Genomic DNA, 120000 nt, shown 5'->3' with positions numbered 1-120000 from the left:
TAGGAAACACACTATCACACACACATCTGTGGTAGGAAATGGTAGGAAACACACTATCACACACACATCTGTGGTAGGAAATGGTAGGAAACACACTATCACACACACATCTGTGGTGGGAAATGGTAGGAAACACACTATCACACACATCTGTGGTAGGAAATGGTAGGAAACACACTATCACACACACATCTGTGGTAGGAAATGGTAGGAAACACACTATCACACACATCTGTGGTAGGAAATGGTAGGAAACACACTATCACACACATCTGTGGTAGGAAATGGTAGGAAACACACTATCACACACATCTGTGGTAGGAAATGGTAGGAAACACACTATCACACACACATCTGTGGTAGGAAATGGTAGGAAACACACACACACACACATCTGTGGTAGGAAATGGTAGGAAACACACTATCACACACACATCTGTGGTAGGAAATGGTAGGAAACACACACACACACACATCTGTGGTAGGAAATGGTAGGAAACACACTATCACACACACATCTGTGGTGGGAAATGGTAGGAAACACACTATCACACACACATCTGTGGTAGGAAATGGTAGGAAACACACTATCACACACATCTGTGGTAGGAAATGGTAGGAAACACACTATCACACACATCTGTGGTAGGAAATGGTAGGAAACACACTATCACACACATCTGTGGTAGGAAATGGTAGGAAACACACTATCACACACACATCTGTGGTAGGAAATGGTAGGAAACACACACACACACACATCTGTGGTAGGAAATGGTAGGAAACACACTATCACACACACATCTGTGGTGGGAAATGGTAGGAAACACACTATCACACACATCTGTGGTAGGAAATGGTAGGAAACACACTATCACACACACATCTGTGGTAGGAAATGGTAGGAAACACACTATCACACACATCTGTGGTAGGAAATGGTAGGAAACACACTATCACACACATCTGTGGTAGGAAATGGTAGGAAACACACTATCACACACATCTGTGGTAGGAAATGGTAGGAAACACACTATCACACACACATCTGTGGTAGGAAATGGTAGGAAACACACACACACACACACATCTGTGGTAGGAAATGGTAGGAAACACACTATCACACACACATCTGTGGTGGGAAATGGTAGGAAACACACTATCACACACACATCTGTGGTAGGAAATGGTAGGAAACACACACACACACACACACATCTGTGGTAGGAAATGGTAGGAAACACACTATCACACACACATCTGTGGTAGGAAATGGTAGGAAACACACTATCACACACACATCTGTGGTAGGAAATGGTAGGAAACACACTATCACACACACATCTGTGGTAGGAAATGGTAGGAAACACACTATCACACACACATCTGTGGTAGGAAATGGTAGGAAACACACTATCACACACACATCTGTGGTAGGAAATGGTAGGAAACACACTATCACACACATCTGTGGTAGGAAATGGTAGGAAACACACACACACACACATCTGTGGTAGGAAATGGTAGGAAACACACTATCACACACACATCTGTGGTAGGAAATGGTAGGAAACACACTATCACACACACATCTGTGGTAGGAAATGGTGGGAAACACACTATCACACACACATCTGTGGTAGGAAATGGTAGGAAACACTATCACACACACATCTGTGGTGGGAAATGGTAGGAAACACACTATCACACACACATCTGTGGTGGGAAATGGTAGGAAACACACTATCACACACACATCTGTGGTAGGAAATGGTAGGAAACACACTATCACACACACATCTGTGGTAGGAAATGGTAGGAAACACACTATCACACACACATCTGTGGTGGGAAATGGTAGGAAACACACTATCACACACACATCTGTGGTGGGAAATGGTAGGAAACACACTATCACACACACATCTGTGGTAGGAAATGGTAGGAAACACACTATCACACACACATCTGTGGTAGGAAATGGTAGGAAACACACTATCACACACACATCATATTGAAATCAGCTCAGACAGTAAGCCGGTCAACTCACCTTTTGACATAGTAGGTGGTTGTAATCTGGTTCCTGTTATTCCTCCACTGGCTCCCAATCTGGTTCCTGTGATTCCTCTAACTGGCTCCCAGTCTGGTTCCTGTGATTCCTCTAACTGGCTCCCAGTCTGGTTCCTGCGATTCCTCTAACTGGCTCCCAGTCTGGTTCCTGTGATTCCTCTAACTGGCTCCCAGTCTGGTTCCTGTGATTCCTCTAACTGGCTCCCAGTCTGGTTCCTGTGATTCCTCTAACTGGCTCCCAGTCTGGTTCCTGTGATTCCTCTAACTGGCTCCCAGTCTGGTTCCTGTGATTCCTCTAACTGGCTCCCAGTCTGGTTCCTGTGATTCCTCTAACTGGCTCCCAGTCTGGTTCCTGTGATTCCTCTAACTGGCTCCCAGTCTGGTTCCTGTGATTCCTAGCTCCCTGAGTACCACAGATAGCAGCACAGACACAGGTTAGTAAGAGAGGTCCGGTCCAGAAACAAGCCTTAGTCTCTGTCCCACTTGGTCCTTGTGCATATCTGATAAGATTGGGCCTCTTGGTCTACAGTAATTGTGTAGATGCTGGACTGAAACACTCAGGGTTGTAGGTTAGAGGATCACAGATTTGAGGCCCATTGGGGTTACCCTTCTAGTTTGTCCTAGAACTGTTTGGTCTCTGTCAAAAGGAGGACCGCAGTATTTCTCCCCTCCCTTAAGGAACGGGAACATGCAATAGGCATTCCAACCATGCAGTTAAGCCTGTCCAACCACTTTCTACCAAACAACTAAACAGGCCCTCTGTCAGCCAAAGATAGATGGGCACAGGCACGCACAGGCACACACATTGGAGCAAACATAATTTCTCAACATAGGGTGATAGAAGCAGGATTCAAGATGTTATTGAACACCTGGTCTGCTTGATCTTTCCCCCACATATTCTATTTAAATATTTGTTGAAGTGACTAGATAGAATGATCTTTCTCTCATCTCTAATCGAACACAAATGGCTCATTCACATTTCTCCTCAGGGAACTGAAAGCAAGTGGGAATTCTAATAAAACATTGTTAAGATTTTTCCTTATCAAATGACTGGCAAAGTTAACCTTATGCAAATGGAAATAGAGTGCTGCCAAATTCACCATGCAAATGACCTCCCAGTGGTTAAATATATATATATCCTGATGCGGTAAAATGTCTCTTTCTGAATATCTGGGGCGGCAGGGTGGCCTAGTGGTTAGAGCGATGGACTAGTAACCTGAAGGTTGCAAGTTCAAACCCCCGAGCTGACAAGGTACATATCTGTTGTTCTGCCCCTGAACAGGCAGTTAACCCACTGTTCCTAGGCCGTCATTGAAAATAAGAATTTGTTCTTAACTGACTTGCCTAGTTAAATAAAGGTCAAATAAAAAGCGAGGTCCACACATAAATGGTTTGAGATCGGTGTGGAAGAACTTGACTAGCCACCACAGAGCCCTGACCTCAACCCCACTGAACACCAGTCTACACACATGACACATTTTTACATGAAATACAACGCCAGCACAGAGCGACAAGTTAAATGATAAGGTACGGTAAAGGGAGTGGAATGGAAAGGCAGCTCTTCTGACAGACAGGCGATCCTGGTAAGCAGAAAGAATAAAGGTTCTGAGAGGACAAACAGACTGTCCGACAACCATCCCCGGTGTCCTTCGGGGTCTGAGGAGTTAGCATGACATAAACAGCTGGCAAAAGACGCTGATTTAAAAAGAGAGGGTCAAAGAAGAGAGAATCCACATTCTACACCCGGACAAACGTGGTACCTCGATGGAAATTAGAGTAAAAACGTACCTACTTTCACTGGGTGCTGTATCCACAGACGGTCTCCCAAACGATAGAGAATCCTACACAGGTAGAGTGAGAGCAGGTGAGAGTATAGGTAAAGACAGACAGGTGTGTAGACTGACGGGTGTGTGTGTGAACTGAGCGAGGGAAAGTGTTTTCTCTGTGACAAGCTGACAGGTGTTTGAACAGGTACGGGCGTGGACACGGACTAGCTCAGCCAGTCAGAGAGGCTACGCCATCACCCAGGGTGGGGTGTCGGGGGTGTCTCTAACAGAGACAACACATCTGAGAACTGTGACTGTAGCTATTCTCTAACAGAGACAACACATCTGAGAATAGTGATTGTAGCTATTCTCTAACAGAGACAACACATCTGAGAATAGTGATTGTAGCTATTCTCTAACAGACAACACATCTGAGAACTGTGATTGTAGCTATTCTCTAACAGAGACAACACATCTGAGAATAGTGATTGTAGCTATTCTCTAACAGAGACAACACATCTGAGAACTGTGATTGTAGCTATTCTCTAACAGAGACAACATATCTGAGAACAGTGATTGTAGCTATTCTCTAACAGAGACAACACATCTGAGAACTGTGACTGTAGCTATTCTCTAACAGAGACAACACATCTGAGAACAGTGATTGTAGCTATTCTCTAACAGAGACAACACATCTGAGAACTGTGATTGTAGCTATTCTCTAACAGAGACAACACATCTGAGAACTGTGATTGTAGCTATTCTCTAACAGAGACAACACATCTGAGAACAGTGATTGTAGCTATTCTCTAACAGAGACAACACATCTGAGAACTGTGACTGTAGCTATTCTCTAACAGAGACAACACATCTGAGAACTGTGACTGTAGCTATTCTCTAACAGAGACAACACATCTGAGAACAGTGATTGTAGCTATTCTCTAACAGAGACAACATATCTGAGAACTGTGACTGTAGCTATTCTCTAACAGAGACAACACATCTGAGAACTGTGATTGTAGCTATTCTCTAACAGAGACAACATATCTGAGAACTGTGACTGTAGCTATTCTCTAAGAGTTGGGTCCACACTTTTAAGTCTACTGTACTTCGAAGTGTTTCATAATCCCAAAGAAAACAGCAGGACTGTTATTTGCATTGTAATGTTATGAGTTCAATAGGCCTCTCTATTTCTCCTTCAAAACTTACAGGCAATTATGTTGTAGCCCCATTAAAACATACCTCATCTTGATAGAGTCTGTTTAAGTTAATAACAGTCTATTGAAAGACAGACCTGGGTAATGGGTAAACTATGGGACCATGAGGTGAAGGAGTAGGCTGAGCAGGGTGTTGGCTCCCAGACGAGAGCCGCCCGTGTGTGTGATGACACACACTTTCCCAGAACGCCTGCTTCCAACATCTACGATCTACTCCAAAGCAGTTGTCAATAGCAACATAATAGATTAGCCCTTACAATGAGTGTCCACACCAGCTAGTGTTCTGAGTTTACAGTACATAACCCCACCCCTGCCCCTGAACAGGAAGTTAACCCGCTGCTCCAAGGCCGTCATTGAAAATAAGAATTTGTTCTTAACTGACTTGCCTAGTTATATAAAGGTTCAATGGAATAAAATAACAAATAAAATAGCTACAGAACCAATCACACACATACCATGCATACATTCACCCAGCCTTTTCAAATGGAATAAGGTGGGGTATTGGGAGGAATGTCGCATTGCAACTCTCAGGGACTATCATTTACACATAAATGTCTCTTTACTCAGTCATACAGGTTCACTTTAGTGGAAGTATGAGGAAACTGAGTGGGTTTTAGTGGCAAAGTTTCCCTTCAGCTGATAGTCAGTGTAAACTGTGAAGTCTATTGTACTGCCATGTTTTTCTCAAACCCCCCTCATCCCGTTCTCTCCCTCTCTCTCTCTCTCGCTCTCTCAGGGGTAAACCAGTTGAACAGCTCAGCCGTGACATCAGTGACAGTCTCACCATGGCTCATTATACTGGAAGCAATGTCAGGCATTTCAACCCAACCACCGCCCTCCATCCCTCTGTCTCTCGCCCTCTCTCTGTCTCCCTCCTTCCTCACACCAACAGGATAATGTCTGGTATCTGAACCCCCCCTCTCTCTGTCTCCCTCCTTCCCCACACCAACAGGATAATGTCTGGTATCTGAACCCCCCTCTCTCTGTCTCCCTCCTTCACCACACCAACAGGATAATGTTGTCTGGTATATGAACCCCCCTCTCTGTCTCCCTCCTTCACCACACCAACAGGATAATGTTGTCTGGTATATGAAATCCCCCCTCTCTATGTCTCCCTCCTTCACCACACCAACAGGATAATGTCTGGTGTCACATCTGAACTCCCACCCTCCTGCTCTCTGTCTCCCTCCTTCACCACACCAACAGGATAATGTTGTCTGGTATATGAACCCCCCTCTCTGTCTCCCTCCTTCACCACACCAACAGGATAATGTTGTCTGGTATATGAAATCCCCCCTCTATGTCTCCCTCCTTCACCACACCAACAGGATAATGTCTGGTGTCACATCTGAACTCCCACCCTCCTGCTCTCTGTCTCCCTCCTTCACCACACCAACAGGATAATGTTGTCTGGTATCTGAACCCCTCTCTGAACCCCCCCTCTCTGTCTCCCTCCTTCCCCACACCAACAGGATAATGTCTGGTATCTGAACCCCCCCTCCTCTCTCTCTCTTTCTCCCTCCTTCACCACACCAACAGGATAATGTCTGGTGTCACATCTGAACTCCCACCCTCCTGCTCTCTCTTCCTCTCAGCTACATTAAGTATTACCCGGGAAAATACCAGTCTCAACGTCAACAGTGAAGGGGTGACTCTGGGATGCGGGCCTTCTAGGCAGAGTTGCAAAGAAAAAGCCATATCTCAGACTGGCCACTAAAAAGAAAAGATTAAGATGGGCAAAAGAACACAGACACTGGACAGAGGAACTCTGCCTAGAAGGCCAGCTTCCCGGAGTGGCATCTTCAGTGTTGACATTGAGACTGGTGCTTTGTGGGTACTATTTAATGAAGCTGCTAGTTGAGGACTTGTGAGGCGTCTGTTTCTCAAACTAGACACTCTAATGTACTTGTCCTCTTGCTCAGTTGTGCACCGGGGCCTCCCACTCCCTTTTCTATTCTAGTTAGAGCCAGTTTGCAATGTTCTGTGAAGGGAGTAGTACACAGCGTTGTATGAGATCTTCAGTTTCTTGGCAATTTCTCACATGAAATAGCCTTCATTTCTCAGAACAAGAATAGATTGATGAGTTTCAGAAGAAAGTTCTTTGTTTCTGGCCATTTTGAGCCTGTAATCTAACCCACAAATGCTGATGCTCCAGATACTCAACTAGTCTAAAGAAGGCCAGTTTTATTACTTCTTTAATCAGAACAACAGTTTTCAGCTGTGCTAACATATTTGCAAAAGGGTTTTCTAATGATCAATTAGCCTTTTAAAATGATCAACTTGGATTAGCTAACACAACGTGCCATTGGAACACAGGAGTGATGGTTGCTGATAATGGGCCTCTGTGCGCCTATGTAGATATTGCATTAAAAATCAGCCGTTTTCAGCTACAATAGTCATTTACAACATTAACAATGTCTACACTGTATTTATGATCAATTTGATGATTTTTAAAAGACGAAAAAAATGTGCCTTTCTTTCAAAAACCCCAAACTTGTGAACGGTAGTGTCTGTACACTGTAGCTAAGAAAGTAATAGTAAGTGTATGTTGTGTAGTAAGCTGTTAGTAGCCCATGTGCATCACCCTAATAATTTGGTCTATTTGCCCCTCTTAATTTCACCTACTGTCCTGACTTGGTAGTAAACATGTAGCCTATAGCCTGTTTTAGAGAAATGTAATCATCAAATATTGTAAGAGCTTTCATTATCTGCTTATATAACCTTTTATTTATCCTGCGGTTCTGACTTGGTGTACAGTGAGAATACTGTAAGAATGGCCCATGTTCTGAATGCTGTCTCTGTACATTTCAAAAGTGCTGAACAAATAGTTATATTGACTACGTCCGTCCTAACTCGCTCATTAATGTCTTAATAGAAAATACAGATGGCCTCTTATCCACTCACTGTTCCCTTATGCCATAGTTTGTACATCTCAATTGTCAGTAGAAACCACATTTTTTTAAGCAAGTCAGACATATCAGCCATGTTGTTTTAAAGGCAGTAAATGAGGCTGAATGAACTGTTTCACTGCCAGACAAGACTCTGCTGATAGACAGGTGTAGCAGTGGTAGGGTGATGGGACTCTGCTGATAGACAGGTGTAGCAGTGGTAAGGTGATGGGACTCTGCTGATAGACAGGTGTAGCAGTGGTAAGGTGTTGGGACTCTGCTGATAGACAGGTGTAGCAGTGGTAAGGTGTTGGGACTCTGCTGATAGACAGGTGTAGCAGTGGTAAGGTGTTGGGACTCTGCTGATAGACAGGTGTAGCAGTGGTAGGGTGATGGGACTCTGCTGATAGACAGGTGTAGCTGTGGTAAGGTGATGGGACTCTGCTGATAGCCAGGTGTAGCAGTGGTAAGGTGATGGGACTCTGCTGATAGACAGGTGTAGCAGTGGTAAGGTGTTGGGACTCTGCTGATAGACAGGTGTAGCAGTGGTAAGGTGATGGGACTCTGCTGATAGACAGGTGTAGCAGTGGTAAGGTGTTGGGACTCTGCTGATAGCCAGGTGTAGCAGTGGTAAGGTGATGGGACTCTGCTGATAGACAGGTGTAGCAGTGGTAAGGTGTTGGGACTCTGCTGATAGACAGGTGTAGCAGTGGTAAGGTGTTGGGACTCTGCTGATAGACAGGTGTAGCAGTGGTAAGGTGTTGGGACTCTGCTGATAGCCAGGTGTAGCAGTGGTAGGGTGATGGGACTCTGCTGATAGACAGGTGTAGCTGTGGTAAGGTGATGGGACTCTGCTGATAGCCAGGTGTAGCAGTGGTAAGGTGTTGGGACTCTGCTGATAGACAGGTGTAGCAGTGGTAAGGTGTTGGGACTCTGCTGATAGACAGGTGTAGCAGTGGTAAGGTGTTGGGACTCTGCTGATAGACAGGTGTAGCAGTGGTAAGGTGTTGGGACTCTGCTGATAGGGTGTAGCAGTGGTAAGGTGATGGGACTCTGCTGATAGACAGGTGTAGCAGTGGTAAGGTGTTGGTGACTCTGCTGATAGCCAGGTGTAGCAGTGGTAAGGTGTTGGGACTCTGCTGATAGCCAGGTGTAGCAGTGGTAAGGTGTTGGGACTCTGCTGATAGACAGGTGTAGCAGTGGTAAGGTGTTGGGACTCTGCTGATAGTGTAGCAGTGGTAAGGTGTTGGGACTCTGCTGATAGACAGGTGTAGCAGTGGTAAGGTGATGGGACTCTGCTGATAGACAGGTGTAGCAGTGGTAAGGTGTTGGGACTCTGCTGATAGCAGGTGTAGCAGTGGTAAGGTGTTGGGACTCTGGATAGACAGGTCTGCTGATGGGACTCTGCTGAGACAGGTGTAGCTGTAGTAAGGTGTTGGGACTCTGCTGATAGCCAGGTGTAGCTGTGGTAAGGTGTTGGGACTCTGCTGATAGACAGGTGTAGCAGTGGTAAGGTGTTGGGACTCTGCTGATAGACAGGTGTAGCAGTGGTAAGGTGTTGGGACTCTACTGATAGACAGGTGTAGCAGTGGTAAGGTGTTGGGACTCTGCTGATAGCCAGGTGTAGCAGTGGTAAGGTGATGGGACTCTGCTGATAGACAGGTGTAGCTGTGGTAAGGTGTTGGGACTCTGCTGATAGCCAGGTGTAGCAGTGGTAAGGTGTTGGGACTCTGCTGATAGCCAGGTGTAGCAGTGGTAAGGTGTTGGGACTCTGCTGATAGACAGGTGTAGCAGTGGTAAGGTGTTGGGACTCTGCTGATAGCCAGGTGTAGCAGTGGTAAGGTGTTGGGACTCTGCTGATAGACAGGTGTAGCAGTGGTAAGGTGTTGGGACTCTGCTGATAGACAGGTGTAGCAGTGGTAAGGTGTTGGGACTCTGCTGATAGACAGGTGTAGCAGTGGTAAGGTGTTGGGACTCTGCTGATAGACAGGTGTAGCAGTGGTAAGGTGATGGGACTCTGCTGATAGACAGGTGTAGTAGTGGTAAGGTGATGGGACTCTGCTGATAGACAGGTGTAGCAGTGGTAGTGGGGACTCTGCTGATAGACAGGTGTAGCAGTGGTAAGGTGACTCTGCTGATAGACAGGTGTAGTAGTGGTAGTAGTGGGTGATGGGACTCTGCTGATAGACAGGTGTAGCAGTGGTAAGGTGATGGGACTCTGCTGATAGACAGGTGTAGTAGTGGTAAGGTGATGGGACTCTGCTGATAGACAGGTGTAGCAGTGGTAAGGTGATGGGACTCTGCTGATAGACAGGTGTAGCAGTGGTAAGGTGATGGGACTCTGCTGATAGACAGGTGTAGCAGTGGTAAGGTGATGGGACTCTGCTGATAGACAGGTGTAGGAGTGGTAAGGTGTTGGGACTCTGCTGATAGACAGGTGTAGCAGTGGTAAGGTGTTGGGACTCTGCTGATAGACAGGTGTAGCAGTGGTAAGGTGATGGGACTCTGCTGATAGCCAGGTGTAGCAGTGGTAAGGTGTTGGGACTCTGCTGATAGACAGGTGTAGCAGTGGTAAGGTGATGGGACTCTGCTGATAGACAGGTGTAGCAGTGGTAAGGTGATGGGACTCTGCTGATAGCCAGGTGTAGCAGTGGTAAGGTGATGGGACTCTGCTGATAGCCAGGTGTAGCTGTGGTAAGGTGATGGGACTCTGCTGATAGACAGGTGTAGCAGTGGTAAGGTGTTGGGACTCTGCTGATAGCCAGGTGTAGCAGTGGTAAGGTGATGGGACTCTGCTGATAGCCAGGTGTAGCAGTGGTAAGGTGTTGGGACTCTGCTGATAGCCAGGTGTAGCAGTGGTAAGGTGTTGGGACTCTGCTGATAGCCAGGTGTAGCTGTGGTAAGGTGTTGGGACTCTGCTGATAGCCAGGTGTAGCAGTGGTAAGGTGATGGGACAGTTTTATGTAGGCCATCTGTGGGAACAGTTAGTCACCGTTATAATGCAATGAATGTATTGTTTAGTGTTGTGGGCTTTGCTTGCATACATCCCACTTTTATTTATTTTTTTGCCCCAAGATTTGCATACTAAAATCACTGCTCACCACACCAACAGCTGGAATGCCAAACATGCACCAAAGTCACTGACAGACCTATATGATGCGTTGAAGCTCATGCACCACTGTGATCCGCTGTCATAAGTGTTACAGGGGAAGATGTTTATGAGAGGAAACCATGTCACGGTGGCAGTAAGACAGCTGGAATGTGGAAAAGGGAGGCTGACGGAGAGAGAATAGTGGCCCATCCCTTTCTGTGTACTACTGTTCTATGACATACATTGTAATACAGTTAGTCTTAAATACACGGCACGCTAACATTAATCCTGTGATATCGACTTCGGTAAATATAAGGGCGGGCTTGTCTGAGTAATGTTGGATTATAGGGTTCAAAACATGCAAACATTTGTCTGTAACTATATTTTCTAACTATATTTTCTAACATGTTGACAATGTTGGTTCATATACAAACACATTCTTAGTGTTTTAATAAACAATGCAATGTTAAGATAATGGATTTTTATTTGAAATGAACAGACTGCATGATTCCTTGTGATTTGCATAAGAGAATAGAAATAAGATAGCTGCAGAGGGAAACCAGTCACAGTAACAGTATCAGTCGTACGTCAAAATGAGTGCTCATGAACAATGGCAAGAGCAAGTGTTGGAAACATCTCCATGTTAGGTTGTGTATCCACATTCCACAGAGAAGAACTGTGTGCTGCTGTCTATTGGTGACGAGAGGTACTGAAACCAGACACTAAATGGAAGAGTGACTGTTGTAGGAAAGGTGAGTTCACAGATCCTCATACGGGTCTACAGACACCACCGAAAACACTCATGTCAACGGCGCACACCTTCAGTTAGTATTATGGGACAAAGAAACATGTGAGTTTGAAAACTAGTATGAAACCGTCCAAGTTAAGGTTGAATCTTAACTTGAGGAACTGTACACACAACTCCTAGCTTAATGTTTTCCTCCCATTGACATCAGTGTATGTTGTGTGCATAGATCTCAAGTTAGGACTCAGCCGTGAGGATCCATACCACTCGTCTGGAATCCAAACTGATACGATCCATTTCACCAATGTTTCACAGAGCATATCAGTTTGGTTTCCAGGCTACCATACTGCAGGTACAGTCATCAGGCTCCATGTCGTAGATGAGGATAGCTCTCCACCGTGCGTCTGATCCCATCCTTTAGACCGACCACAGGCTTGTACCCCATGTCCTGCTTGGCTCTGGAGCAGCTGTAGAAGTGATGTGTACCCGCCAGGGCCACCCTCATGGGGGTGAAGGTGGGCTTGAAGGACACTAGGGGGCGTAGTAACAGAGACAGCAGCCACAGCAGCAGAGACAGCCCGTAGACTAGTGTGTAGGGTAGGTGGTAGCGCGGAGCAGCGTAGCCCAGACCTACTAGAATATCTGACATGAAGTCCCAGAACCGGACAGGCTCGTCATTAGTGATGTGGTACGCCTGAAGGGGGACAGATGAGAAAGACCAGAGTCAGGTTAAGACATTTCTGTTGGTTCTCTGTAGCCATACATTGGTTAGAACCTGGTCTCATCCACCTGCCGTCTTTCTTTATGGAACCGCCTGGTTTCACAGAGCCTATGGCAGGAGCGGGACAACCTGCTGCTGGATTTTCATTGGCTGATCTCTCAGTCCATCACCATCTAGTACAGGGATGGGCAACTTTGAAGAAGGCGGGGCCGCAACAAATCAGAACTCATGAGCGGCTAGATGTTCTTTAGCATTCGGCCATCAGATTTGCCACCAAAGCTCCTTATAGGACACATCTCAGCACTCTGTACTCCTCTGTAAACTGGTCATCTCTGTATACCCGTTGCAAGACCTACTGGTTGATGCTTATTTATAAAACCCTCTTAGGCCTCACTCCCCCCTATCTGAGATATCTACTGCAGCCCTCATCCTCCACATACAACACCTGTTCTACCAGTCACATTCTGTTAAAGGTCCCCAAAGCACACACATCCCTGGGTTGCTCCTCTTTTCAGTTCGCTGCAGCTAGCGACTGGAACGAGCTGCAACAAACTGGACAGTTTTATCTCCATCTCTTCATTCAAAGACTCAGTCATGGACACTCTTACTGACAGTTGTGGCTGCTTTGTGTGATGTATTGTTGTCTCTACCTTCTTGCCCTTTGTGCTGTTGTCTGTGTCCAATAATGTTTGTACCATGTTTTGTGCTGCTACTATGTTGTGTTGCTACCATGATGTGTTGTCATGTGCTGCTACCATGTTGTGTTGCTACCATGTTGTTGTCATGTTGTGTTGCTACCATGCTGTGTTGTCATGTGTTGCTGCCTTGCGATGTTGTCTTAGGTCTCTCTTTATGTAGTGTTCTCTCTTTATATATATATATATATATATTTTTACCACGTTTTCTCCCCAATTTCGTGGTATCCAAATGTTAGTAACAGTCTTGTCTCATCGCTGCAGCTCCCGTACAGACTCAGGAGAGGCGAAGGTCGAGAGCAGTGGGTCCTCCAAAACACAACCCAACCACACTGCCTCTAGACACAATGCCCACCTGGACACCAGCCACACTGCCTCTAGACACAATGCCCACCTGGACACCAGCCACACTGCCTCTTGACACAATGCCCACCTGGACACCAGCCACACTGCCTCTAGACACAATGCCCACCTGGACACCAGCCACACTGCCTCTTGACACAATGCCCACCTGGACACCAGCCACACTGCCTCTTGACACAATGCCCACCTGGACACCAGCCACACTGCCTCTAGACACAATGCCCACCTGGACACCAGCCACACTGCCTCTTGACACAATGCCCACCTGGACACCAGCCACACTGCCTCTTGACACAATGCCCACCTGGACACCAGCCACACTGCCTCTAGACACAATGCCCACCTGGACACCAGCCACACTGCCTCTAGACACAATGCCCACCTGGACACCAGCCACACTGCCTCTAGACACCAGCCACACTGCCTCTTGACACAATGCCCACCTGGACATCAGCCACACTGCCTCTTGACACAATGCCCACCTGGACACCAGCCACACTGCCTCTTGACACAATGCCCACCTGGACATCAGCCACACTGCCTCTAGACACAATGCCCACCTGGACACCAGCCACACTGTCTCTTGACATAATGCCCACCTGGACACCAGCCACACTGCCCACCTGGACACCAGACACACTGCCCACCTGGACATAATGCCCACCTGGACACCAGCCACACCAAAGTGTCGGGGGATACACCGTACACCTGGCAACCGCCACAGAAGTCACTAGTGCGCGATGGGACAAGGACATCCCTGCTGGCCAAACCCTCTCCTATCCCAGACAGCGCTGGGCCAATTATGCACCGCCTCATGGGTCTCCCGGTCACGGCCGGCTGCGACAGAGCCTGGACTTGAACCCAGGATCTCTAGTGGTATAGCTAGCACTGCGATGCAGGGCCTTAGATCTCTGCACCACTCGGGTGGCCCCTGTTGTCTCTTTTGTCGTGATGTGTGTTTTGTCCTATATTTAATGTATTTTTTTAGGTCTTTTGGTAGGCCGTCATTGTAAATAAGATTTTGTTCTTAACTGACTTGCCTAGTTAAATAAAGGTGAAATGTAAAAACGAGGGGCTGCAGGTCTGCGTACGAAATAATATCTGAGTGAGACGGATTGATTTTGTTAATGGGGGCCCCCCGGGGGGGCCAAAAAGTTTAGATAGCTGGCCGCTAAATCAACAACAAAGATTTGCTGACATGGGCTAATTGACTGACAAGAGAAACACTGCTGAATCACAAACACATTTCCAGATTGCACTTAGGGTATTCCACTATCTAACTCTCAACAGTAAATTAAAGACTGAGTTCCTAAAAAAAGAAGTTGCCCATCCCGGATCTAGCATGACCCTTAGAACCTCCACTCTACATTATGGAACTCAAAGTGCAAGCAGAGCAAGTGATTTAGGCTAAACAAGGAAGTGAGTTCAGGAAAAATCAGAAAGTATGCATTTTGGACTAGTTTTCACATTTAAACTTTATATGCCCAAACTCAGAATCAATTGGACTTCCCAAAAATAACCCTAGCCCCAAAATAATAAGGTTGCTGTCATTGAACATTCATTTTCAATAGCTATTTTCAGCATCCCATCTCATATAGAAGTGCAGGCTCTCTCCCACCTCGATGTTAGCCCCTTTCAAGTCCCACTTTGGTAGACAGTATTTCCAGGCTCCTAGATGTTAGCCCCTTTCAAGTCCCACTTTGGTAGACAGTATTTCCAGGCTCCTAGATGTTAGCCCCTTTCAAGTCCCACTTTGGTAGACAGTATTTCCAGGCTCTGTATTGCGAGCTTGGGACTTTAACGTTGTATCTGCATTTTTGTCCAAATTGAGTTATAGCCTTGTTCTGTTCAATGTTCTCTACCTACAGTACATAGTACTCTAAATACTCCAACTCCTGTTGGTCAAAAGAATACAAGATCACATTTGCTGACACCATTCAATAACCAATCAGGGTGAGTCTTTAAAGCCGATTACTTCAGAATCATATTTCTGCCGATAGAACCTTAAAAGTCCCATGCTCTCTATATGCGCTAGCAATTGAGGTTAGTCTGAACCCAACAAATATTGTGTGAGTGCGAAAGGCATCTCTTTCTTCGAACACAGAACAGTTGACCCCATTGATCATCATCATCCAGTCGTACAGTGCAGGCAAGTCTAGCGTATGAGCGAGGCCAGATAGAGGGTTCCTACCTTGCCACAGATAGGAGACTCTGGCCTTAGACTCTCAGCTGCCAGGATGTGTCCATGAACCACATTGTCCACAAAAGTGAAATCCACCAGGTTAGAACCATCACTACAGAGACAGAGCGAGCGAGGCAGAGAAAGAGAGAGAGGCAGAGAAAGAGAGAGAGGCAGAGAAAGAGAGAGAGGCAGAGAAAGAGAGAGAGGCAAAGAAAGAGAGAGAGGCAGAGAAAGAGAGAGGCGCAGAGAAAGAGAGAGGCGCAGAGAAAGAGAGAGGCAGAGAAAGAGAGAGAGAAAGCAGAGAAGAGAAAGAGAGAGGCAGAGAAAGAGAGAGAGGCAGAGAAAGAGAGAGAGGCAGAGAAAGAGAGAGAGGCAGAGAAAGAGAGAGAGGCAGAGAAAGAGAGAGAGGCAGAGAAAGAGAGAGAGGCAGAGAAAGAGAGAGAGGCAGAGAAAGAGAGAGAGGCAGAGAAAGAGAGAGAGGCAGAGAAAGAGAGAGAGGCAGAGAAAGAGAGAGAGGCAGAGAAAGAGAGAGAGGCAGAGAAAGAGAGGGAGGCAGAGAAAGAGAGAGAGGCAGAGAAAGAGAGGGAGGCAGAGAAAGAGAGGGAGGCAGAGAAAGAGAGAGAGGCAGAGAAAGAGAGGGAGGCAGAGAAAGAGAGAGGCAGAGAAAGAGAGAGAGGCAGAGAAAGAGAGAGAGGCAGAGAAAGAGAGGGAGGCAGAGAAAGAGAGAGGCAGAGAAAGAGAGAGAGGCAGAGAAAGAGAGAGAGGCAAAGAAAGAGAGAGAGGCAAAGAAAGAGAGAGAGGCAAAGAAAGAGAGAGAGGCAAAGAAAGAGAGGGAGGCAGAGAAAGAGAGAGAGGCAGAGAAAGAGAGAGAGGCAGAGAAAGAGAGAGAGGCAGAGAAAGAGAGAGAGGCAGAGAAAGAGAGAGAGGCAGAGAAAGAGAGAGAGGCAGAGAAAGAGAGAGAGGCAGAGAAAGAGAGAGAGGCAGAGAAAGAGAGAGAGGCAAAGAAAGAGAGAGAGGCAGAGAGGGAGGCAGAGAAAGAGAGGGAGGCAGAGAAAGAGAGAGGCAGAGAAAGAGAGAGAGGCAGAGAAAGAGGCAGAGAAAGAGAGAGAGGCAGAGAAAGAGAGAGAGGCAGAGAAAGAGAGAGAGGCAGAGAAAGAGAGAGAGGCAGAGAAAGAGAGAGAGGCAGAGAAAGAGAGAGAGGCAGAGAAAGAGAGAGAGGCAGAGAAAGAGAGAGAGGCAGTTCTATCTTGAAAGAGAGAGAGGCAGCGTGTCCTCAAAGAGAGAGAGGCAGAGAAAGAGGCAGAGAAAGAGAAAGAGGCAGAGAAAGAGTTCTATCTTGTCTCTGTGTGAGAGGCAGAGAAAGAGAGAGAGGCAGAGAAAGAGGCAGAGAAAGAGAGAGAGGCAGAGAAAGAGAGAGAGGCAGAGAAAGAGAGAGAGGCAGAGAAAGAGAGAGAGGCAGAGAAAGAGGCAGAGAAAGAGAGAGAGGCAGAGAAAGAGAGAGAGGCAGAGAAACTACATCAACAGATACAATATAAAACATTAACTTTGGTCGATCCCACTATGTCAGGTGAAGAGTCCATGTTCCATTCCAGTCCTGTGTATGACTGACCCGATGATGAACTTCATCTTGCCCCTGCGTGCCGTGTCGACCAGGATGGGCACCAGCTGGGGGTCCTCACCTTCTCCTGTTCTATCTTGGTCCGAAGATACCGTGAGGTCGGATGGCCACTGTCAGGTCTCTGTGTGTAGACCCTTCTCCTGTGTCACAGGCCTTCAGAACCAGCTGAGACAGCACAGAGAGACAAGATGGATAGAGGAGAACATGACTTATTTAATGTGGAGCTGATGTGGAGTATGTAGAGTCTATGTAACATGTATTTATGGATGGTCCAGCATCAATGTCTTCATGTGTAGGCAGGTTCTCCCCCTAGCAATGCTCTGGTAACATTAATAGAACTATGATCAAGCTGTTCTATCTTGGTCTCTGTGTAGCAGTGTCCTCACCTTCTCCTGTTCTATCTTGGTCTCTGTGTGTAGCAGTGTCCTCACCTTCTCCTGTTCTATCTTGGTCTCTGTGTGTAGCAGTGTCCTCACCTTCTCCTGTTCTATCTTGGTCTCTGTGTGTAGCAGTGTCCTCACCTTCTCCTGTTCTATCTTGGTCTCTGTGTGTAGCAGTGTCCTCACCTTCTCCTGTTCTATCTTGGTCTCTGTGTGTAGCAGTGTCCTCACCTTCTCCTGTTCTATCTTGGTCTCTGTGTGTAGCAGTGTCCTCACCTTCTCCTGTTCTATCTTGGTCTCTGTGTGTAGCAGTGTCCTCACCTTCTCCTGTTCTATCTTGGTCTCTGTGTGTAGCAGTGTCCTCACCTTCTCCCTTCTCTGTTCTATCTTGGTCTCTGTGTGTAGCAGTGTCCTCACCTTCTCCTGTTCTATCTTGGTCTCTGTGTGTAGCAGTGTCCTCACCTTCTCCTGTTCTATCTTGGTCTCTGTGTGTAGCAGTGTCCTCACCTTCTCCTGTTCTATCTTGGTCACTCTGTGTAGTAGTGTCCTCACCTTCTCCTGTTCTATCTTGGTCTCTGTGTAGCAGTGTCCTCACCTTCTCCTGTTCTATCTTGGTCTCTGTGTGTAGCAGTGTCCTCACCTTCTCCTGTTCTATCTTGGTCTCTGTGTAGTAGTCGATGGGCTTCTTGGCGTAGGGAAGGTCTTCTCTCCCATCCTTGATGTCTGTTCCTTCAAACACCACACTGGCACTGCTGGTCAGTACCACTTTCTGTAGTAGACAGACAGAACTGACTAGCTATTTACTAGATCAGTAATTGCAGAAAGTCCTAGTATTTTAACAGAGCATTTCTTTTATTGAATTTAGTCTGTCTTTATTGTAATATCTTTTATGACACTCCTCTCTGTCCAATAATAACTCTATACTGCCCCCTACCTGTACTCCAGCCTCAGTGCAGGCCTGTAGGACAGTCTGTGTCCCCTGGATGTTGACTCTCTGGAACAGAGCCTTGTCATCACTGGCTGGGGCTGGAGAGGCACAGTGGAACACCAGGGAGACGCCTTGGAGGGCTGTTAGGAGAGCCTGGGATAGGGCCACACACACACACAAAATGATGTTCAGATGCAGACGCACATAGAACCCACAGACAAGCAAAAGAAATACTGACCTCATGTGTACACACAGGCCACAGTTCAGTTTTCTACTGTGTTATTGATTTGTTAATTGTTTACTCCATGTGTAACTCTGTGTTGTCTGTTCACACTGCTATGCTTTATCTTGGCCAGGTCGCAGTTGCAAATGAGAACTTGTTCTCAACTAGCCTACCTGGTTAAATAAAGGTGAAATAATAATTTTAAAAATGTAAAATGTCCATAGATCATAACAAGGTCATATAACATGGCCCAAACAGCTCAGTAGGTAGGTAGGTAGGTAGGTAGGTAGGTAGGTAGGTAGGTAGGTACAGACAGACCAGACTCACCTGTTTGTCACAGAGGTCTCCCTGGTGGAAGGTGACACCAGGTAGTTCGTAGCTCTGCCTGATGTCAAACACCGACACAGTATAGCCCTTACCCAACAGCTTCTCTACCAGGTGTCTACCCAGGAACCCAGAGCCTCCTATCACTGCACACCGCTTACTGCTCTGTACAGGGATAGAGGGACAACATTCAGTAAAGACAGAAAGAGACACACAAATAAACACATGAGAAGAACAAATACATAGCTGAGCATGTGGCATACAGCTCAGAATTGGATATTTAGTACAAACTGCTGTGTACTCACAGGTCGTATGCGTGTGGCCATGATAAACTGCAGGTGAGACGTCGGTGTTGGGAGACAAACTGGAAGAGAAAAGACCGAAAACAGTTTGACAAGATCATGTCACATGGACAATGGAAGCAGGATGAAGACTACATTCAAACATCTTTCGGCTATTTCAAGTTTTCAAATAAAAAAGACACTAAAATGCTATCAAATAAGTGAAAAACGTATCATTTTACCAGTTCAATCTGTTTTGCAAAAGTATGAAACGTCGCGCGAACAAATAATAAACCCTGTATCCGCTGAGCGCGAGATGCGCTCTCATTGGGTGGACGGTAGTTCGGCTGTGAAGGTGGCATGCTCGAACAGCCAATGGAGTGGAGCCTACGTCAAAGAACGCCACTGCTCTGACCAACCGGGACTTAATCACAGTGAGACCACACCCACAGTGAGTAGAGTGTAAAAGCCCCTAAACCGTTTTTATATTTCACACACCTCAGTATCAGATGAGTTGGCGCACGGAAAACAGATTCTGGATCAGAGCTTCAACGATCAATCCAGCCAATTGTCGTATCGCGTTTTATACCACATGTCGTCAACAACCAGTAATATTCTCGCCCAATTAGATGCCCTTGATTTAGCTTCGTAGTACGAATTGTTTCCATTCTGAATATTTCATTTTGCACACCCGGCGTGCAGAATAAGCTAAATCGAGTGCACAGTCACAGACTAATCAACATGATCATAGCACTGACTGAATACTGCGCTCATTGACTGGAAATCTTAATTTTATTTTCTTAATGTATTACTCAAACATTATATTAAACCTATTATAACATTGTACTATGCTTGTTAATAACGGCATATCTGTTGCTGCTCTCGTGTAATAAACTATCCGTTGTTCTATCTATGATCTCACCTCTGTCTGGATGATAGGAGGGGAGGGGAGAGAGGAGCGACATCAATAGATTACACAAAACCCTCGTTAGTAATTTTACGGTTCTCTTGTTGCTGCCTTCGCGAGTGATCATCTGAAATGGTGAGTATGTCCATGGTGGAGCGGTTCTGTTTTGATGCTCCTTGTGCTTATACCACACATTACAAAAGGCCTCGCTACACAGGCTACCACAACCTGTATTACCCCTAACTGGCTGTCCGATAGGAATAATAGGTTTGCTTATTACTCGGTCAATGGAAGAACGTGTATATTATCTGATAGGGCTAGTCATGGGATGTGAATAATCAGAATTAAAAAAGCAATGATGCATATATTCCCATGTCCTGAAAGCTTTCATTCTGTTGCCAGCTATCTGTAAATAATCCGCTTTAGGGCTGCTCATGCTTTTCTTTAAATGACATACATTGTCTCCCTATTTATGGCATGTTTCCCCCAGACGATCTGACTTTACATTGAAATGGCCCTATGTAGATACAAGACGACAACTGAAAATACACCGTTCTAAGGTTGTCCCTGTCTCTATCTCCCGGCTGCATATCAATAGTCTAGCATAGATTAGACAAGGAATCACCTTAAAACCATTGAGATGCCCATCAACCCTTAATGTGCTTCCTTGATGTCATCGCTAGGCAACCAGCATAAAGAGGCCGTCCCTAGGTCCGGTCCCTCCCCCCAGGAAGAAGTCCGGCCCCAAGTCAGAGCTCACTGAGGAGCTGAAACAGGAGATCAGAGAGGCCTTTGAACTGTTCGACACCGACGCCTCTGGACACATTGAAGTCAAGGAGCTAAAGGTCAGAGGTTCAGGGTTAGGGGTTATGCACAGGGACAATGTTTGCGTAACATAATGTATTACAGTACCCATAATGCTTAGTAATACAGTGTCGGTCAACAAATATCGTCCTGGGGAGCTAAGGTGTGCTTTTGTTCCATCTCAACACTAACACACCTGGTTTTAACCAACTCATCTGTTTTTATCTATCTATCAATCTGTCTCTCTCTAGGTTGCTATGAGGGCGCTGGGGTTTGAGCCGAAGAAAGAGGAGATTAAGAGGATGATAACGGAGGCGGATAAGGAGGGAACAGGAAAGATCTCCTTCTCTGATTTTCTCACTGTCATGACTCAGAAGATGGTAAGAAAAACAACATAGTGAATAAATGTAATAAAAATGTACAGTCAAGAGCAAACGCTGTCAGTGTAACATTACAATTTAGCAACTAAAAAAAAATTGATAGGAGCAGTGGTGTAAAGTAAAAATGAAGTAAAAATACTTTGAAGTACTACTTAAGTAGTTTTTTGGGGTACTTTACTATGAACTGTACTTTGCTATTAACAGTTTTGACAACTTTTACTTGTATTTCACTACATTCCTAAAGAAAATAATGTACTTTTTACTCCATACATTTTCCCTGACACACAAAAGTGTCGTGGTGGCAGGTAGCCTAGTGGTTACAGTGTTGGGCCAGTAACCGAAAGGTTTCTAGTTCAAACCCCCTGAGCTGACAAGTTAAAAATCTGTTGTTCTGCCCCTGAACAGGCAGTTAAACCCACTGTTCCTAGGCCGTCATTGTAAATAGGAACTTGTTTCTTAACTGACTAGCGAGTTAAAATTGTAAAAAGTACTCATTACATTTTGACAGGAAAATTGTCCAATTCACACACTTATCAAGAAAACATCCCTTGTCATCCCTACTGCGGACTCACTAAACACAAATGCTTTGTTTGTATATTAGTGTTAGTGTTGGAGCGTGCCACTGGCTATCCACACATTACAAATAAATACAACAAATTGTGCCACCTGGTTTGCATAATATAAGGAATTTGAAATTATTTATACTTTTGATATCTAAGTATATTTGAGAAAATCTGTTAACTTTTGATACTTAAATATATTTAAAATGAAATACTTTTAGACTTTTTACTCAAGTAGTATTTAACTGGATGACTTTCACTTTTACTGGAGTCATTTTCTATTAAGGTATCTTTACTTTTACTCAAGTAGTATTTAACTGGGTGACCCTCACTTTTACTGGAGTCATTTTCTATTAAGGTATCTTTACTTTTACTCAAGTATGATAATTGAGTACTTTTTCCACCACTGGATAGGAGTTGTACATTTACTTCACAACTATACAGAGTATTGTGTTGTATTACGGGGTATTTTTGTGATATTGTCTCACCGTGCTGTATTACGTTGTGTTGTAACTGTCTACCAACCTTAGGCTGAGAAGGATTCTAAGGAGGAGATCCTGAAAGCATTCCGTCTGTTTGATGATGATGAGACGGGAAGATCTCCTTCAGGAACCTGAAGAGGGTCGCCAAGGAACTAGGAGAGAACCTGACTGACGAGGAACTGCAGGTGAGACATACACCTGGACAGCACTGTACACACACACACACACACACACACACACACACACACACACACACACACACACACACACACATACACAGAGGATGCTATGGGATAGGTTACAAGATAGTTTTAATTTGTCAAAAGAAATATACTCTCCTCATCGCTCTCCCGCTCCTTCCCCTGTACCCCGCTTCCTCTCTCCCTCTCCTTCCCCTGTACCCCACTTCCTCTCTACCTCTCCTTCCCCTGTACCCCACTTCCTCTCTACCTCTCCTTCCCCTGTACCCCGCTTCCTCTCTACCTCTCCTTCCCCTGTACCCCGCCTCTCCCCTCCCCTGTACCCCGCTTCCTCTCTCCCTCCCTGTACCCCACTTCCTCTCTCCTTCCCCTGTACCCCACTTCCTCTCTACCTCTCCTTCCCCTGTACCCCGCTCCTCTCTACCTCTCCTTCCCTGCACCCCGCTTCCTCTCTCCCTCTCCTTCCCCTGCACCCCACTTCCTCTCTCCCTCTCCTTCCCCTGCACCCCACTTCCTCTCTCCCTCTCCTTCCCCTGTACCCCACTTCCTCTCTCCCTCTCCTTCCCCTGTACCCCACTTCCTCTCTACCTCTCCTTTCCCTGTACCCCACTTCCTCTCTACCTCTCCTTCCCTGTACCCCACTTCCTCTCTCCCTCTCCTTCCCCTGTACCCCGCTTCCTCTCTTCCTCCCCTGTACCCCACTTCCTCTCTACCTCTCCTTCCCCTGTACCCTGCTTCCTCTCTACCTCTCCTTCCCCTGTACCCCGCTTCCTCTCTACCTCTCCTTCCCCTGTACCCCGCTTCCTCTCTCCCTCTCCTTCCCCTGTACCCCACATCCTCTCTCCTTCCCCTGTACCCCACTTCCTCTCTCCCTCTCCTTCCACTGTACCCAACTTCCTCTCCTTCCCTGTACCCCACTTCCTCTCTACCTCTCCTTCCCCTGTACCCCACTTCCTCTCTACCTCTCCTTCCCCTGTACCCCACTTCCTCTCTCCCTCTCCTTCCCCTGTACCCCGCTTCCTCTCTCCCTCCCCTGTACCCCACTTCCTCTCTCCTTCCCCTGTACCCCACTTCCTCTCTACCTCTCCTTCCCCTGTACCCCACTTCCTCGCTCCCTCTCCTTCCCCTGTACCCCGCTTCCTCTCTCCCTCCCCTGTACCCCACTTCCTCTCTCCCTCCCCTGTACCCCCTTCCCTCCTGTACCCCACTTCCTCTCTCCCCCTCTCCTTCCCCTGTACCCCACTTCCTCTCTCCCTCTCCTTCCCCTGAACCCCACTTCCTCTCTCCCTCTCCTTGCCCTGTACCCCACTTCCTCTCTCCCTCTCCTTCCCCTGTACCCCACTTCCTCTCTCCCTCTCCTTCCCCTGTACCCCACTTCCTCTCTCCCTCTCCTTCCCCTGTACCCCACTTCCTCTCTCCCTCTCCTTCCCCTGTACCCCCACTTCCTCTCTCCCTCTCCTTCCCCTGTACCCCACTTCCTCTCTCCCTCTCCTTCCCTGTACCCCACTTCCTCTCTCCCTCTCCTTCCCCTGTACCCCACTTCCTCTCTCCCTCTCCTTCCCCTGTACCCCACTTCCTCTCTCCCTCTCCTTCCCTGTACCCCACTTCCTCTCTCCCTCTCCTTCCCCTGTACCCCATCTCTCTCCCTCTCCTTTTTCCCTGTCCCCCTTCCTCTCTCATCTCTCTCCCTCTCCTTCCCCTGCTTCCTCTCTCCTTCCCCTGTCCCCTGCTTCCTCTCTCCTTCCCCTGTCCCCTGCTTCCGCTCTCCTTCCCCTGTCCCCTGCTTCCTCTCTCCTTCCCCTGTCCCCCTTCCTCTCTCCCCCATTCCCCATCCCTCCCCTCTTTCCTCTTCTCCTCCCTTCCCATCCCTATCCTTTCCCTGTCCCCCTTCCTCTCTCATCACTCTCCCTCTCCTTCCCCTGTCCCCTGCTTCCTCTCTCCTCCCTTCCATCTCTCTCCCTTCCTTCCCTCTCCCCTTCCATCCCATTCCCTCTCCATCCCTCCCCTCCTTTCCTCTCTCCTCCCTTCCCATCCTTCCTCTCTCTTCCCTTCCCACCCCACCCCTCTCCTCCTTCCTCCACTCCAACCTCCAGGAGATGATCGAGGAGGCAGACAGGGATGGAGATGGAGAGGTGAACCAGGGAGAGTTCCTCCGCATCATGAAGAAGACCAGCCTGTACTGAGACTAGACCAGGGTGTTGTGGGGTTAGAAGACCAGCCTGTACTGAGACTAGACCAGGGTGTTGTGGGGTTAGAAGACCAGCCTGTACTGAGACTAGACCCGGGTGTTGTGGGGTTAGAAGACCAGCCTGTACCCCTCCAACAGCCCACCTCCTCTACCCCTAGTCACCTCCTCCTCTACCCCTAGTCACCTCCTCCAACAGCCCACCTCCTCTACCCCTAGTCACCTCCTCCCCTCCAACAGCCCACCTCCTCTACCCCTAGTCACCTCCTCCAACAGCCCACCTCCTCTACCCCTAGTCTTCTCCTCCCCTCCAACAGCCCACCTCCTCTACCCCTAGTCACCTCCTGCAACAGCCCACCTCCTCTACCCCTAGTCACCTCCTCCAACAGCCCACCTCCTCTACCCCTAGTCACCTCCTCCAACAGCCCACCTCCTCTACCCCTCTAGTCACCTCCTCCAACAGCCCACCTCCTCTACCCCTAGTCACCTCCTCCAACAGCCCACCTCCTCTACCCCTAGTCACCTCCTCCAACAGCCCACCTCCTCTACCCCTAGTCACCTCCTCCAACAGCCCACCTCCTCTACCCCTAGTCACCTCCTCCCCTCCATCTATTTGAACTGTAACGTAAGGTGAACGTTGTGACTGTATTTTATTATTCATATTGTTGTATTTGTGTCTCTTTGAATTATCTACAGTAAGATCTCCTGCATTGAATGTTTTGTACATATAAACTGCATGTGCAGATATATAATATATATATATAGATAGAAGATATTAATGAATGAAATACCTTTTAGCAGTTTTCACAGTGTCAGTGTATTCGTAAGACAAGATTATGGTACTGTACATGATGAGAGATCTGTACCATGTTCTGTCCATAGTGATCTGTACCATGTTCTGTCCATAGTGATCTGTACCATGTTCTGTCCATAGTGATCTGTACCATGTTCTGTCCATAGTGATCTGTACCATGTTCTGGCCATAGTGATCTGTACCATGTTCTGTCCATAGTGATCTGTACCATGTTCTGTCCATAGTGATCTGTACCATGATCTGTACCATGTTCTGGCCATAGTGATCTGTACCATGTTCTGTCCATAGTGATCTGTACCATGTTCTGTCCATAGTGATCTGTACCATGTTCTGACCATAGTGATCTGTACCATGTTCTGACCATAGTGATCTGTACCATGTTCTGACCATAGTGATCTGTACCATGTTCTGTCCATAGTGATCTGTACCATGTTCTGACCATAGTGATCTGTACCATGTTCTGATCATAGAGATCTGTACCATGTTCTGACCATAGTGATCTGTACCATGTTCTGTCCATAGTGATCTGTACCATGTTCTGTCCATAGTGATCTGTACCATGTTCTGGCCATAGTGATCTGTACCATGTTCTGTCCATAGTGATCTGTACCATGTTCTGTCCATAGTGATCTGTACCATGATCTGTACCATGTTCTGTCCATAGTGATCTGTACCATGTTCTGTCCATAGTGATCTGTACCATGTTCTGTCCATAGTGATCTGTACCATGTTCTGTCCATAGTGATCTGTACCATGTTCTGACCATAGTGATCTGTACCATGTTCTGGCCATAGTGATCTGTACCATGTTCTGTCCATAGTGATCTGTACCATGTTCTGTCCATAGTGATCTGTACCATGATCTGTACCATGTTCTGGCCATAGTGATCTGTACAATGTTCTGTCCATAGTGATCTGTACCATGTTCTGTCCATAGTGATCTGTACCATGTTCTGACCATAGTGATCTGTACCATGTTCTGACCGTAGTGATCTGTACCATGTTCTGATCATAGAGATCTGTACCATGTTCTGACCATAGTGATCTGTACCATGTTCTGATCATAGAGATCTGTACCATGTTCTGACCATAGTGATCTGTACCATGTTCTGATCATAGAGATCTGTACTATGTTCTGACCATAGTGATCTGTACCATGTTCTGACCATAGTGATCTGTACCATGTTCTGATCAGAGATCTGTACCATGTTCTGACCATAGTGATCTGTACCATGTTCTGATCATAGAGATCTGTACCATGTTCTGACCATAGTGATCTGTACCATGTTCTGTCCATAGTGATCTGTACCATGTTCTGTCCATAGTGATCTGTACCATGTTCTGTCCATAGTGATCTGTACCATGATCTGTACCATGTTCTGGCCATAGTGATCTGTACCATGTTCTGTCCATAGTGATCTGTACCATGTTCTGTCCATAGTGATCTGTACCATGTTCTGTCCATAGTGATCTGTACCATGTTCTGACCATAGTGATCTGTACCATGTTCTGACCATAGTGATCTGTACCATGTTCTGTCCATAGTGATCTGTACCATGTTCTGTCCATAGTGATCTGTACCATGTTCTGACCATAGTGATCTGTACCATGTTCTGATCATAGAGATCTGTACCATGTTCTGACCATAGTGATCTGTACCATGTTCTGTCCATAGTGATCTGTACCATGTTCTGTCCATAGTGATCTGTACCATGTTCTGTCCATAGTGATCTGTACCATGTTCTGGCCATAGTGATCTGTACCATGTTCTGTCCATAGTGATCTGTACCATGTTCTGTCCATAGTGATCTGTACCATGATCTGTACCATGTTCTGGCCATAGTGATCTGTACCATGTTCTGTCCATAGTGATCTGTACCATGTTCTGTCCATAGTGATCTGTACCATGTTCTGGCCATAGTGATCTGTACCATGTTCTGACCGTAGTGATCTGTACCATGTTCTGATCATAGAGATCTGTACCATGTTCTGACCATAGAGATCTGTACCATGTTCTGACCATAGAGATCTGTACCATGTTCTGACCATAGTGATCTGTACCATGTTCTGATCATAGAGATCTGTACTATGTTCTGACCATAGTGATCTGTACCATGTTCTGACCGTAGTGATCTGTACCATGTTCTGATCATAGAGATCTGTACCATGTTCTGACCATAGTGATCTGTACCATGTTCTGATCATAGAGATCTGTACCATGTTCTGACCATAGTGATCTGTACCATGTTCTGACCATAGTGATCTGTACCATGTTCTGACCATAGTGATCTGTACCATGTTCTGATCATAGAGATCTGTACCATGTTCTGATCATAGAGATCTATCTACTGTGTCACCATGTTGGAGGAGTCTCTAGAAAGAAAGATTCCCCTGACCAAGATGGCTGTCCTACAGCCATGTTGCCAGGATGCCAATGTCCATTCTAGTGTTACAGAGGTCCATGTTTAATCTCTAGTCTAATGTTAGTACATTATTGTTAAGAGTGGACTCATTCTAAGATGCATTCAGGGCCCGTATTCACAAAGCATTTCATCCCAAAGTAGTCGTGCTGGTCTAAGATCAGACCCTCACTGACCGTATAATCTTATTCATTATATTCTAAAAGGGACAACTGATTCTAGATCAGCACTCGTTGTCTGACATGCTTTTATTAACAGAGGCCCTGTGGGTAGCAGATGCTGTAAATGTTTCTAGATTCCCTAAGCCAGTCCTTTATGTGCTATCGGGCAAATATTGACAGCCAGGTTAAGTCCAAAATGGCACCCTATTCCCTACATAGTGCACTAGTTTTGGTCAGAGCACTATGGGCCCTGGTCCATAGTGGACTATGTAGGGAATAGGGTGCCATTTGTGACGCTTACCCAGAATGCACTCCTGCAGAGTTACATCACTATACAATATCTTCCTCCACAACAGAGCTGTGAATAGGCACATGTAATATTTGATAGCAGCAGCAAACTATTGGCTCAGTGGTATTTGTGATGTTCTTTAGGGACAGGGGACTGCAGTGAGTGTTCACATGGAAAAAGAGAGAGAGAGAGAGTAGAGAGAGAAGAGGAGAGAGAGTAGAGAGAGAGAGGAGAGAGTAGAGAGAGAGATGAGAGAGTAGAGAGAGAGGAGAGAGTAGAGAGAGAGAGGAGAGAGTAGAGAGAGAGAGAGAGAGGAGAGAGTAGAGAGAGAAGAGGAGAGAGAGAGAGAGAAGAGGAGAGAGTAGAGAGAGAAGAGGAGAGAGTAGAGAGAGAAGAGGAGAGAGAGAGAGAGAGAAGAGGAGAGAGTAGAGAGAGAAGAGGAGAGAGTAGAGAGAGAAGAGGAGAGAGTAGAGAGAGAAGAGGAGAGAGTAGAGAGAGAAGAGGAGAGAGTAGAGAGAGAAGAGGAGAGAGTAGAGAGAGAAGAGGAGAGAGTAGAGAGAGAGGAGAGAGTAGAGGAGAGAGAGAGAGAGAAGAGGAGAGAGAAGAGGAGAGAGAAGAGGAGAGAAGAGGAGAGAGAAGAGGAGAGAGTAGAGAGAGAAGAGGAGAGAGTAGAGAGAGAAGAGGAGAGAGTAGAGAGAGAAGAGGAGAGAGTAGAGAGAGAAGAGGAGAGAGTAGAGAGAGAAGAGGAGAGAGTAGAGAGAGAAGAGGAGAGAGTAGAGAGAGAAGAGGAGAGAGTAGAGAGAGAAGAGGAGAGAGTAGAGAGAGAAGAGGAGAGAGTAGAGAGAGAAGAGAGAGAGAGAGAGAGAGAGAGAGAGAGAGAGAGAGAGAGAAGAGGAGAGAGAAGAGGAGAGAGAAGAGAGAGAGAGAGAGAGGAGAGAGAGAGAGAGAGAAGAGGAGAGAGTAGAGAGAGAAGAGGAGAGAGTAGAGAGAGAAGAGGAGAGAGTAGAGAGAGAAGAGGAGAGAGTAGAGAGAGAAGAGGAGAGAGTAGAGAGAGAAGAGAGAGAGAGAGAGAGAGAAGAAGAAGAGAGAGAGAGAGAGAAGAGGAGAGAGTAGAGAGAGAAGAGGAGAGAGTAGAGAGAGAAGAGGAGAGATTAGAGAGAGAAGAGGAGAGAGTAGAGAGAGAGAAGAGGAGAGAGTAGAGAGAGAAGAGGAGAGAGAAGAGGAGAGAGTAGAGAGAGAAGAGGAGAGAGTAGAGAGAGAGAGGAGAGAGTAGAGAGAGAAGAGGAGAGAGTAGAGAGAAGAGGAGAGAGAAGAGGAGAGAGAGAGAGAAGAGGAGAGAGAGTAGAGAGAGAAGAGGAGAGAGAGAGAGGAGAGAGTAGAGAGAAGAGGAGAGAGTAGAGAGAGAGAGAGAGAAGAGGAGAGAGAGAGGAGAGAGAGAAGAGGAGAGAGAGGAGAGAGTAGAGAGAGAAGAGGAGAGAGTAGAGAGAGATGAGAGAGAGGAGAGAGTAGAGAGAGATGAGAGATGAGAGAGAAGAGTGAGAGGGGAAAGAGAGTTTGGGGTGGAGAGAGGAGAGAGAGAGGGAGGGAGAGAGTAAAAGAGAGGAGAGTAAAAGAGAGGAGAGAGAGGGAGGGAGAGAGTAAAAGAGAGGAGAGAGAGGGAGAAGAGAGTAAAAGAGGAGAGAGAGAAGAGTGTAAAAGGAGAGAGAGCGTAGAGAGTAAAAGAGGAGAGAGTTTGGGGTGGAGAGAGAGAGAGAGGGAGAAGGGGGGGATGAGAAGATCAGGGAGGTACAATAAGACTCCAGAGTTTACTCTATTACACTGACTGAGGTGGTGAGAGCTGAGAGGTGCAGGATATGGGTTGGTTGCCCCCACCATGCTATGAGATGTTATCTCACTGGAAAGCTCCTAAGGAACATGAGTGAAACCTGAAAAGAGATTGTAGAATTGGCATGTACAGTTGAAGTCGGAAGTTTACATACATTTAGGTTGGAGTCATTAAAACTCGTTTTTCAACCACTCCACACATTTCTTATTAACAAACTATAGTTTTGGCAAGTTGGTTAGGACATCTACTTTGTGCATGACACAAGTCATTTTTCCAACAATTGTTTACAGACACATTTTTAAACCTATAATTCACTGTATCACAATTACAGTGGGTCAGAAGTTTACATACAGTAAGTTGACCGTGCCTTTAAACAGCTTGGAAAACTCCAGAAAATGATGGCTTTAGAAACTTCTGATAGGCTAATTGACATCATTTTAGTCAATTGGAGGTTAATTGACATCATTTTAGTCAATTGGAGGTGTACCTGTGGATGTATTTCAAGGCCTACCTTCAAACTCAGTGCCTATTTGCTTGACATGGGAAAATCTAAAGAAATCAGCCAAGACCTCAGAAAATAAATTGTAGACCTCCACAAGTCTGGTTTATCCTTGGGAGCAATTTCCAAATGCCTGAAGGTACCACGTTCATCTGTACAAACAGTCGTACGCAAGTATCAACACCATGGGACCACGCAGCCGTCATACAGCCCAGGAAGGAGACGCGTTCCATGAAAAGTGCAAATCAATCCCTGAACAACAGCAAAGGACCATGTGAAGATGCTGGAGGAAACGGGTACAAAAGTATCTACATCCACAGTAAAACAGAGTTCTTTATGGGCATAACCGGAAAGGCTGCTCAACAAGGAAGAAGCCACTGCTCCAAAACCACAAAAAAGTCCACAGTGGGGCAGCTGAAGGTGAGCGACCACAGTGGGGCAGCTGAAGGTGAGCGACCACAGTGAGGCAGCTGAAGGTGAGCGACCGCAGTGAGACAGCTGAAGGTGAGCGACCACAGTGAGACAGCTGAAGGTGAGCGACCACAGTGAGACAGCTGAAGGTGAGCGACCACAGTGAGACAGCTGAAGGTGAGCGACCACAGTGGGGCAGCTGAAGGTGAGCGACCACAGTGAGACAGCTGAAGGTGAGCGACCACAGTGAGACAGCTGAAGGTGAGCGACCGCAGTGAGACAGCTGAAGGTGAGCGACCACAGTGAGACAGCTGAAGGTGAGCGACCACAGTGAGACAGCTGAAGGTGAGCGACCGCAGTGAGACAGCTGAAGGTGAGCGACCGCAGTGAGACAGCTGAAGGTGAGCGACCGCAGTGAGACAGCTGAAGGTGAGCGACCGCAGTGAGACAGCTGAAGGTGAGCGACCACAGTGAGACAGCTGAAGGTGAGCGACCACAGTGAGACAGCTGAAGGTGAGCGACCGCAGTGAGACAGCTGAAGGTGAGCGACCGCAGTGAGACAGCTGAAGGTGAGCGACCGCAGTGAGACAGCTGAAGGTGAGCGACCGCAGTGAGACAGCTGAAGGTGAGCGACCACAGTGAGACAGCTGAAGGTGAGCGACCACAGTGAGACAGCTGAAGGTGAGCGACCACAGTGAGACAGCTGAAGGTGAGCGACCACAGTGAGACAGCTGAAGGTGAGCGACCACAGTGAGACAGCTGAAGGTGAGCGACCACAGTGAGACAGCTGAAGGTGAGCGACCACAGTGAGAGGGGCTGAAGGTGAGCGACCACAGTGAGACAGCTGAAGGTGAGCGACCACAGTGAGACAGCTGAAGGTGAGCGACCACAGTGAGACAGCTGAAGGTGAGCGACCACAGTGAGACAGCTGAAGGTGAGCGACCACAGTGAGACAGCTGAAGGTGAGCGACCACAGTGAGACAGCTGAAGGTGAGCGACCACAGTGAGACAGCTGAAGGTGAGCGACCACAGTGAGACAGCTGAAGGTGAGCGACCACAGTGAGACAGCTGAAGGTGAGCGACCACAGTGAGGCAGCTGAAGGTGAGCGACCACAGTGAGGCAGCTGAAGGTGAGCGACCACAGTGAGGCAGCTGAAGGTGAGCGTCTGTCAGCCAGACCTGGGTTCAAATACTATTTAGGGTATTTTAATTACTTTCAAATACATTTGGAAAGTTTTTTTTTTTTTTTTTTTTAAATACTAGAATACACCAACTCAAATATAGTATTTGAAAATACTTTAAAATTGTAGGCTATTTTAAGGAAATTGTGCAGATTTCCTTTCACCTACTCTGTCTTTGTTACACGCAGACTAGGTGAACGGATGATCTCCGCATGTGTAGTTCCCACCGTGAAGCATGGAGGAGGTGTGATGGTGGGGCTATCATCTGTTTTTCCCCAGGACAATGACCCAACACACCTCCAGGCTGTAAAAGGGCTGTTTGACCAAGGAGTGCTGCATGAAATGACCTGGCCTCCACAATCACCCGACCTCAACCAAATTGAGATGAGTTGGACCGCAGAGTGAAGAAAAATAAACCAACAAGTGCTCAGCATATGTGGGAGCTCCTTCAAGACTGTTGGAAAAGTATTCCAGGTGAAGCTGGTTGAGAGAATGCCAAGTGTGTTTAAAGCTGTCATCAAGGCAAAGGGTGGCTACTTTGAAGAATCTAAAATATATTTTGCTATGTGTAAAACCTTTTGGGATACTACATGATTCCATATGTTATTTCATAGTTTTGAAGTCTTCACTATTATTCTACAATGTAGAAAATGTCAAAATAAAAACCCTTGAATGAGTAGGTGCATCTAAACTTGACTGGTATGTCTGTGTGGAAGTATTGTGTTGACGCAAAATACTCTTCTCTAGTCTATTGACTCAATAGGTAGTGCCCTATTGAGCTGCCCAACATTCATGAAAGCAATAGTTAACCTGTTACTTCTCTTCTTCCTCCCACCTCCTCCTATGGAGGTTAACAGCTCTCATCCTGACTCCCTGTCTGTCTGGGGCCTCAGTCCTGAGCCTCTTCACAGTGGTGTGGTTCTCCCTGCCTGCTAGCTCACAACACTGGCCTGTTTCCTGCTGGTGTGCTGGGGCACCAGGGGTAGAGGTGGGCTCCTCTGCTTCAGGCGGACAACAGTTACCCTGGCCCTCCAGACACTGGTCTGCTCCCCTGCTGGATCCACTGTGACAGGTTGGATATAGCCACCACCATCACCACCTATAACCTGGGGATATCGCTGCTCCTACTGGTGTATGGTTACTGGTCCAGGGAGCTGCAGAGGCTGCTACCGGCCAAACCAACCAAGTTATGGTCAGCTCCATCAGCCAATGACAGGAGAGAATTTAGGCAGCTCCAGCCAATGACTGGGGGTTATTAGATTAGTGCAAGCGGCAGGCAGTGTGGGTACAGACCAATCCTAAATCCTCAACCAAGGGGAAATGGCTAATGGGCCAGAAAGAAGGAAGCTATAGGGCCAGTGTCCATCTTTCTCTTAACCATACAATGTCCTTGTTTGACATTGCAGGAGACTGCCAAGTGACAGAACTACAAATCACCTTGCATAAAAAAGTAGTATTCAATATTATTTGTAGATCAGTCAGTCACAATTTTACCCATAGTGCACCCCCGCCGTTAGAACAGCCTCAATTCGTCAGGGCACAGGCTAAGGCGACTCCAAACCTTCCCACAGATTGTGTCAAGTTGGCTGGATGTCATTTTTAGTGGTGGACCACACTTGATACACACGAGAAACTGTTGAGCGTGAAAAACCCAGCAGCGTTGTAGTTCTTGATACAAACCGGTGCACCTGGCACCATACCCCGTTCAAAGGCACTTACATTTTGTGCCTTGCCCCATTTGCCCTCTGAATGAAGGGCACATGAACCAAAGCAAACAGAATGGCTTTAATGAACAGGAGAAGAATAACATTCCTCACACAAGTGATGTTAGCTTCCCAGTGACTCATCAGATATGTTCATACTGTACAGTTGACACCGACGTGTAAAACATGAAATCTTTATTCAAAAACAAAACATGAAAAAAAAACCAAGACAAACGTTCAAAATGTAACATAAATCGTATGTGAAGATGCCAGATCTGCCTTCTATGCACCGTATGTGAAGTTGCCAGATCTGCCTTCTATGCACCGTATGTGAAGTTGCCAGATCTGCCTTCTATGCACCGTATGTGAAGTTGCCAGATCTGCCTTCTATGCACCGTATGAAACGTCATGGAACTATTTCCTGATTCATATTTCAAGTAATTCAAAGCAGTTGGTCACAAAATGATATTTGAAGGGTATGAATCCATGTCACAGGCAGGCTCAACAATATGACCGATTCACGATGCCTTTAAATCACTGTCCAGTGTGTCTCTTGGCTCATTTCACTGTAACGGTGAGACGCCAGCTACTGAGGAATGACAGACTCATCCATAGCTGCCTCTGAAAACCTGATACATACACAGAGGTATTTAAGACAGACCTATCAACTTGAAGATCCCACTACTTTAACACATTAGGATGGATGAAAGAGAGGGATCCCACTAATCTTAAGACATTAGGATGCATGAAAGAGAAGGATCCCCACTAATCTAAGACATTAGGATGGATGAAAGAGAAGGATCCCACTAATCTAAGACATTAGGATGGATGAAAGAGAAGGATCCCCACTAATCTAAGACATTAGGATGGATGAAAGAGAAGGATCCCACTAATCTACGACATTAGGATGGATGAAAGAGAAGGATCCCATTAATCTAAGACATTAGGATGGATGACAGAGAAGGATCCCACTAATCTACAACATTAGGATGGATGAAAGAGAAGGATCCCACTAATCTACGACATTAGGATGGATGAAAGAGAAGGATCCCACCATTGCTTCAGAGCAGTGGAAATCTTCAAGGAACGAAGATGTTCAGACAGGGTTTCACAGATACTACTGAACAAGAGTGCTTTATAGTCCAGGAGACGAGAGTAATGTAGGTCTAATCCAGGTTAGAATGATTCCACCTCATCTTTCACACGCTCTCTCCCTCTCAGTTCTGGCTGAGTTTAGTCTTGGTGGCGAAGTCAACACTGAGTTTCCTCATTACCTCACCGTGGCTCTGACCCACCAGGTTTTGGCGAACACTGCCATAGTTCTCCTTGACAAAGTTGGCGAAGGGCGTGGGCGCCCGGGGCTTGGCTGGGGTGAGCAGGACTAGCTGACCCGTACAGAGGGCACACACAAACCTCTGGGTGTCCAGGGACTTAGAGTGACGGCCGAGTCTACAGAGGGGAGGAAGAGAACAGTTTAGCCATCAACCGGTTTTAGAGTTTAGCCATCAACCGGTTTTAGAGTTTAGCCATCAACCGGTTTTAGAGTTTAGCCATCAAACGGTTTTAGAGTTTAGCCATCAACCGGTTTTAGAGTTTAGCCATCAAACGGTTTTAGAGTTTAGCCATCAACCGGTTTTAGAGTTTAGCCATCAAACGGTTTTAGAGTTTAGCCATCAACCGGTTTTAGAGTTTAGCCATCAACCGGTTTTAGAGTTTAGCCATCAACCGGTTTTAGAGTTTAGCCATGAATTGATGGGAATCCATGGTAGATTGAGGGCTTGAACTACCTAGTCTGACAGTATAACTATAAACTGTGACAATACATACGGTAGTTTAGTCTCAGGCAACTAATATAGCAACACTTATCCGCAGTGATTAACACAGTGAGTATATATTGTTGGTGTATCTACTTCATTTGACGGAATGACTCCGTTTCCTTGGATTAAATAAATCCATTTTAATATCCCCAAACTCCATTCCATTTGCAGCACTAAAACTAGCATTGGTGTAAGTGTAAGCCGGGGACAGACAGGAAGTTAGTGTTGACCTACGTGTTTTTGCAGCGGCTGCACTGGTACTGGTACTTGTAGTTAATGTCGTAGCTGTGGCAGCGGGTGACCACGGGCAGCTCGGGGTGTGCCAGCGTGGCCTTACGGGCGTACAGCTTCCAGAAGGGGCCGTGTCCATCCCTCACACTGTTGATCAACCAGGTGGCAGCGTGGCACATCTCATGGACTAACGTGTCACGCAGACGGTCTGGGAGGAGAGAAGGGGGAGGATGGGGATTGGAAGAGAGAGGAGAGGAAGGAGAGCGAATGAGGGAAGGTGGGAGATAAGAGATATTTGAAATCATACAGACACAGGCTATTCACATTAAAGTTGAACTTTAAATGACTTACATTAGAACCTAATTTAAAACGTTATAACACACATTTAATGTCATTAGTTCTTCAACCAGTGAAGCCTTACCTGCAGAGTCACAGACTTTCTCCGAGAGTTGGATACGGGCATATCGGTTCCCTCCTCCTCTCTCCTGCCCTGTGATGCAGTAGCCAGCAGTCTTCCTCATCTTGTTATTCCAGCTCACTGACATGTTACTGGGCAGCTGGGGAACAAAGATGTTACAAAGGTAAGAAGAGGTAAAACATGCAAGATAATCCCAGGTCACATGATGGTAAGATGCAAGTCAACACAAAACACTGTATAAGATTCCATCTTTATCACTCTCCAAGTGATCTGGTGGTATATGTATGCTTATAACCTGTGTCTTTAACACTGTATATATAGCCTGTTGATGGGTTCTGACTTCTAAACGTGAAAATATGAAATATCCTTATTCATGTCACTGAGGGAGAGAGGGAATGTAGAACGTCTACATGTCACTGAGGGAGAGAGGGGAATGTAGAACGTCTACATTCTGCATGTCACAGAGGGAGAGAGGGGAATGTAGAACGTCTACATGTCACTGAGGGAGAGAGGGGAATGTAGAACGTCTACATGTCACTGAGGGAGAGAGGGGAATGTAGAACGTCTACATGTCACTGAGGGAGAGAGGGGAATGTAGAACGTCTACATTCTGTCAGAGCATGTTATTGTTATACATCAGGGATCCTTTGGAAAGGAGAAGGGCCACTGTGTGGTCGTTACACCAGAACTTAATGGTAGGAAGAATGTATATGGTGGAGACGATGAAGCTGGGAATGTTACTGAGTAAAGGGAAAGGCAATGGAACGGGTGGAGAGCTGTGGATTAGTGAGGAATGGGAGGTTAGGTCACATTAAGGTAGAAGGAACAGTTTACTGCCCACATCACTTAACTTCCTGCCTAGCAATAAAGATGTGATGTTTAGAGGGAAGGAGGAGTTTACCTAAATCAGAGTATCTATACTGGTGCTGGTGGGAACATGTCTTTGTCTGTTCACCTGTCTGACCCACTGGATGAATAAACTTAGTTTGAGCATTTCATAGTTGTCCGTCAGGTTCTTAATAACAGGGTAAAAACTAACACTATGTATAGTTAAAGTGTGTGTTTACCTTGCTGTCGAACACGCTGGTGTTGTACAGGCGATACAGTTTGCTGGTGAGCTCCTCCTTGGTCTGTTTGAAGTTGCGGCTGTAGCTGGAGCCTGGTCCAGACAGAGACTGGAGAAAACACCCAGGAGTCTGACACCCTGCTGATACACTGAGGAGAGAAACACCCAGGAGTCTGACACCCTGCTGATACACTGAGGAGAGAAACACCCAGGAGTCTGACACCCTGCTGATACACTGAGAAGAGAAACACCCAGGAGTCATACACCCTGCTGATACACTGAGAAGAGAAACACCCAGGAGTCATACACCCTGCTGATACACTGAGAAGAGAAACACCCAGGAGTCATACACCCTGCTGATACACTGAGAAGAGAAACACCCAGGAGTCATACACCCTGCTGATACACTGAGAAGAGAAACACCCAGGAGTCATACACCCTGCTGATACACTGAGGAGAGAAACACCCAGGAGTCTGACACCCTGCTGATACACTGAGAAGAGAAACACCCAGGAGTCATACACCCTGCTGATACACTGAGAAGAGAAACACCCAGGAGTCATACACCCTGCTGATACACTGAGAAGAGAAACACCCAGGAGTCATACACCCTGCTGATACACTGAGAAGAGAAACACCCAGGAGTCATACACCCTGCTGATACACTGAGAAGAGAAACACCCAGGAGTCATACACCCTGCTGATACACTGAGGAGAGAAACACCCAGGAGTCTGACACCCTGCTGATACACTGAGGAGAGAAACACCCAGGAGTCATACACCCTGCTGATACACTGAGGAGAGAAACACAGCCTGGAGTCTAACACACTGAGGAGAGAAACACCCAGGAGTCTGACACCCTGCTGATACACTGAGAAGAGAAACACCCAGGAGTCATACACCCTGCTGATACACTGAGGAGAGAAACACCCAGGAGTCTGACACCCTGCTGATACACTGAGAAGAGAAACACCCAGGAGTCATACACCCTGCTGATACACTGAGGAGAGAAACACCCAGGAGTCTGACACCCTGCTGATACACTGAGAAGAGAAACACCCAGGAGTCATACACCCTGCTGATACACTGAGGAGAGAAACACCCAGGAGTCTGACACCCTGCTGATACACTGAGGAGAGAAACACCCAGGAGTCATACACCCTGCTGATACACTGAGGAGAGAAACACCCAGGAGTCATACACCCTGCTGATACACTGAGGAGAGAAACACCCAGGAGTTTGACACCCTGCTGATACACTGAGGAGAGAAACACAGCCTGGAGTCTAACACACTGAGGAGAGAAACACCCAGGAGTCTGACACCCTGCTGATACACTGAGGAGAGAAACACCCAGGAGTCTGACACCCTGCTGATACACTGAGGAGAGAAACACCCAGGAGTCTGACACCCTGCTGATACACTGAGAAGAGAAACACCCAGGAGTCTGACACCCTGCTGATACACTGAGGAGAGAAACACAGCCTGGAGTCTAACACACTGAGGAGAGAAGCCAGATTTAGCCTCACACAAACACTTCACTGAACCTATGTATTTAGATCAGAGTAGAACAGGTGAAGGAGAGAAGACAGTATTGAGCTACACCCTGCCCTAGGCCCTGGTCAGCAGAGTATTGAGCTAGACCCTGCCCTAGACCCTGGTCAGTAGAGTATTGAGCTAGACCCTGCCCTAGACCCTGGTCAGTAGAGTATTGAGCTACACCCTGCCCTAGGCCCTGGTCAGCAGAGTATTGAGCTACACTCCCAGGCCCTGGTCAGTAGAGTATTGAGCTACACCCTGCCCTAGACCCTGGTCAGCAGAGTATTGAGCTACACCCTGCCCTAGACCCTGGTCAGTAGAGTATTGAGCTACACCCTGTCCTAGGCCCTGGTCAGTAGAGTATTGAGCTATACCCTGCCCTAGGCCCTGGTCAGCAGAGTATTGAGCTACACTCCCAGGCCCTGGTCAGCAGAGTATTGAGCTACACTCCCAGGCCCTGGTCAGTAGAGTATTGAGCTACACTCCCAGGCCCTGGTCAGTAGAGTATTGAGCTACACTCCCAGGCCCTGGTCAGCAGAGTATTGAGCTACACCCTGCCCTAGACCCTGGTCAGCAGAGTATTGAGCTACACTCCCAGGCCCTAGTCAGCAGAGTATTGAGCTACACCCTGCCCTAGACCCTGGTCAGCAGAGTATTGAGCTACACTCCCAGGCCAGCAGAGTATTGAGCTACACCCTGCCCTAGACCCTGGTCAGTAGAGTATTGAGCTACACCCTGCCCTAGGCCCTGGTCAGTAGAGTATTGAGCTACACCCTGCCCCAGGCCCTGGTCGGCAGAGTATTGAGCTACACTCGCAGGCCCTGGTCAGTAGAGTATTGAGCTACACCCTGCCCTAGGCCCTGGTCAGTAGAGTATTGAGCTACACCCTGCCCTAGGCCCTGGTCAGCAGAGTATTGAGCTACACCCTGCCCCAGGCCCTGGTCAGTAGAGTATTGAGCTACACCCTGCCCTAGGCCCTGGTCAGCAGAGTATTGAGCTACACCCTGCCCTAGGCCCTGGTCAGTAGAGTATTGAGCTACACCCTGCCCTAGGCCCTGGTCAGCAGAGTGTTGAGCTACACCCTGCCCTAGGCCCTGGTCAGCAGAGTATTGAGCTACACCCTGCCCCAGGCCCTGGTCAGCAGAGTATTGAGCTACACTCCCAGGCCCTGGTCAGTAGAGTATTGAGCTACACCCTGCCCCAGGCCCTGGTCAGTAGAGTATTGAGCTACACCCTGCCCTAGGCCCTGGTCAGCAGAATATTGAGCTACACTCCCAGGCCCTGGTCAGCAGAGTGTTGAGCTACACCCTGCCCTAGGCCCTGGTCAGCAGAGTATTGAGCTACACCCTGCCCCAGGCCCTGGTCAGCAGAGTATTGAGCTACACTCCCAGGCCCTGGTCAGCAGAGTATTGAGCTACACTCTGCCCCAGGCCCTGGTCAGCAGATTATTGAGCTACACCCTGCCCCAGGCCCTGGTCAGCAGAGTATTGAGCTACACCCTGCCCTAGGCCCTGGTCAGCAGAATATTGAGCTACACTCCCAGGCCCTGGTCAGCAGAGTATTGAGCTACACCCTGCCCTAGGCCCTGGTCAGCAGAGTATTGACCTACACCCTGCCCCAGGCCCTGGTCAGTAGAGTATTGAGCTACACCCTGCCCTAGGCCCTGGTCAGCAGAGTATTGAGCTACACCCTGCCCTAGGCCCTGGTCAGTAGAGTATTGAGCTACACCCTGCCCTAGGCCCTGGTCAGCAGAGTGTTGAGCTACACCCTGCCCTAGGCCCTGGTCAGCAGAGTATTGAGCTACACCCTGCCCCAGGCCCTGGTCAGCAGAGTATTGAGCTACACTCCCAGGCCCTGGTCAGTAGAGTATTGAGCTACACCCTGCCCTAGGCCCTGGTCAGCAGAGTATTGAGCTACACCCTGCCCCAGGCCCTGGTCAGCAGAGTATTGAGCTACACCCTGCCCTAGGCCCTGGTCAGCAGAATATTGAGCTACACTCCCAGGCCCTGGTCAGCAGAGTATTGAGCTACACCCTGCCCTAGGCCCTGGTCAGCAGAGTATTGAGCTACACTCCCAGGCCCTGGTCAGCAGAGTATTGAGCTACACTCCCAGGCCCTGGTCAGTATTACCTGAAGGAAGAAAGGCCGCTGGTCTTGAGTCTGGATTCCGGCTGGGACACAGCGGGTTTGGAGACGAGCGGCCGCACCGGGGTCTTCAGATCCAAGGGCGTTCTCACCAACGGCCGAGGGCACACCTCTTTCCAGGCTTTTGTCGTGGAGCTGACAGAGGGGGCTTCTGATTGGGCCCTGGATTGACACACACCAGGAAGCAGCCAATGAGATGACACGATATAGAAACGAAAAAGGAAATGTACCAATTAAAGACCACAGCTGGCAGAAGCCTTGTTGGTGGACACGGTCTGAACAGAAATATTCAAGTTATATTTAAACACGTTGGGAGCAGTATACCAGCGTGCAGATTTATTCTGTTACGTTACCCTCTCTGATCTAACACCTTTTTAGGTATGTGCCTCCCCATTTTACAGAAAGATCCCCCTGTATTACACTCATTATGGCAACTGCTCGACCTCCGACCGCAGGGCACTACAGAGGGTAGTGCGTACAGCCCAGTACATCACTGGGACCAAGCTTCTTGCCATCCAGGACCTCTATACCAGACGGTGTCAGAGGAAGGCCCCAGAAAATTGCAGAAGACTCCATCCACCTTAGTCATAGACTGTTCTCTCTCTGCGATCGCACGGCAAGCGGTACCGGAGTGTCAAGTCCAGGTCCAAAAGGCTTCGAAACAGCTTCTACCCCCAAGCCAAAAGACTCCTGAACACCTAATCAAATGGCTACCCAGACTATTTGCATTGCCCCCCTTTTACGTCGCTGCTACACTGTTGTTATCGTCTATGCATAGTCACTTTACCTCTACCTACATACTACCTCGACTAACCTGTACCCCCGCACGTTGTACCGGTACCCTGTATATAGTCTCCACATTGACTCTGTACCGGTACCCCCTGTATATAGTCTCCACATTGACTCTGTACCGTAACACCCTGTATATAGCCTCCACATTGACTCTGTACCGGTACCCCCTGTATATAGTCTCCACATTGACTCTGTACCAGTACTCCCTGTATATAGTCTCCACATTGACCCTGTACTGGTACCCCCTGTATATAGTCTCCACATTGACTCTGTACCGGTATCCCCTGTATATAGCCTCCACATTGACTCTGTACCGTAACACCCTGTATATAGTCTCCACATTGACTCTGTACCGGTACCCCCTGTATATAGCCCCCACATTGACTCTGTACCGTAACACCCTGTATATAGCATCACTACTTATTTTATTGTAGCTCCTTAATTATTCTAAATTTTTCTTATTTCATACATTTTTTACTTCAGCTTATTTTTGTAAATACTTGAAAACATTTTATTAACTGCATTGTTGGTTAAGGGTTTGTAAGTAAACATTTCACTGTAAGGTCTACACCTGTTGGTTAAGGGTTTGTAAGTAAACATTTCACTGTAAGGTTGCATTCAGCGCATGTGACAAACATATGATTTGATTTATTACTGTGACCTGTGTTTGGGCCTTACCCGTATTGTGTTTGGGAGTTGGGTCCTTACCCGCGTTGGGAGTTGGGGCCTTACCCGCGTTGTGTTTGGGTGTTGGGGCCTTACCCGTATTGTGTTGGGGCCTTACCCGTATTGTGTTTGGGTGTTGGGGCCTTACCCGTATTGTGTTTGGGTGTTGGGGCTTTACCCGTGTTGTGTTTGGGAGTTGGGGCCTTACCCGTATTGTGTTTGGGAGTTGGGGCCTTACCCGCGTTGGGAGTTGGGGCCTTACCCGTATTGTGTTGGGGCCTTACCCGTATTGTGTTTGGGTGTTGGGGCCTTACCCGTGATTGTGTTTGGGTGTTGGGGCTTTACCCGTATTGTGTTTGGGTGTTGGGGCCTTACACGTATTGTGTTTGGGAGTTGGGGCCTTACCCGTATTGTGTTTGGGTGTTGGGGCTTTACCCGTATTGTGTTTGGGAGTTGGGGCCTTACCCGTATTGTGTTTGGGAGTTGGGGCCTTACCCGCGTTGGGAGTTGGGGCCTTACCCGTATTGTGTTGGGGCCTTACCCGTATTGTGTTTGGGTGTTGGGGCCTTACCCGTATTGTGTTTGGGTGTTGGGGCTTTACCCGTATTGTGTTTGGGTGTTGGGGCCTTACCCGTATTGTGTTTGGGAGTTGGGGCCTTACCCGTATTGTGTTTGGGAGTTGGGGCCTTACCCGTATTGTGTTTGGGAGTTGGGGCCTTACCCGTATTGTGTTTGGGAGTTGGGGCCTTACCCGTATTGTGTTTGGGTGTTGGGGCCTTACCCGTAGTGTGTTTGGGTGTTGGGGCCTTACCCGTAGTGTGTTTGGGTGTTGGGGCTTTACCCGTATTGTGTTTGGGAGTTGGGGCCTTACCCGCGTTGGTGCCTTACCCGCGTTGGGAGTTGGGGTGTTACCCGTGTTGGGAGTTGGGGTGTTACCCGTGTTGGGAGTTGGGGTGTTACCCGTGTTGGGAGTTGGGGTGTTACCCGTGTTGGGAGTTGGGGTGTTACCCGTGTTGGGAGTTGGGGTGTTACCCGTGTTGGGAGTTGGGGTGTTACCCGTGTTGGGAGTTGGGTGTTACCCGTGTTGGGAGTTGGGGTGTTACCCGTGTTGGGAGTTGGGGTGTTACCCGTGTTGGGAGTTGGGGTGTTACATGTGTTGGGAGTTGGGGTGTTACCTGTGTTGGGTTTAGGTGTTGGGGTGTTGCCTGTCTTGTGGTTCTTCTTAATTCTGTCCAGTAAGCTGAGGAACTCTTCCTCTGAGCTGGCTGAGTCCTCCAGCTTCGACGGGGCTGAGTGGGTCCGCTGTGGAAGGGGGGTCAGGGAGGGGGTGAAGGAGGAGTGGAGAGGAGGAGGGGAGGGAGAGAGGGAAGGCAGAGGAGGAGGGGAGGGAGAGAGGGAAGGCAGAGGACGAGGACAGGGAGAGAGGGAAGGCAGAGGACGAGGACAGGGAGAGGGAAAGAAGATGTTGCCCTTCTGGTTACTTTGTAGGACGTTGACTTTGTGCGTCTGTGGCGGCGGCTGGTGCACAGGGTGGCATGTCCTCCACGTGCTCTTCATCACAATACCATCATCTTCTTCACTGTCGCTGAGGAAAACTGGAGTGTTACACTGGGACAAGGGTCTTCTGACCGGGGTCTGGAAGGATGACGGCTTAGGGGTCTTAAAGGCACCTGTAGAAGACAGGATGAGTCTCCATGTAATGCTGTAGGCCGAACAACTCCCCCTAGCCGTGACAATATATCATATTAACCAAGGCGTCCTGGGTATTACTTCAAGTCTGGCTATGCAAATAGAAGTAATCACAGTGCTGAACTGAAATCAAGCAGAAATAACTTATTAGAAACAGATTTCAGATTATTACAAGCAAGTATGAGGACAGTCAACGACAGCGTGTCAAAAGGCAACCTATACCCTAAATAGTCCACCACTTTTGAATAGAGCCCTATTCGCCCTGGTCAGAAGTAGTGCACTACATAGGGAATAGATTGCCACTAGGGACGCAATCGTTACCTTTAGAGGTAGGTTTTTTCTTCCTCTCAACGACAAAGTCATCATCGGAGGAAAAGCTGTCGACAATGAAGTTTCTGAGGCTGAGGAAAAAACAGGAGATAAACCTGAGTATTTAACACAGGATAGGGACCATATTCACGGTAAGAGGTTGGGACCACTGTACCCGCCTCCACTGTACCCGCCTCCACTGTACCCGCCTCCACTGTACCCGCCTCCACTGTACCCGCCTCCACTGTACCCGCCCCCACTGTACCCGCCCCCCACTGTACCCGCCTCCACTGTACCCGCCTCCACTGTACCCGCCTCCACTGTACCCGCCTCCACTGTCCCGCCTCCACTGTACCCGCCTCCACTGTACCCGCCCCCACTGTACCCGCCCCCCCACTGTACCCGCCTCCACTGTACCCGCCTCCACTGTACCCGCCTCCACTGTACCTGCCTCCACTGTACCTGTCTCCACTGCCACGCTCCGCTTCCTTGGGCTTCGGCTTGGGAGTTTTCACACGGCTCAGGACTTCAAGGGCACCAGACGAGGCACAAGGGAACAGTAAACATGTCATCAGCGCCAGTTATACCGCTCGCTTGGCCTTCTCCTCTCTGCTGTGACTAACACACTTCCGTTAATTACCTCATCATTCACCAGAGATGAGTCAAAATCATGTGACTAACGTACGATTGTATGAACAGGCGGGTGGAGATCGATCTACAGTCCCCTCCCCGATTTCTTTGTGGGGACAATGACACGAGTTTGGAGATGTGGAAGGGACCTGGGCCCGGTTTCCCCAATAGTGATGGAACTTACGAGTGTTTTAACGATGTATCTTCCCTACAACGGCCCGAGACGTAAAATACCTTTCCCAAAACCCCACGCAGAGAGAACATTCACTAAGTCGGTTGTTGGAGAATGTGTCCATACTGATAGGATTGAAAGGCAACGCTGCTCTCGGATCAGCTTTCTCCATTCAAATCTTACCTTAACATTAGAATGATTTCATAATACTGACGACGGATCAGCTCCTAAAGAGATATCACCATCTATGGCTGCAAATATTGGGGTGGGTTATTCTACCGCTTAGCCTATAATAATGCATTAAATTAAGATTTTGAAAGTTAGGCTTCACATTATGAAACATTTATAATATATAGGCCTAGTCTATACTGTACGTAGGCTATTTTTAATATAGGCCTACAGTCTATACTGTAGGTAGGCTATTTTTAATATAGGCCTACAGTCTATACTGTAGGTAGGCTATTTATAATATATAGGCCTATAATCTATAATGTAGGTAGGCTATTTATAATATATAGGTCTATACTGTAGGTAGGCTATTTATAATATATAGGCCTACAGTCTATACTGCTATTTATAATATAGGCCTACAGTCTATACTGTAGGTAGGCTATTTATAATATATAGGCCTATAATCTATAATGTAGGTAGGCTATTTATAATATATAGGCCTACAGTCTATACTGTAGGTAGGCTATTTATAATATAGGCCTACAGTCTATACTGTAGGTAGGCTATTTATAATATAGGCCTACAGTCTATACTGTAGGTAGGCTATTTATAATATATAGGCCTATAATCTATAATGTAGGTAGGCTATTTATAATATATAGGTCTATACTGTAGGTAGGCTATTTATAATATATAGGTCTATACTGTAGGTAGGCTATTTATAACACACTGCTCAAAAAAATAAGGCATTGATGCTATGGACTGGCCCGCCCGTTCCCCAGACCTGAATCCCAATTGAGCACATCTGGGACATCATGTCTTGCTCCATCCACCAACACCACGTTGCACCACAGACTGTCCAGGAGTTGGCGGATGCTTTGGTCTGGGAGGAGATCCCTCAGGAGACCATCCGCCACCTCATCAGGAGCATGTCCAGGCGTTGTAGGGAGGTCATACAGGCACGTGGAAACCACACACACTACTGAGCCTCATTTTGACTTGTTTTAAGGACATTACATCAAAGTTGGATCAGCCTGTAGTGTGGTTTTCCACTTTAATTTTGAGTGTGATTCCAAATCCAGACCTCCATGGGTTGATAATTTGTGTGTGATTTTATTGTCAACACATTCAACCATGTAAAGAAAAAATCATTTAATAAGAATATTTCATTAATTCAGATCTAGGATGTGTTATTTTAGTGTTCCCTTTATTTTTTTGAGCAGTGTATATTGGTCTATACTGTAGGTAGGCTATTTATAATATATAGGCCTATAGTCTATAATGTAGTTAGGCTATATATAATATATAGGTCTATACTGTAGGTAGGCTATTTATAATATATAGGTCTATACTGTAGGTAGACTATTTATAATATATAGGCCTATAGTCTATAATGTAGGTAGGCTATATATAATATATAGGCCTATAGTCTATAATGTAGGTAGGCTATATATAATATATAGGTCTATACTGTAGGTAGGCTATTTATAATATATAGGTCTATACTGTAGGTAGGCTATTTATAATATAGGCCTATAATGTAGGTAGGCTATTTATAATATATATAATGGTCTATACTGTAGGCAGGCTATTTATAATATATAGGCCTATACTGTAGGTAGGCTATTTATAATATATAGGTCTATACTGTAGGTAGGCTATTTATAATATAGGCCTATAGTCTAATGTAGGTAGGCTATTTATAATAAATAGGCCTATAGTCTATAATGTAGGTAGGCTATATATAATATATAGGCCTATAGTCTATAATGTAGGTAGGCTATATATAATATATAGGTCTATACTGTAGGTAGGCTATTTATAATATATAGGTCTATACTGTAGGTAGGCTATTTATAATATAGGCCTTTAGTCTATAATGTAGGTAGGCTATTTATAATATATAGGTCTATACTGTAGGCAGGCTATTTATAATATATAGGTCTATACTGTAGGCAGGCTATTTATAATATATAGGCCTATACTGTAGGTAGGCTATTTATAATATATAGGCCTATACTGTAGGTAGGCTATTTATAATAAATAGGCCTATACTGTAGGTAGGCTATTTATAATAAATAGGCCTATAGTCTATAATGTAGGTAGGTAGGCTATTTATAATATAGGCCTATAATATATACTGTAGGTAGGCTATTTATAATATAGGCCTATAGTCTATACTCTAGGTAGGCCATTTATAATATATACTGTAGGTAGGCTATTTATAATATAGGCCTATAGTCTAAACTGTAGTTAGGCTAGGAGCTGAAAGTCCGTATTGCCCAGCGACAGCCCCGAAACCTGAAGGATCTGAAGAGGGTCTGTATGGAGTGGGCCAAAATCCCTGCTGCAGTGTGTGCAAACCTGGTCAAGAACTACAGGAAACGTATGATCTCTGTAATTGCAAACAAAAGGTTTCTGTACCAAATATTAAGTTCTGCTTTTCTGATGTATCAAATACTTACAGTCGTATGAAAACGTTTGGGCACCCCTCTGAGGCTGCATAATAATTAACTCTGTCGTCACAGAAAATGATCACAGTGGCATGCCATTCATTTTCTAATAAAAGCTGAGTACTGGGGTATTGTCCAGACAATGATTTTTAGTGTAGCAATATTAAGTTGTATGAAATTAAATCAGATGTGAAAAATAGGCTCAAATTTGGGCACCCTTGTCATTCTGTTGATTTGAATACCTGTAAATACTTAGCACTGATTAATTGGAACACAAAATTGGTTTGGTGAGCTCATTAAGCCTTGAACTTCATAGACAAGTGCATCCAATCTGTCGTGGCAGAATCAGAATTCTTTACGTAACATTTATAAATAAGATCTTTTATTTATATTCATAAGGATGCTTATGTGGAAAAAGTTACTTGGGCCCAGAGAGGGAAGAGGTCGGGTTAGTCTCATCTGTGAATGTGTCTAACTATTCCTAAACCATGTGAAGGGATGGTGTGATTAATGGGGAACCAGTTAGGTGGCTCCACAATGTCTGTGTGCAAGTCACGTCTCTTGTCCAGGAGGGGTGTATTTGATATATGCCATTGGATGAGATGTTTTTGGTTCTAAGTGGTACCAAGAACGAGAGATAAGAACTTAGTTTAGGAGACCAAACTGAACGATAATTTATAGCCAATGCTGTCTGGCTATGTGTGTCTTTGCTATAAAGGATCTCAGTTGCCATTATGTAAGCACTCTCAGAGAATTCATTTATGACACTGAATTGATCTGAGAGTCACAGGGCTATGGTGAAGCTCATATAATTAAAAATTGACTTTATGATAACTCTGACTTGTGTGTAGTTCGCTCTCTCATGATTTGGTAGAGGAAATGTCCACGACAAATCATGAGAAAAGGTATTTAAGGTGGCCAATTGCAAGTTGTTGTTCTCTTTGACTCTCCTCTGAAGAGCAGCAACATGGGGGCCTCAAAACAACTCTCAAATGACCTGAAAACAAAGATTGTTCAACATTATGGTTTAGAGGAAGGCTACAAAAGCTATCGCTGAGATTTCAGCTGTCAGTGTCCACTGTGAGGAACATAGTGAGGAAATGGAAGACCACAGGCACAGTTCTTGTTAAGGCCAGAAGTGGCAGGCCAAGTCAAATATCGGAGAGGCAAAGGCGAAGGATGGTGAGAACGGTCAAACAGCCCACAGACCACCTCCAAAGACCAACAACATCATCTTGCTGCAGATGGTGTCACTGTGCATTGTTCAACAATTCAGAGCACTTTGCACAAGGAGAAGCTGTATGGGAGAGGGATGCGGAAGAAGCCTTTTCTGCACACAAACCACAGAGTCGCTTGAGGTAATGCAAATGCACATTTGGACAAACCAGCTTCATTTTGGAATCAGGTGCTGTGGACTGATGAAACAAAGACTGAGTTATTTGGTCATAACAAGGGACATTATGCATGGCGGCAAAAGAACACAGCGTTCCAAGAAAAACACTTGCTACCCACAGTAAAGTTTGGTGGGGGTTCCATCATGCTGTGGGGCTGTGTGGCCAGTGCCGGTACTGGGAATCTTGTTAAAGTTGAGGGTCGCATGGATTCCCCTCAATATCAGTAGATTCTTGGGAATAATGTTGAAGAATCAGTCACAAAGTTGAAGTTACGCCGGGGCTGGATATTTCAACAAGACAACGACCCAAAACACTGCCCAAAATCTACCCGGGCATTTATGCAGAGGAACAAGTACAATGTTCTGGAATGGCCATCCCAGTCCCCAGACCTGAATATCATTGAGAATCTGTGGGATGATTTGAAGCGGGCTGTCCATGCTCGGCAACCATCAAACCTAACTGAACTGGAGATGTTTTGTAACTGAACTGGAGATGTTTTGTAAGGAGGAATGGTCCAAAATACCTTCATCCAGAATCCAGACACTCATTAGAGGCTATGGGAAGCATCTAGCTGTTATTTTAGCAAAAGGAGGCTCTACTAAATATTGATGTGATTTTTCTATTGGGGTGCCCAAATTTATGCACCTGTCTAATTTTGTTTTGATGCATATTGCACATTTTCTGTTACCGTAATTTCCGGACTATAAACCGCTACTTTATTCCCACACTTTGAACCTTGCGGTTTATACAATGACGCGGCTAATTTATGGATTTTTCCCGCTTTCACAAGATTCATGCCGCCAAAAAACTGAGCACCGTCACATAATGTGACGTAAATCGAGCACGCTCAAACTTCCTATCATTCTGATTACAGTAGTAATTTTGTCACCCTCATCATGGCAAAGACACGGAGAAATGCATATGATGCAGCTTTCAAGTTGAAGGCGATCGATCTGGCTGTTGGAAAAGGAAATAGAGCTGCTGCACGGGAGCTTGGCCTTAATGAGTCGATGATAAGACGTTGGAAACAGCAGCGTGAGGAACTGACTCAGTGCAGAAAGACAACAAAAGCTTTCAGAGGGAAGAAAAGCAGATCGCCCAAAGTATTTGCAGCCACTCGACATCAGTGTAAATCGTGCATTTAAGGTGGCGCTCCTTGTTCAGTGGGAGGCTTGGATGACAAGTGGGGAGAAATCCTTCACTAAAACGGGCTGCATGCGAAGAGCAACTTATGGTCAAGTCTGCCAGTGGGTCCTGACAGCATGGAGCATTGTCAAAAAATCCACTATCATCAACGGGTTTCGAAAGGCTGGACTGCTGCGTGTTGAAGGGGCAGCATGAGTTCAGCGGGGTATTTGCCTCCGGATGAAAGTGACGAGAGCGACAATGAAAACGATCCAACATCAGATGAAGCAATTCGTGGCTATTCAACTCCGACACCGAAGGAGATGACTTCAGTGCACAGGAGGAGGAAGATAGTGACCAAGTTCATTGGTTTCGATGTACCGGTAGGCACCTGCGGCTTATAGACATGTGCGGCTTATTTATGTACAAAATACATATTTTTTAATAATTCTGTGGGTGCGGTTTATATTCAGGTGCGCTTAATAGTCCAGCAATTACGGTAATCCAATAAACCTCAATTGACTACTGACATATTACTGTGTCCATCAGTTAGTTGATAGATCAAAATGAAATTGCTGATCCAAACACCCAATTATTTATAAATGGAAATCATGGAAATTGTCAGGGGTGCCCAAACTTTTTCATACGACTGTTTGTCATGCAATAAAATGCTAATTAATTACTTAAAAATCATACAATTTGATTTTCTGGATTTTTGTTTTAGATTCCGTCTCTCACAGTTGAAGTGTACCTATGATAAAAATTACAGACCTCTACATGCTTTGTAAGTAGGAAAACCTGCAAAATCGGCAGTGTATCAAATACTTGTTCTCCCCACTGCAAGTGTTTTCAAGTACAACTTTAGTAAGGACTGTTTTGGGAAACAGCTGTGAGATTTAACGGGGCCCGGTTTAGGAAAGAAACCGGGCCCCGGACAGTCAGAAAGACTTCTGTTCTTTGACTTAGAAATGACATACACCAAATTAGACATGGCAAAGACCCATTTACATAGAACATTGTTTCAATAAAGAATTCTGAAGCCTCATTGGGTTTCAAAATATGATGACAATGATCAAAACATGACTTCCCCAATACTTATGTCAAGGAACCAGTATGATACTTACAGTTTTCAAAGTGGTCATCACTGTCTGAGCTTAATACAAGGACTGGTTCACTAGAGGGGAGAGAATCAGAGAAGAAACAAGAACACATTTAGTCCAATTGAATGACTAGATAGAGAAAAGGGGATTAAGGGCACTATTCAATCCGGATCGTGGAAGTTCAGTGTTACAGCGTGATTGAAATTTAAAGGCAATGTTACCAGGTTAGCGGAGACCGCATTCACGGTAAAATATGTCGGCACAATCGGACATCGATTGAATAGAGCCATAAGACGACAAGGCTTTTAAGGCTGGAAGTAGGACTGTGACAGTTATGGAATTTTGCGATTTGTTGATTGAACTCAATTGACATTTTAAAAAAGACATTCCGTTGCATGAGCCACAACACTTGAATGAACATTCTACATATCCATGGAAATGATTGCAACACAATACCAAACAAGACACCCCACTCCCTCATTTTTTTCTTGTTACGTTACAGTCAGCTGCTATTGTATTGGTGTCTATTGGAGAATCACCCCATTAAGCAGACCAGAACTGACCACTTGCTTTTTATGGTAAAGTGAATGATCTTCATTTATCCACCATGTTTGAAACGGACTCAACAGGGCACTAATGCTGTCCCATCTTTTTTGTTTTTTACGGGTATTTTATTTTCATGACGGTCTTCATACATAACTGTCAGTTACACAATTGTACGGTAATTGTGCCAACCTTAGCTGGACAGATCACTACTTTACCTGACTTTCTTAGCAGAACTGCAATGTTTCCGAGAAGCAGTTTTGGGTGTAGCCTGCTCCACAAGAACTACAGACAAGAAGAACAGAGATTTATTCATTCAACTACAGTATTTCAATGGATAGCTGTCATAGGCATACATGGTTGTCACCATGACAACCATAATCAGGAGTTGGCCAATGCTCATACAGCTCTGGACCAGGTGTAAAGGAATCTTCCAGGTGAACAAAAAGACAGCAGTCGTAGGTAAAGTCAAGCAAAAACCAATCCAGGTTTAATATAACTCGCAACAAGGTGACACCCTTCAGCACAGAAGCAGAGAACATGTTTAACAGCCCTCTTGGAAACAGCCCTTTATATCCTAATAGTCTAGTAACCCAACGACTCTCACTTACACTGGTCAAAATCATCGTCACTGGACTCCATGAACACCTTGGTCCTGTAACCGTTGCCCTTGGAGACCTGGTTCTCTTTCCCTGAGCCTCTGTCATCCTCTTCCTCAGTGTCTAGCAGATGTATCTGGACTGGGGGAGGAAGGTTTTGAGCACCCCTGGAGCCATGACAGCCTGTGGCCAGATGCCGAGTCTTACCGACGCTCTTAATCAGCTGCAGAGAAGACACAGGATGTGTTTGAAATGGCACCCTATTCCATATAGTGCACTACTTTCGACTGGGGACTATAGGACTCTGGTCAAAACAAATAGTGCACTATTCACCGTATTCCCTATATAGTGCACTATTCACTGTATTACTGTATTCCCTATATAGTGCACTATTCACTGTATTCCCTATATAGTGCACTATTCACTGTATTCCCTATATAGTGCACTATTTTTGACCTGGTCATAGGAAATCGTGTGCAATTGATTAAGATAATCACTGGAGGTTGCAATTCATGTGCCTTAGTAAAACCACAACATACCTGTTGTTCTGCTGTTTCCAATCCTCCCTTCTCTGACCAGCCCAGTTTCTCTGAAACTCTTTGAAATAATCTGTGATTATCATCATCCATGGTCTCTCTCTCTGTCTCTGTAAGGGGGACAATATGACTATTATCTGGAGACAACACGGTAACAACATGTCCGGGCTGCGAACCCACGGATAGTTAGCAATGCCCTGGCCAGCCCTCTTTGGGCAATGAAAACAAACAAGACACATTTTGATGATGCAGTATCTTGATTAGCTAACAATAGCTAGTAGCAAGACACATTCTTGTAGCAGGCAAATGTATTTTAGCTAGGTATTTGATTATGCACGGGGTGTAAGTAGTAGCCTAGCGAGCTAATGGTGTGTGCTATCCGATATATCCTTGGTACGTCCCTAACCTAAACCCTAACTAACCTAAAGCCTAACTAACCTAAACCCTAACTAACCTAAACCCTAACTAACCTAAACCCTAACTAACCTAAAGCCTAACTAACCTAAACCCTAACTAACCTAAAGCCTAACTAACCTAAAGCCTAACTAACCTAAACCCTAACTAACCTAAAGCCTAACTAACCTAAACCCTAACTAACCTAAACCCTAACTAACCTAAAGCCTAACTCCAACTAACCTAAACCCTAACTAACCTAAAGCCTAACTAACCTAAAGCCTAACTAACCTAAACCCTAACTAACCTAAAGCCTAACTAACCTAAACCCTAACTAACCTAAAGCCTAACTAACCTAAACCCTAACTAACCTAAACCCTAACTAACCTAAACCCTAACTAACCTAAACCCTAACTAACCTAAACCCTAACTAACCTAAAGCCTAACTAACCTAAAGCCTAACTCCAACTAACCTAAACCCTAACTAACCTAAAGCCTAACTAACCTAAAGCCTAACTAACCTAAAGCCTAACTAACCTAAAGCCTAACTAACCTAAACCCTAACTAACCTAAAGCCTAACTAACCTAAAGCCTAACTAACCTAAAGCCTAACTCCAACTAACCTAAAGCCTAACTAACCTAAACCCTAACTAACCTAAAGCCTAACTAACCTAAACCCTAACTAACCTAAAGCCTAACTCCAACTAACCTAAACCCTAACTAACCTAAACCCTAACTAACCTAAAGCCTAACTCCAACTAACCTAAAGCCTAACTAACCTAAACCCTAACTAACCTAAACCCTAACTAACCTAAAGCCTAACTAACCTAAAGCCTAACTAACCTAAAGCCTAACTAACCTAAACCCTAACTAACCTAAAGCCTAACTAACCTAAAGCCTAACTAACCTAAAGCCTAACTAACCTAAACCCTACCCATAACTCTTACCTAGCATCGTCGAGATCCAGGCTTCCATAGCCGTGATTTGAGGTATTGCAACGTTAGACTAACTCTTCCCAAACCATTTTAAATGTAAACTTCAATGAGGGGATATGAACGACCCAATGATACCGGATTGGACGCTAGCTAATGCCTGCTACTAAAACCCTTATAACCACGACTGTAAATAAATGCTAAACGTTACCGTTTCTCAAGTTTAACTCAATATGCATTACTATTTGTTTATTCAATATCAGATGTTCGCGAATCGGGACATAACGTTACCTTTGAAGATGATGGTCAATACATTTGCTTTGGGCCCAAAGCCTCGGATAGCAACCGAAAGACACCAAACGAAGATTCAAAACGGTGCACCGGAAGTTCTCATAGGCCGAGCGGAAAACTAGTGGTAATGACGTAGATAAAGTGACACAGAACAGGTTTGAATTGACGACTTGCAATTGTATTAACATAAATCATTCATGTGGCATCTTGGCAAAGATAGAAGAAGCCAAAAGGTACACGATTGTAAATATACAAGTAGAAAGGCAACGCTGCAATGGTAATGTTGAATCCCATAGCAGTACTCTCTTTGTACTAAAACCCAAAGTATTCTCTGTGTACTAAAACCCAAAGTACTCTCTTTGTACTAAAACCCAAAGTATTCTCTGTGTACTAAAACCCAAAGTACTCTCTTTGTACTAAAACCAATAAACTAGTTAGCTTTTTCAAATTTTGTAATTGCATGTTTTAGAAAGGACCTAGAATAGAACACTTAGGGATTTAGTTTTAGACCAAATATTTATTGAATTATCAGCGACTTTATCAGATCCCCAAATGCTCACTCTCCCCATATCTGAAGAGGTTTTACCTGAGCAGCAGCACTGAGGAGCGGAGCCCCAGTCTGAGGCAGGTGGACCCAGAGCTCACACACATTAAAATGAACAGGAGGAGGAGGAACTCAGGACCAGTCAGGAAGAAGAGCAGCTTCAAGGACTGGGGGAGGCAAATATCATAGAGTTCAAATTCTCTCCTGCATGTGTGGAAAATGACTGTGATCAGGAGAACCCACCTCAGCCCTCACATCTTCACCAAACCTAAACTGTGGAGGACGGAGAGAGGGACTCTAACCCGCCAACATAACTGAAGAAAACAGACTCTGATGGAGAGGATTACAGAATATCAGAACCAACCAGTGACTCTCAACCTCTCTTGCAGTAAATCCAGATTGTTCTGCAGCTCAGAGTGAAAACAGGGTAAGTGATGAAGTGGAGAGTGGAGGACTACTGTCAGGGTCTAAGATATTCAAATCAAAGAGGAAAAAGACAATGAAAGAAAGCTGTGCTGGGGGCAGGATGGCCACAAAAAATATAGCTCACCTGTAAATTCACAGTAAAGAAACATTTTATTCTCATTCTTCTGTCCAATTTTTCTCTAAAAATATGAGTCCCACAGGGGGAAAAAATCATATCGATGCCAAAAATGTGGCAAACAATTGACTCAAAGACGAACCCTTATTTAGTGGACTACTTAAACTAAAAGATCAAATAAATATGTATATGCAAATATACCCAGTGTATTTATGCAAATGCTGCACATACAGTTGAAGTCGGAAGATTACATACACTAAGGTTGGAGTCATTAAAACTCGTTTTTCAACCACTCCACAAATGTCTTGTTAACAAACTATAGTTTTGGCAAGTCAGTTAGGACATCTACTTTGTGCAATGACACAAGTCATGTTTAAAAATTGTTTACAGACAGATTTTTTAAATTTTTAATTCACTGTATCACAATTGCAGTGGGTCAGAAATTCACATGCCCTAAGGTGACTATCTGTAAACAGCTTGGAAAATTCCAGAAAATTATGTCATGGCTTTTGATAACTGGATTTTGTTCATCATGATACAAGTTACTGCACAGAAAATGACAATGTTTTATTAATTTTGCAGTTTGTTGAACTTTCTATTTTGTAATTATTATAGAAATACTACTTATGGCTAACAAGTTATTACATTTAGAACATCTATTTACAGCCACAGTTCTGTGTACACCGTTCGGGAACATTTACACATTTTGAAAATCTACATGGTTTAAACATTTTTTTTAATTATTATACCAAATTGAGAAAAACATCTGTAAGGTGGAAGTAGTATTGGGGGAACGTGCCCATACACTACCCTGATTAAAGCAGCAAAACTATCACACATTCCAAGAGGTTTACCATATTTTTCTTTATTTCGACAGAAATGGAGTCCGAGGCTTGCAGCATACCAGACAAAGCTTCAATAAAACAGCTCACAGAAAGACGAGTACGGCTTAGAAAATACTTACGTAGGTCATTCCTGGTTCGAGTGATAAAATCCATCATTATGTAGGGAGAGGTGGGCATAACTAAGGGTGAAAGAAATGCAGGGCCTTTCAAATGGGTCGTACTGACGAGAGCCTCCCGTCTGTCCAGTTTATCCATACAGTTTGGTCTTAACCAGCATAGTGAGTGACATCGAACAAGAGGACAAAGCAATTTAGTATTTTTTTTTTGTTTTCTTACATTGAAACATGACAAAATCCTTAAAGTTAGCATTTTGGTGGTGGTGGTGGGGAAGGGGGAAGGGAGTGGTTATGATCTTTCTCTCTGAAATGTGATAATAAACACCGACATCTACTCTCATCCTGAATAACCAATAGCCTAAGAGGAGAAAAACCAAGAGCAGCCGCAAGACTAAAAACAAAATGTTGAAATGATGTTTAAGCGGATTCACCGTTTTTAGACTAGAGTTACTAGATGTTCAGACTGCGGTGCAACAGTCCCTTTATACTCTCTTACTCCAGATTCAATTATTATATTGACATGGAAACACATTGATGCAGACTTGTGAAACAAGTCCCATATACACACAGAGAGAAGAAGAGAAAAGGCCACGGGAGTCTCTTCCAGGCGCTGGATGGAGGGCGGGATGGAGAGGGGGGGTGTTCCTCCTCGTCCTCTCGTACCCTGTATGGAAGATGTGGTTTTGGGGAAGAGTCTCAGGTGAAGAGCAAAGTGCTTCAGGCTCAGTCTGGCTCAGGGAAACAGACATGGATGGGATATGACTAGAGTGGAGGAGGGGGAAAGTGGGATGAGGTGACGACACGGTGGACACACCTGCAGGCTCTACAACAGAGAAGAGTCCAAGTCACAGGGGAGGGGAAGCAGGGTTGAAAGGTGCTAAAGAAGAGCAGATAGGCGCGAAGCTTTGGGCAGGAGGGGTAGAGTGAAGGGCGAGTGGGGGTCAGAGTTCCAGCCCAGACTCTTCCACTGCTCTGGAGGGGCTGGAGTTGGACAGGGTCCGGTGGTGAGGTTAGAGGTCAGGGTGGGGGGGGCGGCGTGCATCGATCAATGGGACATCTGGTCGGGGGCTGCATCCCATATAGCACCCTGTTCCTTTTTTGTAGTGCACTACCTTTGTCCACATCCTCTTTAGGTCCTGGTCATAAGCAGTGTACTGAATAGGGTGCCATTTGGGACGTACCCAGGGTCCGGGACTTCAGGCGCTCTCACTGCTCTCGACGGGCTGCAGTGTGACCAGGTGGTCTGGCTTGCTGCCGCTGGCGTGACGCTCCCACATCTGCAGGTAGAGCTTCTCCAGATCCATAGTGTACTGCTTGGTGTTGAACAGAGGGCTGCAGATACGCTGCTTCCACACACGGGACCGGATCATCTTCAGACTGGGGGGGGAGAACCGGGTCAGTTACAGCAATGGTGAGAACCGGGTCAGTTACAGCAATGGTGAGAACCGGGTCAGTTACAGCAATGGTGAGAACCGGGTCAGTTACAGCAATGGGGAGAACCGGGTCAGTTACAGCAATGGGGAGAACCGGGTCAGTTACAGCAATGGGGAGAACCGGGTCAGTTACAACAATGGTGAGAACCGGGTCAGTTACAACAATGGTGAGAACCGGGTCAGTTACAGCAATGGTGAGAAGAGGGAGAGATGCTCAACCACAGAAGAGATGGAGAGACGGATGGAGTGTGAGAAGAGGGGGACATGCTCAACCACAGAAGAGATGGAGAGACAGATGGAGTGTGAGAAGAGGGGGACATGCTCAACCACAGAAGAGATGGAGAGACAGATGGAGTGTGAGAAGAGGGGGACATGCTCAACCACAGAAGAGATGGAGAGACAGATGGAGTGTGAGAAGAGGGGGACATGCTCAACCACAGAAGAGATGGAGAGACAGATGGAGTGTGAGAAGAGGGGGACATGCTCAACCACAGAAGAGATGGAGAGACGGATGGAGTGTGAGAAGAGGGGGACATGCTCAACCACAGAAGAGATGGAGAGACGGATGGAGTGTGAGAAGAGGGAGAGATGCTCAACCACAGAAGAGATGGAGAGACGGATGGAGTGTGAGAAGAGGGGGAGATTTAGAGAGAGCTAGCTGGAGTGTGTGTGTTGGTCAGAGGCTCTTACTATTCCATGTCACAGCCCAGTTTGACAGCCACGTCCTCATATTCCTGTCTGGTGTGGGCGATGAGCTCGGGACAGCCCAGACACTGTAGCTGAGAGGCTGCCACGCGCGACGCCAGGGTCTCACCTGTACGGGCACACGGCACCTTTAAACACAGACTTGTCGTTCACACACACCACTGCTATTACAACACACGGTACCGTGCATCCCAATTATCTCTCCTTTCTCCGTAGTTCCCTTCATGCATTAGAACTGGAAATGACTGGGACATAGAAACCCCCTCTAACCGAAGTCAACACGTTCTAATTTATGGAGAGTAGTGAACACTTCAGGAGGAAACGTCTCTGCTATCATACACCGTCTCACCTGGCATGGTAACCATGGGTGTCCCTGCCCAGAGGACGTCCATGCCGGTGGTGTGTCCGTTACAGAGGGGCGTGTCCAGACACACGTCGGCCAGCTGGCCCCGTCTCACGTGTTCCTCCTTGGGCGCCACGGGAGAGAAGATGATGCGGGAGCCGGGCAGGCCGAAGTTCTGGGCGTACTGCTGGATGTTGGGCTCGCCCACCGCAGGGAAACGCAGCAACCACAGAATACTGTTGGGAACACGCTTCAGGATCTACAGGAGAGACCGGAGACGAGGTCAGTAAGAGGTGCTGTGTGTCTGAAACGGAATTTAAATGGCACTACTGTTGACCAGAGCCCTTATATATAGTGCACTACTGTTGACCAGAGCCCTTATATATAGTGCACTACTGTTGACCAGAGCCCTTATATAGTGCACTACTGTTGACCAGAGCCCTTATATATAGTGCACTACTGTTGACCAGAGCCCCTATATATAGTGCACTACTGTTGACCAGAGCCCCTATATAGTGCACTACTGTTGACCAGAGCCCCTATATAGTGCACTACTGTTGACCAGAGCCCCTATATAGTACACTACTGTTGACCAGAGCCCCTATATAGTGCACTACTGTTGACCAGAGCCCCTATATAGTGCACTACTGTTGACCAGAGCCCCTATATAGTGCACTACTGTTGACCAGAGCCCCTATATAGTGCACTACTGTTGACCAGAGCCCCTATATAGTGCACTACTGTTGACCAGAGCCCTTATATATAGTGCACTACTGTTGACCAGAGCCCTTATATAGTGCACTACTGTTGACCAGAAGCCCCTATATAGTGCACTACTGTTGACCAGAGCCCCTATATAGTGCACTACTGTTGACCAGAGCCCTTATATATAGTACACTACTGTTGACCAGAGCCCTTATATAGTGCACTACTGTTGACCAGAGCCCTTATATAGTGCACTACTGTTGACCAGAGCCCCTATATATAGTGCACTACTGTTGACCAGAGCCCCTATAGTGCACTACTGTTGACCAGAGCCCCTATATAGTGCACTACTGTTGACCAGAGCCCCTATATAGTGCACTACTGTTGACCAAAGCCCCTATATAGTGCACTACTGTTGACCAGAGCCCCTATATAGTGCACTACTGTTGACCAAAGCCCCTATATAGTGCACTACTGTTGACCAGAGCCCTTATATATAGTACACTACTGTTGACCAGAGCCCTTATATAGTGCACTACTGTTGACCAGAGCCCCTATATATAGTGCACTACTGTTGACCAGAGCCCCTATATAGTGCACTACTGTTGACCAGAGCCCCTATATAGTGCACTACTGTTGACCAGAGCCCTTATAGTGCACTACTGTTGACCAGAGCCCTTATGTGTATAGTGTCTCCCTCCAGTGCACTACTGTTGACCAGAGCCCCTATATATAGTGCACTACTGTTGACCAGAGCCCCTATATATAGTGCACTACTGTTGACCAGAGCCCCTATATAGTACACTACTGTTGACCAGAGCCCCTATATAGTACACTACTGTTGACCAGAGCCCCTATATATAGTGCACTACTGTTGACCAGAGCCCCTATATATAGTGCACTACTGTTGACCAGAACCCCTATATAGTACACTACTGTTGACCAGGGCCCCTATATAGTACACTACTGTTGACCAGGGTATAGGGCCTGGTCAAAGCTAGTGCCCCGTCACAAAGGAACCAGGGTGCCCTTTCAGACACCCTGAGTCAGGAAACGGGGTATTCCTGAAGAAACATGAACATCTCAGACAACAGGATCATGGAGAAAGGGGTTTCTAGCATGATGCTTACATTGGCCCACATCTGCAGGGTGGGAGGGTCGATCTTGTAGAGCTGGTTGAAGTTGCAGTAGACGATGGAGTCTTCAGGCAGGCCGTACTGGGAGCGGGTTGTCACCACGATGGTACGAGGCACCTCTTCTCCTGTTGCCGCCTTGTTGTTGAGCTGAGATGGAAGAGGTTATGATGGAGAGATTTATTATGAGCAGAGAGATAGACGGGGGCAGAGGAGAGGCCAGTGCATAGTGACCGTGTTAACCTTACACCCCTGTTCTGACCCCTGTTCACTACAGTACTGGAACCGCTTTCCTAGGGGTCAAATCCCCAAAAGACCCAAAAGTAGACATGCAAGTGACCCAATGTCTTTATCCAGTACTAGCCAGTCTTTGTGCCATACCTGGAGGGATACAGACCCTGATACTACAACCTCCTCCCCTGGAAGTATCTGAACACACACAGTATACATGAGATGTAACACTACAGACCCTCGTCATGTCACATGGCTGGGATCAAAGGTCAACCACACAGGGACCTCACTGCTTCACTCCAACCAGCAAAATAACAGCCTGGTACTCATTCTTATCCATTTCCTGTGTGTGTGTCTCCCTCCAGTACCTGTGTGTGTGTGTGTGTGTGTGTTTCTCCCTCCAGTACCTGTGTGTGTGTGTGTGTGTGTGTGTGTGTGTGTGTGTGTGTGTGTGTGTGTTTCTCCCTCCAGTACCTGTGTGTGTGTATGTGTGTGTGTGTGTGTGTCTCCCTCCAGTACCTGTGTGTGTGTGTGTGTGTGTGTGTGTCTCCCTCCAGTACCTGTGTGTGTGTGTGTGTGTCTCCCTCCAGTACCTGTGTGTGTGTGTGTGTGTCTCCCTCCAGTACCTGTGTGTGTGTGTGTGTGTCTCTCTCCAGTACCTGTGTGTGTGTGTGTGTGTCTCTCTCCAGTACCTGTGTGTGTGTGTGTGTGTGTGTGTGTCTCCCTCCAGTACCTGTGTGTGTGTGTGTGTGTCTCCCTCCAGTACCTGTGTGTGTGTGTGTGTGTGTGTGTCCTGTGTGTGTGTGTCCAGTACCTGTGTGTGTGTGTGTGTGTGTGTCTCCCTCCAGTACCTGTGTGTGTGTGTGTGTGTGTGTCTCCCTCCAGTACCTGTGTGTGTGTGTGTGTGTGTCTCCCTCCAGTACCTGTGTGTGTGTGTGTGTGTGTGTGTCTCCCTCCAGTACCTGTGTGTGTGTGTGTGTGTGTGTGTCTCCCTCCAGTACCTGTGTGTGTGTGTGTGTGTGTGTCTCCCTCCAGTACCTGTGTGTGTGTGTGTGTGTCTCCCTCCAGTACCTGTGTGTGTGTGTGTGTGTCTCCCTCCAGTACCTGTGTGTGTGTGTGTGTGTGTCTCCCTCCAGTACCTGTGTGTGTGTGTGTGTGTGTGTGTGTGTGTGTGTCTCCCTCCAGTACCTGTGTGTGTGTGTGTGTGTCTCCCTCCAGTACCTGTGTGTGTGTGTGTGTCTCCCTCCAGTACCTGTGTGTGTGTGTGTGTGTGTGTGTGTGTGTGTGTGTCTCCCTCCAGTACCTGTGTGTGTGTGTGTGTCTCCCTCCAGTACCTGTGTGTGTGTGTGTGTGTGTGTGTCTCCCTCCAGTACCTGTGTGTGTGTGTGTCTCCCTCCAGTACCTGTGTGTGTGTGTGTGTGTGTGTCTCCCTCCAGTACCTGTGTGTGTGTGTGTGTCTCCCTCCAGTACCTGTGTGTGTGTGTGTGTGTGTGTGTCTCCCTCCAGTACCTGTGTGTGTGTGTGTGTGTGTGTCTCCCTCCAGTACCTGTGTGTGTGTGTGTGTCTCCCTCCAGTACCTGTGTGTGTGTGTGTGTGTCTCCCTCCAGTACCTGTGTGTGTGTGTGTGTGTGTCTCCCTCCAGTACCTGTGTGTGTGTGTGTGTGTCTCCCTCCAGTACCTTTGTGTGTGTGTGTGTGTCTCCCTCCAGTACCTTTGTGTGTGTGTGTGTGTGTCTCCCTCCAGTACCTGTGTGGTGGCCAGTCCCCCCTCCAGTACCTGCGTGGTGGCCAGTCCCCCCTCCAGTACCTGCGTGGTGGCCAGTCCCCCTCCCTCCAGTACCTGTGTGTGGGCCAGTCCCCCTCCCTCCAGTACCTGTGTAGTGGCCAGTCCCCCTCCCTCCAGTACCTGTGTGGTGGCCAATCCCCCCTCCAGTACCTGTGTGGTGGCCAGTCCCCCTCCCTCCAGTACCTGTGTGGTGGCCAGTCCCCCCCTCCAGTACCTCCCTCCAGTACCTGTGTGGTGGCCAGTCCCCCTCCCTCCAGTACCTGTGTGGTGGCCAGTCCCCCTCCCTCCAGTACCTGTGTGGTGGCCAGTCCCCCTCCCTCCAGTACCTGTGTGGTGGCCAGTCCCCCTCCCTCCAGTACCTGTGTGGTGGCCAGTCCCCCTCCCTCCAGTACCTGTGTGGTGGCCAGTCCCCCTCCCTCCAGTACCTGTGTGGTGGCCAGTCCCCCTCCCTCCAGTCCCCCTCCCTCCAGTACCTGTGTGGTGGCCAGTCCCCCTCCCTCCAGTACCTGTGTGGTGGCCAGTCCCCCTCCCTCCAGTACCTGTGTGGTGGCCAGTCCCCCTCCCTCCAGTACCTGTGTGGTGGCCAGTCCCCCCAGTACCTCCCTCCAGTACCTGTGTGGTGGCCAGTCCCCCTCCCTCCAGTACCTGTGTGGTGGCCAATCCCCCTCCCTCCAGTACCTGTGTGGTGGCCAGTCCCCCTCCCTCCAGTACCTGTGTGGTGGCCAGTCCCCCTCCCTCCAGTACCTGTGTGGTGGCCAGTCCCCCTCCCACCAGTACCTGTGTGGTGGCCAGTCCCCCTCCCTCCCTCCAGTACCTGTGTGGTGGCCAGTCCCCCTCCCTCCAGTACCTGTGTGGTGGCCAGTCCCCCTCCCTCCAGTACCTGTGTGGTGGCCAGTCCCCCTCCCTCCAGTACCTGTGTGGTGGCCAGTCCCCCTCCCTCCAGTACCTGTGTGGTGGCCAGTCCCCCCCTCCAGTCCCTCCAGTACCTGTGTGGTGGCCAGTCCCCCTCCCTCCAGTACCTGTGTGGTGGCCAGTCCCCCTCCCTCCAGTACCTGTGTGGTGGCCAGTCCCCCTCCCTCCAGTACCTGTGTGGTGGCCAGTCCCCCTCCCTCCAGTACCTGTGTGGTGGCCAGTCCCCCTCCCTCCAGTACCTGTGTGGTGGCCAGTCCCCCTCCCTCCAGTACCTGTGTGGTGGCCAGTCCCCCCTCCCTCCAGTACCTGTGTGGTGGCCAGTCCCCCTCCCTCCAGTACCTGTGTGGTGGCCAGTCCCCCTCCCTCCAGTACCTGTGTGGTGGCCAGTCCCCCTCCCTCCAGTACCTGTGTGGTGGCCAGTCCCCCTCCCTCCAGTACCTGTGTGGTGGCCAGTCCCCCTCCCTCCAGTACCTGTGTGGTGGCCAATCCCCCTCCCTCCAGTACCTGTGTAGTGGCCAGTCCCCCTCCCTCCAGTACCTGTGTGGTGGCCAGTCCCCCCTCCCTCCAGTACCTGTGTGGTGGCCAGTCCCCCTCCCTCCAGTACCTGTGTGGTGGCCAGTCCGTTGCTGACAGTGAACCCGTTGATGGTGACCTGAATCTGTCCCTGGTTGATCATGTTGATGATGGCCTCAGCTGCTGTGTTCATGGGGATGACGGGCATGGACAGAGCCCCGTTGGTTTCTGCTGCGCCACTCTCCTCAATGGAACACTTCATCTGGACAGGAAGGAAGGAAGGAAGGAGTCAGTGATCTACAAAGCATTTGCATCATACTTTCTGGAGGATAAGGGCAGGTCTTCACTGTTCAAATTTAAACAGACACTGACTATAAATGACATTTGGACTACGAACTACCTTTCCAATAGTTCATAGTCCAATGGTAATATGTTCACAGAACATTCCCTATGTCATTGTCTCACCTTGACGTCAGACAGGCTTGTTCAGGAAGGGTTAGGGCTATTCACCATGTCACCGTCTCTCCTTGACGTCAGACAGGCTTGTTCAGGAAGGGTTAGGGCTATTCACCTTGTCACCGTCTCACCTTGACGTCAGACAGGCTTGTTCAGGAAGGGTTAGGGCTATTCACCATGTCACCTTGACGTCAGACAGGCTTGTTCAGGAAGGGTTAGGGCTATTCACCATGTCACCTTGACGTCAGACAGGCTTGTTCAGGAAGGGTTAGGGCTATTCACCATGTCACCTTGACGTCAGACAGGCTTGTTCAGGAAGGGTTAGGGCTATTCACCATGTCACCTTGACGTCAGACAGGCTTGTTCAGGAAGGGTTAGGGCTATTCACCATGTCACCTTGACGTCAGACAGGCTTGTTCAGGAAGGGTTAGGGCTATTCACCATGTCACCGTCTCACCTTGACATCAGACAGGCTTGTTCAGGAAGGGTTAGGGCTATTCACCATGTCACCTTGACGTCAGACAGGCTTGTTCAGGAAGGGTTAGGGCTATTCACTATGTCACCGTCTCACCTTGACGTCAGGCAGGCTGTCCAGGAAGGGTTAGGGCTATTCACTATGTCACCTTGACGTTAGACAGGCTTGTTCAGGAAGGGTTAGGGCTATTCACCATGTCACCTTGACGTCAGACAGGCTTGTTCAGGAAGGGTTAGGGCTATTCACCATGTCACCGTCTCACCTTGACCACCTTAACGTCAGGCAGGCTGTCCAGGAAGGCCTTGAGGTCGATACCATTCAGAACGATGCGGTTGTCAAAGATGTGGCCGTTAGACTTGAAGTCAATCACCGCCTTTTTCTGTTGAAGAAAATCAAAAGAATACTGGAGGTGAACTGCATGTGAAGTCAGGGTTGAAGACCTAAGAGCATTATTTTCCATTCATCAAAGCACACCCTTTTCCTTTCAGATGACAGTTTATCTTTATGTGAGCTTTCCATAAGAAGGGGAAACCCATTGAGACCAGGGTCTCATTTTCAAGGGTGCCCTGGGAATAATAATTACCGCCATAGCACACAAGGGAGCATTGACAACGCAAGAAAAGCCCATTGGGCCTCCATCACCGGAATGCTAACAAAATTAGCACAAACTAATAGCGAAGTCACATAGCCATTGTTAGCTGAACGAAAACGAACAAACGTTTTGCACAGGCAAATCCAGATCAAAGTTACACAAGCAGAGCTAGTAGCTACCGAATGCCATTGTCAGTGAGTGTGGACATTTACACGCTTAAACGAATGAGAGAAATTGTGCAAATGAACAAAGTTGTGATACATGCTTTTTTCAGAAGGAAGAACAGCATGTTCACCTGAAGCAGAGGGGAGAAGAAAACACTATTAGGAAGCACAAGGGGAGGGGAAAATGGCAGCTGTACAGATAACCCATCCAGAGCTCACTAGACATCTGGCTGAAAGCCAGAAGATATCTGATGTCAAACATTTAGTCGTAAAATCTAATTTTATTGGTCACATATTTAGCAGATGTCATTGCAGGTGTAGCGAAATGCTTGTGTTCCAAGCTCCAACAGTGCAGTAGTATCTAAAAAAATTAACTCAAATCTAAAAGTACAATAATGGAATTAATTAATTAATTAATGTATAAATATTAGATTGAGCAATGTCAGAGTGGCATTGACTAAAATAGAATACAGTATATTTTTTAAGCGACCAGTGATTCCATGTATATGGGGCAGCAGCCTCAAATGTGCAGGGTTGCAAAAACCAGGTAGAAGCTGGCTAATGATGGCTGTTTAACAGTCCGATTGCCTTGAGAGTGAAAAACAGCTTCTGTCTCACGATCCCAGCTTTGATGCACCTGTACCGACCTCGCCTTCTGGATGATAGTGGGGTGAACAGGCTGTGGCTCAGGTGGTTGATGTCCTCGATGATCTTTAAGGCCTTTCTATGGCATCGGGTGCTGTAGGTGTCCAGGAGGGCGGGAACTTGCATTTTTTGGGGCGGTACAGTTGCCATACCAGGCAGTGATACAGCCCGACAGGATGCTCTCAATTGTGCATCTATAAATGTTTCTGAGGGTTTTAGGTGACAAGCCAAATTTCTTCAGCCTCCTGAGCATTCAGATCGTCAGCGAAGAACTTGAAGCTTTTCACCCGCTCCACTGCGGCCCCATTAATGTGGATAGGGGCGTGCTCCCTCTGCTGTTTCCTGAAGTCCACGATCATCTCCTTTGTTTTGTTGACGTTGAGTGAGGTTATTTTCCTGGCACCACTCTGCCCGGGCCCTCGTCTCCTCCCGGTAGACTGTCTCGTCATTGTTGGTAATTAGGCTTACTACTGTTATGTCGTCTGCAAACTGCATAATTGAGTTGGAGGCGTGCGTGGTCACGCAGTCATGGATGTCCAGGAGGGGGCTGAGCACACACCCTTGTGGGCCCCTGTGTTGAAGATCAATGAAGATGTTGTTTCCTACCTTCACCACCTGGGGGCAGCCCATCAGGAAGTCCAGGGTGGGGTTCAGACCCAGGGCCCCAAGCTTAATGATGAGCTTGGAGGGTACTATGGTGCCGAATGCTGAGCTATAGTCAATAAACAGCATTCTTACATAGGAATTCCTCTTGTCCAGATGGGATAGGGCAGTGTGCAGTGTGATGGCAATTGCATCGTCTGTGGATCTATTGGCCTGTTCCTAGGCCGTCATTGAAAATAAGAATTTGTTCTTAACTGACTTGCCTAGTTAAATAAAAGGTTAAAAAAATATATATATAGATATACACACACACACACACACACACACACACACGAGAGAAAAACCAAGATGCAAAATTCAATTCCTTCCTAGAGGGATACTCGCGACCAAAACTATCAGAGACCCACCAAGAGCTCAACTCCCCTTTCACTCCTGAGATCCTCGAAGCAATTATCTCCATACCAACAAGTCCCCAGGCCCAGATGGATTTCCCCAGAGAGTTCTACAAAGCTTTTTGGCCCCAACGTAGCAAGATTCTTTTTTTTTTTGCAAAAACATAGCCCGCATTACAGTGTTGTTAAAACGGGAGCTCTCCCAGACTATGTTCACAGCCCTCATTACAGCGTTGCTATAAAAGACAAGGACCCTCTATCCTGCACGTTCTTCCGGCCCATTCTGACTATAAAATAACTACCAAATTGCTCTGCAAAAGACGAAAACACTTCCTCCCAAAGTAATAAAAGCGGATCAAACTAGATTTATTAGAGACATATACTCTTCATTCACCATATTTTTTTATATTATAGATAAAGTAAAACACACAGAAGACCACTGTCGTCACTGGATGTTGAGAAGGTGTTTGACAGGACGGAGTGGAACTTTGTTCTCAGTCTTAGAAAAGTTCAATATGGGCACAAACTTGATTAAATGTATTAAGTCCTTACATTCTCATCCAAATGCCATGGTGACTACTAACGGTCTGAATTCTGATAGATTCCCTTTGGGACGTGGCACAAGGCAAGGATGCTCACTGTCGCCCCTGCTCTATTTGTTGGGGGCAGAGTTGATAAGGCACAATCCAAGTATTATGGGTGTTTCTGCAGGCGGCCTTCAGCACAAGATTTCGCTCTACGCGGATGATGTCTTGCTCTACATACCCAACCCTGAGAAATCCCTCCCATTTTAGACAAATTCATAGTACGGCAAGTTCAGGATATAAGATGCATTTGAACAAATCCATTGTTTCCCCTCTCAATCTTACACTCACCAGCTCTATGGAGACACTGTTCGTTCCAATTGGAGACCGGGGTTTCAATGCCTTGGGATCTTTGTAATACCAGATCTGAATTTCCTTTTCAACAAACTTTTTTTTACCTTCTCCCCCCCCCCCACTCCTGATGGAATCAAGAAAGATCTCTGAAGCTGGATCTCTTTCCCAATTAGCTTAGTCGGAAGAATCAATGTTATCATATGAACATCCTCCCTAGAGTGAACTATTTATTTCAGATGCGCCCATACTATCTCCCGGTTTCCTTTTTCAAAACAACCAACCAAAGCATCAAACGTATATGGGGCAATAAAAACCTAGCCTCAAGAGCTTCACTATCAAAACCTGAATCTAAGGGTGGTCTTGCCCTGCCTTCAAATTGTACTACTGGTCTGCACAAATTCACAACATGCTAACATGGATCACAAACAGACAAGACTCAATGTGGATTCAGATAGAGGCCCAATCCTGTGGTTCATTGCACCCAAGCTCAATTATATTCATTAATAACTTTAGTGAAGTGGGCAACATAGCCAAAACCTTAGATTTACAGCACCCGACAAGCATGGAAGGTCTGTAGGAAATACTTTTTGCCATTTCCTCAAATATGCTCTCATTCGCCAATAGCATGCAACCCAGACTTGCCAAAAGCCCTGAATGATGCCAACTTTCATCTTTGGCATACTCTATCGATCGGGACTGTTTCATCACAACACAACTACACGGACATCCTTTCAAGAGCTCTGCAGTGAATCCAATGTGCTCCAAAAATATATAAATATATATATATATATAATGTGTGAGTGTATGGACACATGTATACACACATAGAAATTAGACAATTTCCTCATTGACTTCCAAGGGGAGGTTTGGAGCGCAGCTGAATGAAGTTGAGACCCTTCTTGCTACAGCACAATCCATCAAAGGCTAAATCTCCTTTATCTATAGACTCCTTTGAGAATGGTGGCTCCTCTTTTACAACAGTGAAAATAATCTGGGAAAAGGACCTTTGTCTGGCTATCAGTGATGAGTTATAGGCGGGTGTTTGCGCCATGGTATACTGCTCCTCTACTAATGTAAAAAATTAAAGAATCTAATTACAAATTTTTGTACACATTTTATAACAGTCCAGTGAGACTCCATCGAATGAATACAGACATTTCTCCTGATTGTAAAATATGTACCTGTTCTCAGTTAGGTTTTTCAATGTGCGTTTAGAAAAGACTTGAGGGAGGTCAAGGTGCAGATATGCAGATCTTCAGGGTCAATTCTACGAGACTTGGAGAAAAACAAACTTGGTTTTATCACCATTTAGCACTAATTTAAGATCGGTGAGCAATTTTGGATTTGAATCAAAGCCAAGCTGCCCCCATCGCTGCGAACGTCTCAGGGCTCTAGCTTGGCTTCCTGAACTCGCCATTAATCTCATACTCATCTTGTCCGTCTATGAAAACAGAAAGTGTTTTGTTCTATTCATTATTTTTACATGAATGCGCTACGATGTAACGATTGCAGGAATGTGCTTTGTCAGTGGCTGCGATGTAGGGTTGAGTTAATGGACAGTTGGAAGAGCGAATGAAATGGTAGGAGGGACATCCCAGCTTCAAGTGGTTTCAGATTTCACATCCTATGTCACAGGCTCATTTAAAAATAAAACAAATAAACTGTCCATGGGAAACAGGGCTATCGTTCAACGCAGGCCATTCTGATCCACGGCGTCCACAGATCGATTTAAGAAAATTGACGGTCGGAACCGGTAACAGGAGCACTTTGATCCCCAAAACAGGGGACCTTACATCTCAGAGGTTTTAAATGGTCTGCTGCACTGTAGGGGAATAAATAACCAGCACAGTCCCATGTATTAATAAAAAGGTACAAACCAACATTACTAAACGTAAATAGTGTATAATAAAGGGCCTAGTATTGAGCCAGGCTGCTTGCTCTCGACCAATTACTACACCTTTATGTAAATTCACTGCAGTGATATCCTTGATGCTGAAACTTGACCTTTGACTCAGAAAAACATATACAGAAAAAAAAAAATGTATATATGCATATTAATTTATTTCTCTAGCGAAGTAATTTACTATGCATAGACCCCCCATTGCAACAGGACAAAACAGTCCCCCGGGATTCCCTGATTGCAACAGGACAAAACAGTCCCTCCGGGATTCCCTGATTGCAACAGGACAAAACAGTCCCCCGGGATTCCCTGATTGCAACAGGACAAAACAGTCCCCCGGGATTCCCTGATTGCAACAGGACAAAACAGTCCCTCCGGGATTCCCTGATTGCAACAGGACAAAACAGTCCCTCCGGGATTCCCTGATTGCAACAGGACAAAACAGTCCCTCCGGGATTCCCTGATTGCAACAGGACAAAACAGTCCCTCCGGGGACAAAACAGTTCCCTTCCCTGATTGCAACAGGACAAAACAGTCCCTCCGGGATTCCCTGATTGCAACAGGACAAAACAGTCCCTCCGGGATTCCCTGATTGCAACAGGACAAAACAGTCCCTCCGGGATTCCCTGATTGCAACAGGACAAAACAGTCCCTCCGGGATTCCCTGATTGCAACAGGACAAAACAGTCCCTCCGGGATTCCCTGATTGCAACAGGACAAAACAGTCCCTCCGGGATTCCCTGATTGCAACAGGACAAAACAGTCCCTCCGGGATTCCCTGATTGCAACAGGACAAAACAGTCCCTCCAGGATTCCCTGATTGCAATTTGTTTGGGAAAATCAAAATTCCCTATATATTATGTGATAAACAGGAATCTCACCTTGAGGTGGGGGAACATGTTAGCGTGGTCTCCGATGAAGAAGGTGTGTGGCATGTAGGCTAGTTTCTCAGAGTACTGCTCTGCCACCTCGAAGGGGGACGTCTCCTTGTCTGACACAATGTAATCCATGAAAGGAGCTCCGCTGGTCCCCGGGTAGCCCAGCCACATACACTGAGAAGGAGAGAACAGTTGGCACAGTCAACTTTATTTGGACATTATATTCCAGCTGTGTAGTGACTTTTTTTTGATGAGGGAGCGCACTTAAATAAAAAATAATTCAGAGTTTAATGACAGATGTAGCCTACTGAATATCATTGTAGAACAGGCCTACCCCAAAATATCTCAAGAAAACGTGACCTTTTTAATACCCTCAAAACAGCAAGTACGGCTTAACTAATTTCCAAATAGGCCATCACTGTCAATCGTAAATGATAATTCTTCATGTGTTAACGATGAAATGTCCAAACGGAATGCCTGCCAATCATTTGATCTCAATCAGTTTCATGGAAATATGCAGTTAGATCTTCTTGAATTACTTTGCGAGCAAAAAAGAAGATTGTGTTAAAATAATAGCCTTTCTTCTAGGCCTCTTTTGTTTCAGTTAAAGCATAGTGTACAAAACATTAGGAACAGCTGCTCTTTCCATGACAGACTGACCAGGTGAACGATACGATCCCTTAATTATGTCACCTGTTAAATACACTTCAGTGTAGATGAAGGGGAGGAGACAGGTTACAGAATGATTTTAAAGCCTCGAGACACAGATTGTATGTGTGTGCCATTCAGAGGGTGAATGGGAAAGACAGAAGATTAAAGTGCCTTTGAACAGGGTATGGCAGGCGCACCGGTTTGAGAATGTCAAGAACTGCAACGCTGCTGGGGTTTTCCCACACTCAGTTTCCTGTGTGCGTCAAGAATGTGCTATCGCCCCAAGTACTTCTAGCCAACGTGACAACTGTGGGGAAACATTGGAGTCAACATGGTCCAGAACCCCTGTGGAATTTATTTGACATCTTGTAGAGTTCATGCCCTGACGAATTAAAAAGTTCTGAAAAAGGGGGTGCAACTCAAAAATACAGACACCCCCTCAAATTAGTGGATTCGGCTATTTCAGCCACAGCTATTGATGTCAGGTGTATAAATACAGTTGAAGTCTTAAGTTTACATACACTTAGGTTGGAGGCATTAAAACTCGCTTTTCAACCACTCCACAAATTTCTTAACAAACTAGTTTTGGCAAGTCAGTTAGGACATCTACTTTGTGTATGACACAAGTCATTTTCCCAACAATTGTTTACAGACAAATTATTTCACTTATAATTCACTGTATCACAATTCCAGTGGGTCAGAAGTTTACATACAGTAAGTTGACTGTGCCTTTAAACAGCTTGGAAAATTCCAGAAAATGATGTCATGGCTTTTGAAGCTTCTGATAAATGATGTCAATTAGCCTGAGTCAATTGGAGGTGTACCTGTGGATGGCTTCAAGGCCTACTACCTTCAAACTCAGTGCCTCTTTGACATCATGGGAAAATCAAAAGAAAATCAGCCAAGACCAATTTCCAAACGCCTGACGGTACCACGTTCATCTGTACAATAGTACGCAAGTATAAACACCATGTGACCACGTAGCCATCATACCGCTCAGGAAGGAGACGCGGTCTGTCTCCTAGAGATGAACGTACTTTGGTGCGAAATGTGCAAATCAATCCCAGAACAACAACAAAGGACCTTGTGAAGATGCTGGAAGAAACAGGTACAAAAGTATCTATATCCACAGTAAAACGAGTCCGATATTGACATAACCTGAAAGGCCGCTCAGCAAGGAAGAAGCCACTGCTCCAAAACCTACATTAAAAAGCCAGACCACGGTTTGCAACTGCACATTCGAGCAAAGATCGTACTTTTTGGAGAAATGTCCTCTGGTCTGATGAAACAAAAATAAAACTGTTTGGCCATAATGACCATCGTTATGTTTGGAGGACGAAGGGGGAGGCTTGCAGGCCGAGGAGCACCATCCCAACCGTGAAGCACGGGGTGGCAGCATCATGTTGTGGGGGTGCTTTGGTGCACTTCACAAAATAGATGGCATCGAGGATGGAAAATTATGTGGATATATTGAAGTAACATCTCAAGACATCAGTCAGGAAGTTAAAGCTTGGTCGCAAGCTTCCAAATGGGCAATGACCCCAAGCATACTTCCACATTTGTGGCAGGACAACAAAGCCCTGACCTCAATCCTATAAGAAATGTATGGGCAGAACTGAAAAAGCGTGTGCGAGCAAGGAGGCCTACAAACCTGACTCAGTTACACCAGCTCTGTCAGGAGGAAGGGGCCAACATTCACCCAACTTATTGTGGGAAGCTTGTGGAAGGCTACCCAAAACATTTGACCCAAGTTAAACAATTTAAAGGCAATGCTACCAAATACAAATTGAGTGCATGTAAACTTCTGACCCACTGGGAATGTGATGAAAGAAATAAAAGCTGAAATAAATCATTTTCTCCACTATTATTCTGACATTTCACATTCTTAAAATAAAGTGGTGATCCTAACTGACCTAAGACAGGGAATTTTTACCAGGATTAAATGTCAGGAATTGTGAAACTGAGCTTAAATATGTAAACTTCCGACTTCAACTGTATGTGTGTGTGTGTGTATTATATATATATATATATTTTTTTTTTTAAATCAAGCACACAGCCATGCAATCTCCATAGAGAAACATTGGCAGTAGAATGGCCTTAAGAACTCAGTGACTTTCAATGTGGCACCGTCATAGGATGCCACCTTTCCAACAAGTCAGTCACAGTTCTGCCCTGGTCAACTGTAAGTGCTGTTATTGTGAAGTGGAAAAGTCTAGGTGCAACTACGGCTCAGCAGCGAAGCGGTAGGCCACACAAGCTCACAGAACGAGGACGCCGAGTGCTGAAGCCCGTAAATATTGTCTGTCCTCGGTTGCAACAGTCACTACCAAGTTCCAAACGGCCTCTGGAAGCAACGTCAGCACAGGAACTGTTCATTGAGAGCTTCATGAAATGGGTTTCCATGGAATAAGATCACCATGCGCAATTCCAAGCGGCGGCTGGAGTGATGTAAAGCTCGCGGCAATTGGACTCAGGAGCAGCGTAAACGCTGTCTGTGGAGTGATGAATCACACTTCACCATCTGGCAGTCTGACGGACCAACCTGGGGTTGGCGGATGCCAAGAGTTTGCTACCTGCTCCAACTAAAGTTGGAATAATGGTCTGGGGCTGTTTTTCATGGTTTGCACTAGGCCCCTTAGTTACATTGAAGGGAATCTTAACGCTACAGCATACAATTCATTCTGTTATTCAATGCGTTTGCATGGTCAAATAGCAGTAAGGCCGATTACAATTTGTTTTATACTTCAAGGAGTATTAAAATTCTAAATCAAATAGCAAAAGGATCGTTGGTTTGACCTTAAAACAATGAAATGCAGCTCATGAAACATGGCACAAACACTTCACACGATGCGTTTCTATTGTTGTTCAGTATAGAAATGAACACGGCTAAATGAAGCCTGATTATCTCACCTGGATGGGAGCGGGGCGCAGGGCAAACAGCTCGTTGCGGGCTCCTTTGGTATAGCCGTTCATATTGACCAGGATGTGGAGTCCATCCTGATGGATCCTGTCTGCTGCCTTACCGTTACACGGGAGCTGACAGTGGGGAGGAGTGGAGATGGAGGGAGAGACAGGAGGAGAGGAGATGGAGGGAGAGACAGGAGGAGTGGAGATGGAGGGAGAGACAGGAGGAGGGAGATGGAGGGAGAGACAGGAGGAGTGGAGATGGAGGGAGAGACAGGAGGAGTGGAGATGGAGGGAGAGACAGGAGGAGTGGAGATGGAGGGAGAGACAGGAGGAGTGGAGATGGAGGGAGAGACAGGAGGAGTGGAGATGGAGGGAGAGACAGGAGGAGTGGAGATGGAGGGAGAGACAGGAGGAGTGGAGATGGAGGGAGAGACAGGAGGAGTGGAGATGGAGGGAGAGACAGGAGGAGTGGAGATGGAGGGAGAGACAGGAAGAGTGGAGATGGAGGGAGAGACAGGAGGAGTGGAGAGGGAGGGAGAGACAGGAGGAGTGGAGATGGAGGGAGAGACAGGAGGAGTGGAGATGGAGGGAGAGACAGGAGGAGTGGGGAAGGGAGAGACAGGAGGAGAGGGAAGGGAGAGACAGGAGGAGAGGGAAGGGAGAGACAGGAGGAGAGGGAAGGGAGAGACAGGAGGAGAGGGAAGGGAGAGGATTTAAATCTTTACTCTGAAGTGTTGGATGTGGCTGAGTGGACAGAGAAAAGGAAGCTACTTCTGAAGTACTTAGATTCAGTTCTCAATCTTAGTTTACTCACCTGTGACAGGTCAGTGAAGTGATGGGCCTCGGCCACCACTTTAACCCTAAAGTTGGTGTTGTCATCTGGGCTCAGGGCATAGCAGAACACCTGGGGAGAGAATGTTATAACCATGTTACGACCAACTGTTAGAACCCCCGCCAAACATGTTATGACCAACAAATTTCAAATAATGTTTGGTCACTATAACACCTCACTTATTTATCCATTATTTATTCAGTTACATCAACAAAAAATACATTGATTTAAATGACAATCGAATCCAAGTAAACAAACATCAGTTCATTTTAAATCATTGGTTGTCACACAACAGTAAGAAACCCTCACCTCAAACTTCTCAGAGTTGTGCATGCCGGGGATGGACTGCATGAGGTGGGAGGTGGGGTGGTTCCCGAAGTCAGAGCTGACATATCCTACCCTCAGACGCCCTGCGCTGGCCTTCAGGTCCTTGGGGTACTCAAAGGCCGGCTTGTGGAGCGCATTGATCTGTGGAGGGACGGGGACGGGGGGACGGTGCGTTAGACTAACCAGGATACATCCCAAACGGCTTCCTATTCCCTATATAGTGAACTACTTAACCAAAAATACTGCTCTACGTAATGAAAAGGGTGCCATTTGAAACCTAGTCCAAGGCTCTATTCTAGCATACTACATAGAATGATTGCTAGTATGGACACTGGTGGAACATCATAGCCTGTCAGACAATGACCATAAACCCTAGCTCCTTTCACGTGGTCCAACTAGACAAGGCAGATTGAAACCAGATCCCTCGTCCATTACGCAGTTACAACTAGCCTGAACCTGACCTGAACATCCAACCCTAACCAATCTATGACCGGACCAAGCTCTTCCCCCTGCAAGCAACCCAACCACCTTCTGCCATCTATGGCTGCTTTTAATGTATATTTTCAACTAAATAAAAGACTTAAGGGCTTAAGTTTCCTTAAAATGCACCAGGCGGGTAACTTCCAAGCCATCCCACCTTACCGTTTACCCTTCACCATGCAAGCATCCCAGCCCAACTTTCACCTGAATAGAAGGTCAATGCTGTACTTGCTTTGATGAGGGCCTGTACCTTGTCCAGACAGAGGTTGCCGTGCCTCTCAGCGATGGCCTTGCGGAAGCCGTGAGAGAGGGGGTACAGCATGCTGTGGTGGGGGTGCACCGAGGGCAGACGGTTCTTATCCAACTGGTCAGCCACGATGCTCACCAGCTTCTTCATACGATCCTCATAGTCTGTCCAGTCACACACAATCTGGGGAGAGGAGAGGACTGCTGTCTAAGTGGTGAGGTGTGTGTTGGTGTGAGAAGTTTTGTGAGGCAGTCTGAAGTGGAACATCTGGGAAATGTAAATCAAAGAGCAGTAACTTGAGCCTTACTTGGTTTAACTTTCATCGATAGATGAGGATTTGGCCTCGAGTGTATCTGCAGTAACTTGACATAGGAGACTAGTGTGTGTGTGTACCTGCAAGCAGTGTGCTAGGTTGCAGTAGGCATCAGGGAAGTCAGGCTTCAGTTTCAGGGCTGTACGGTATGAAGCAATGGCTTCTGGGATGTTTCCAGAGTCCTGAGGGGGGAAGGGGGGGACAATAACTGAATCATAACACAACTTCCTTTATAAATAAAATGAATTTTAATTCATTCCATTCATTAAAAAACGAATTGCAGACCCAATTTTGTTCTGCGGAATATCAGTGACAGAAGGGCAGTGAAGTCGATTTCACTGCCCTTCTGGAGGTCTGATAGGAGTTGATTTAGAATTGGGGTTGAGAACAGAGATGGCAGATGAAAGTCACCTTGTGTATGGAGGCCAGGTTAGAGTGAGCGTCAGCGAAGGCAGGGTTGATCTGGATGGCTCTGGTGTAACACTGTAGAGCTCCCTGGATATCCTGCATCTCCTTCAGAGTGTTGCCCATGTTGGAGTAGGCATCAGCAAACGTAGGGCTGATTCTACAGACACACAAACAATAAAGTAGGACGCCAATCAACTCGATTCAGAACCTTGAAACAGCATCCCTATAAGTTGCCTCTGTCGATTGTCAAACCACAACTGATTGAGATGAGAGGGCGAGACGGAGGGAGGGGTCTGTCTACGGACCTGATGGCCTCCTTGTAGTGCATGAGGGCCTCCTGGAGTTTCCCCTGTTGTTGCAGAACGCTGGCCAGGTTAGAGTGGGCCGCAGCAAACTCTGGAAACACCTGAAGACAACAACCACACGTTAAAATACATATTACAACAGAACACTGGCCAGGTTAGAGTGGGCAGCAGCCAACAACCACACACACAGGTTATAGGGTGTCCAATCAAAAAGTGCATCAAAAAGTGCATAATTTGACCACTAGAGGATTATCTAAGATATTAACATATTAAAATCCTTGTTCCAAACATCAGGTCTCTACCATGATCCATTCAAAAGTTATTGGAGTGTTGACAACTTGTAGGATGGCCAGAATCAGGCCGACTAAATCAGGCCAGAATCAGGCCGACTAAATCAGGCCAGAATCAGGACGACTAAATCAGGCCAGAATCAGGACGACTAAATCAGGCCAGAATCAGGACGACTAAATCAGGCCAGAATCAGGACGACTAAATCAGGCCAGAATCAGGCCGACTAAATCAGGACGACTAAAATCAGGCCAGAAAAAAAAGTAGTAATAAAATACAAGTGTGGAAAGTTGCATCGCGTCAGATAGGTAGCCTTAACCTGTCTAGGGCAACAGCCAGTGAAAGTGCAGGGCGCCAAATTCAAAACAACAAAAATCTCATAATTAAAATTCCTCAAGCATACAAGTATTTCACACCATTTTAAAGATACAATTCTCGTTAATCCAGCCACAGTGTCTGATTTCAAAAAGGATTTACAGCGAAAGCACCACAAACGATTATGTTTGGTCACCTCCAGGCCACAGAAAAACACTGCCATTTTTTCCAGCCAAAGAGAGGAGTCACAAAAATCAGAGAGATTAAATTAATCCCTAACCTTTGATGATCTTCATAGGACTTCATGTATGTTTTGTTTGATAAAGTTCATATTTATATAAAAAAATCTGAGTTTACATTGTTACGTTCATATTACCGGATGTATTACATTATGAAATCCAACACTTTTACAAATCATGTTAATGGTATGTTAGATAAAGACCACCACTGAACTATTCAGAACATGAATAAATCATATTTGTCTTGGTAAAATGTATGTTATAACACAAGGAGGCGAAATGATCGCCAAAGCACGTTTTCACCCACTCTGGGCAGAGTAAGACACCTATAGGTTAAAATACATACTACAACAGGACACTAGCCAGGTTAGAGTGGGCCTGCTGTAAACTCTGGAAATAAACCCCCCCCCCGAAAAGTTTCAGTCACCACCAGATTCATGAAATGACACTTCCTTAATAAGAGAACACTGAGCTGACGAGCTTGCGAGAAAAAAACAAAACAAGGGCTTATAAATAGCCTTCCTTTAACCTATCAGGTAAAATACATTTCAATGCAACCGTCAATGCTTTCTATGAGCATTCAGCCATATAGTTAACTCTCTCACCTCCAGGGCTTTCCTGTAGAGCTGGACGGCGTCCTCGATGTTGCCTTGCTCCCTCTTGATGTTGGCCAGGTTGTTGAGAGAGTCTGCGTGGGTGGGACACAGACGCAGGGCCGTGTTGTAACACTCCTCAGCTTCGGACACCTGGGAGAGGCGGGGTTCAAACCACACATGGTTAAACCAGAGACACACACAGCCAGACACATTCACAGACACCCCCACACACACATTTTCAGACAGACACCAAGCCCCCGAGAGGGCCAACAGAAAAGGAAACCCCAACAGACAGACGCCAAGGCCCAGAGGGGGCCAACAGAGGCAGAACAGAGAGGCAGAACAGCGACGGCTAACGGACAGCTGGAACCCATATCAATCTTCATCTATTTGCAGCTGAACAGAAGACATCTAAGCATCCCAAAACAATCTTTGTCTAGAGTAGTGGTGAAAGGGATAGCCGCAACAATCACGAAGACCAGTGTGTCATGCATATCCATCTAACCACACCCCAGTCTGATCTCTGACCCCCGTCATCTCCTAAACTGGGTCAAGGAGGACATGGCATGCACAGGGCACAGTGAACTGCTGCGGCCTGCTGGGACAGCCGTGCCTCTCACACTGGGAGTAGGGATGCAGAATAACGGAGCAGTCGCTCACTGCGTGGACACACACACACACCGTGTTCTTCCTTACATTGCCCTTCTCCTTGAGGGCGTTGGCCAGGTTACAGTAGGCGTCGGGGAAGTGGGGCTGCAGCTCGATGGCGCGGCGGTACGTGTCGATGGCCAGATCGATAAGACCCTGCTCGTAGTAGACGCATGCCAGGTTGCCGTGGACGACTGCGTGGTTGGGGCTCAGGCTGAGGGCCCGCAGGTAGCCAGCCACCGCTCTGAATAGTTGGAAGAAGAGAGAAGGGTGGGTAAACTACTGGTAACAATTAAGGCAAATACTACTAAAGGCTGAAAACTCAGAGGTAGCCCACCACCGCTCTGCAGAGCAGAGTGGCACTAGTGCTACTGAGCTGTAGTAACATTAGTCTTTGTTAAGATGGTGCTGTACTGGATGGCCTCCGTTTTGCCAACTTTGAGATTATTTGGTACTTTATTTTCTCTAAATGTATTCGCTATCATTCTTACAAACGGACAACTTTTGAGCATCAGATCGGCAGTTACTGCATTTCGGCTTCAACTTATCTGCCCTGGACTCTTCATGTTATTCCGACCAAGAGGGGGGTCATGGAGAGATGATGGTGAAGGGAGAACCTGCCATCTCTTCTCTCCATTCTACTAGTCACTTGATATAAAGAACCTCTGATCACAGATTTGCTACCAACAGAACTCCCAAAGCTGAAATGGTCTCTGCTTTTCTGAAACATGGCTCTTGGGCAAGATACCCCCTCATGGCTATTCAACTCGATCTGGGCTGTCCCCCCCCCAAAACAAACTTGGTTCTTTCGTTCAATGGTTTGTTAGAAATTTTAAAACGTATTTTTCCCAATAAAGACACAACCTGCGTTTTAATAATATCAACAATATGTAGGCTACTGAGCTCATCTGATGCTTTAAGCACACTGGTTAAATAACACAAATGACTCAAGAGAGCCTAACCATGGAAAACAAAAAAAATAGTATCTCAATGTTGCTTATTTGAAAAATCTTTACAGCTCTCTTTCAATAAAGACGCAACATTAAAAAAAAAAAGTAGTAATGCTCTGATCCTATAGAAACGTCGTAAAACAGGCCTACCGGTTTTCTTTTTATCCCTTTTATAGGTAGTTCCAGACATGTCTGTCCAGAGCTCACTGGGAAACAGAGACGAGAATATTTTATACAATTAGCAAGTTTGCTATCGTTAGCTTCAGGCCGGACCCAAGTTAGTCGATACAACGTTCCAAGTTCCTTGCAGACAGGCCATGCTAGCCAATGTGATTTATACAGCCCATCAACCACACAAATCGACCCATCGGCTAAATGGGGTCAGCCCTAAGCTCAATGGATTCTCCATTCACCGTGTCCACAGGACAGTGGGAAAAATAGAGGGGGGCTTTTGCCACTTCGACAATTGGTGTGCTGACTAAAGCGTGGTAGAGGTGTCGACTCATTGTTCACCAGTTTTGAAATACATGGTCAAACGCTGCCCCTTTTCCTTCCAGAGGTTGCTTTTCGGGTTGCCGGAGATTTTTATTCTGCATCATTAAGACACTTGATGCCCAACTTCCATCAACAAGCCCTGACCTCAACCCCATCTTACAACTTTGAGGTGAATTGGAACTGAATTGGGCTGCAAGCTAGGCCTAATCGGCCAAAATCAGTGCCCGACCTCACTAATGCTTGAGACTGAATGGAAGCAAGTCCCTGCAGCAATGTTGCAACAGCTAGTGTTTAGTGAAGAGCACTTTTTGCCAGTCCTGTCTGGTCCAGCGATGGTGGGACTGTGCCCATATGCGACGTTGTTGCCGGTGATGTCTGGTGAGGACCTGCCTTACAACAGGCCTACAAGCCCTCAGTCGAGCCTCTCTCAGCCTATTGCGGGCAGTCTGAGCATTGATGGAGGGATTGTGCGTTCCTGGTGTAACTTGGGCAGTTGTTGTTGCCATCCTGTACCTGTCCCGCAGGTGTGATGTTCGGATGTACCGATCCTGTGCAGGTGTCGTTACACGTGGTATGCCTCTGCGAGGACGATCAGCTGTCCGTACTGTCTCCCTGTAGCGCTGTCTTAGGCGTCTCACAATACGGACATTGCAATTTATTTCCCTGGCCACATCTGCAGTCCTCATGCCTCCTTGCAGCATGCCTAAGGCATGTTCATGCAGATGAGCAGGGACCCTGGGCATCTTTCTTTTGGTGTTTTCAGAGTCAGTAGAAAGGCCTCTTTAGTGTCCTAAGTTTTCATAATTGTGACCTTAATTCCCTACAGTCTGTACAGGTGCATGTTCAAGCATGGGAAACAGTGTTTAAACCCTTTACAATGAAGATCTGTGAACTTATTTGGATTTTTTTTTTGCCGAGTTTATTTTCCATAACCAAAAATATTGCATTTTCAGCTAGTGGACAAAAACGAAAGTACGAGAAGAATATAAATAGTGCACATAGAACAGTTCTACATCTTGGATTTGCTTTCAATGAGAAAGGCAGATCTATAACTCACATTTCTACGTGAATATGGTTGGGTCGCCAAAAAAGTTATATATTCCAGCTTTAAATAAAAGGTTAAATACTACAGAAAGTCAGATTATGTACAATTTATACTATATAAAACATACTTACCCACAAGATACTATACTACCCTTACAAACCAGAACCAAGGCTCGACAAAAGCTCTACTTGCGGCAGAAACATTGGGTTTGTGCGCTGCTGGTATTACCTACCACCACCAAATCTACTACTAAATCTGCCTACCACCAAATCTACAGCTACTACCTACCACCAAATCTACTACTACTAAATCTGCCTACCAGCACAAAAGCTACTACCACCATGCATATGGTTCTGTGTGTGTTTGACTTGTAAAATGTAATTACAAGGTGTCAGAGCGTCATACCTAGGTCTGCGTCCCAAAATGACACCCTATTCCCTATACAGTACACAATTCTGACTGGAGCCCTACGGGACCTGGTCAAAAGTAGTGCACTACACAGGGAATAGGGTGTCATTTTGAACACATTCCCTATTATTAGCCGAAGACTCACTAGGTGAATTGAGGATAATTAGGACTGAACGAGGGAGTGTCTTCAGGTCTAACTGGTTATGCCACGGGAAAAGTCTCTGACCTGTCAAAGATGCGAGCCTCTTTCAGAACGTTGCCCAAGTTGATGTAGGCATCCAGGAAGTTGGGATCCAGAGTCACAGCCTGACAAACACCCATAAATACATCAAAACAGACAGGACATACTGTATTAGAAGGGTGTTAAACATTTCCTCCCAACACCAATTGTAATGTGGAAATATTTAAGATTAATAAAGTTATTTTTAAATTTAGAGTAATTAACACAATTCTTAGCATATTTATGTACGTTTTCCCATGTTATCCACATGATTTTAGGTGTTCTATTTGTGAGACAGGTTGGTCACAAGTTGTAATGCTGGATGTTACTCATATCTGTTGAAAGGGACTGACGCTAGACTGCAGTTTCAAGGAGACTGATTGTTGTTGTATTCTGTGGAACACTGATTCTGTGGATAGCAGCCGACAAGGTCTTGGCTTTCTGGTGCTGTATAATTACGATAAGGACCTTCTCTGCGAAGGCCAAGCTAAACATTCTCTCTGCTCCTGTTGCAACTTGAATTAAACAAAATAGATTTTCTGATTGACTATATCCACCACTGCGCCCGCTTTTGTTCACCTAAAAAATCCCCTTTAGACCAGTGAACAGGGACAGAATTCCACAGTACTCTACTTAAAATGTTCTCAGACATTAATAGTATTGTGTGTGAATTATCAAATGTTTCAGCCCAGACATGTATCATTAGTCAGACTATCCTGGTCTGTCCTTTGTTTTTACATCGTCGGCTGTGTAGAAGAGTCTCACCTTCTCAAAGTGGTGTATGGCCAACCATATCTCTCCTTGGGCGTTGAACACACAGCCCAGGTTGCTCCAAGCCACCGCAAAGTTGGGCTGAGTCTCAATAGCCTTCAGGTAACACGCCTTCAATGGGTTAACAATCAAAACCAGAGGAGAGGAAGAGTAGTGGTAGGAGGGGAGAGGAAGAGTAGTGGTAGGAGGAGAGGAAGAGTAGTGGTAGGAGGAGAGGAAGAGTAGTGGTAGGAGGAGAGGAAGAGTAGTGGTAGAGGTTGTAAAAATCAAATAAAAATTGGAAGAAAAAAAAATCAAATAAAAAAGGGCAGAGGAAACAGAATTAGTGACAGTTCTCAACTAAAGCAAAAAGTGAGTGTGCAGCATGGGCTCGCCTGCGCTGAAATCTGCGGCGCTAAGCTGCCTTGCTTATTCCTACGCTGCGCAGATCCAACCAGCACCCACACGCAGACCGACATTCTGCAGTTATCATCATGGCCTCTTTCACAACACGAGGAACCGACTAGACACTACTAGACTTTTCTTCTGTTTTGTTATGAAAATGTACAGCCCTTAAGCTGCTGATATGAGTGAAGGAAAATACCTAAATGATATTCAAACGTCTAAAACCAGTAACTTCGTTAGTTGCAGTCTATTTGATAGCTGTATCTCTCACAACCTTGAATGGCGGGTGCTGCGTGCAGGTGGAGGTCCCTGTAATGCGTGCGCACAAAAATCTACGTGGGCCGGGCGTGTCCTAGGTGTGTGTCTGACTACAACCAAAGTCACCCCGCACGCCACCGACCCTGCTGCTGCTTAGCAACACAAGGTCGTTGTTCGCCGCCGCTGCGCTCGCTGACCCCGGCCGCCTTGCGGACCGGCTGCAGACCCAGAGTCCCGGGAGACGCCCTGCTTACCCAGACTGTCACACTCTGTACCCACAATGCCTTTCAGAACCAACGTGCGGCAGGGGAGAGGGTTGGGGTTAGAGGTCATTGAGACCGCAGCCAAGCGGCTGATTAGATAGAGGGGGAATACAGAGAAGGGGAGAAATTTAGGGGCATCAAGACGGCCAAGTGTCTGACACCCTAAGAGGACAGGAGAGCTGATCTACCACCAGAGCCCAGGGACTGCTCTGCAGGGCAATGCGGAAATAGAGTTGTTTTAGAGAGACAAATTGTGTCCTGTTGGAGTTTGGGGGTACGCTGGGTGCCAGGCTGACAGAGGGCGTCAGGGGGAGGGTCTGTACCCAGCAGGCCGGGGGGGGGGAGTGGGGGGGAAGCGTCGCTTGAGCCTGAGGCCTTTTTGGCCTTGGAAGGTTTGTTCGCTGCGCAGCCCCTGCGTTACTGCACACTCACAGCGCAGTCTGCACCACCGGCAGAACGCTGCAGCTCCAAAACCAAGAAGGAAATCAAATCAACAGGAAAAAAAACGCAACCAACAAGTCAGAGTTAGATGGTTCTTTTTGTTTAAATTCATATTTTCCCGCTAATTGCTTCCATGTTTGGTATATTTTTGGAATTTATTGATATAGGTTTTGGCCGTTGTTGTCATGGTAATTTAAGGTATTTAAAGGAATGCTTACTGTACTTCTCTTTTTGTTTTTGTTTGTTTTACTGTTCTTTTCTTGTTTTGTTTCTCTGCTCTTCAGAGGAAGCCACAAGACAGAGGCATGACGTAGTAGTAGTAGTAGTAGTAGTAGTTCGTGGGGTTTTCTTTTGCTGGCAGTTTACAAACCCGTTACCACATTGTTTGGACTTTGTCAGAGGGGAGGGCGGCAGCCTCAGCAGCTGGTGGTTGAGGACTGATGCTGCCCTAGTGATCCGTGTTTCAGCCAGGGCACCTAGGGTACGGTAGCAGGAGTAATGTCATCACCCACCTGAAACAACCTTCTAAATAACATCATCAGTTGTGGAAAAAAAACCCAAGAGACAAAATAAAACAAGAGCGTTAGTAAAAGTTGGCAAACAATACATTTTTTTTCTCCTCTCATATGGAAATTAAATAAAACATCCCAAGAAATAAACAGCACTAAAAATAAGACAACCTGCTCTGTTAACATTCATGTTTATTTTATTTTCCAAGGGGGAAAAAAGTGATGTTTCGGGGGGTGTGGGGGTTGGCACGAGGGAAGAAAGGCTTCAATAAAATGTGTTATCAACCACTAATATTAATATTATGGCCAAGCTAGGAGAAAGGAGGGAGGATAACTAGCTTGATCTTCATCAAATGAACTGATGACATTTCTTTGGGAATAATATGTCATAGCATACGCTCTCCTTCAACCTCTTCTTCAAAAAGGATCTTTTTTTTTTAATGCTTGGCCTTTTCTTTGTCCTGTTGTGCTTGAATCCTGGCCAATGGGGAGTGAGAAGAAAAGCCTTGGCTGTGTAATGTTTGGACATCTAGAAGCCTCCATAGGTAGCTCTGAAATAAAGAGGGTTTCTCTCTAACCCAGCCAACTGAACGCGGGCGGCGGAGTGCAGATTGTGAGCTGTCTGCCTGACGCAGCATCAGACTGTACTACGGGCTCTTGTAAGGAGGGGTGTGTGAGAGATAGGGTATGAAAACGTGGTACAGTCCTGACTATTCTATTAACCCACTCTTACAGCAGGGACAGTCAGATAAGATAACCAGTAGGGGGGTGGAGCCTCTGATTGGGGTGTAGCTGGGGTGTCAGGAAGGCAGCTCTTAGCGCCACACTCCACCGGACCTAGCGAGCGCGCGGGGGGGAGGAGCAACAGCGCAGGGATGGCTGGCCTGGCAGCTCCCTGGAGCTCCTCCCCCTTCTGGCACCAAATAAGATGGCCTGGCACCAGGTCACCTAGCAAGATGTCAACTCCACAGCTCCAGCTTTCACCCAACCCAGGGAAGGTATTGATATCGTATCAGGGAGATGAATAGAGATATCACTAAAAAAAATAGCCAACGTATGGATGGCTTAGAGGAGGTAAATAAAGATGGAATAACAGGGTCAAAGGGCACTCCATAAAATACAAGACTAGCAAATCTGCATGGGTACGGAGTAGTGGGAAAACTGGACTGATTGGCGGAGCTGTCGACTTGTTGTTAAATAACTGGAGTAATGTGGTTTGGTTAGAGGCCATCTTATCTTTTGCATTGCAGAGATGAACTATCTTCATCAGTTCATTTATCCTTCCAAGACCGAGCCAGCATTATCCCTCCAAAACCACCTTCGTTTTTAGCATTTCAGGAGTTTTTAAATGGGAAGAGAAGAAAAAAAATCCACATCAGAACCCTCATTATTGCTAGCAATTTGAAAAGCCCAGCCTTTCTTCCTGTGAGGGGAGGGGAAATGACCTGAGGTTGAGAGGTCAGAGCATTGTGAGAGGAAGCAGGGGAGTTGTGTGGGGGTGTTGGAAGTGGAGCTCAACAGGAACAAAGTATAAAGCGGTCTGAAAAGTCACTTACAGGGAGAGAGAGAGAAAAGAGGGTTTAATGGGTTGGGGGTCTAGAGAATCCCCCCCTCCCCTTTAAAAAAAAAAAGCCTCATAAGAGGGATGGGGAATCTGCCCAGAGCCAGGGTGTACTGGGGTGGGGCCTGCCCAGGCCCAGGGCGATAGGACCTGCCCAAGGCGTAGTTGGGGGGAGGGGGGGGCCTGAGATTGGTATCAAGGACAGAAAAATCACACTCAAGTGAATGAGTAGAGTGGGGGGCAAAAGAGCACTGGCTCAAGGGGGGAAATAAAACTGACAAACAAAATATCTACAAAGAAATCAAAGTACAAAGTAAATTTTAAAATAAAAGATAGATAAGCAAAAAGCTGTGCCGGTGTCAAGCCCCTGGAACATACCTTAGCCTCTTCCAAACGCCCCAGTGCTTTGAGCAAGTTCCCCAGGTCGCTGCGGACACAGTACAGATCCTGAGGGACAGGAAACAGATTAGAGCTCCAAACCAGAAACGCACTACTAGACTGACTAACACATGTAACTTCAGATCTACACCCGCATTGACATCTGCTAAATACGTGTATGTGACCAATAACATTTGATGTCAGATTGAGGTAGCTTGCGGGTGCAAGACAGGTTCAGAGTCAAGGTCTGGCAGAACACCAAAACATTGGGTTTTTGTGCTGGGCTGCTACCTTATGAGGTACAACAAACTGGGTCCAAGGTCTACTCACAGGGTTGTACTGTAGGGCTGAGACGTAGGCCTGGACGGCTCCCTCCATGTCCCCCGCTGCCACCAGGGCTGCTGCCAGGTTGATGTAGCCATCGATGAAGTCTGGTTTCAGCCGCAGGGCGTGGCGGTAGTGCTCTATAGCCTCCTGCAACTGGCCACGCTCCTTGTACACGTTGCCCAGGTTGGAGTAGGCCTCAGCCAGCATAGGATTCTGCTTGATGGCCAAGGTGCTGAAGTGGGCAGATCTGGAAGGACGGAGGTGGTGGTCACGAGGCGGGTAGGCAGTACTGGAGAGATGTGGTGGTGTGTGGTCCAGTACTGGTACTTTGGTCAATGGGAGATCTCATTTAGTAACACGCTAGCTGGTGTGTTGTGAGATAGTGGGACGACTAAATGATCGTGTGTGGGGGGGGTAAAATGTATGTTTAATTCAAATCACTTCCTTGTGCTTACAGTACATAGAAAGAGCAACAAGCCAAAACACCAGAGAAAAACAGCAAAATCCAAGCCAACAGCTGGATCACCTGTGAGAAGAGAAAACAGCCAACAACCCCTGTAAGAGTCATTTTAGAGACGCATGAAGATTACTGACAGACCAGCTGCACAGCCAGCCATTCCTTACTCCCCAACACCACAGGTGTAGTAGTAACATGCACTGTAGCAGCCAGAGCGCTGCAGCTCCAGCCAGTCACAGTAGGCCCAGTATTCTCTCCAGACTGACTGCAGTGTGAGCTGACAACCCTCGCTGTCCACCTCACCTGTCGAGCCTGCGACACTGGAAGTGGATGGAGGAGAGCAGCAGTAGCACGCCCGTGTTGTCGGGCTCCTGCCTCCACAGCTGCATACAGTGGCGCTCAGCAGCCTCAAAGTCACCCGACTGGTACTCCCTGTGCGCCAGCTCGGCCAACCCTTGGAAGGAAAGCATACGTTGTTTTGTTGGTTCTGTATCACCAACACCCAACAAACCGAGGAGGGGGGAAACAACATGTTAGAAGAGATGGAAGAACATGAGGACAGAGACAAAATAATAAACAAGATTAGGTACTTGAGAAATCAAATCAGACCATTTATAAAATGCCCTTGGGTGCTAAATAAATTGCACCGTTGTAGATCAATCAATAGTTTAATAGAAATCGCTGTGTAGCAATGGACTGTCAATCACAGGGTATTAGTCATGTTTTAGAGACAAATATGGGGCTACAGGTCAGATAGCTACTGTTATATAGGCCAAGAAGTCAACCGTCCTTGAAAATAGCAGCAGGCATTCTTCTTTTGAAAGATACACTACATGACCAAAAGTACATAGAGTACTTTTGACCAAAAGTACATAGAGTACTTTTGACCAAAAGTACATAAGAGTTGGTCCCCCCCTTCACAGCCTCCACTCTGCCACTAGATGTTAGAACATTGCTGCCACATTCAGCAACAAGAGCATTAGTGAGGTCGGGCACTGATGTTGGGCTCGCAGTCGGCGATCTAATCATCCCAAAGGTGTACAGTGGGGTTGAGGTCAGGGCTCTGTGGTGGCTAGTCAAGTTCTTCCACACCGATCTCAAACCATTTATGTGTGGACCTCGCTTTTTATTTTACCTTTATTTAAGGCAAGTCAGTTAAGAACAAATTCCTATTTTCAATGACGGCCTAGGAACAGTGGGTTAACTGCCTGTTCAGGGGCAGAACGACAGATTTGTACCTTGTCAGCTTGGGGATTTGAACTTGCAACCTTCCGGTTACTAGTCCAACGCTCTAACCACTAGGCTACCCTGCCGCTTTGTGCATGGGGGCATTGTCATGTTGAAACAGGAAAGGGCTTTCCCCAAACTGTTGCCACAAAGTACAAAGCACAGAATCGTTTAGAATGTCATTGTATGCTGTAGTGTTAAGATTTCCCTTCACTGAAACTAAGGAACGTAGCCCGAACCATGAAAAACAGCCCCAGACCATTATTCCTCTTCCACCTAACTTTACAGCTGACACTATGCATTCGGGCAGGTAGCGTTCTCCTGGCATCTGTCAAACCTAGATTTGTCTGTCGTATTGCCAGATGGTGAAGCGTGATTCATCACTACAGAGAACATGTTTCCACTGCTCCAGAGTCCAATGGTGGTGAGCTTTACATCACTCCAGCCGATACTTGGCATTGCACGTGGTGATCTTAGGCTTGTGTATGGCTGCTCGGCCATGGAAACCCATTTCATACATCTCCCGGCAAACAGTTCTTGTGCTGATGTTGCTTCCAGAGGCAGTTTGGAACCTGGTAGTGAGTGTTGCAACAGAGGACCGACGATTTCTACACTCTTCAGCGGTCCGGTTCTGTGAGCTTGTGTGGCCTACCACTTCATAGCTGAGCCATTGTTTGTCCTAGACGTTTCCACTTCACAATAACAACACTTACAGTTGACCGGGGCAGCTCTAGCTGGACAGAAATTTGAAACTGAAGAAAAATTGTCAATTGGGAGTTTAACTGACGTTAGTTAGCTAGACAGTTCTAACTAGCAAATGTTGATGAGCTTCGTTATAAAAAGCATCAACATTTGCTAGTTAGAACTGTCTGACAAGAAATATTATGAAAGACGCAATGTTGTGCGATTAAATGAAAATGGACCAAAGTAACTTACATAGTTAGATGAAATGTGAGGTGATTGTTTACAAATGTACGCTAGTTGGCGGAAAAAACAACCCATCAACATCTCGTTCGCTAACTAGCTAAAATTAGATTGATGCCTAAAAATGTAAAGGGAAAACTAAACGGTCTATAGACAAAATAGTCAATAAACAGAGTGTCAAATAATTATCCACGTTACCTAGCTAAATGTCATTGTATCAAACGTTGGGGAAGATAACTAAAATGACATTTTGCGAGATTATGGTCAAGTTTGCTAATACAATAACATCCTTCATGTCTGGCGGGTTCTACCTACATGATCCGTGTTGTGTTTTCACACAACATATCGCTACATAGCCACACCTGGCTAAGTGACATGCTATAATTGAAGTTGAAGCAACATTTGGATTATTTACACACCGGCATAAAGTTTTTTTTTTTAATGGTTCTGCAAGATGTTAGCAGACTCGTGTCATGTTAACAACGTTAGCTAGCTAGCGAGAGCTCTACCTGTGCTATCAGCCACGTTTCCCACGGAGCTCGCCATCTCCTCGGTCTTCGAGTCTTGCACGGTGGTCGTCAGTGTTGTGGTTTGATGATATCAAATTATGAGAAACGTTTAATTATAGGCGTCGATTGGTCGACGTGTATTGAGCTGTTGCTAGCTAAAGCTGTTAGCCTAGCTATGCTAACCAGAGTCAATGCTAGCTAGTCAAGAAGAAAGCCACTCTCTTTTCAAGAGTTGGCTAGCTCCTAAGCGATTTACTGTCCTTGTAATATATACGTCTGACTGCTAACAATCAACGTACTGCTACGGGACTCAAATAATTATTCCTTCAAATTCGCAATCATGAAGTGCTGCTTCGTCTTCAACAAAGCGACTCAAGGGACACAAAATGGCGAATGAGCCTCAGCCAGGGACACCTTTTTTGACAGAAAATAGATCCAATGACCATAATAAATCCACAAACTATACAGAAAATGAGCGTAATTTATTAACATGTTGATGACATATGAAATATTCATTCATTATTCAAAGAGTACAAACCCAACGTTTAAAAACGAGTATATGCAAACTTTTTGTAAATAATAATTTTAGCGCGGATAGATACATAACCACAGTGAGTTTTTTTGTGACGCATGTGCACTGCGGCAAATCGAAGGCGAAGAGAATGTTCTGAAAGATGACGTTCATTTCAGGGTTGTGAAGAGAAACTACGGCATTTAAAAGATGGAGAGACTGAATTGTTATGACATTGATTGAAAGACATACAAATGCATGTGTTTGTTGGCTAACTAGAAGTAGTTTAAACTTGTCTGGGTAGGGCTGGATGCATAGTGGTTGACCGTCGTTGCAACATGATGGAACGATTGATGCATATTCATTCTTTTCCTATACCCCCTCTTTGAGAATTGTTGTGTCCATGTACAACTAAGTAGTAGGTAATGTACAGTGATAGTGCACACTTTGGCAAGGTGAGCGCCACCGACTTTGGGCATTTAATTTTTGTCCACGACCAACAGGGGGCAATAGCTACATACCTTTTGATTCATTGTTTTTGTTTTTTTCATTATTTCATTTATTTCATTATTGTACGGAAATGTCAATAATATAAAGCACAGGTGTCAAACTTATTCCAAAGAAAGGCCGAGTGTGCGGTTTTCGCTCCTTCCTTTTACTTAATTAATGAATTGGTAAGGAACTCCCCACACCTGGTTGTCTTGGGCTTAATTGAAAGAAAAAAAATCTAAAACCTGGAGACACCATAGGCCCTCCATGGAATGAGATTGACACCCCTGATGTAAACGCTCTGCAAGATTGTCATGCACAGTCTATTATTAGTATACCGTACATGCTTATTATTATCCAATTACACACAGCTATGTATATCCATTCATGCATAACCATGTCATGTTGAACTTTTGACTGTATTTGTGGCGAAATTGACATGTGAATCACCAGTGGTGTAACAGACTTAAGCAAAAAATGACTTTAAAGCACTTCTTGAGTGTTTTTTGGGGTATCTGTACTTTACTATTTATAATTTTGACTACTTTTACTTTTACTTCACTACATCCCTAAAGACAATTTTGTACTTTTTACTCCATACATTTTTCTTGACACTCAAAAGTATTTTTTATGCTTAGCAGGACAGGAAAATGGTCCAATTCACACACTAATCAATAGAACATCACTGGTCATCACTATTGCCTCTCATCTGACGGACTCACTAAACACAAATTCTTTGTAAATTATTTATGGATGTTGGAGTGTGCCCCTGGCTATCCGTAATTTAAAAAGATTTTCTTAATATAAGGAATTTGAAACTATTTATACTTACATTTTTTTGGTACTTAAGTATGTTTTAGCAATTACATTTACTTTTGATACTAATTGGGTACTTTTTCCAACACTGTTACTCACAAATGTAGCCAGTTTAACAAGGCTATAACTTTTGTAAATACTTTTTAAAAAATTGCATGAGGGGCCTGTAACATGTCATCTCTGGTGTGCAAGCTCTTTCTCTCCATTCTCTCTTTTTCTCTCCTCTCTTTCTCTCCACTCTCGCTCTCTTCTCTTTCTCTCCTCCCTTTCTCTCCTCTCTTTTTCTCCTCTCTTTCTCTCCTCCCTTTCTCTCCTCTCCTTCTCTCCTCTCTTTCTCTTCACTCTCGCTCTCCTCTCTTTCTCTCCTCCCTTTCTCTCCACTCTCTATCTTTATTTCTATTTCTCTCTCTTCAACCTGTGCCCTTTCCTGTATCCTCACTCTCCAGCTCTTTACCATGTAAATGAAAAGCCAGGATCCTTGCTCTTTACCATGTAAATGAAAAACTGGGGTCTGGGAACAAACAGAACAGACCCAAAACATTTTCACCCCTTCTCCTCCTCCATAACCCCTCCACCCCCTTCCCCCTAGCGTCTCCAGCTGATTGACATGTCTAAAGAGACCCTAAAGGATGTAGAGACCTTATATGAGAGTCATTAACTTCCCATTCTATGTTCTGCCCTGCCTGAGGATGTTGAAAAGGAGATCCTCTGCACCGCTCTTGTTTTCCAGAGCCCATCTATGGGAACAAGGCTGACATCATTGACCATGTCGGGTCCTCTCTGTGTGCTCAGAGCACAGCCGCATCCAGCTTGTGTGTTCGTCCCCCCTTTATTCATTCCATTCCCCTCCCTCCATCTCTTTCCACTCGGCTCTGCTGTGCCGGTTGACGATCGCCTAACGCAGCTAGGGCCAGGGAAGGGGAATGATGTCATGGGTAATGGGCAGTGTCTGCAGCGATTCTATCTCACAGGTTTTATCTTTGTTCAGGCCCCATTACTGGTTGGGCCAGTCAGGGTGGATACACACGCACACACTATCCACTTCTTTTCAACCCCAAAGTTAACTGCTGGGCAGATTCACCAAAACAAGGGTGGCCAGAAATATCACCCATTCACTAAACTCTCTCAGTCGGGGTTGTTCCTAATAGGCTGTGTTTACACAGACTGCCCAATTCTGATCTTTTGTCCAATTATTGGTGTTTTGACCAATCAGATCATATATTTTACCTATAATTCGGCAAAAGATCAGAATTGGGCTGCCTGTGTAAACGCAGCCATACAGTACTGAGCCCATTCTTAATGCGTTTGAGGCAATCATTGGTGTTGTGACAAGGTAAGGGTGGGATACAGAACATAGCCTTATTTGGCAACGACCAAGTACATATTATGGCAAGAACTGCTCAAATAAGCAAAGAGAAACAACATTCCATCACTACTTTAAGACATGAAGGTCAGTCAATATGGAAAATGGCAAGAACTTTGAAAGTTTTTTCATGTGCAGTCGCAGAAGGGTTATGATGCAACTGGCACTCATGAGGACCACCACAGGAAAGGAAGACCCAGAGTTACTTCTGCTGCACTTATTTAGAGTTACCAACCTCAGAAATTGCAGCCCAAATAAGTGAGTCACAGAGTTCAAGTAACAGACACATCTCAACATCAACTGTTCAGAGGAGACTGTGTGAATCAGGCCTTCATGGTCAAATTGCTGCAAAGAAAACCACTATTAAAGGACACCAACAATAAGAAGAGACTTGCTTGGGCCAAGAAACACGAGCAATGGACATTAGACCGGTGGAAATCTGTCCTTTGGTCTGATGCGACCAAATTTGAGATTTTTGGTTCCAACTGTCATTTCTTTGTGAGACACAGAGTAGGTGAATGAATGATCTCCGCATGTGTGGTTCCCACCATGAAGCATGGAGGAGGAGGTGTGATGGTACTTTGCTGGTGATACTGTGGGATTTAATTAGAATTCAAGGAACACTTAACCAGCATGGCTACCACAGCATTCTGCAGCGATACGCCATCCCATCTGGTTTGCGCTTAGTGGGATTATCATTTGTTTTCAACAGGACAATGACCCAACACACCTCCAGGCTGTGTAAGGGCTATTTGACCAAGAAGGAGAGTGATGGAGTGCTGCATCAGATGACCTGGCCTCCACAATCACTCAACCTCAACCAAATTGAGATGGTTTGGGATTAGTTAGACCGCAGAGTGAAGGAAAAGCAGCCAACAAGTGTTAAGCATATTTTGGTTACTACATGATTCCATGTGTTATTTCATAGTATTGATGTCTACACTATTATTCTACAATGTATCTCTGTTGAATATACAATGAACAAAAATATAAACGCATCATGTAAAGTGTTGGTCTCATGTTTCATGAGTTGAAATTTTAAAAAGAACGTACATTTTCCATACGTACAAAAAGGCTATTTCTCTCTAATTTTGTGCACAAATGTGTTCACATCCCTGTTAGTGAGCATTTTGCTAAAATAATCCATCCACCTGACAGGTGTGGCATGTCAAGAGGCTGATTAGGCCTCCTGGGTGGAGCAGTGGTCTAAGGCACTGCATCGCAGTGCTAGCTGTGCCACCAGAGATTCTGGGTTCGATTTAGGCTCTGTTGCAGGTGGCTGCAACTGGGAGACCCATGGGGTGGTACACAATTTATGTGGGTTAGGGAAGGTTTGGCCAGCAGGGATATCCTTGTCTCATTGTGCACTAGTGACTCTTGTGGCAGGCTGGGCACACTGCCCAGGTCACCAGGTGTACGGTGTTTCCTCTGACACATTGGTGTGGCTGGCTTCTGGGTTGGGATTGGCATTGTGTCAAGAAGCAGTGCGGCTTGGTTGGGTTGTGTTTCAGGAATGTCCACCAGATAATTTAACGTTAATGTCTCTATCATAAGCTTGCCAATGTTGTTTTAGAGAATTTGGCAGTACTTACAACTGGCCTCACAACTGCAGACCACGTGTAACCACGCCAACCCAGGACCTCCATATCCGGCTTCTTCACCTGCGGGATCATCTGAGCGGTGCTGAGGAGTATTTCTGTCTGTAATAAAGACATTTTGTGGGGAAAAACTCCTTCTGATAGGCTGGGCCTGCCAAGTGGGTGGGTGGAACAGCCAGTAGGTGGAACAGCCAGTAGGTGGACCAGCCAGTAGGTGGACCAGCCAGTAGGTGGACCAGCCAGTAGGTGGAACAGCCAGTAGGTGGAACAGCCAGTAGGTGGAACAGCCAGTTGGTAGAACAGCCAGTAGGTGGAACAGCCAGTTGGTGGAACAGCCAGTAGGTGGACCAGCCAGTAGGTGGACCAGCCAGTAGGTGGACCAGCCAGTAGGTGGACCAGCCAGTAGGTGGACCAGCCAGTAGGTGGACCAGCCAGTTGGTAGAACAGCCAGTAGGTGGAACAGCCAGTAGGTGGACCAGCCAGTAGGTGGACCATCCAGTAGGTGGACCAGCCAGTAGGTGGACCACAAAGTTATCTTGAAAGTACACTGACTTTGTAAAGTAAACACGGCAGCAGAAGAAACACAAATATTATAGTTGTCAGCTGATCCTGACATTTTTCTGACTGAGGACCAATCCTCAAGGTTGTTTGAGAAAATGAATGGAGAGATAAAGTTGACAACCTTTTCTATCGAATTACTTCAATGTAATAAAACAGCCTGTGTAGGGAAACACTATTTCTGTGATTCTTATTTGTCACCATTCTTATAAACATCATACTGGGGAATTGCCCATATAGATACAAACAATAAATAATGAGCTACAAGATGGATACACTGAGTAAATAACAAGCTAGTTAGTATCCTGTTTATGCTCTGGACAAACTGTCACACTGTTGTTGTTGATACACGAGCATACTGAGACGGTTCCCTTATGTTATGAGTCACTTACAGTGTTGTGGTAACTTGTGGGAATACTTCCAGCCATCACAGATCTGATCCAGGTGATTATACATGACATTCAGTCAGTCACATTATTATAGTTATACATTATTCAGCCAAGATAAATGATTAGGCTAAGGGTTCCTGTCACCTCAGTTGACACCTCTGAGAGGTTTTACAAGGCTGGACATGTAGCCTACATATCTGGGTTCAAATAGTATTCATGTTATTTCAAATATAAATGGGCAGGGTTTTCACTTTGGGGACATTTATGTTAGTTCCATTATGACAACCATGCTCAATCAAAGGCAACTAAAGTATTTGAAAGAAAACGAATGATATTTTAACCCAGATCTGGTACATGCTAATTATGCTGTGTGGAAAACAGTTAGCCAGATAGAGCGAAAACATCCGAGGTAGAGTTAATGTAGGGTCTCCTGCCAGCTACCTCCTGCTAGTTCTTAAATATCAGGTGCTGGGTGTTTGATTCATGGCCATGGTCTTTATTTAAGGCGACTGTCAGGTGCGGACTGATTCACATGTTTTATAGCCACACATTTTGTGGTCAGGGTTGTTTCCCCGAACAAAACAAGTAGACAGAAAAATCTACCCTTTTTAAAGCTGTCGGTTTCTGTTTGAAGACATTTAACCTCCTGATTGTCCTCCAGCAATATGGGGGTGTAGGTGCAAAAACAGTGTGTTCATTGAAAAACACTTTATAGGACAGCGCACAATTGGTCCAGCGTCATCCGGGGTTTGGGGAGGGTTTGGCCGGGGTAGGCTGTCATTGTAAATAAGAATTTGTTCTTAACTGACTTGCCTAGATATATAAAGGTTCAATAAAATATCACATAACTGCATTTCTGGTCATTGATCTAGGATATCTATCTCAACCTTATTCTCATCAGTGAGCAGTGAATTCATCTCAAGTCTAGTAACTGTCAAATGAGAAATGTCTTTTATGAGCAAGCAGAAGAACGGTCCCTTTGGTGCTGTTGGCAGTTTGTTTTAACCAACTCCTGGTGTCAATAAATGAGAGTGAATGAGAGAGAGAATAACGCAGAGCAGAATTTGGCCGATAAGGGCTATTTATCAATATCCTGAAAAGAGACGTTAAATTCTACAACCACCTAAAAGGAAGAGATTCCCAAACCTTCCTTAACAAAGCCATCACTTACAGAGAGATGAACCTGAGGAAGAGTCCCCGAAGCAAGCTGGTCCTGGGGCTCTGTTCACAAACACACCCCACAGAGCCCCAGGACAGCAGCACAATTAGACCCAACCAAATCATGAGAAAACAAAAAGATAATTATTTGTACTTATAAGAAATCCCGCTATGCCTTCAGACTAACAATCAAACCATCAAACAGGCAAAGAGTCAATACAGGCCTAAGATTGAATCCTACTAAACCGGCTCTGATGCTCGTCTGATGTGGCAGGGCTTGCAAACTACTACGAACTACAAAGGGAAACTCAGCCGCGAGCTGCTCAGTGACAAGAGGTTACCAGAAAAGCTGAATGCCTTTCATGCTCGCTTCGAGGCAAGCAACACTGAAGTATGCATGGGAGCACCAGCTGTTCCGGACGACTGTGTGATCACGCTCTCCATAGCCGATGTGAGCAAGACCTTTAAACAGGTAAACATTCACAAGGCCGCAGGGCCAGACGGATTACCAGGACGTGTACTCAGAGCATGCGCTGACCAACTGGCAAATGTCTTCACTGACATTTTCAACCTCTTCCTGACCGAGTTTGTAAACCCACTTGTTTCAAACAGACCACCATAGTCCCTGTGCCCAAGAAAACAAAGGTAACCTGCCTAAATGACAACCACCCTGAAACACTCACGTCTGTAGCCATGAAGTGCTTTGAAAGGCTGGTCATGGCTCACATCAACACCATCATCACGGAAACCCATCACTAAGCTAAGGACCCTGGGATTTAACACCTCCCTCTGCAACTGGATCCTGGATTTCCTGACGGGCCGCCCCCAGGTTGTAAGGGTAGGCAACAACACATCTGTCATGCTGATCCTCAACACGGGGGCCCGTCAGGGGTGCGTGCTTAGTCCCCTCCTGTACTCCCTGTTCACCCACAGCTGCGTGGCCAAGCAAGACTCCAATTCCATCAGTAAGTTCGCTGACGACACAACACAACACCAACAATGATGAGACAGCCTATAGGGAGGAGGTCAGAGACCTGTCAGTGTGGTGTCAGGACAACAACCTCTCCCTCAACGAAAGCAAGACAAAGGAGCTGATCATGGACTACAGGAAAAGGAGGGCCGAACAGACCCCCATTCACATTGACGAGGCTGTAGTGGAGAGGGTCGAGAGTTTCACGTTCCTTGGTGTCCACATCAAACTGTCATGGTCTTAACACACCAAGACAGTCGTGAAGAGTGCACGACAACACCTTTTCCCCCTCAGGAGACTGAAAATATTTGACATGGGTCTCCAGTTCCTCAAAAAGTTATACAACTGCACCATTGAGAGCGTCCTGACTCGTTGCATCACCGCCTGGTATGGCAACTGCTCGGCATCTGACCGTAAGGCGCTACAGAGTGTAGTGCGTATGGCCCAGTACATCACTGGGGCCAAGCTTCCTGCCATCCAGGCCCTATATAATAGACGGTGTCAGAGGAAGACCCCAAAAATGGTCAAAGACTCCAGTCACCTATGTCATAGACTGTTCTCTCTGCTTCCGCACGGCAAGCGGTACCGGAGCGCCAAGTCTAGGTCCAAAAGGCTTCTAAACAGCTTCTACCCCCAAGACTGCTGGACAATTAATCAAATGACCACCCAGACTATTTACATTGACCCCCCTTTGTTCTTATACTGCTGCTACTCACTGTTTATTATATATACATAGTCACTTCCTAACCTCCTGGCAAATGTATGACAATATTAGAGATACATATTTCCCTCAGATTACACAGACCCACAAAGAATTTGAAAACAAATCTATCACGCCTGCTCCTGCTCCTCCTCTCTGGCGTTTGAGGGCGCCAGGCTACCCGACATCATACTCACCTGTTACCATCATTACGCGCAGCTGCGCTCATTGGATTCACCTGGACTCCCTCACTCTGTTGATTACCCCTGTTCCTCTGGGTTGTTCCTCGTAGAAGCATTGTCGTGTCGTGTTTATGTCCAGACGCTGTTCTTGTTCCGTTGCACGTCCGTCTATATTAAATGGTTCACTTCCTGTACCTGCTTCTCATCTCCTGCATTGAGCGTTACACAAATCTAATTTTGATCAACTCCCAGATCTGTTGGGTGAAATACCACAGTGTGACATCACAGCAGCAAGATTTGTGACCTGTTTCCACAAGAAAAAGGCAACTAGTGAAGAACAAACACCATTGTAAATACAACCCATATTTATGTTGATTTATTTTTCATTTTGGAAAATGGAAACTATTTGCACATTGTTACAACACTGTATATGGACACATTTCTTTATTCTTTTGGAACTTTTGTGAGTGTAATGTTTACTGTTAATATGTTTTGTTTCTTTATTTCACTTGCTTTGGCAATGTAAGCACATGTTTCCCATGCCAATAAAGCCCCTTCAATTTAATTGACTTGAGAGAGAAAGAGAGAGGGAGATTGTGTGTGTGTGAGGGAGGGAGGGAGGGGGAGAGTGAGAGACAGAGGGAGATTGTGTGTGAGGGAGAGAGAGAGAGAGAGAGTTAGAAAGAGAGAGAGGGAGATTGTGTGTGAGGGAGAGAGAGAGAGAGAGAGAGAGAGTAGAAAGAGAGAGAGAGATTGGAGTGAGGGAGAGAGAGAGAGATTTAGAAAGAGAGAGAGAGAGAGAGAGAGAGGGAGATAAAGAGAGAGAGAGAGAGGGAGATAGAGAGAGAGAGAGAGAAAGAGACAGAGACAGAGAGAGAGCGTGTGGAAGATCATAGCAGAGAGCAGTGTGTCAGTAGGGTTCAAGACCTTTCCTCTATATCTCTCCATTCTTCACCTGACCCCTCTTCTCCTCCTCCTCTCGTTCCCTCTGTCCCTGTGAAGAGGAGAGAGGTGATGAGAAGGTGGTATCATAGTGACAGAAGCTCTCAGTCTCTGCTATCCATTGCTGCGATGGGGTGACTGACATGCTCTGACACTCTCTTTCTCTCCTCCCAGCAGATCCCTGCTTTTTATCCTCCTGGGAATTAGCCCATACCAGCTTCCCCCTCCACCTCCCTAGCACATCTACCCATCACCCCTCTACCCCCCCCACCAGCTCTCCTAACCCTTCCTAGTCCTCTACCCATAACCCCCCTCAGCCTCTCCCAAGCCTCACCCCCTGTTTCCTGGGAGTAGCATCACATCCCCACTAAAGATCCCAGCAACAACGTACTGCCTGGCACAGTGTTCTGAGTGTCCTACAAAACAACCTACAACATGGTCACTCTACTGCCTTGTGCTAAGCTGTTTATTTAGCGGTGACCTGTTATGTTAGCTGAGAACACATTCTGCTTTTACAACAACCAACCAACAAATGTTCTGTTCCAGTGAACTTCAACACGAGGTCCCTCTTCAGCTATGAGCCCTGCAGCACACAGTAGTATATTTACATTAGAACCCAACGATGTGTTCATGTCCATATAGAAACGCAGCTTGTCTCGTATTGTTACTCCTTTATAATGGCTTACGCAAATACAACACATCTGGTATTGTAGCCCTACTGTGATTGGTTTGATAGTGATGCATGTGAGACTCCTCCTTTGGTGTTTTGAAGTCAAATCTCCCTCGTATGAAGTCTCTCTGGGGTCTCCTTGGAGGCAGTAGTCCACTGATCATGGCTCTGCCCGATTTCATTTAGATCCAGCTGAGGGTGGCAGCGAGAGGGAAGGGACCCCAGAGACGGGCTGTCTGTGCTGGGGGAGGATTAGAGGAGACTACTCCTGGCCCAGGCCGACCAAGCTGTCTGTGCTGGGGAGGATTAGAGGAGACTACTCCTGGCCCAGGCCGACCAAGCTGTCTGAGGGGTTCCTGTGTAGTGTGTGTGTGTGTGTGTGTGTGTGTGTGTGTGTGTGTGTGTGTGTGTGTGTGTGTGTGTGTGTGTGTGTGTGTGTGTGTAGTGTGTGTGTGTGTGTGTGTGTATGTGGCAGTACGTTACTAGGAGGAGTTAATCTGTTAGTTTAATTGACTCCCATTCCGTGAACTTTATGATTCCAGCCACTGAAAACAACAATCTTCTTAAACGACAGTTTGCTCTCTACAGACAGTTAATGATGCTCATAGTCACCTGGTATCTCCACAGACATCTCCACAATGGAGAGGCTCCTTCTCATAGTCACCTGGTATCTCCACAGACATCTCCACAATGGAGAGGCTCCTTCTCATAGTCACCTGGTATCTCCACAGACACCTCCACAATGGAGAGGCTCCTTCTCATCTTTAATCAGGCTCTTTCTCTCACTGTGTACTTCCCTCTCTCTCACTGTGTACCTTTCCCTCTCTCTCACTGTGTACCTCCCTCTCTCACTGTGTACCTCTCTCTCTCTCACTGTGTACCTCTCTCTCTCTCTCTCACTGTGTACCTCTCTCTCTCTCACTGTGTACTTCTCTCTCTCTCACTGTGTACCTCTCTCTCTCACTGTGTACCTCTCTCTCTCTCACTGTGTACCTCTCTCTCTCTCACTGTGTACCTCTCTCTCTCACTGTGTACCTCTCTCTCTCACTGTGTACCTCTCTCTCTCACTGTGTACCTCTCTCTCTCTCACTGTGTACCTCTCTCTCTCTCACTGTGTACCTCTCTCTCTCTCTCTCTCTCTGTGTACCTCTCTCTCTCACTGTGTACCTCTCTCTCTCTCTCACTGTGTACCTTTCCCTCTCTCACTGTGTACCTTTCCCTCTCTCACTGTGTACCTTTCCCTCTCTCACTGTGTACCTTTCCCTCTCTCACTGTGTACCTTTCCCTCTCTCACTGTGTACCTTTCCCTCTCTCACTGTGTACCTTTCCCTCTCTCTCACTGTGTACCTTCCCCTCTCTCTCTCTCTCTCTCTCACTGTGTACCTTTCCCTCTCTCACTGTGTACCTTTCCCTCTCTCACTGTGTACCTTCCCCTCTCTCTCACTGTGTACCTTTCCCTCTCTCACTGTGTACCTTCCCCTCTCTCTCATTGTGTACCTCCCTCTCTCTCGCTGTGCACCTCCCCTCTCTCACTCTTGCTCTCATCCACCCCCTCTCCACACTCCCCTTCTCTCCCACCCTCCATCTCTCCTTCTCTCTCTGTCAGTCAGGTGGCTTGATCCTGTTACAACATAGTTGACCCTCGGCCAACCTTGGGCTTAGAAAAACAGTCCCTTTTGTTGTTTCTCATTCTCACGCAGCTAGCCACCCACAGTCCAAGAGGGATCACCTCCCGTCACCCCTTCTGCCTCCCCTGTTCTCTCACTCCTCCCCTCTCAAGTCACCCCTCTCTCCCCATCTCACCTCTCTGCTGTCTCCCCCCAACCCCTCCTCCCCACTCTCTCCACCCTCCCCCTCTCTCCCCCTCCCCTTTCTCCCCCTCTTTCCCCTCCCCTCTTTCCCCTCTCTCACTCCTCCCCTCTCCCCCTCCCCTTTCTCCCCCTCTTTCCCCTCTCTCCCCTCTCTCCCCCCCCCTCTTTCTCCCCTCTCCTCCTCCCCCCTTCTCCCCCTTTTCCCCCCTTTCTCCCCCTCTCTCCCCTGCCCTCTCTCTCTCCTCCCCTCTCACCTCTCCCCTCTCTCCCCTCTCACCCCTCCCTCTCTCACCCCTGCCCTCTCTCTCTCCTCCCCTCTCACCCCTCTCCTCTCTCCCCTCTCACCCCTCCCCTCTCTCACCCCTGCCCTCTCTCTCTCCTCCCCTCTCACCCCTCCCCTCTCTCTCTCCTCCCCTCTCACCCCTCCCCTCTCCCCTCTCCCTCTCTCCCCTCTCACCCCTCCCCTCTCTCACCCCTGCCCTCTCTCTCTCCTCCCCTCCCCTCACCCCTCTCCTCTCTCCCCTCTCACCCCTCCCCTCTCTCACCCCCCCTCCCTCTCTCTCCCTCCCCTCTCACCCCTCCCCTCTCTCCCCTCTCACCCCCCCCCTCTCTCTCTCCTCCCCTCTCACCCCTCCCCTCTCTCCCCCTCTCACCCCCTCCCCTCTCTCACCCCTCCCCCTCTCTCTCCTCCCCTCTCACCCTCACTCCCCTCTCTCCCCTCTCACCCCTCCCCTCTCTCTCTCCTCCTCTCTCACCCCTACCCTCTCTCCCCTCTCTCCCCTCCCTCTCTCACCCCTCCCCTCTCTCTCTCCCCTCCCCTCTCACCCCTCCCCTCTCTCCCCCTGCCCTCTCTCACCCCTGCCCTCTCTCACCCCTCCCCTCTCTCTCTCTCTCCTCCCCTCTCACCCCTCCCCTCTCTCCCCTCTCACCCCTCCCCTCCCCTCTCTCTCCCTCCCCTCCCCTCACCCCCCTCCCCTCTCTCCCCTCTCTCCCCTCCCCTCTCACCCCTCCACTCTCTCTCTCTCTCCTCCCCTCTCACCCCTCCCCTCTCTCACCCCTCCCCTCTCTCACCCCTGCCCTCTCTCTCTCTCCTCCCCTCTCTCACCCCTCCCCTCTCTCACCCCCTGCCCTCTCTCACCCCTGCCCTCTCTCTCTCTCCCTCCCCTCTCACCCCTCCCCTCTCACCCCTCCCCTCTCTCACCCCTGCCCTCTCTCTCTCTCCTCCCCTCTCACCCCTCCCCTCTCTCACCCCTCCCCTCTCTCACCCCTGCCCTCTCTCTCTCTCCTCCCCTCTCACCCCTCCCTCACCCTCCCTCTCACCCCTCCCCTCTCTCACCCCCCTGCCCCTCCTCTCCCTCCCTCTCCCTCTCCCCCTCCCCCCTCCCTCTCTCACCCCTGCCCTCTCTCTCTCCCTCCCCTCTCACCCCTCCCCTCTCTCACCCCTGCCCTCTCTCTCTCCCCTCTCACCCCTCCCCCCCCTCACCCCTCCCCTCTCACCCCTCCCCTCTCTCACCCCTCCCCTCTCTCACCCCTGCCCTCTCTCTCTCTCCTCCCCTCTCACCCCTCCCCTCTCACCCCTCCCCTCTCTCACCCCCTGCCCTCTCTCTCTCTCCTCCCCTCTCACCCCCCTCCCCTCTCACCCCTGCCCTCTCTCTCTCTCTCCTCCCCTCTCACCCCTCCCCTCTCACCCCTCCCCTCTCACCCCTCCCCTCTCTCACCCCTCCCCTCTCACCCCTCCCCTCTCACCCCTCCCCTCTCTCACCCCTGCCCTCTCTCTCTCTCCTCCCCTCTCTCACCCCTCCCCTCTCTCACCCCTCCTCTCTCACCCCTCCCTCTCTCACCCCTCCCCTCTCTCTCACCCCTCCCCTCTCACCCCTCCCCTCTCACCCCTCCCCTCCCCTCTCTCTCACCCCTGCCCTCTCTCACCCCTCCCCTCTCACCCCTCCCCCTCTCACCCCTCCTCTCTCACCCCTCCCCTCTCACCCCTGCCCTCTCACCCCTCCCCTCTCACCCCTGCCCTCTCACCCCCCTCCCCTCTCACCCCTCCCCTCTCTCACCCCTCCCCTCTCACCCCTCCCCTCTCACCCCTCCCCTCTCTCACCCCTCCCCTCTCTCACCCCTCCCCTCTCCCCCCTGCCCTCTCACCCCTCCCCTCTCACCCCTCCCCTCCCTGCCCTCTCACCCCTGCCCTCTCACCCCTCCCCTCTCACCCCTCCCTCTCTCACCCCTCCTCTCTCACCCCTCCCCTCTCACCCCTGCCCTCTCACCCCTCCCCTCTCACCCCTGCCCTCTCACCCCTCCCCTCTCACCCCTCCCCTCTCTCACCCCTCCTCTCTCACCCCTCCCCTCTCACCCCTGCCCTCTCACCCCTCCCCTCTCACCCCTGCCCTCTCACCCCTCCCCCCTCTCACCCCTCCTCTCTCACCCCTGCCCTCTCACCCCTCCCCTCTCTCACCCCTGCCCTCTCTCACCCCTGCCCTCTCACCCCTCCCCTCTCTCACCCCTGCCCTCTCTCACCCCTGCCCTCTCTCACCCCCCCCTCCCCTCTCACCCCTGCCCTCTCACCCCTCCCCTCTCACCCCTCCCCTCTCTCACCCCTCCTCTCTCACCCCTCCCCCTCTCACCCCTGCCCTCTCACCCCTCCCCTCTCACCCCCCTGCCCTCTCTCTCACCCCTCCCCTCTCACCCCTCCTCTCTCACCCCTGCCCTCTCACCCCTCCCCTCTCTCACCCCTGCCCTCTCTCACCCCTGCCCTCTCACCCCTCCCCTCTCTCACCCCTGCCCTCTCTCCCCTCTCTCACCCCTCCCCTCTCACCCCTGCCCTCTCACCCCCTCCCCTCTCACCCCTCCCCTCTCTCACCCCTCCTCTCTCACCCCTCCCTCCCCTCTCACCCCTGCCCTCTCACCCCTCCCCTCTCACCCCTGCCCTCTCTCACCCCTCCCCCTCTCACCCCTCCTCTCTCACCCCTGCCCTCTCACCCCTCCCCTCTCTCCCCCTGCCCCCTCTCACCCCTGCCCTCTCACCCCTGCCCTCTCACCCCTGCCCTCTCACCCCTCCTCCCTCTCTCCTCCCCTCCCCCTCTCACCCCTCCCCTCTCTCACCCCTCCCCTCTCACCCCTCCCCTCTCTCACCCCTGCCCTCTCACCCCTCCCCTCTCACCCCTCCCCCCTCTCTCACCCCTCCCCTCTCTCTCCCCTCCCCTCTCACCCCTCCCCTCTCACCCCTCCCCCTCCCCTCTCTCACCCCTCCCCTCTCTCTCCCCTCCCCTCTCACCCCTCCCCTCTCACCCCTGCCCTCTCTCACCCCTCCCCTCTCACCCCTGCCCTCTCTCACCCCTCCCCTCTCACCCCTGCCCTCTCTCTCTCTCTCCCCCTGCCCTCTCTCCATGTATGGATCTGTTCCTCCTGTTGATCAGTGGTCGGTGGTCCAAAACTCATGCATGAAGTATTGTGTGTGTGTGTGTGTGTGTGTGTTCGTGTGTTCGTGTGTTCGCGTGTGCTTGTAAGAACCTGTGTGCCCATTCTGAAATACATTATGTAACTGGTAAGTCATGCCACAGTATTGGATTAGCCCCACGTTGAGATGTTAAGATTCACTAATTAGACCTTACAGCTGTTTTTCATGTACCGTCGCTTTTCACAGCATCTCTGCGTGTTGGTACCAGCTCATCTACCACCAATGTCGCTTACTTGCTGGTATCAATGCCCTGCATGATGGCAAGCCATCGCTGCCTGTTTCTCATAGAAGCTGCAATGTCCATTACCAATGTAGCGTTGTTATTATTGTGTTACACAGGCAGAGGTCTCAGCTGTTTTAGTTGACGACTGGAGGAGAAGAGGCAGAGGTCTCAGCTGTTTTAGTTGACGACTGGAGGAAAAGAGGCCTCAGCTGTTTTAGTTGACGACTGGAGGAGAAGAGGCAGAGGTCTCAGCTGTTTTAGTTGACGACTGGAGGAGAAGAGGCAGAGGTCTCAGCTGTTTTAGTTGACGACTGGAGGAGAAGAGTCAGAGGTCTCAGCTGTTTTAGTTGACGACTGGAGGAGAAGAGGCCTCAGCTGTTTTAGTTGACTACTGGAGGAGAAGAGGTCTCAGCTGTTTTAGTTGACGACTGGAGGAGAAGAGGCAGAGGTCTCAGCTGTTTTAGTTGACGACTGGAGGAGAAAAGGTCTCAGCTGTTTTAGTTGACGACTGGAGGAGAAGAGGTCTCAGCTGTTTTAGTTGACGACTGGAGGAGAAGAGGCCTCAGCTGTTTTAGTTGACTACTGGAGGAGAAGAGGCCTCAGCTGTTTTAGTTGACGACTGGAGGAGAAGAGGCAGAGGTCTCAGCTGTTTTAGTTGACGACTGGAGGAGAAGAGGTCTCAGCTGTTTTAGTTGACGACTGGAGGAGAAGAGGCAGAGGTCTCAGCTGTTTTAGTTGACGACTGGAGGAGAAGAGGTCTCAGCTGTTTTAGTTGACGACTGGAGGAGAAGAGGCAGAGGTCTCAGCTGTTTTAGTTGACGACTGGAGGAGAAGAGACAGAGGTCTCAGCTGTTTTAGTTGACGACTGGAGGAGAAGAGGCAGAGGTCTCAGCTGTTTTAGTTGACGACTGGAGGAGAAGAGGCAGAGGTCTCAGCTGTTTTAGTTGACGACTGGAGGAGAAGAGGCAGAGGTCTCAGCTGTTTTAGTTGACGACTGGAGGAGAAGAGGCAGAGGTCTCAGCTGTTTTAGTTGACGACTGGAGGAGAAGAGGCAGAGGTCTCAGCTGTTTTAGTTGACGACTGGAGGAGAAGAGGCAGAGGTCTCAGCTGTTTTAGTTGACGACTGGAGGAGAAGAGGCAGAGGTCTCAGCTGTTTTAGTTGACGACTGGAGGAGAAGAGGTCTCAGCTGTTTTAGTTGACGACTGGAGGAGAAGAGGCAGAGGTCTCAGCTGTTTTAGTTGACGACTGGAGGAGAAGAGGTCTCAGCTGTTTTAGTTGACGACTGGAGGAGAAGAGGTCTCAGCTGTTTTAGTTGACGACTGGAGGAGAAGAGGCAGAGGTCTCAGCTGTTTTAGTTGACGACTGGAGGAGAAGAGACAGAGGTCTCAGCTGTTTTAGTTGACGACTGGAGGAGAAGAGGCAGAGGTCTCAGCTGTTTTAGTTGACGACTGGAGGAGAAGAGGCAGAGGTCTCAGCTGTTTTAGTTGACGACTGGAGGAGAAGAGGCAGAGGTCTCAGCTGTTTTAGTTGACGACTGGAGGAGAAGAGGCAGAGGTCTCAGCTGTTTTAGTTGACGACTGGAGGAGAAGAGGCAGAGGTCTCAGCTGTTTTAGTTGACGACTGGAGGAGAAGAGGCAGAGGTCTCAGCTGTTTTAGTTGACGACTGGAGGAGAAGAGGCAGAGGTCTCAGCTGTTTTAGTTGACGACTGGAGGAGAAGAGGCAGAGGTCTCAGCTGTTTTAGTTGACGACTGGAGGAGAAGAGGCAGAGGTCTCAGCTGTTTTAGTTGACGACTGGAGGAGAAGAGGCAGAGGTCTCAGCTGTTTTAGTTGACGACTGGAGGAGAAGAGACAGAGGTCTCAGCTGTTTTAGTTGACGACTGGAGGAGAAGAGACAGAGGTCTCAGCTGTTTTAGTTGACGACTGGAGGAGAAGAGACAGAGGTCTCAGCTGTTTTAGTTGACGACTGGAGGAGAAGAGGCAGAGGTCTCAGCTGTTTTAGTTGACGACTGGAGGAGAAGAGGCAGAGGTCTCAGCTGTTTTAGTTGACGACTGGAGGAGAAGAGGCAGAGGTCTCAGCTGTTTTAGTTGACGACTGGAGGAGAAGAGGCAGAGGTCTCAGCTGTTTTAGTTGACGACTGGAGGAGAAGAGACAGAGGTCTCAGCTGTTTTAGTTGACGACTGGATTAGTTTAGTCTCCACTCCTCTTCTCATGCTTTTCTGTATACTTTGGTTTCCTCAATGATTTAATACAATGACAACCACACACAAACACACAAACACACATACAATAATGTGTAGCTCATTCAATGGCTTTACAACAGTTTGGTTCATATTATCTCAGCCTGCGCCAGTCTTTCCCTTTCCCACCCTCCTCTCTTCCTCTCCAGGTATCCTGTTTACATGTCACCCCACAGTGGAAATACATTGGAGAAGGAAACATTTAACAGTCCAGACAGAGTGATTTCTAACAGGCCAACCTCACCCACCCTGCCAATGTGCAGACGGAGTAACATGGAAACGGATCAGAACCACTGCTGTCTGAAGGGCCCAACTCACAATACCAGAGATAAGGGACCACCCCACTACCTCCACTAAGAAAACAAGGGTGGGGTCATGCTGTGTGTGTGTGTGTGTGTGTGTGTGTGTGTGTGTGTGTGTGTGTGTGTGTGTGTGTACTACAGGATGGAACCGGGTGGGCCGTGTTGTGTACTGTGGGCTGAATGGGCAGGTGGTGGTTGTATTTAGGCAGGGTTGGCATCAATTCTATTTCAATTCCAGTCAAATTAGAAAGTAAACCAAATTCAAATTCAACATTTTCCTAAATTGAGAAGCATGGAAGAAAATTGGAATTGCAAACGTAGTTTACGAAAGTTAATTCAGGAATTCTGGTCTGAAGGCTTGTTTAACTTCATCCAGTAAACAGAACATAATGCACTTTGTTTCCTATTCCAGGGACGTAGTGGGAATGAATACAAACTTATCATCATCAGCATAGCGTCTAGTTTCTTCTCGTCTTTCCATGTGTGGAATGTCATTCACCCATTTTCCTCTCAGCCTTTAACCCTCAAACTCAACTGTGGACCTGGAAGCTAGTTCCACTGCATGTTATAATTGTTCCCCTCAGTGACTGATTTAGACCTGGGACACCAGGTGTGTGCAATTAATGATCAGGTAGAACAGAAAACCAGCAGGCTCCGGACTTCGCTGGAGTCAGAGTTGAGTACTCCTCGGCACAATAATGCACATTCCTTGCTGTTTAACCTATGGGATCACTCTTGCAATTATCACCTTCCTCTCTCAACCAATGGGTGTACATCTTGGGATGTACAGTATTTAAAATGTCAACTTACCCTCGTTGTCTCGCTTGTTTGACAACCATCCAACACCAGCTATAACCACCTTAAGGCCCGTCACTGAAACTCTTTTCCCTCAGCGGGGGGTTCGATGCCAGCAGCCCCGCAGAGCGCTACCTGCCATCACACCATCTGGCTCAGAGGATCTTCCCTCGGAGACGTGGCCATTCCCAAAATATTTAATAACATGTCATATTTCGTTCAGTCAGTGTTGTTCATTCAGTTAAGCCTGTACTCAATTTACTTGGAATTACAGTGTATTTCCTAAATTTACTGGAATTGAAATGGAATTGACCTCAACCCTGTATATGTTTGTGTTTCTAGCTCCAACAGTGCAGTAATACCTAACAACTGTAATGAAATACTCTGCGAGTCAGGAAGCCTGTTTTGCCTGTTTTGCATGTTATTTTGGGATTAATACGTGTCACATATCAGTTAGCAAACAATGTAAAAAACAAACAAACAAAAACATTTGAGTTAATAAAGCAGCATACAAACATGGTCTCTTAAGCTTTCTTGAGAAAGGCAGCTCCAAAACACAGGTGTTTCAGCTCAGTGCTTTCTGTGGTGTAGGGGCAGTCAGAGGACAATACAGGTGTTTCAGCTCAGTGCCTTCTGTGGTGTAGGGGCAGTCAGAGGACAATACAGGTGTTTCAGCTCAGTGCTTTCTGTGGTGTAAGGGCAGCCAGAGGACAATACAGGTGTTTCAGCTCAGTGCTTTCTGTGGTGTAGGGGCAGTCAGAGGACAATACAGGTGTTTCAGCTCAGTGCCTTCTGTGGTGTAGGGGCAGCCAGAGGACAATACAGGTGTTTCAGCTCAGTGCTTTCTGTGGTGTAGGGGCAGTCAGAGGACAATACAGGTGTTTCAGCTCAGTGCCTTCTGTGGTGTAGGGGCAGTCAGAGGACAATACAGGTGTTTCATCTCAGTGCTTTCTGTGGTGTAGGGGCAGTCAGAGGACAATACAGGTGTTTCAGCTCAGTGCTTTCTGTGGTGTAGGGGCAGCCAGAGGACAATACAGGTGTTTCAGCTCAGTGCTTTCTGTGGTGTAGGGGCAGCCAGAGGACAATACAGGTGTTTCATCTCAGTGCTTTCTGTGGTGTAGGGGCAGTCAGAGGACAATACAGGTGTTTCAGCTCAGTGCTTTCTGTGGTGTAGGGGCAGTCAGAGGACAATACAGGTGTTTCAACTCAGTGCTTTCTGTGGTGTAAGGGCAGTCAGAGGACAATACAGGTGTTTCAGCTCAGTGCTTTCTGTGGTGTAGGGGCAGTCAGAGGACAATACAGGTGTTTCAGCTCAGTGCTTTCTGTGGTGTAGGGGCAGTCAGAGGACAATACAGGTGTTTCAGCTCAGTGCTTTCTGTGGTGTAGGGGCAGTCAGAGGACAATACAGGTGTTTCAGCTCAGTGCCTTCTGTGGTGTAGGGGCAGTCAGAGGACAATACAGGTGTTTCATCTCAGTGCTTTCTGTGGTGTAGGGGCAGTCAGAGGACAATACAGGTGTTTCAGCTCAGTGCCTTCTGTGGTGTAAGGGCAGCCAGAGGACAATACCGAGCATAGGGGTTGGTAATGTTCTCTAGTTGTGCCGGGATTGGCTCAGTGTTCTGTCACTCATAGTATAATGGCACAAGACGAGAACCAGATTCAGACACGGGAGGCAGATGGTTTTAGCTCTGAAATGTATTATGATCCAAGGGGTAGGCAAAAGACAGGTCGGGGACAGGCAAGAGTTCAGAACCAGGTCAGAGTCCAAAACAGTACAGGGCAGCAGGCAGGCTCGGGGTCAAGGGCAGACAGAATGATCAGGCAGGCAGGCTCAGAGCCAGGACAGGCAGAATGATCAGGCAGGCAGGCAGGCTCGGGGGGCAGGCAGAATGATCAGGGGCAGGCAGAATGATCAGGCAGGCAGGCTGATCAGGCAGTCAGGACAGGCAGAATGATCAGGCAGGCAGGCTCAGAGTCAGGGCAGGCAGAATGATCAGGCAGGCAGGCTCAGAGTCAGGACAGGCAGAATGATCAGGCAGGCAGGCTCAGAGTCAGGGCAGGCAGAATGATCAGGCAGGCAGGCAGGCTCAGGGTCAGGGCAGGCAGAATGATCAGGCAGGCTCAGAGTCAGGACAGACAGAATGATCAGGCAGGCAGGCTCAGAGTCAGGACAGGCAGAATGATCAGGCAGGCAGGCAGGCTCGGGGTCAGGGGCAGGCAGAATGATCAGGCAGGCAGGCTCGGAGTCAGGACAGGCAGAATGATCAGGCAGGCAGGCTCAGAGTCAGGGCAGGCAGAATGATCAGGCAGGCAGGCTCAGAGTCAGGACAGGCAGAATGATCAGGCAGGCAGGCTCAGAGTCAGGACAGGCAGAATGATCAGGCAGGCAGGCTCAGGGTCAGGACAGGCAGAATGATCAGGCAGGCAGAATGATCAGGGTCAGGAGGACAGGCAGAATGATCAGGCAGGCAGGCTCGGGGTCAGGACAGGCAGAATGATCAGGCAGGCAGGCAGGTTCAGAGTCAGGACAGGCAGAATGATCAGGCAGGCAGGCAGGCTCAGAATGTCAGGACAGGCAGAATGATCAGGCAGGCAGGCTCAGAGTCAGGACAGGCAGAATGATCAGGCAGGCAGGCAGGCTCAGAGTCAGGACAGGCAGAATGATCAGGCAGGCAGGCAGGCTCAGAGTCAGGACAGGCAAGGGTCAAAACCAGGGGGATGCAAAAAATATATATAAACTGGGAAACAGGAGCTAGAAGAAAACCGCTGGTTGACTTGACAAACAAGACGAACTGGTGCAGACAGATGGAAAATACAGGTATAAATACAAGGGATAATGGGGAAGATGGCGACACCTGGAGGGGGTGGAGACAAGCACAAGGACAGGATTGGGGTGTGACAAATGGGGACATTATGTCACCGCCAAATCTAAGGGTAGAGCTCTAAAATTCAAGCCCCCTTGGGTGCTGGTATAGAGTTACATTGGAAGTGCCCATCCAAGAAGGCTCAAGGTCATTGGCCACAGATAAAATTACGTCAGCTCACGTTATATCATATCATAAAATTATTATCTAGCAAGCTAGCAGTCATCATCATAAATCAAGATGAAAATCTACTGGCAAATCCTTTTTACTCCTTGTCATATGAAGGGAAATGATAAATTATCAGTGCTCATCGGCCATCAACATTACACAACAAGTCGGAAATCGCAAATTCAACAATCAGTGGCTAACTGCAAGCATTGCAAAGCAATCACTAGCCTGCTATTCAGTGGAGTGGGTGTGTGGTCCCAAGTCTAGGTTTAAGGGTTTCTTTTCCAAGCTTAAAAGGAGAAATATTCAACATTGGCCATGCTGTCAATCCAGCATGACTTCTGCTACTCTCAAAACAACTGGAAACTCAGAACTGGGAAATTTGATTTCAGTGAGTACAAGACAACTGGGAACTCGGAAAATGTGTTTTGAACAGTCATCCAACTCGGAATTGCAAGTCGCGAACTCAGGCCTCTTTCTAGATCTCCAACTTGAAGATCACTGATGTCATGATTCAAACTTTTTTTTTTGAGTTCCCAGTTGTCTGGAAAGCACCATAATGCCAGACTTTGATGACAAAGTTTGATGACTTCCTGTTCAAGTGAGCACAGCAAAACAAGGTGAGCTCAAAATGTCTTGTATGCTGCTGCCTAAATGATGTAATATGCCAGGGAGATATGTATACTGTAGCTGGGGGCTCCCGAGTGGCGCAGCGGTCTAAGGCACTCCGTCTCAGTGCTAGAGGCATCACTACAGACTCTGGTTTGATTCTGGGCTGTATCACAACTGGCCGTGGTTGGGAGTCCCATAGGGCAGCGCACAATTGGTATAGCGTCATTAGGTTTTGGCCAGGGTAGGCCGTCGTTATAAATAATTTGTTCTTAACTGACTTGCCTAGATAAATAATATAAAAAATTAAGTAATGAGTGTATGTTGTGCAGTAAGATGTTAGCAGGCCGTATGCCTCACCCTAATAATTTGGTCTCTTAATTTTGCCTACTTTTCTGACTTGGTGGTGCACATGTGGTCTATAAGCCTATTTTAGAGAAATGTAATCATCAAATATTGTAAGAGTTCTCATTGTCTGCTTATACGCCCCCTTTATTTATACTACGATTCTGACTTGGTGGACAGGGAGAATACTGTACGAACGGTCCATGTTCTGAATTCTGTCGCTGTACATTAAAACTACTGAAAAAAAAGAGTTATATTGACTATGTCCGTCCTAGCTCGCTCATTGATGTCTTGATCGAAATTCCGGATTGCCTCTTATCTGCTTGTCGTCCCCTTATGCCATAGTTTGTATATCTCAGTCAGTAGAAACCACAGTAGCTTATGTCAGCTATGTTTTTTTTTAAAGAGAGTAAATGAGGCAGAATGAACTGTTTCGCTGCCATACAAGGCACCACTGATGCCAGGTGTAGCAGTGGTAAGGTGTTGGGACTCTGCTGTAGGGAAAGCCTTTATGTATAACCTAACAGTTTGTGGGCACCATTTGTCACCATTATAGTGCAATACATTAATTGTTTAGTGTTCTGTTGTGCAGTGGGTTTGCTAGCATGCATCAAACATTTTTCTGTGGGGCTTTGACCCACCAAGATTAACATGCAAAAATCAGCACTGCTAATGTAAACTGAGGGCTAAATAAAGGGGGAGTAATCACAGAGAAAATGATGACCAGGTGTGCATAATGATGGGGAACAGGTGTGTGTAATCATAGTTGTCAGGGCCGGTGGTTAGTAGACAAGTGACATTGAGTGCCAGAGGGAGGGAGCAGGTGTGAAAGTACACCCCCCGACGAGTGTCGCGGGGACAGCATCAGCCAGGGGACCAGGAACCACCGGCCTGAGGAGGGACACATGAAAGGAGGGTGGAGAGTTTTAGACGATAGGTTACCTCATTGACCCTTCAGAGTCCTGACAGTGACTCCTTAGGAACCTCCCCAGCTCCTAGTTGGTCCTTTCCACCTGCCCGTTGGACTGAGGCTGGTACCCGGATGTCAGGCTGACCGTGACCCCCAGCTTCTCCATAAAGACTTTCTAGACCCGCTGTGTGAATTAGAAGAATCTGTAAGGCCATAATGTCAGAAGACCTGCTGGAATAGTGCTTCAGCGACCTGGAGAGTGGTTTTGAAGTTATGTTCAGGGAGGCGGCGAGGGCCTGGTCAATGAAGTTCCTAACAGCACCAGAGTCCACTAGAGCTGTAGGGACAACACCTGAGGGAGAGCCAGCCAGTGAAAGGGGAACAATAAAGGGTTTGGTGGAAAACGATGTTGTAATACTCACGCCTACCCTGGGAGACGGATGATCACGGGGCCGCCCCTCTGCTCTAGTGGACCTCGGGTTGGGACTCACTGGACACCTCTGAAATGGTGCCCCTACTGGCCGCAATAGGGACAAAGCCCCAGCTGTCTCTGGCGACGCTGCTCTGCCACGGAAAGGCCCCCACCTGCTTGGGTTCGGGCTCTGCCTCAGGACAGCCAAAGGAGGCAGGCGAGTGGCGATGTGGGAACCCGAACTCCTGAAGAAGGTGATCGGACTATGAGTGTGTCCAAGGATAGGTTGTCATCCCGACACATCAACGCCATCTGGACCGCTTCTTGCAGTCCTCTCCGGAATAGAGTTCAGAGTGAGGTCTGGGCACCCTGCTGGAGTTGGAAAAGTCACTCACATCCCTCTCTGCTCTCTAGAGGATGGTCGAAGACCACCCTGAACAGAACCATAAACCTCTCTTAACAGCTGTAGCCCACTCCAACACCTACCCGGTCAGCACGGAAATGACTGTGGCAACCTTGGACATCTCGGTGGTGGGGGCTCCCGTCTGATAGGTAAAATAAAGGGAGCACTGGAGTAGGAACCCACAGCATTTCAACAGAGTGCCTTCATAATTCTCCAGAAGGGACAGTCAGACGTCGCTGACCTGGGCGTACGGCAGTGGTCCTCTGTTAGGTGTATGGAGAGCCTTGCGGATGGTGTTGAGGCGGTGGAGAACAAGGAGGACCTCCTCCATGGCCGTACCCAGTTACGCCAGCTGGTCGTGGTGTTGGTGGAGTAGATGACCCTCTTCTGTGACCTGGAAGATGGTGGTATCCTCTGCTGCTTCCATTTTTCTGAGGTAGTAGTCTGTAACATAATACGCTGGGAGTCAGGAAGTAGGTCAGTTTAATAATAAAACAATACAGATGAACAAACATGAGCCGCGTACAGAACGTGAGCGAAAACAATGCTACCTAATGACTGATGTCAACTGAGCGCTAAAATAAAGGTGGAGTAATCACAAAGAAAATGATGACCAGGTGTGCATAATGATGGGGAACAGGCGTGCGTAATCATAGTTGCCAGAGCCTGTGGTAAGTAGACCGGTGATGTCGAGCACCAGACGGAGGGAGCAGGAGTAGGCGTGACAACATTGCAAAACAATACACACAAATCCCCAAATAAAGCCAGGACATTATGAACTGTCTCAGTGGTGTTTCAGGGCTGAGAGAGAAGCCAGGACATTATGAACTGTATCAGTGGTGTTTCAGGGCTGGGAGAGAAGCCAGGACATTATGAACTGTCTCAGTGGTGTTTCAGGGCTGAGAGAGAAGCCAGGACATTGTGAACTGTCTCAGTGGTGTTTCAGGGCTGGGAGAGAAGCCAGGACATTGTGAACTGTCTCAGTGGTGTTTCAGGGCTGGGAGAGAAGCCAGGACATTATGAACTGTCTCAGTGGTGTTTCAGGGCTGGGAGAGAAGCCAGGACATTATGAACTGTCTCAGTGGTGTTTCAGGGCTGAGAGAGAAGCCAGGACATTATGAACTGTCTCAGTGGTGTTTCAGGGCTGAGAGAGAAGCCAGGACATTGTGAACTGTCTCAGTGGTGTTTCAGGGCTGGGAGAGAAGCCAGGACATTGTGAACTGTCTCAGTGGTGTTTCAGGGCTGGGAGAGAAGCCAGGACATTATGAACTGTGTGAGTGGTGTTTCAGGGTTGGGAGAGAAGCCAGGACATTATGAACTGTCTCAGTGGTGTTTCAGGGCTGAGAGAGAAGCCAGGACATTATGAACTGTCTCAGTGGTGTTTCAGGGCTGGGAGAGAAGCCAGGACATTATGAACTGTCTCAGTGGTGTTTCAGGGCTGGGAGAGAAGCCAGGACATTATGAACTGTCTCAGTGGTGTTTCAGGGCTGGGAGAGAAGCCAGGACATTATGAACTGTCTCAGTGGTGTTTCAGGGCTGGGAGAGAAGCCAGGACATTATGAACTGTCTCAGTGGTGTTTCAGGGCTGAGAGAGAAGCCAGGACATTATGAACTGTCTCAGTGGTGTTTCAGGGCTGAGAGAGAAGCCAGGACATTGTGAACTGTCTCAGTGGTGTTTCAGGGCTGGGAGAGAAGCCAGGACATTGTGAACTGTCTCAGTGGTGTTTCAGGGCTGGGAGAGAAGCCAGGACATTATGAACTGTGTGAGTGGTGTTTCAGGGTTGGGAGAGAATCCAGGACATTATGAACTGTCTCAGTGGTGTTTCAGGGCTGAGAGAGAAGCCAGGACATTATGAACTGTCTCAGTGGTGTTTCAGGGCTGGGAGAGAAGCCAGGACATTATGAACTGTCTCAGTGGTGTTTCAGGGCTGGGAGAGAAGCCAGGACATTATGAACTGTGTGAGTGGTGTTTCAGGGTTGGGAGAGAAGCCAGGACATTATGAACTGTCTCAGTGGTGTTTCAGGGCTGAGAGAGAAGCCAGGACATTATGAACTGTCTCAGTGGTGTTTCAGGGCTGGGAGAGAAGCCAGGACATTATGAACTGTCTCAGTGGTGTTTCAGGGCTGGGAGAGAAGCCAGGACATTATGAACTGTCTCAGTGGTGTTTCAGGGCTGGGAGAGAAGCCAGGACATTATGAACTGTCTCAGTGGTGTTTCAGGGCTGGGAGAGAAGCCAGGACATTATGAACTGTCTCAGTGGTGTTTCAGGGCTGAGAGAGAAGCCAGGACATTATGAACTGTCTCAGTGGTGTTTCAGGGCTGAGAGAGAAGCCAGGACATTGTGAACTGTCTCAGTGGTGTTTCAGGGCTGGGAGAGAAGCCAGGACATTGTGAACTGTCTCAGTGGTGTTTCAGGGCTGGGAGAGAAGCCAGGACATTATGAACTGTGTGAGTGGTGTTTCAGGGTTGGGAGAGAATCCAGGACATTATGAACTGTCTCAGTGGTGTTTCAGGGCTGAGAGAGAAGCCAGGACATTATGAACTGTCTCAGTGGTGTTTCAGGGCTGGGAGAGAAGCCAGGACATTATGAACTGTCTCAGTGGTGTTTCAGGGCTGGGAGAGAAGCCAGGACATTATGAACTGTCTCAGTGGTGTTTCAGGGCTGGGAGAGGAGCCAGGACATTATGAACTGTCTCAGTGGTGTTTCAGGGCTGAGAGAGAAGCCAGGACATTGTGAACTGTCTCAGTGGTGTTTCAAGGCTGGGAAGCCAGGGAAGCCAGGCCAGTGGATATAACAGTCAATTTACTGAGGAGGAGACAGTATGGAGAGGTCAACATTGACCCTAGAGTAAGTCTAGTCTTGCTGCTCCTAGAGAGCCAGGTGATATGAACAGGGCCCTGAGTTTCACCTAACCTTGTGATCTGACCAGTTCCTGATTTTTTCTGAGATATACAATACCGGTCAAAAATTTTGGAACACCTACTCATTCAAGGGTTTTTCTTTATTTGTACTATTTTCTAAATTGTAGAATAATAGTGAAGACATCAAAAATATGAAATAACACATATGGAATCATGTAGTAACCAAAAAAGTGTTAAATACTGTGCCTTGATGACAGCTTAAACAAATCAATTATATTTGAGATTTTTCAAAGTAGTCACCCTTTGCCTTGATGACAGCTATGCATACTCTTGTCATTCTCTCAACCAGCTTCACCTGGAATGCTTTTCCAACAGTCTTGAAGGAGTTCCCACATATGCTGAGCACTTGTTGGCACTCTGCAGTCCGACTCATCCCAAACCATCTCAATTTGGTTGAGGTT

The 120000-nt window shown here is 47.2% G+C and overlaps 5 protein-coding genes and 1 pseudogene across 11 annotated transcripts; 1 reads left to right on the top strand and 5 right to left on the bottom strand.

The window, feature by feature from the left end:
- Positions 1 to 11498: 11498 nt before the first annotated feature.
- Positions 11499 to 19844, bottom strand: LOC112247746 (sterol-4-alpha-carboxylate 3-dehydrogenase, decarboxylating). The gene is given in 9 exon segments (XM_042326026.1): positions 11499 to 12471; positions 15748 to 15850; positions 17348 to 17430; positions 17432 to 17521; positions 18377 to 18505; positions 18671 to 18817; positions 19215 to 19376; positions 19517 to 19575; positions 19735 to 19844. Coding segments are annotated over 8 exon segments (1068 nt in total). The 5' UTR covers positions 19538 to 19575; positions 19735 to 19844; the 3' UTR covers positions 11499 to 12138.
- Positions 13413 to 15740, bottom strand: LOC121846943. Of its 2 annotated transcripts, none has more exons than XM_042326029.1 (2): positions 13981 to 15740; positions 13413 to 13880 (listed from the first exon to the last, which is right to left on the bottom strand). In XM_042326029.1, exons 1-2 carry the CDS (start codon positions 14309 to 14311, stop codon positions 13471 to 13473), a joined length of 741 nt encoding a protein of 246 aa, XP_042181963.1. In that variant the 5' UTR covers positions 14312 to 15740; the 3' UTR covers positions 13413 to 13470. The 2 variants fall into 2 exon arrangements, with proteins under 2 accessions (XP_042181963.1, XP_042181961.1); XM_042326027.1 differs by having other exon boundaries at positions 13413 to 13919; positions 14020 to 15740.
- A 578-nt stretch (positions 19845 to 20422) lies between the features above and the next one.
- Positions 20423 to 25443, top strand: LOC112247744 (annotated as a pseudogene).
- Positions 25444 to 34490: 9047 nt separating this feature from the next.
- LOC121846942 (acidic repeat-containing protein-like) lies at positions 34491 to 38121 on the bottom strand. The gene is made up of 4 exons (XM_042326025.1): positions 37846 to 38121; positions 36782 to 36917; positions 36364 to 36568; positions 34491 to 35761 (listed from the first exon to the last, which is right to left on the bottom strand). Exons 1-4 carry the CDS (start codon positions 38104 to 38106, stop codon positions 35530 to 35532), a joined length of 834 nt encoding a protein of 277 aa, XP_042181959.1. The 5' UTR covers positions 38107 to 38121; the 3' UTR covers positions 34491 to 35529.
- A 3492-nt stretch (positions 38122 to 41613) lies between these two features.
- Positions 41614 to 55281, bottom strand: LOC112238645 (serine/arginine repetitive matrix protein 1). Its single transcript, XM_042326327.1, has 9 exons — positions 55045 to 55281; positions 53708 to 53814; positions 53181 to 53391; positions 52788 to 52854; positions 52051 to 52100; positions 45429 to 45507; positions 44994 to 45073; positions 44159 to 44653; positions 41614 to 41687 (listed from the first exon to the last, which is right to left on the bottom strand). Exons 1-9 carry the CDS (start codon positions 55070 to 55072, stop codon positions 41614 to 41616), a joined length of 1191 nt encoding a protein of 396 aa, XP_042182261.1. The 5' UTR covers positions 55073 to 55281.
- Positions 55282 to 57250: 1969 nt separating this feature from the next.
- On the bottom strand, positions 57251 to 92185 carry LOC112238646 (UDP-N-acetylglucosamine--peptide N-acetylglucosaminyltransferase 110 kDa subunit-like). 6 transcript variants are annotated; one of them, XM_042326019.1, is made up of 22 exons: positions 91793 to 92185; positions 89436 to 89619; positions 88679 to 88922; positions 88349 to 88417; positions 84549 to 84665; positions 83790 to 83869; positions 80699 to 80909; positions 80027 to 80167; positions 78580 to 78680; positions 78278 to 78431; positions 77947 to 78048; positions 77539 to 77736; positions 76809 to 76967; positions 76482 to 76571; positions 75671 to 75796; positions 72113 to 72283; positions 66320 to 66436; positions 65218 to 65388; positions 61683 to 61835; positions 59854 to 60106; positions 59490 to 59613; positions 57251 to 58743 (listed from the first exon to the last, which is right to left on the bottom strand). In XM_042326019.1, exons 1-22 carry the CDS (start codon positions 91827 to 91829, stop codon positions 58563 to 58565), a joined length of 3183 nt encoding a protein of 1060 aa, XP_042181953.1. In that variant the 5' UTR covers positions 91830 to 92185; the 3' UTR covers positions 57251 to 58562. The 6 variants fall into 6 exon arrangements, with proteins under 6 accessions (XP_042181953.1, XP_042181954.1, XP_042181957.1 ...); XM_042326020.1 differs by having other exon boundaries at positions 80714 to 80909; XM_042326023.1 differs by having other exon boundaries at positions 89436 to 89586.
- Positions 92186 to 120000: the final 27815 nt, after the last annotated feature.

The sequence above is a fragment of the Oncorhynchus tshawytscha genome, linkage group LG08, assembly GCF_018296145.1.
Source record: "Oncorhynchus tshawytscha isolate Ot180627B linkage group LG08, Otsh_v2.0, whole genome shotgun sequence".
Lineage (NCBI taxonomy): Eukaryota > Metazoa > Chordata > Actinopteri > Salmoniformes > Salmonidae > Oncorhynchus > Oncorhynchus tshawytscha.
This window is presented reverse-complemented; position numbering and strand designations above follow the sequence as displayed.

Coding starts and splice junctions, on each gene's coding strand:
- LOC121846943 (XM_042326029.1), bottom strand. CDS start 14,311: ATGTCCTTGTCCCATCGCGCACTAGTGACTTCTGTGGCGGTTGCCAGG. Junction 13,881..13,980: donor GGTGGGCATTGTGTCAAGAG/GCAGTGTGGCTG, acceptor TTGTGTCTAGAG/GCAGTGTGGCTGGTGTCCAG.
- LOC121846942 (XM_042326025.1), bottom strand. CDS start 38,106: ATGACTCCTGGGTGTTTCTCTTCTCAGTGTATCAGCAGGGTGTCAGAC. Junction 36,569..36,781: donor GAAAGTCTGTGACTCTGCAG/GTAAGGCTTCAC, acceptor CTCTCCTCCCAG/ACCGTCTGCGTGACACGTTA. Junction 35,762..36,363: donor TGCAGCCGCTGCAAAAACAC/GTAGGTCAACAC, acceptor TCCCCTCTGTAG/ACTCGGCCGTCACTCTAAGT.
- LOC112238645 (XM_042326327.1), bottom strand. CDS start 55,072: ATGGAAGCCTGGATCTCGACGATGCTAG. Junction 53,815..55,044: donor CTGGATCTCGACGATGCTAG/GTAAGAGTTATG, acceptor TCCCCCTTACAG/AGACAGAGAGAGAGACCATG. Junction 53,392..53,707: donor TGGAAACAGCAGAACAACAG/GTATGTTGTGGT, acceptor TCTTCTCTGCAG/CTGATTAAGAGCGTCGGTAA.
- LOC112238646 (XM_042326019.1), bottom strand. CDS start 91,829: ATGGCGAGCTCCGTGGGAAACGTGGCTGATAGCACAG. Junction 76,572..76,808: donor ACAACTCTGAGAAGTTTGAG/GTGAGGGTTTCT, acceptor TTCTCTCCCCAG/GTGTTCTGCTATGCCCTGAG. Junction 65,389..66,319: donor CTGACGTTAAGGTGGTCAAG/GTGAGACGGTGA, acceptor CTTCCTGTCCAG/ATGAAGTGTTCCATTGAGGA.